The sequence below is a fragment of the Salvelinus sp. IW2-2015 genome, unplaced genomic scaffold (assembly GCF_002910315.2).
Source record: "Salvelinus sp. IW2-2015 unplaced genomic scaffold, ASM291031v2 Un_scaffold961, whole genome shotgun sequence".
In the NCBI taxonomy this organism is placed as follows: Eukaryota; Metazoa; Chordata; class Actinopteri; order Salmoniformes; family Salmonidae; genus Salvelinus; species Salvelinus sp. IW2-2015.
Window position 1 is genome coordinate 256,822 of NW_019942665.1, and position 123,431 is coordinate 380,252.

The 123,431-nt window shown below is 43.6% G+C and overlaps 4 protein-coding genes and 1 long non-coding RNA gene across 8 annotated transcripts in view; 3 read left to right on the forward strand and 2 right to left on the reverse strand.

Moving 5' to 3' along the window:
- Positions 1–1,849, forward strand: part of ppil6 (peptidylprolyl isomerase (cyclophilin)-like 6) — a 5,607-nt gene extending 3,758 nt beyond the window's left edge. The window contains exons 2-8 of the mRNA XM_024136582.2: positions 1–71; positions 228–416; positions 592–654; positions 744–891; positions 1,101–1,160; positions 1,318–1,453; positions 1,693–1,849. The exon at positions 1–71 is cut by the window's left edge and continues 25 nt beyond it. Of these exons, the coding sequence (XP_023992350.1) occupies positions 1–71; positions 228–416; positions 592–654; positions 744–891; positions 1,101–1,160; positions 1,318–1,453; positions 1,693–1,804 (779 nt within the window). The 3' untranslated portion in view covers positions 1,805–1,849. The remainder of the gene's footprint in view (positions 72–227; positions 417–591; positions 655–743; positions 892–1,100; positions 1,161–1,317; positions 1,454–1,692) is intronic.
- Positions 504–10,630, reverse strand: LOC112069284 (uncharacterized). Its single transcript, XR_002893710.2, has 3 exons — positions 10,478–10,630; positions 1,656–1,743; positions 504–935 (listed from the first exon to the last, which is right to left on the reverse strand). It is a non-coding gene; the product is annotated as an uncharacterized lncRNA (long non-coding RNA).
- Positions 10,631–10,638: 8 nt separating this feature from the next.
- cd164 (CD164 molecule, sialomucin) lies at positions 10,639–33,801 on the forward strand. Of its 2 annotated transcripts, XM_024136583.2 has the most exons (6): positions 10,639–10,830; positions 11,717–11,779; positions 26,825–26,914; positions 27,645–27,761; positions 27,923–28,000; positions 28,172–33,801. In XM_024136583.2, exons 1-6 carry the CDS (start codon positions 10,761–10,763, stop codon positions 28,336–28,338), a joined length of 585 nt encoding a protein of 194 aa, XP_023992351.1. In that variant the 5' UTR covers positions 10,639–10,760; the 3' UTR covers positions 28,339–33,801. The 2 variants fall into 2 exon arrangements, with proteins under 2 accessions (XP_023992351.1, XP_023992352.1); XM_024136584.2 differs by lacking the exon at positions 27,645–27,761.
- Positions 33,802–45,912: 12,111 nt separating this feature from the next.
- On the reverse strand, positions 45,913–50,352 carry cep57l1 (centrosomal protein 57, like 1). Of its 2 annotated transcripts, none has more exons than XM_024136586.2 (11): positions 50,153–50,352; positions 49,598–49,772; positions 49,312–49,473; positions 48,721–48,842; positions 47,995–48,111; positions 47,822–47,899; positions 47,570–47,659; positions 47,401–47,478; positions 47,058–47,302; positions 46,757–46,901; positions 45,913–46,601 (listed from the first exon to the last, which is right to left on the reverse strand). In XM_024136586.2, the coding sequence occupies exons 1-11, from the start codon at positions 50,171–50,173 to the stop codon at positions 46,371–46,373; spliced, it is 1,464 nt and encodes a 487-aa protein (XP_023992354.1). In that variant the 5' UTR covers positions 50,174–50,352; the 3' UTR covers positions 45,913–46,370. The 2 variants fall into 2 exon arrangements, with proteins under 2 accessions (XP_023992354.1, XP_023992353.1); XM_024136585.2 differs by having other exon boundaries at positions 49,312–49,476.
- A 1,053-nt stretch (positions 50,353–51,405) lies between these two features.
- On the forward strand, positions 51,406–120,360 carry sesn1 (sestrin 1). Of its 2 annotated transcripts, XM_024136587.1 has the most exons (10): positions 51,406–51,512; positions 52,418–52,729; positions 114,540–114,605; positions 114,781–114,981; positions 115,141–115,323; positions 115,649–115,885; positions 116,066–116,326; positions 116,524–116,714; positions 116,887–117,031; positions 117,200–120,360. In XM_024136587.1, the coding sequence occupies exons 2-10, from the start codon at positions 52,451–52,453 to the stop codon at positions 117,284–117,286; spliced, it is 1,650 nt and encodes a 549-aa protein (XP_023992355.1). In that variant the 5' UTR covers positions 51,406–51,512; positions 52,418–52,450; the 3' UTR covers positions 117,287–120,360. The 2 variants fall into 2 exon arrangements, with proteins under 2 accessions (XP_023992355.1, XP_023992356.1); XM_024136588.2 differs by lacking the exons at positions 51,406–51,512; positions 52,418–52,729 and adding an exon at positions 113,267–113,535.
- The last annotated feature ends 3,071 nt before the right edge of the window (positions 120,361–123,431 follow it).

The following is a 123,431-nucleotide window of genomic DNA, read 5'->3' on the forward strand; positions in this document are numbered from 1 at the left end:
CGTTTTTGGATCCAACAATTCGTCCATTACTCGAATGTGACTGGCATGTGTATCTAACCAATAAGAAAAGGGTGGGTATACTTTGAGTATTTGAATAATAGACTCAAATGCAGAATAATGCTTAGCTAAGTAGTGTGATGTATGGCTTGAGTTGTGGTGTGCATTAGTCAACATTAGTATTATGAATTGTTGAGTTTTACTGCATCCTTTAACATTTTCAAACCAAGGAGCTGAAAGGGGAGGTGTGGCAGTTCTCCAGCAACCTCATGTGTTTCGTGAATGGTTGTCTCCTTGGCAACGAGAAGGACCTGACCAGCTGGGCTGAGAAGCAGTGGGAGTTTACACTTATCCGTCCACATGCACTATACCTGGCTCTCGCTGACGACTACTACTCTAAACACCTCCACAGCACTGGGGCAAGTCTAGTCTACACACTGTACTTGCATAGGATTAGTATCGAGTGACACCATAGACCATGAAACACACACAGACAGACAGTGCAGTTACTACAGTAAGCCCCATGGCCCTAAAGTACTTTATAACAGTGACATCATACCTACAACATGACATCCTCTCTCGCTTCCACCACAGCACACGTTTGTTTACATGGACATTTCGATCCGAGGGGAATCGGTTGGGAGATTACTGTTTGAGGTGAGACTACCCATTCAGATCAATGGTTACAAATGACAAAGAAGTTGGTCCAGAGTTGTATTGACGGCGTAGGTATTCTGTCTCCCCAGCTGTTTACAGAGCTGTGTCCGAAGACGTGTAAAAACTTCCAGGCTCTGTGTACATGGGAGGCAGGCCTGTCACAGAGTGACTTACTGCTGTCCTACAAGGGTTCTGTGTTCCATCGTGTGGTGCCCAACGGCTGGATACAGGGGGGAGGTACGGTCTACCAGGTCCTCTATCCGAAAGTCACCCCTATAGGCCTACATTGATAAGAAAGGACATACAGCACTGTATTTTACTTGCCATTGATTCCATACTGTATCTGTTTGCTGTAATATCGGTAAGTTTTAATTGAGTCATCATACGTCAATATTTACTTTTCAGTACACACACACACCACTTGATGTCATATTTCCCTATTGCAGATATTTCAGCACCAGGCAAAGGCAACGGAGGGGAGTCAATCTACGGGCCAACTTTTGAAGGTAGAGACGCAGGCCTTCCAAATCAAGTTACTACTCTACAGTATTAATACACATGTCTAGGGAAATGTATTCGGGTAAGTAAGTATAGGGAGATGTATTAGGATGTATGTCTATTTACTGTCTCCACACTAACATGTGCCTGTGGGATCTCTGCTAGATGAGAGCTTTGCAGTCTCCCACAGTAGGAGGGGCATCCTGGGAATGGCCAACCAGGGTCCTCATAGCAACAGCTCTCAGTTCTACATCACCCTGCAGCCCGCCCTTTGGATGGACAGAAAATATGTGGCTTTCGGGTGTGTACGTCTCTAACGATGTGTGGTATAGTGCTGTTAGTTGAATGAAGTGTATGTTTGTGTACTGCTATAGTGTACTGCTTGTGTCTCTGTTTTGTGTTCAAAAACCTTTAGGCTCGCACAATCTTTTGGGCGTCAACGTTTAACGACCTCTGTGGCATCGGGACTGTTCTGTGATATACTGTATGTCTGTATATTGTACCTGGTATTCAGCTGTTTTCATATTCTTTGTTTTGTAGTCAAGTGGTTGAAGGCACAGAGGTTCTGAGGAGACTTGAAGAAGTCCCAACCTACAATGAAAGACCCAAACAAGACTGTAAAGTAGCAGACTGTGGAGTGTTTGAACCCTGACGTAACCTTAACTGCACATTTTTATTAAAACCCAGTTTGACATAACTGGTCCAGCTCTATTTTATTCTTGGTATATTCAGTTAAGCTCAGGTAATTAAAGCTTTAGTCACTGGGGAATTGGATTTGTAATGAATATATACAGTACCATTCAAAAGTTTGGATACACCTACTCATTCAAGGCTTTTTATTTATTTGTACTATTTCCTACATTGTAGAATAATAGTTTAGACAAACTATGAAATAACACATATGGAATCATGTAGTAACCAAAAAGTGTTAAACAAATCAAAATATTTTATATTTGAGATTCTTTAAAGTAGCCAGCCTTTGCCTTGATGACAGCTTTGCACACTCTTGGCATTCTCTCAACCAGCTTCACCTGGAATGCTTTTCCAACAGTCTTGAAGGAGTCTCCACATACGCTGAGGACTTGTTGGCTGCTTTTCCTTCACTCTGCGGTCCGACTCATCCCAAACCATCTCAATTGGGTTGAGGTTGGGTGATTGTGGAGGCCAGGTCATTTGATGCAGCACTCCATCACTCTCCTTCTTGGTTAAATAGCCATTACACAGCTTGTAGGTGTGTTGGGTCATTGTCCTGTTGAAAAACAACTGATAGTCCCACTAAGCCCAAACCAGATGGGATGGCGTATCGCTGCAGAATGCTGTGATAGCCATGCTGGTTAAATGTGCCTTGAATTCTAAATAAATCACACAGTGTCACCAGCAAAGCACCCCCCACACCATCACACCACATCCTCCATGCTTCACGGTGGGAACCACACATGCGGAGATCATCCGTTCACCCACACTGCGTCTCACAAAGACACAGCGGTTGGAACCAAAAATCTCAAATTTGGACTCCAGACCAATGGACAAATTTCCACCAGTCCAATGTCCATTGCTCTTGTTTCTTGGCCCAAGCAAGTCTCTTCTTATTGTTGTCCTTTAGTAGTGGTTTCTTTGCAGCAATTTGACCATGAAGGCCTGATTCACACAGTATCAAATTTGTCACATGTGCCGAATACAACAGTATTTCACCTTACAGTGAAAGCCCTTAACTTTCACTGTAAGAAATTACTTACAAGCCCTTAACCAACAATGCAGTTTTTGAAAAAATACGTGTTAACAAATAATTAAAGAGCTGCAGTAAAATAACTATAGCGAGGCTATATACAGGGGGTACCGGTACAGAGTCAATGTGCGGGGGCACTGGTTAGTCGAGGTAATATGTACATGTAGGTAGAGTTAAAGTGACTATGCATAGATAAAACAGAGATTAGCAGCAGCGTAAAAGGGGAGGGTGGGCAATGCAAATAGTCTGGCTAGCCATTTGATTAGCTGTTCGGGAGTCTTATGGCTTGGGTGTAGAAGCTGTTGAAAAGCCTTTTGGACCTAGACTTGGCGCTCTGGTACCGCTTGCCATGCGGTAGCAGAGAGAACAGTCTATGACTAGGGTGGCTGGAGTCTTTGACAATTTTTAGGGCCTTCCTCTGACACCGCCTGGTATAGAGGTCCTGGATGACAGGAAGCTTGGCCCCAGTGATGTACTGGGCCGTATGCACTACCCTCTATAGTGCCTTGCGGTTGGAGGCCGAGCTGTTAGGATGCTCTCGATGGTTCAGCTGTAGAAACTTTTGAGGACCCATGCCAAATCTTTTCAGTCTCCTGAGGGGGAATAGGCTTTGTCGTGCCCTCTTCACGACTGTGTTAGTGTGTTTGGACTATAGTATAGAGGTCCTGGATGGCAGGGAGCTTGGCCCCAGTGATCTACTGGGCCGTTCGCACCTTGTTGTCGGAGGCCAAGCAGTTGCCATACCAGGTAGTGATGCAACCAGTCAGGATGCTCTCGATGGTGCAGCTGTAGAATCTTTTGAGGATCTGAGGACCCATGCCAAAATTTCAGTCTCGTGTGTGGGAATAGGCTTTGTCGTGCCCTCCTCACAACTGTCTTGGTGTGCTTGGACCATGTTAGTTTGTTGGTGATGTGGACACCAAGGAACTTGAAGCTCTCAACCTGCTCCACTGCAGCCCCGTCGATGAGAATGGGGGCGTGCTCAGTCCTCCTTTTCCTGTAGTCCACAATCATCTACTTTGTCTTGATCACTTTGAGGGAGAGGTTGTTGTCCTGGCACCACACAGCCAGGTGTCTGACCTCCCTATAGGCTGTCTCATCATTGTTGGTGATCAGGCCTACCACTGTTGTCATCGGCAAACTTGATGATGGTGTTGGAGTCGTGCCTGGCCATGCAGTCATGAGTGAACAGGGAGGACAGGAGGGGACTGACCACGCACCCCTGAGGGGCCCCCGTGTTGAGGATCAGCATGGCGAATATGTTGTTACCTACCCTTACCACCTGGGGCTGCCCGTCAGGAAGTCCAGGATCCAGTTGCAGAGGGAGGTGTTTAGTCCCAGGGTCCTTAGCCTAGTGATGAGCTTTGAGGGCACTGTGGTGTTGAACGCTGAGCTGTAGTCAATGAACAGCATTCTCACGTAGGTGTTCCTTTTGTCCAGGTGGGAAAGGGCAGTGTGGAGTGCAATACAGATTGCATCATATGTGCAAATTTATGCAAATTGGTTATAATTGGTTATATGCAAATTGGAGTGGGTCTAGAGTTTCTGGGATAATGGTGTTGATGTGAGCCATGACCAGCCTTTCAAAGCACTTCATGGCTACAGACGTGAGTGCTATGGGTCGGTAGTCATTTAGGCAGGTTACCTTAGTGTTCTTGGGCACAGGCACTATGGTGGTCTGTTTGAAACATGTAGGTATTACAGACTCGGACAGGGAGAGGTTGAAAATGTCAGTGAAGACACTTGAAAATTGGTCTAGGGTTTCTGGGATAATGGTGTTGATGTGAGCCTTGGTGTTGATGTGAGCCATGACCAGACTTTCAAAGCACTTCATGGCTACAAACGTGAGTGCTACGGGTCGGTAGTCATTTAACAGCTGATGCTCTCATGCATGCTTCAGTGTGACTTGCCTCGAAGCGAGCGTAGAAGACATTTAGCTCGTCTGGTAGGCTTGTGTCACTGGGCAGCTTGTGGCTGTGCTTCCCTTTGTAGTCTGTAATAGTTTGCAAGCCCTGCCACATCCGACGAGCGTAAGAGCCGGTGTAGTATGATTCAATCTTAGTCCTGTAATGATGCTTTGCCTGTTTGATGGTTCGTCGGAGGGCGTAGCGGGATTTCTTATAAACTTCCGGGTTAGAGTCCCACTCCTTGAAAAAGCGGCAGATCTAACCTTTAGCTCAGTGCAGATGTTGCCTGTAATCCATGGCTTCTGGTTGGGGTATGTATGTACAGTCACTGTGGGGACGGCGTCATCGATGCACTTATTGATGAAGCCAGTGACTGATGTGATGTACTCCTCAATGCCACCGGAAGAGTCCCGGAACATATTCCAGTCTGCTAGCAAAACAGTCCTGTAGCTTAGCATCTGCTTCATCTAACCACTTTCTTATTGACTGAATCGCTGGTGCTTCCTGCTTTAGTTTTTGCTTGTAAGCAGCCAGGTGGGGGTCAAAATCAAAAGTGTCAGTATCTGGTGTGGCCACCAGCTGCATTAAGTACTGCAGTGCATCTCCTCCTCATGGACTGCACCAGATTTGCCCGTTCTTGCTGTGAGATGTTACCCACTCTTCCACCAAGGCACCTGCAAGTTCCCTAACATTTCTGGGGGGAATAGCCCTCACCCTCTGATCCAACAGGTCCCAGACGTGCTCAATGGGATTGAGATCTGGGCTCTTGGCTGGCCATGGCAGAACACTGACATTCCTGTCTTGCAGGAAATCACGCACAGAACGAGCAGTATGGCTGGTGGCATTGTCATGCTGGAGGGTCATGTCAGGATGAGCTTGCATGAAGGGTACCACATGAGGGAGGAGGATGTCTTCCCTGTAAAGCAGAGCATTGAGATTACCTGCAATGACAACAAGCTCAGTCCGATGATGCTGTGACACACCGCCCCAGACCATGACGGACCCTCCACCTCCAAATCGATCCCCACACAAACATATTTTGCAATATACTTAAATCTAAAATATACATGGTGTACAGTACATATTCGTTTGCTGAACTAGTTTTTTACTGATGTCCTAAAACCCTTTTGTTTATCAGTTTTAATTCACCACACCACAGGACAATTAAGCGGGTGCACATCTATTTACACCACACAAATCTGGGTGAGGGGTTGTTGAAAGGCCTACCCTGTTTTTCTCTGGTTTATGCCAACCAAACAACTGGCAGCCTTGCCTGGGAACTTTGTTGTTTTCTTTTTTATGTTTCTGTAATACAATGTTTGTAAATACTCTACATGATCAAAAGTATGTGGACACCTGCTCATCGAACATCTCATTCCAAAATCATGGGCATTGATATGGAGTTGGTCACCCCTTTGCTGCTATAACAGCCTCCACTCTTCTGGGAAGGCTTTCCACTAGATGTTGGAAAATTTTTGCGGGGACTTGCTTCCACTCAGCCAAAGGAGCATTAGTGAGGTCGGCACTGATGTTGGGTGATTAGGCCTGGTTCGCAGTCAGTGTTCCAATTCATCCCAAAGGTGTTTGATTGGGTTGAGGTCAGGGCTCTGTGTAGGCCAGTCAAGTTCTTCCACACCGATCTTGACAAACCATTTCTGTATGGACCTCACTTTGTGCACGGGGCCATTGTCATGCTGAAACAGGAAAGGGCCTTCCCCAAACTGTTGCCACGAAGTTGGAAGCACAGAATCATCTAGAATGTCATTGTATGCTGTAGCGTTAAGATTTCCCCTTCACTGGAACTAAGTGGCCTAGTCCGAACCATGAGAAACAGCCCCAGACCATTATTCCTCTTCCACCAAACTTTGCAGTCGGCACTATGCATTGGGGCAGGTAGCGTTCTCCTGGCGTGATTCATCACTCCAGAGAACGCATTTCCACTGCTCTAGAGTCCAATGGCGGCGAGCTTTACACCACTCCAGCTGACGCTTGGCATTGCGCATGGTTCTTAGGCTTGTGTGCAGCTGTTCGGCCATGGAAACCCATTTCATGAAGCTCCCAACGAACAGTTCTTGTGCTGACGTTGCTTCCAGAGGCAGTTTGGAACTCGGTAGTGAGTGTTGCAACCAACATATTTTTTCCCACTTCAGCACTCGGCAGTCACGTTCTGTGAGCTTGTGTGGCCTACCATTTCGCAGCTGAGCCGCTGTTTCTCCTAGACGTTGCCACTTCACAATAACAGCACTTACAGTTGACTTGGGCAGCTCTAGCAGGGCAGAAATTGGACAAACTGACTTGTTGGAAAGATTGAATCCTATGACGGTGCCACATTAAAAGTCACTGAGCTCTTCAGTAATGCCATTCCACTACAAATGTTTTTCTATGGAGATTGCTTGGCTGTGCGCTCAATTTTATACACCAGTCAGCAACGGATGTGGCTGAAATAGCCGAATCCAATCATTTGAAGGGGTGTCCACATACTTTTGTATATATAGTGTATGTATATACAGTTGAAGTTGGAAGTTTACATACACCGTGGCCAAATACATTTAAACTCAGTTTTTCCACAATTCCTGACATTTAATCCTATAAAAAAGTCCCTGTCTTAGGTCAGTTAGGATCACCACTTTATTGTTAGTGAAATGTCAGAATAATAGTAGAGAGAACGATTTACTTCAGCTTTTATTCATCACATTCCCAGTGGGTCAGAAGTTTAAATACACTCAATTAGTATTTGGTAGATATTTGCCTTTAAATTGTTTAACTGGGGTCAAACGTTTCAGGTAGCCTTCCACAACCTTCCCCCATAAGTTGGGTGAATTTTGGCCCATTCCTCCTGACAGAGCTGGTGTAACTGAGTCAGGTTTGTAGGCCTCCTTGCTTGCACACGCCTTTTCAGTTCTGCCCACAAATTTTCTATAGGATTGAGGTCAGGGCTTTGTGATGGCCACTCCAATACCTTGACTATGTTGTCCTTAAGCCATTTTGCCACAACTTTGGAAGTATGCTTGGGGTCATTGTCCATTTACAAGAAGTAAAACTAAATGCATGCTCTTCAACCGATCGCTGCCTGCGCCTGCCCGCCCGTCCAGCATCACAACTCTGGACGGTTCTGACTTAGAATACGTGGACAACTACAAATACCTAGGTGTCTGGTTAGACTGTAAACTCTCCTTCCAGACTCACATAAAACATCTCCAATCCAAAGTTAAATCTAGAATTGGCTTCCTATTTCGCAAAAAGGCATCCTTCACTCATGCTGCCAAACATACCCTCGTAAAACTGACCATCTTACCGATCCTCGACTTCGGCGATGTCATTTACAAAATAGCCTCCAACACCCTACTCAACAAATTGGATACAGTCTATCACAGTGCCACCCGTTTTGTCACCAAAGCCCCATATACTACCCACCACTGCGACCTGTACGCTCTCGTTGGCTGGCCCTCGCTTCATACTCGTCGCCAAACCCACTGGCTCCAGGTCATCTACAAGACCCTGCTAGGTAAAGTCCCACCTTATCTCTGCTCGCTGGTCACCATAACAGCACCCACCCGTAGCACGCGTTCCAGCAGGTATATCTCACTTGTAACCCCCAAAGCCAATTCCTCCTTTGGCCGCCTCTCCTTCCAGTTCTCTGCTGCCAATGACTGGAACTAACTACAAAAATCTCTGAAACTGGAAACACTTATCTCCCTCACCAGCTTTAAGCACCAGCTGTCAGAGCAGATCACAGAACCTGTACATAGCCCATCTATAAATAGCCCAAACAACTACCTCTTCCCCTACTGTATTTATTTATTTAGCTTCTTTGCACCCCAGTATTTCTACTTTGCACACTCATCTACTGTCAAATCTACCATTCCAGTGTTTTAATTGCTATATTGTATTTACTTTGCCACCATGGCCTATTTATTGCCTTTACCTCCCTTATCTCACCTCATTTGCTCACATTGTATATAGACTTATTTTTCTACTGTATTATTGAGTGTATGTTTGTTTTACTCCAAGTGTAACTCTGATGTGATATGTGTCGAACTGCTTTGCTTTATCTTGGCCAGGTCGCAGTTGTAAATTAGAAGTTGTTCTCAACTTGCCTACCTGGTTAAATAAAGGTGAAATAAATAAAATAAAATTTGCGACCAAGCTTCAACTTCCTGACTGATGTCTTGAGATGTTGCTTCAATAGATCCACATAATTTTCCTCCCTCATGATGCCATCTATTTTGTGACGTGCACCAGTCCCTACCGCAGCAAAGCACCCCCACAACATGATGCTGCCACCCCCGTGCTTCACGGTTGGGATGGTGTTCTTCGGCTTGCAAGCCTCCCCCTTTTCCCTCCAAACATAACGATGGTCATTATGACCAAACAGTTATATTTTTGTTTCATCAGACCAGAGGACATTTCTACAAAAAGTACGATCTTTTGTCCCATGTGAGTTGCCAAACCGTAGTCTGGCTTTTTTATGGTGGTTTTGGAGCAGTGGCTTCTTCCTTGCTGAGCGGCCTTTCAGGTTATGTCGTATAGGATCTTGTTTACTGTGGATATAGATACTTTTGTACCCATTTCCTCCAGCATCTTAACATGTTCTTTGCTGTTGTTCTGGGATTGATTTGCACTTTTCGCACCAAAGTACTTTGATCTCTAGGAGACAGAACGCGTCTCCTTCCTGAGCAGTATGGCGGCCGCGTGGTCCCATGGTGTTTATACTTGCGTACTATTGTTTGTACAGATGAACGTGGTACCATCAGGCGTTTGGAAATTGCTCCCAGGGATGAACCAGACTTGTGGTCTACAATTTATTTCTGAGGTCTTGGCTGATTTCTTTGATTTTCCCATGATGTCAAGCAAAGAGGCACTGAGTTTGAAGGTAGGCCTTGAAATACAGCCACAGGTACACCTCCAATTGACTCAAATATGTCAATTAGCCTATCAGAAGCTTCTAAAGCCATGACATCATTTTCTGGAATTTTCCAAGCTGTTTAAAGGCACAGTCAACTTAGTGTATGTAAACTTCTGACCCACTGGAATTGTGATACAGTGAGTTATAAGTGAAATCATCTGTCTGTAAACAATTGTTAGTTGTGACATGCAGAAAGTAGATATCCTAACCGACCAAAACTATAGTTTGTTAACAAGAAATTTGTGGAGTGGTTGAAAAACAAGTTTATGACTCCAACCTAAGTGTATGTAAACTTCAGACTTCAACTGTAGCTTTTTTCGACCCAGAAATGAAAGCTAGATAGAGATGTCGTGTACCCTGTATATGTGAAACAATCATTCCCCCCTAAAAAATGACTTGTCTGTTGATTCAATCCCTCCTCTCTTTGAGTAAACCAAAGCAAAGACTCCTCCAAACCAAAGACTTGTGGCATTTTTAGTCCTCTAGTCCTCATTTTGTTGTGGTGGACTATACAGGAAATGGTATCTTGACCTAAAAGAGGCCACAAAAACAGTAGGCATGTTGTCCAAATTCCTGCACTGTAGTGTACAGTCAGAACAGAACTAAATAAAAAAAAGTTATAACCAGGGGCTGTGAGTTGGTTGGCATATATTATCTGTTTGTTTCATCAACAAGTGATTCTATAACAGCAGATGATATGCAAGAATGAAATCCTCTGGTTATTTCAATTGTGATTCATGACAGGTGTGCGTTTCTTTCAGGAGAATTAAACATGTTGTCACTTACCCGAGACAAGTTATTATAACTGTGCCACTCTGCAATGAAGTAGTATAAACAGGAGGTCCGTGTTTTTAAGTACAGTATACTGTGAAATAAAGTCAGTACTGGACGTCTTACTTCACGACATCTCTTTACCCCTCCCTGCAAGCAAGCAATAAAAAGTGCCACATGACCTGTGTAGAAGGAAGTAGCAAGTTAGCAACAAGCCCCGTATCCAGCAGATATCCAGATCTCTCTTGCGACTATAATTCGGGTAGAACAAATTGAGGAAAAATTGAAATTAAACAACATGTTCTTAAAACTTGTGTACGCTACATTGGTACTCGCATTGGTGAGTGCAACAACAGCTGCAGACGTAGGTAAGTTTGCGACCTACGAAGCACAGCACAACCTGTTCTTGCGCTTTCTGCATTGGAAAGCCAGCGAGCTAGCTAGCTAACGTTAGCTAGCTAACTAAGGAGAGGTAACTGCGCGAGACGTTTGAGTGCATATTTATGTCACATGTCTATCTAGTTCCCCCGAATGTGACTGCAAACAGTTTGTTTAAATTATTTGTGCGAATCCCACGTGTTGTCAAATCAGGTCAAGCTAGTTGGTTTTTATAAGGATATGTACGGAGCTTAGCCAGCTAGCTAACAGACTGCGCGCGCGCGACATCAAGCAGCCCACGTTATCGTCCTCTAACTAGCTTTTAGAATAAAAAAAATACTAACGCCAGCCAGCAACCCTAAACTTACAGGCAAAAGTATCGCTTTTAATTGACCCTTTCACAACAACTTTCGAAAATGGATGGTTAGTGAATCGGCCATCTATTCTCTTGTTGCCCATGTCCAGCTGGCTGTTATCATATGCAACAACAAGCCTGTCAGCCTTGCGTCACATTAGACTTTTGTTGCGTTATGAAGCTCTAGTTAGTTAGCTATGAAGCTACACAAGTCACACGAACAGAGGGACAATGTTAAAGTCCCTCATTGACACAGGTATTTTAAATGTAATGCACTTGATGTTGACATGACCTTTCTCACCTCGTAACGTTAGACTGATTTCATGTACAAGGAATCGCTGAGTAACTTTACCACTCCCTGTGACTAACGATTTACATACAGTTGATGAGTAATGTTTTGCCTAGTAAATATCTCCCTGGTAGGTCCAATTAGGTCTATATCCGTTAAAGTTGGGCAAATTACATCTAACTTTAGTTATACACTTGTAATTACTTATGTTAATTGATGTTTCCCGTTTCAGTTGAATGTGCTGCACTTGATTGTGAAGCATGTGTTGGTGACTGTCAATGGATGAACTGCACATGTAAGTACCTACCTTTCCTGCTCCTGCATGCATGATATTGTGGTGAAGAGTCATACATTTTGGCATGTAAGCTTAAGCCTACAATTTCCTGGGCCATACTGTAATTTTAATTTAGGAACATTAAACTACCAGACAGTATCGTTCTCTTTCAGGTACATTGTAAGCCAGTTGATTCTGTTTATTGACATTGTCATTCCAAAGGATCAAGAGGTAGCCATTTTGAGATGCAAGTCAAAAAGGACTGGGACAATGGGCCATTTGGGCAAGGCAGTGAACAGAGAAATGTGTCCTTAGTAAAAGTGTCTGCTTAGGTAGTTTAAGAAGCTACTAGGACATTTAGCCTCAAACCTCTTCCACACCAGCCATTTTAGAGAGTACAGATATATCTGCTGGTCCTTGGACAAGAACACTTTGCTACACAATTATCTCATTATGATAATGGAAATGCCTGGTCAGACTATCATGATAAATGTCTTGATATTGTGGTCTCAAAATCTCCAGTGGGGATGTTTGTTAGTTTTTAGGCTTTGGTCGATGGTGTGATATACTAAGCTCCTAGATGCCTGAGTCATACAGTATAATTAAGCAATAAGGCACGGGGGGGGGGGGGGGCGCGTGTGGTATATGGCCAATATACCACGCCTAAGGATTGTTCTTAGGCACGACTTTGCGGTGTGCCTGGACACAGCCCTTAGCCGTGGTATATTGGCCATATACCACAAACCCTCAAGGTGCCTTATTGCTATTATTAACTGGTTATCAATGTAATTAGAGCAGTAAAAATAAATGTTTTGTCATACCCGTGGTATACGGTCTGATATACCACATCTGTCAGCCAATCAGCATTCAGGGCTCTAACCACCCAGTTTATAAGTCTTTATATAGCCAGCCAACAGCCTGCTGCTCTGACTGTCACATCCAAACTCTGTTTGCCTGTGGATGTTATCAGCCCAGTGAATTGAGGTTACAGGTTGTTTTAATTGGGTTTTGTAAGCCAAGCCCAGATCATTGCCCATGACACAGTGCTGAGTGATAAAGGTGAACAGGTGCGTCATTCCCAGGTATGTGCGTGCCTGTGTGTGTGATGCTGAGAAGAAGCCGAGCAAATCCGATTGTGTGTTTTAGGAGGTGGTGCCATTTAAGCTACGTAGGGTTGTGGGATGTTTTTAGAGAGCCTGTGTGTCTGTCATCATGATTTGCATAATTTACTTCAACATAGCAAACTACATATTATAGGACTATCTAAATTGTGGGTGTGGTAAGTTGAATAGAAGGTTCCAGGCACATTATCCTCCTTGATTATGTGGACTAAGCTGAGTGTAGGCCCTCAGTTTTTGCGGTTACCACTAAAAAGAGGATGATCCCAGCTGCTACTGTATTTATTTCTCGGCTGCACTATAAAACCGCAGTAGCCTACCCGGCATGATTTGAAAAATGATCTGCGGGAAAGCAGCTTCCATTCGCTATTCGAGTGCATATGGACGTCTGTTTTTTTTATCCTGCCCATTTGTTAATAGGCCCTTCTAAATCGAAACATGTTGAATATTAGATTGAAATATGATCACTTGAAAAGAGACCAGCGTGTGCAGCCTGAGGCAAGGAACAGAGCGTAAGCGGGCCAAATTAGGCCCGTGGGCCGCCAGTTGGGGAACCCTGGCCTATGGCATGGCGTATAGCCAGATGACATACTCCTATCCTGTTTTACTGAAATTCAGTTGAAGTTGGCAGTTTACATGCACTTAAGTTGGAGTCATTAAAACTCATTTCTCAACCACTCCACAAATTCTTGTAAACAAACTATAGTTTTGGCAAGTCGGTTAGGACATCTACTTTGTGCACGACACAAGTAATTTTTCTAACAATTGTTTACAGACAGATTATTTCACTTATAATTCACTGTATCACAATTCCAGTGGGTCAGAAGTTTACATACACTAAGTTGACTGTGCCTTTAAACAGCTTGGAAAATTCCTAAAATGATGTCATGGCTTTAGAAGCTTCTGATAGGCTAATTGACATAATTTGAGTCAATTGGAGGTGTACCTGTGGATGTATTTCCAATGGCCTACCTTCAAACTCAGTGCCTCTTTGCTTGACATCATGGGAAAATCAAAAGAAATCAGCCAAGGCCTCAGAAAAAGATTGTAGACCACAAGTCTGGTTCATCCCTGGGCAATTTCCAAACGCCTGATGGTACCACGTTCATCTGTACAAACACATAGTACGCAACTATAAACACTATGGGCCACACAGCCGTCATACCACTCAGGAAGGAGACGCGTTCTGTTTCCTGGAGATGAACGTACTTTGGTGCAAACTGTTTGGCCATAATGACCATCGTTATGTTTGGAGGAAAAGGGGGATGCTTGCAAGCCGACGAACACCATCCCAACCGTGAAGCACGGGGATGATGGCATCATGTTGTGGGGGTGCTTTGCTGCAGGAGGGACTGGTGCACTTCACAAAATAAATGTCATCATGAGGCAGGGAAATTATGTGGATATATTGAAGCAACATCTCAAGACATCATTCAGGAAGTTAAAGCTTGGTCTCAAATGGGTCTTCCGAAGGGACAATGACCCCAAGCATACTTCCAAAGTTGTGGCAAAATGGCTTAAGGACAACAAAGTCAAGGTATAGGAGTGCCATCACAAAGCCCTGCCTCAATCCTTAGAAAATGGTCGGGCAGAACTGAAAAAGCGTGTGCAAGCAAGGAGGCTACAAACCTGACTCAGTTCACCAGCTCTGTCAGGAGGAATGGGCCAAAATTCACCCAACTTATTGTGGGAAGCTTGTAGAAGGCTACCGGAAACGGTTGACCAAGTTAAACAATTTAAGGCAATGCTACCAAATACTAATTGAGTGCATGTAAACTTCTGACCCACTGGAATGTGATGAAAGAAATTAAAGCTGAAATAAATAATTCTCTCCTATTCTCTGAACATTACACATTCTTAAAATAAAGTGGTGATCCTAACTGACCTAAAACAGGGAATTTTTACTAGGATTAAATGTCAGGAATTGTGAAACTGAGTTTAAATTTATTTGGTTAAGGTGTATGTAAACTTCCGACTTCAACTGTACATTTTATTCATATCATAATGTTTCTTTCGACCTGCCTAAAATAAATAATGGATTTATTGTGATGGTGTATATTAAATGGATTTATTAGATTTTTTTATATATAAAAAGAAGTTTCTGTGTGGGTCTAGATTTTTTTTATGCAGATGTTCCAAAGGCGTGCATCAGCGGCTTGTATGCATCAGCGACGCTAAAAGTATTTCAAAACTGTAATATCTTATGCTTCACGGAGTCATGGCTAAACGACGACACTATGAACATACAGCTGGCTGCTTATACGCTGTACTGGCAGGATAGAACAGCAGTGTCTGGTAAAACAAGGGGCGGCGGGCTATGTATTTTTGTAAATAACATCTGGTGCATGATATCTAAGGAAGTCTCGAGATTTTGCTCGTCGAGGTTTTGCTCGCCTGAGGTAGAGTATCTCATGATAAGCTGTAGACCACACGATCTACCTAGATAGTTTTCATCTGTATTTTTCGTAGCTGTCTACATAGTGCCAGCCTCTGACTGTGGTGGTAAGACAGCATTGAATGAGCTATATTCCGCCATAAGAAAACGCTCACCCAGAGGCAGCGCTCCTAGTAGCTGGGGACTTAAATCCATTTTACCAAATTTCTATCAGCATGTTGAATGTGCAACCAGAAGAAAAAAAACTCGACCACCTTTACTCCACACACAGAGACGCATACAAAGTAGAGGTCGACCGATTAATCGGAATGGCCGTTTAATTAGGGCCGATTTCAAGTTTTCATAACAATCGGAAATTGGTAATTTTGGACGCCGATCATTTAAATAAATAAATAAATTATATTCATTAAAGAAATATATATATAATAATGTACGCCTTTATTTAACTAAAGTCAGTTAAGAACACATTCTTATTTTCAGTGACGGCCTAGGAACGGTGGGTTAACTGCCTTGTTCAGGGGCAGAACGACAGACTTTTACCTTGTCAGCTCAGGGATTCAATCTTGCAACCTTACGGTTAACTAGTCCAACGCTCTAACTACCTACCTCACGAGGAGCCCGCCTGTTACGCGAATGCAGTAAGAAGCCACGGTATGTTGCTAGCTAGCATTAAACTTATCTTATAAAAAATAATCAATCAATCAATCATAATCACTAGTTAACTACAAATGGTTGATGATATTACTAGTTTATCTAGTGTGTCCTGTGTTGCATATAATCGATGCAGTGCGCATTCGCGAAAAAGGACTGTCGTTGCTCCAACGTGTACCTAACCATAAACATCAATGCCTTTCTTAAAATCAATACACAGACGTATATAATTTTTAAACCTGCATATTTAGCTAAAAGAAATCCAGGTTAGCAGGCAATATTAACCAGGTGAAATTGTCACTTCTCTTGCGCAACTGTTTGGGTCGCCTGGCTCGTTGCGAACTAATTTGCCAGAATTTTACGTAATTATGACAACATTGAAGGTTGTGCAATGTAACAGGAATATTTAGACTGATGGATGCCACCCGTTAGATAAAATACGGAACGGTTCCGTATTTCACTGAAAGAATAAATGTTTCCTTTTCGAGATGATAGTTTCCGGATTCGACCATATTAATGACCTAAGGCTCGTATTTCTGTGTGTTATTATGTTATAATTAAGTCTATGATTTGATAGAGCAGTCTGACTGAACGAGGTGGGCACCAGCAGGCCCGTAAGCATTCATTCAAACAGTACTTTCGTGCGTTTTGCCAGCAGCTCTTCGTTGTGCTTCAAGCATTGCGCTGTTTATGACTTCAAGCCTATCAACTCCCGAGATTAGGCTGGTGTAACCGATGTGAAATGGTTAGCGGGGTGTGCGCTAATAGCGTTTCAAACGTCACTCGCTCTGAGACTTGGAGTGGTTGTTCCCCTTGCTCTGCATGGGTAACGCTGCTTCGAGGGTGGCTGTTGTCGATATGTTCCTGGTTCGAGCCCAGGTAGTGGCGAGGAGAGGGATGGAAGCTATACTGTTACACTGGCAATACTAAAGTGCCTATAAGAACATCCAATAGTCAAAGGTTAATGAAATACAAATTGTATAGAGAGAAATAGTCCTATAATTKCTATAATAACTACAACCTAAAACMTCTTACCTGGGAATATTGAAGACTCYTGTWAAAAGGAACCACCAGCTTTCATATGTTCTCATGTTCTGAGCAAGGAACTTAAACGTTAGCTTTCTTACATGGCACATATTGCACTTTTACTTTATTCTCCAACACTTTGTTTTTGCATTATTTAAACCAAATTGAACATGTTTCATTATTTATTTGAGGCTAAATTGATTTATTATATTAAGTTAAAATAAGTGTTCATTCAGTATTGTTGTAATTGTCATTATTACAAATAAATTTGAAAAAATTGTCCGAAGTAATTGGTATCGGCTTTTTTTTGGTCCTCCAATTATCGGTATCGGCGTTGAAAAATCATAATCGGTCGACCTCTAATACAAAGCTCTCCCTCACCCTCCATTTGGCAAATCTGACCATAATTCTATCCTCCTGCTTACAAGCAAAAATGAAAGCAGGGAGCACCAGTGACTAGATCAATTAAAGAAGTGGTCAGATGAAGCAGATGCTAAGCTACAGGACTGTTTTGCTAGCAAAGACTAGAATATGTTCCGGGATTCCTCCGATGGCCTTGAGGAGTACACCACATCAGTCATTGGCTTCATCAATATGTGCATCGACGACATCGTCCCCACAGTGACTGTACGTACATACCCCAACCAGAAGCCATGGATTACAGGCAACATCCGCACTGAGCTAATGGCTAGAGCTACCGCTGTCAAGGAGCGAGACTAATCCGGAAGCTTATAAGAAATCCCGCTTTGCCCTCCGATGAACCTTCAAACAGCATCAATACAGGACTAAGATCGAATCGTACTACACCGGCTCTGACGCTCGTCGGATGTGGCAGGGCTTGCAAACCATTGCCGGCTACAAAGGGAAGCACAGTCGAGAGCTGCCCAGTGACACGAGCCTACCAGATGAGCTAAAATACTTCTGTGCTCGCTTCGAGGCAAATGGCACTGAAACATGCATGAGCGCATCAACTGTTCTGTAAGACTGTGATCACGCTCTCCGCAGCCGATGTGAATAAGCCCTTAAAACAGGTCAACATTCACAAGGCCGCAGGGTCAAACGGATTACCAGGACAGGTACTGCGAGCATGCGCTGACCAATTTTCAAGTGTCTTCACTGACATTTTCAACCTCTCCCTGTCCGAGTCTGTAATACCTACATGTTTCAAACAGACCACCATAGTGCCTGTGCCCAAGAACACTAAGGTAACCTGCCTAAATGACTACCGACCCGTAGCACTCACGTCTGTAGCCATGAAGTGCTTTGAAAGGCTGGACATGACTCACATATCAACACCATTATCCCAGAAACCCTAGACCCACTCCAATTTGCATACCACTCCAACAGTTGCACATATGATGCAATCTGTATTGCACTCCACACTGCCCTTTCCCACCTGGACAAAAGGAACACCTACGTGAGAACACTGTTCATTGACTACAGCTCAGCGTTCAACACCACAGTGCCCTCAAAGCTCATCACTAAGCTAAGGACCCTGGGACTAAACACCTCCCTCTGCAACTGGATCCTGGACTTCCTAATGGGCAGCCGCAGGTGGTAAGGGTAGGTAACAACACATCCGCCATGCTGTTCCTCAACACAGGTGCCCCTCAGGGGTGCGTGCTCAGTCCCCTCCTGTACTCCTGTTCACTCATGACTGCACGGCCAGGCACGACTCCAACTCCAAGTTTGCCGATGACAACAATGGTAGGCCTGATCACCGACAACGACGAGACAGCCTATAGAGTGGAGGTCAGACACCTGGCCGTGTGGTGCCAGGACAACAACCTATCCCTCAACTTGATCAAGACAAAGGAGATGATTGTGGACTACAGGAAAAAGAGGACCGAGCACGCCCCCATTCTCATTGACGGGACTGCAGTGGAGCAGGTTGAGAGCTTCAAATTCCTTGGTGTCCACATCACCAACAAACTAACATGGTCCAAGCACACCAAGACAGTTGTGAGGAGGGCACGACAAAGCCTATTCCCACACACGAGACTGAAATTTTGGCATGGGGTCTCAGATCCTCAAAAGATTCTACAGCTGACCATCGAGAGCATCTTGACTGGTTGCATCACTACTGGTATGGCAACTGCTTGGCCTCCGACAACAAGGTGCGAACGGCCCAGTAGATCACTGGGGCCAAGCTCCCTGCCATCCAGGACTCTATACCAGGCGTGTCAGAGGAAGGCCCTAAATTGTCAGACTCCAGCCACCTAGTCATAGACTGTTCTCTCTGCTACCGCATGGCAAGCGGTACCAGAGCGCCAAGTCTAGGTCCAAAAGGCTTCTCAACAGCTTCTACCCAAAGCCTAAAGACTCCCGAACAGGTAATCAAATGGCCTCCCAGACTATTTGTATTGACGCCCCCCCCCCCCCCCCTTTACACCGCTGCTACTCTGTTATCATCTATGCATAGTCACTTTAATAACTCTACCCACATGTACATATTACCTCAACTAACCAGTGCCCCCGCACATTGACTCTGTACCGGTACCCCCCCTGTATATAGTCTCGCTATTGTTATTTTACTGTTTACTTGTTACTTTTATTTCTTATCTGTATCTTGTTTGTTTTTGTAACTGCATTGTTGGTTAGGGGCTTGTAATTAAGCATTTCACTGTAAGGTCTACACCTGTTGTATTCGGCACATGTGACTAATAAAATTTGATTTGATATCAATATTTGCACATAAAGGTATTTCCACCTCCATTTCTCCCGTAATTCATTTTACAAGACAAAGATCCCACCTTGTCGAACAAACTAATTCTGTCGCATATATAAAATTGTACCCTAATTACTTGTTTCCATCACAGCTGTTGTGAATTATATATTTTTTAATAATGTATGACTTTATTCTGATTTAAAAACTGTGGATGGAAACGTGGTTAATGACTGACAGACAAAATCCCCACAGCGCTGTGTCACACACCAGAAGGAACAACTCAGCAGTCTCTCTCTCTCACACACACACACACACCAGAACTAACGTCTCTCACCACACAGTAGGTCGGAGGTCTGAACTAATGCTTCTCACAAGCCCTACAACAGGATCACCAATTAGATATGAACTCAGTAAATCTGAAAGTTCACACAGACTGACCGTGGAGAGGGCCATTCTAAAGTTGGCTACAATACAGACCCAGCACACTTAGGCCCAGGTAATGACCCAGTTCATTGTGGTGAGTTACTGCAAGCCCCACTGTTATTACCAGATTTATCATTGGTTTAGGGATTTCATGTAAACAACGCATAGGCCTCAAAGGGGCTCCATTTTTGTTCTGAAGGCTGTATTTTAATCCCACTGAGCTTCACATGTCCGCTGGTTTAGCTCAAAGTGTACTGGTCTGGATGTAAGAAACACAAAGCGTTATGCAGCACTAGGCGCTTTAAGGATTTCCCCTCTGACAATCCTCTTCCCTCCGCTCTCTCTCACTGGATGCCCCTTGCAGTGGGTTTGTCTCACACTGATGTCAAGATCCTTCTGGAATGTGTGTTAGTGAGCGCCACCTTTCATAGCTGCCTGTGAGGTAACAGCCACCTCTACCAATGGAAAAGCCTGCCTTACACACACACACACACGGATAGTGGGGTCACACACGGATGATCTTAATTGCATATTCCTCGTGTCCTCTCGTCTCCTTCTCAAAACCCCATTGGATGAGAGAACCAGAGGTCCCTCCCCTCTGACCTTCTCCTCCAGTGGGGTTTTGAGAAGGAGAGAATGCGAGGAGTATTCAATTAAGATTCTCCACTACTTAGCAAGACTAGGGTAGTGGCAGTGCTCAAAGTTTCAGAACAGTACGAGCATGAGATAAATCACCTGTAGGTTTCTGTTAGAGTTGATGTGTTTATGCTATGAACAGCAGCAAGTCTACCTAGCTTTATTGATATCACGCTGTTTCTTTATCAAATCAAACTTTATTGGTTGCGTACACAGATTGAGATGTTCTTGCCAGTGCAGTGAAATGCTTGTGTTTCTAGCTCCAACACTGCAGCAATATCTAACAATACACACACACAAATAAATATAGAGCGTTTTAACACTTGGTCCCTTAAAGACATTTTCTGTGAACTCAAGGAAGTTGGCTTAATTTGTTGTGCAGTGGGCACACACGAAAGCGGTGGTCACCAACCGGTTGATGGCCAAAAATGTACAGTGCATTCGGAAAGTATTCAGACCCCTTGACTTTTTCCACATTTTGTGTCGTTACAGCCTTACTCTAAAATCGATTTAAAACCAATAAAAAATCTACACACAATACCCCATAATCACAAAGCGAAAATGGGTTTCATGACGTTTTTGCAAATTGATTAAAAAAACATACCTTATTTATATAAGTGTTCAGACGCTTTGCTATGAGACTGGAAATTGAGCTTAGGTGCATCCTGTTTCCATTGATCATCCTTGAGATGTTTCTACAACTTGATTGGAGGCCACCTGTGGTAAATTTAATTGATTGGACATGATTTGGAGGGACACACATTTACATTTAAGTCATTTAGCAGACGCTCTTATCCAGAGCGACTTACAAATTGGTGCATTCACCTTATGATATCCAGTGGAACAACCACTTTACAATAGTGCATCTAACTCTTTTAAGGGGGGGGGGGGGGGGTTAGAAGGATTACTTTATCCTATCCTAGGTATTCCTTAAAGAGGTGGGGTTTCAGGTGTCTCCGGAAGGTGGTGATTGACTCCGCTGACCTGGCGTCGTGAGGGAGTTTGTTCCACCATTGGGGTGCCAGAGCAGCGAACAGTTTTGACTGGGCTGAGCGGGAACTGTACTTCCTCAGAGGTAGGGAGGCGAGCAGGCCAGAGGTGGATGAACGCAGTGCCCTTGTTTGGGTGTAGGGCCTGATCAGAGCCTGAAGGTACGGAGGTGCCGTTCCCCTCACAGCTCCGTAGGCAAGCACCATGGTCTTGTAGCGGATGCGAGCTTCAACTGGAAGCCAGTGGAGAGAGCGGAGGAGCGGGGTGACGTGAGAGAACTTGGGAAAGTTGAACACCAGACGGGCTGCGGCGTTCTGGATGAGTTGTAGGGGTTTAATGGCACAGGCAGGGAGCCCAGCCAACAGCGAGTTGCAGTAATCCAGACGGGAAATGACAAGTGCCTGGATTAGGACCTGCGCCGCTTCCTGCGTGAGGCAGGGTCGTACACACCTGTCTATATAAAGGTCCCACAGTTGACAGTGCATGTCAGAGGAAAAAGCAAGCCATGAGGTCTATGGAATTGTCTGTAGAGCTCCGAGACAGGATTGTGTCTCAGATGTCTGCAACATTGAAGGTCCCCAAGAACACAGTGGCCTCCATCATTCTTAAATGGAAGTTTGGAACAACCAAGACTCTTCCTAGGGCTGGCCGCCCGACCAAACTGCGCAATCGGGGGAGAAGGTCAGGGAGGTGACCAAGAACCTGATGGTCACTCTGATAGAGCTCCAGAGTTCCATTGTGGAGATGGGATAACCTTTCAGAAGGACAGCCATCTCTGCAGCACTCCCCGCCAATTAGGCCTTTATGGTAGAGCGGCCAGACGGAAGCCACTCCTTAGTAAAATGGCATGTGACAGCCTGCTTGGAGTTTGCCAAAACGCACCTAAAGAACTCTCAGACATGAGAAACAAGATTCTCTGGTCTGATGAAATCAAGATTTCTAAAAACCTGTTTTCTCATTGTCATTATGGGCTTTGTGTGTAGATTCCATGTGTGTTGTTTCATAGTTTTGATGTTTTCACTATCATTCTACAATGTAGAAAATAGTAAAAAATAAAGGATCCTTGAATGCGTAGGTGTCCAAACTTTTGAATGGGACTCATATCTCTATATAGATTGTGTGTACACACACTACCGTTTAAAAGTTTGAGTTCACTTAGAAATGTCCTTGAAAAGCACTTTTTTTTGTCCATTTAAAATAACATCAAATTGATCAGAAATACAGTGTAGACATTGTTAATGTTGTAAATGACTATTGTAGCTGGAAATGGCAGATTTGTAATGGATCCACATAAACCCATTATCAGCAACCAATGGCACGTTGTTAGCTAATCCAAGTTTATCATTTTAAAAGCCTAATTGATCATTAGAAAACCCTTTTGCAATTATGTTAGCATAGTTAGCGAACTGTTGTGCTGATTTAAGAAGCAATAGAACTGGCCTTCTTTAGACTAGTTGAGTATCTGGAGCATCAGCATTTGTGGGTTTGATTTACAGGCTCAAAATGGCCAGAAACAGAGCACTTTCAGAATAGAACCAGAATAGAGAGAGTGGGAGGCGCCGGTGCACAACTGAGCAAGAGAACAAGTACATTAGTGTCTAGTTTGAGAAACAGATGCCTCACAAGTCCTTAACTGGCAGCTTCATTAAATAGTACCCACAAAACACCAGTCTCAACGTCAACTGTGAAGAGGCGACTCCGGGATGCTGGCTTTCTAGGCAGAGTTGCAAAGAAAAAGCCATCTCTGACTGGCCAAAAAGATTTAAGATGGCAAAAAGAACACAGACACTGGACAGAGGAACTCTGCCTCGATGGCCAGCATCCCAGAGTCGCCTCTTCACTGTTGACGTTGAGACTGGTGTTTTGTGGGTACTATTTAATGAAGCTGCCAGTTAAGGACTTGTGAGGCATCTGTTTCTCAAATTAGACACTAATGTACTTGTCCTCTTGCTCTGTTGTGCACCGGGGTCTCCCACTCCCTCTATTCTGGTTAGAGACAGTTTGCGCTGTTCTGTGAAGGGAGTCGTACACAGCGTTGTATGAGATCTTCAGTTTCTTGACAATTTCTCCCATGGAATAGACTTCAATTCTCAGAACAAGAATAGACTGACGAGTTTCAGAAGAAAGTGCTTTGTTTCTGGCCATTTTGAGCCTGTAATCGAACCCACAAATGTTCCAGATACTCAACTAGTCTAAAGAAGGCCAGTTTTACTGCTTCTTTAATCAGCACAACAGTTTTCAGCTATGCTAACATAATTGCAAAAGGGTTTTCTAATGATCAATTAGCCTTTTTAAAGTGATAAACTTGGATTAGCTAACACAACGTGCCATCGGAACAGAGGCGTGATGGTTGCTGATAATGGGCCTCTGTAGATATCACATAAAAAATCTGCCTTTTCAAGCAACAATAGTCATTTACAACATTTAACATTGTCTACACTGTATTTCTGATCAATTTGATGTTATTTTAATGGACAAAAAAATGTGCTTTTCTTTAAAAAACACGGACATTTCTAAGTGACCCCAAACTTTTGAACTGTAGTGTATCTATCCACCCCCTTGGATTAATCAGTAATGGGAAAGATCATGCAGTGGGGGAGGGGGCTGGCTATGATTTTTGACTTTCCAGGAAGGAGAATGACTGAACTCACACTAGACTCCTGAGCTGACAAGCCCATCCCATTTGACTGAAAACAAGATAATACTTGGCTGTGGTTCAAACTCATAAAAGACACACCCTCGTCCACTTAACCTCGCCTTATGCCCTTGGGGGAATCCCTGTCACCATCTTGGAGGGCGGTCCAAATGATTCGCCAAGCAAGGGAAGTTTTAAAACGTACGCCCCTCAGCCCTCGTTTTTAGTCGAGTTTGCGAGTGTACAATTATGTTCACTTTGGGGTCTGAAACTCCCCATAATTAAATTTGCGACGATTGTACATCCGCTAAGAAACGTCTGCCAAAAATGAAAACGTCAACATTGAAGTGTAAGTAAAAACAAATGTAAATAAGTTATAAATTGTGCTACTAATGCACATGACGGCACAAACACGTCTTGTAAAAGTAATGATGTTTGGTTCGTTTTTGGAAATTTTTTAAATAAAATGTTTTCATTCTTCAGAAGTTCCAGCTAGGCAGGCTAACCGTTAGTTAGCTAATTATTTTGCTAGCTATCATATAGTAGGCATATACACTGCTCAAAAAAATAAAGGGAACACTTAAACATCACAATGTAACTCCAAGTCAATCACACTTCTGTGAAATCAAACTGTCCACTTAGGAAGCAACACCGATTGACAATAAATTTCACATGCTGTTGTGCAAATGGAATAGACAAAAGGTGGAAATTATAGGCAATTAGTAAGACACCCCCAAAAAAGGAATGGTTCTGCAGGTGGTGACCACAGACCACTTCTCAGTTCCTATGCTTCCTGGCTGATGTTTTGGTCACTTTTGAATGGTGGCGGTGCTTTCACTCTAGTGGTAGCATGAGACGGAGTCTACAACCCACACAAGTGGCTCAGGTAGTGCAGTTCATCCAGGATGGCACATCAATGCGAGCTGTGGCAAAAAGGTTTGCTGTGTCTGTCAGCGTAGTGTCCAGAGCATGGAGGCGCTACCAGGAGACAGGCCAGTACATCAGGAGACGTGGAGGAGGCCGTAGGAGGGCAACAACCCAGCAGCAGGACCGCTACCTCCGCCTTTGTGCAAGGAGGTGCACTGCCAGAGCCCTGCAAAATGACCTCCAGCAGGCCACAAATGTGCATGTGTCAGCATATGGTCTCACAAGCTGTCTCTTATACACATCTAGATGTGTATAAGAGACAGGGGCTGTGCGGCCCCACAAAGAAATGCCACCCCACACCATGACACCCACCGCCAAACCGGTCATGCTGGAGGATGTTGCAGGCAGCAGAACGTTCTCCACGGCGTCTCCAGACTCTGTCACGTCTGTCACATGTGCTCATGTGCTCAGTGTGAACCTGCTTTCATCTGTGACGAGCACAGGGCGCCAGTGGCGAATTTGCCAATCTTGGTGTTCTCTGGCAAATGCCAAACGTCCTGCACGGTGTTGGGCTGTAAGCACAACCCCCACCTGTGGACGTCGGGCCCTCATACCACCCTCATGGAGTCTGTTTCTGAACGTTTGAGCAGACACATGCACATTTGTGGCCTGCTGGAGGTCATTTTGCAGGGCTCTGACAGTGCACCTCCTTGCACAAAGGCGGAGGTAGCGGTCCTGCTGCTGGGTTGTTGCCCTCCTACGGCCTCCTCCACGTCTCCTGATGTACTGGCCTGTCTCCTGGTAGCGCCTCCATGCTCTGGACACTACGCTGACAGACACAGCAAACCTTTTTGCCACAGCTCGCATTGATGTGCCATCCTGGATGAACTGCACTACCTGAGCCACTTGTGTGGGTTGTAGACTCCGTCTCATGCTACCACTAGAGTGAAAGCACCGCCACCATTCAAAAGTGACCAAAACATCAGCCAGGAAGCATAGGAACTGAGAAGTGGTCTGTGGTCACCACCTGCAGAACCATTCCTTTTTTGGGGGTGTCTTACTAATTGCCTATAATTTCCACCTTTTGTCTATTCCATTTGCACAACAGCATGTGAAATTTATTGTCAATCGGTGTTGCTTCCTAAGTGGACAGTTTGATTTCACAGAAGTGTGATTGACTTGGAGTTACATTGTGATGTTTAAGTGTTCCCTTTATTTTTTTGAGCAGTGTATTAATCATTATACAGTTAATTGTAAGTAGACTTGCAATTGTAATTGACTGTAGCATATGTAAAGCACCCACAAGCTACCGGTGGCTGAAACACAATCATCGCGGGATGAACGAGTGACGAATTTCTGTGCAAGGGCGGTCCATTTAAAAATCATTCCTTCCTCCCTTACCCTGCAAGTGTATACTCGTCAGACATCATCAGAAGTGTCCACTTAATTTGAGGGCTGAGGGGATAGGGTGTCTTCAGTGTTTGGAATGCAGCCCTTGTGTTCGTAAATGGCTCATGTTCCCTATGGTGCCAGGATTAATATAGTTTTCCTAAAGATTCCCGATCACCTGAACACATGTAGTCTTTGTGTTAGTGCTCTACTGGAAAACGACATCTTTCATTGGTGCTTGTTTGTTCCTTTTATCCCCTCTGTTCAGTTACAGCAACTCCAGATGTCTCCTGTGTCAACGTCACCGTAAACAGTCAGAACATGAGCATAGGCGCCTGCTCCAATGAAACCTGCTCAGGTAAAGTCCAATACCATCACCTGGTTCATTTAAAGGCTACTCCAGAGGGATTACATGTGCTTTGTCATTCCAGTGACTGTCACTTTGTTAACATGACACAGGACTGGCCTTCAACAGAAAGTGACTGATCTAGGCATATGTAGACATTCTATATCTCTATGTGGTGTCAGTTGCTTTCTCTCAATACTCTGAAATGCTTCCCTCCTTTCCTAATTGCTTTGTCGCTGCCTTCCTCCTCCCTTGTCATTCCACTGGTCCAAAAGGATTAGATGGGCGAAAGCTATTTGTATGAATTCACGCTATTACATTCACCTACCAAATCCTGTCAGATCAAAATGGAAGGCAGGAGGGGAATGCAGAAGGCATTTTGGGACTATCCAGATGTAGCCTGGTTGTTATGGTGGTATGTCTCTTTCTTCCCTGCTTTATACTAGGCCCGGGATGATACCAGTATCGCGATACTCATTAGTATTGTGGCAAGGAAACAAAAAGCAAAGCGGATTTAACTACTTTAGATTAACAGCCCTAATGTTGGAGACGAACGTGATTAGGTTCTCTTCCAGAGTCACGTTTATTTTCCAAGCAATAGTGCACAATATTTTACGTACAGCAGGACCGTAGTGTTAGGTCTGCTTTGTGTTTTCATTTTTGCCTTGGAAAAAATATTGCAATACTGAAATCGTCACAGCCCTGCTTTATACTCTGTCTCTCTCTGTGTCGGTCTCTTCAGTGCTGCCTTTTACTTCAAGTTCAGCCAAACCCCTTACCCCCATCACGACTGCTATCCCTACCCTCACCCCTACGGTCAGCAATGTCACTAACAGCTCTACCACTGAGTCCACCACAGGTAACCAGCAAAAACCAGCCTCTCAGCTGCTCCCTTCTAATCAGTGTGTCTCTACTGTGTGGCCTGATGGTTGTAATGTCAACCCTAAATATGGGTAAATGGTCAACTGTTTTTGTAAGTGGTGAAATGGTTTTAAACTGATATCTTACTGCTGTGTCCAGCTAACCTGACCACTGCAGTACCAACCGCCCTGCCCACTAACGGCACCGTCCCAGTCTCTGACACAACGACTGCTTCAAGTAAGTTCCCATGCAAGCCCAGTCTGAAATCAAATCATATTACTGAATCAAATTACTGAATCAAAACTCAATTCCACCAGTGTATTATCAATATGTTTGTGGTTCTACATAGCCCTAGAGGCTAGTGGCGATACAGTGGTATGACTTTGCTCTCACTCCCACCCTGTGCAGACAGCACTGCGTCACCAGTGGGGCCCTCTCCTGCACCTCATAAGAATGCAACGTTTGACGCAGCAAGCTTCATTGGGGGCATCGTGCTGGTCCTGGGCCTGCAGGCTGTGCTCTTCTTCCTCTACAAGTTCTGCAAGTCCAAGGACCGCAACTACCACACCCTCTGAAGGACCCACACCAACACCTACTCTGGCCCCCCACCCCTCCCGGGCCAGCTGGAACCTCCTAATATCAACCCCCTAACCCCTGGCCATTGTGATTCTCTCAAACAGTGTTTCTCCCACAATCCCCACTCCTCATTGCATTGTGCTAGCAACCTGTGGTTTAGGCCTGTAGCCTGAATACACACATGGGCTGTAAACTAAACACACAACAGAAGGCTGCTGAGGAGAAGACGGCTCATAATAATGGCTGGAACGGCGCAAACGGAATGGCATCAAACGCATGGCATGTGTCTAATTCCATTCCGTTTGCTCCGTTCCAGCCATTATTATGAGCCGTCTTCTCCTCAGCAGCCTTCTGTTGTGTGTTTAGTTTGGAACGGATACCATTCCGGCTCTAGCCATTAGCACCAGCCCGTCCTCCCCAATTAAGGTGCCACCAACCTCCTGTGGTACACACCCACATTTGCGCCACATCTTTTACTGGATGTAGTACACTACGCATTTCTCACACCCTGGTGCAGCCTTCAGCACATAGGATTACATCACTGTGTTTCCCCTCTTTCCCCCCCTCCTCATTCAGTTAGTCATTGTGACTGGAGGAAAATCAGCTTCATTTACTGCTCCTCTCCCCTGGCCCTTCATTTTAATGTTTTACCTGCCTGGCCTGCCATTTAAAGAGCCAACAGTCATTTATGTGAAGGACTTTCTGTTCTGTTGGAATATAGTGGGGCTGCCATGGCATTAGCTTGTGGCCTTCATGCACCTTGGTAACGCTTCGGAAACACTGAGGTCCCCTCCCCTGTTATTTTTCAGAATTTGATGACTGGATGATGCAGCATAGCTTTTATTCTTGTTTGTCGTGGGACAGATCTGGGCAGGGTTTTTCACACCTATATAAAGGGGTTATAATCAACTGATGGTAGAGGTACCTGAGAAAGTCCAAACAAAAAGAGAACTAGAAGCAGTACTCCATTCTTTAAGTTAGAATATTCTGTATGAAGATGCCTCCATCTGAAGCGGAGGATGAGTCAGACTCTTGGTGTTAAGACACAGCACACACCACACGCTGCCAAGAGAGCAGCTCAATGCAATACACCCAAATCAATCCCCATTTCTACAACCCCCTCTGTCTTTACCGGCTTCAGCCAAACGGATCACAGTGAAGAGTCGAGTCAGTAGACTTGAGATCTTCCCTTAACAGGAAGGCAATCGCAATGAGTCAAGTCTTTGGGACATGGTCGAAGGGTTCTACAGATAAAAGATTGTAGTAAATATATGAGAATGATTAAATAAGTCTAATTATGAATTCAAGTGTTGAATGGAAGAGATGAAGATAAGACAGCCTGCACCTTATTGATGCGTACAGTGATAGCAGTAAAGTGCCTTTAATGTTAAATGTGACTTAGAGGGGATGAGTGAGAATTATGATGCTGCTCCTCTTCCTCCTAGCTGAGGCCTGAGTGTCGTTGTTGTGAAGTAAAAGCAGTCTGGTGACAGGAGCGGTAACACAGTGCTGATATTGGTGATGAGCAGAGAGAACAGAACCAGGGTGGTTCTCAATCCCATTTTTAATTCACTCAAACCAAGTAGTTACCTGAAATTCCAAAATGTTCCTCATAGAAGATTGGGAATGATTTCAATTTCAGTTGACTTCCTGAACTGGCTGAATAATTGCAATGAATTGGGCCCAACCCTGAACAGCAGAACCCTAGTATCCCAGCTGGACTGAATAGCCTTTTATTATTGAAGAGTAGACCGATACATTAGTTCCTCATCTTGGTCTTTGATGGATGAAGACCTATTACAGTATCAATTGATTATAATGGCATTGGTTGAGATGTCACCTATGCAGGCAGAAGTTTTGAATGTTCCCCACAGCACCCTAGTGCTAGTTCCCCCTCATATTGTACAGGCACATCCTTATAGCCTGTGTTTTTGAAAAATAATAGTGAAGAATAATTTTTGGCTTAGTTCTTAATACATTTGTTTTTCCTGGAGTCATGCATAAATTGGACTGATAGTTTTGAAATGATCAAATAACTAACTAATACCTGGTCCCTGAACTTAAAATGGATGCAATGTTGAGATGTCCTTTTCATTTTGGGAGTTTTCTTTTCTCCCAGTGAGCTCTGCCTTTTTTTAAGTGCAGTGCCAAGGAGAGGAGTTCCTTCAGAAAGTATTGACACCCCTTGACTTTTTCCACTTTGTGTTGTTATAGCCTAAAATTGATTAAATTGAGATTTTGTATCACTGATCTGCACACAATACCCAAAATGTCAAAGTGGAATTATGTTTTTAGAAATGTTTCCAAATTAATTAAAAATTTAAAGCTGAAATGTCTCGAGTGGAAAGGTATTCAACCCCTTTGTTATGGCAAGCCTAAATAAGTTCAGGGGTAAAAATGTGCTTAATGAGTCATGTAAATTACATGGACTCACTCTGTGTGCAATAATAGTGTTTAACATGATTTTTAAATGACTACTCCATCTCTAAAACCCCACACGTACAATTATCTAAGGTCCCTCGGTCGAACAGTTAATTTCAAGCACAGATTCAACCACAAAGACCAGAGAGGTTTTCCAATGTTTTGCAAAGAAGGGCACCTATTGGAAGATGGGTAAAAAATAAAAAAGCAGACATTTGAATATTCCTTTGAGCATGGTGGTTATTAATGACACTTTGGATGGTGTGTCAATACAGCCAGTCACTACAAAGATGCAGGCGTCTTTCCTAACTCAGTTGCTGGAGAGGAAGAAAACCGCTCAGGGATTTCACCATGAGGCCAATGGTGACTCTAAAACAGTTACAGAGTTTAATGACTGATGGGAGAAAACAGGATGGATCAACAACATTCTAGTTGCTCCGCAATACTAACCTAATTGACAGAGTGAAAAGGAGGAAGCCTGTACAGGAAAAAAAATATTCCAAAACATGAATCCTGTTTGCAATAAGGCACTAAAGTAATACTGCAGAAAATGTGGCAAAAGAAATTTGACACTTTGTTTTGAATACAAAGCATTATGTTTGGGGATACTCCCAACACATCATTCAGTACCACTCTTCATATTTCCAAGCATGGTGGTGACTACATCATGCTATGGGTATGCTTGTCTTCGGCAAGGACTAGGGAGTTTTTAGGATAAGAATAAACGGAATAGAGCTAAGCACAAGTAAAACCATAGCGGGAAACCTGATTTGTCTGCTTTCAAACAGACACTGGGAGACAAATTCACCTTTCAGCAGGACAATTCCTAAAACACAATGCCAAATATACACTGGAGTTTCTACCAAGACAACATTGAATGTTCCTGAGTGGCCTGGTTGGGCTTTTACTTAAATCTGCTCATTAATCTATAGCAAGACTTGAAAATGGCTGTCTAGTAATGATCAACAACCAACTAGACAGCTTGAATAATTTTAAGAATAATGTGCACGTATTGCACAATCCAGGTGTGCAAAACTCCTAGAAGTTTTTGGGGGATTTTTCTTCTGCTTTGACGTTAGAATATTTTGTCTAGATCGTTGGCAAAAAATTACAATTAAATCCATTTTAATCCCACTTTGTAACACAACAAATTGTAGAAAAAGTCCAGAGGTTTGAATACTTTCTCAAGGCACTGTAGGTTTCCCAAATGTAGTGCTCGTACAGTATGTCTAGTTCTTTGATTAGCTTGCTGCTAACAGTGTGATGTCCACCTTGTACATAGAGCTGTCATGTCCTTCAGTTGATCTACCTTCAAGGTTTCCACTTTCAATCGTGTAAAGGCAAGATGATGGATCTTTTTTTAGTGTTTTATCAATTGCTTTCGCTTGCAGTGGCTTGTCAATGTCAAGACTTGGTTGTGTTTTTGTTTGTAATTTTTTGCATGTTTGCATGTCCAATGCTTGAAATTGTTATATTTTATTTTGAATTAGGCTCATGGTGCTTCAGACACTTAAAATAAAAAGAACCACTTGATGAATTTGTCAAACAGTATGCTAGTGGAGAGTATGCCTAAACAATGTGCATCAAAGTCCTCAGTCTTGGCATGGAAAATGGAGCGTTGCACTGACGAAGCTTTGCTTTCTACTTTTTGCCTTATTGTTTTTGTATTGCTTCCAAAAATGTATGAATGCTTGTGAGAACTCTTAGCTCAATATTTTCCTAATGATGGGAAAAAATTATCACTTTGTTGTTTTGTATGAACACACTCAATGTCATTTAAATCTGCGCATGCGTCTTTCCTTGGCCTTCATTGTCCCTGATTTCATGTTTTTTTTCTTGATTGCTTTAAGCATGCCTTTTACAATATTCATCTACAGTCACCCAACGGCATTAGGCTACGTCCCAAAGACCCCCGAACTATGGCATGTCAGAAGTACAAATCTAGTTTTGCCTTGGCTGCGTTCACAGCTTCACAGTATGCTGTGGCAACTGATAAGCATTTGTGAATCAATCCAGCATTCTGAGTGTTACTTCCCTGTTATTTCTCCTTTTGCCATAGTCCTAAGGACACAATGTTTGTTTTTGAAACTGATTTAAAATGACTGCCTACCATAGAAATGCACCATCTTGCAGTGAGATAGTATTTTCTTTCAGTAGATGTCACATGACATCGCCAGTACCCACAGCAACTAATACAAATATTCTAATTGTTGCCAATTTTTTCCAGTGCCCGTAGACTCACACAGTTCCTCTCCCTGCACCTTTTCAAGAAAAGTGCCTTACTCAGTTGAACATAAATTAAGGTTATTTTTGTTGTAACGGGATAGTACACCCAATAGATATCAAAGGGACTCCACATTTTCAGACCCCTTGTAAAGATGAAATCAAAGATGCTTTGTGTTATAAGAGCATCTTTAAATGTTGTCTTTGTTTTCTCAATCACACTTCGCTTTGGGAGCCTAAACCAGACACAGAAGAATGGGTTAGCTGGCCAGAGCCACAGACATGCATAGTATGGCAAATTGTCCTAAATATTGTCACCAAGCATTCCATGACTTGCCTACATTCCAACCAAAAATGGAATTTACATTCTTGACCTTAGAATGTAGCGTTCTCTGGAACAACGGTGTACGTTAGTATTGTACCCAGTTGGCTGATCTTTACATGTCTCTGGCTCTCGAGGCAGCTGTCATTATTAGTGTGAAGCTCTGGAGCTGTTTTTTTTTGTTGCCTTATTGCTTTTTAACCATGTCCACATGCCACCTTGATCTAAGTCCTGTTAAATAAAAAGTCATAGGTCTTATGGAATGATTCCTCAGCTTTGCTCTCACCTTTCTCTCTCACACACAGACACACACAGGTTAATGTGTTGACAGACACTTGCTGTTGCATATAGTCAGGATGCCTACAACTCTAATGGTTTATGCTTGTTTGATGTGTCCTTTTTGCCTGGAATCTTGTTTTGCCTTAAGTTTTCTTTTATAGTTTTGCCATTAGATTCAAGATGTTAAAATCAATAAAGTTTGAATATTGTTAAACAATTTATTTGTCTTTGTATTTACTGTACATTCTCTCACGTTTCTGAGCAGGACAGTCTTATGGCAGAATGCAGTGGGTCATACAGTAAACCACAAATCAAGACTGCTACAATGGAGCTGTATATTTGTGAAACAGTTTGGAAACCAGGACTCGGATCTTTAACCTATCTATGAAATAATGTGGCAGGTTGCCTCAGCAACAAAAGGTACAGAGTTCAGAAAGCATGATCTCCAGCAGATTTAGAATTAGAACACGGGAGAGAGAAGTAAGGAGGGAAGACACTAGAATACCTGCCGTTTAAACCTCACAGAATTCGGAAGAACTAAACAGGCAAAGATGCTGGACTAAGGTAAAGAAGTAGCGCTGCTGACTACATTCTAGTGCCCCTAGTGAAGGTGTGGATGTCAGCGACAGTCAAACACATCTCTGTCGGTGGTCTAGCCACGTGCTGGAAGGGTCAAGTTGCCCAGAACGCCTGTAGAGGTGCAACAGGGTATTACAGCTTTACTCTGCAGCACTGCCTCTTAAACATAAATCAATCAAATGTATTTATAAAGCCCTTTTTTGACGTCGGCTGATGTAAAAAGGCCGACGTCAAAAAGTGCTATACAGAAACCCAGCCTAAAACCCCAAACAGCAAGCAATACAGATGTAGAAGCACGGTGGCAAGGAAAAACTCCCTAGAAGGCAGGAACCTAGGAAGAAACCTAGAGAGGAACCAGGCTCTGGGATGTGGACAGTCCTCTTCTGGCGGTGCCAGGTTGAGATTATAACAGTACATGGCCAAGATGTTAAAACGTTCATAGATGACCAGCAGGGTCAAATAATAATAGTAATCACAGTGGTTGTAGAGGGTGCAACAGGTCAGCACTTCAGGAGTAAATGTCAGTTGGCTTTTCATATCCGATCATTCAGAGTTAGAGACAGCAGGTGCGAGAGTGAGTCGAAAACAGCAGGTCCTGAACAAGGTAGTACGTCCGGGGAACAGGTCAGGGTTCCATAGCCGCAGGCAGAACAGTTGAAACTGGAGCAGCAGCACAACCAGGTGGACTGGGGACAGCAAGGAGTCATCAGGCCAGGTAGTCCTGAGGCATGGTCCCAGGGCTCAGGTCCTCCGGGAGTGGAGGGAGAGAGGGAGCATACTTAAATTCACACAGGACACCGGATAAGACAGGAGAAATACTCCAGACATAACAGACTGACCCTAGCACCCCGACACAAACTATTGCAGCATAAATACTGGAGGCTGCGACAGAAGGGAACCCGAGGGGGGGCGCCAAACAGGAAGATAACGTCAGTGACTCAACCCACTCAAGTGACGCACCCCTCTTAGGGACGGGATGGAAGAGAACCAGTTAGCCAGTGACTCAGCCCCCGTAATAGGGTTAGAGGCAGAGATTCCCAGTGGAGAGAGGGGAACCAGCCAAGCAGAGACAGCAAGGGTGGTTCGTTGCTCCAGTGCCTTTCTGTTCACCTTCACACTCCTGGGCCAGACTACACTCAATAATAGGACCTACTGAAGAGATGAGTCTTCAATAAAGACTTAAAGGTCGAGTCCGAGTCTGCGTCTCTCACATGGATAGGCAGACCATTCCATAAAAATTGAGCTATATAGGAGAAWGCCCTGCCTCCAGCTGTTTGCTTAGAAATTCAAAGGACAATAAGGAGGCCTGTGTCTTGTGACCGTAGTGTACGTGTAGGTATGTTTTTTATAAAATAATTATTTAACCTTTATTTAACTAGGCTAGTCAGTTAAGAACAAATTCTTATTTACAATGACGGTCTACCAAAAGGCAAAAGGTGTCCTGCGGGGACGGGGGCTGGGATTATAAATAAATGAATAAATACAATATAAATACAGGACAAAACACACATCACGACAAGAGAGAAAACACTACATAAAGAGAGACCTAAGACAACAACATAGCAAGGCAGCAACACATGACAACACAGCATGGCTTCAACACATGACAACACAGCATGGCAGCAACACAACATGACAACAACATGTAGCAACACAACATGGTAGCAGCACAAAACATGGTAGAAACATTATTGGGCACAGACAACAGCACAAAGGGCAAGAAGGTAGAGACAACAAAGCATCACACAAAGCAGCCACAACTGTCAGTAAGAGTGTCCATGATTGAGTCTGTGAATTAAGAGATTGAGATAAAACTGTCCAGTTTGAGTGTTTGTTGCAGCTCATTCCAGTCGCTAGCTGCATCGAACTGAAAAGCAGAGCGACCCAGGGATGTGCGTGCTTTGGGGACCTTTAACAGAATGTGACTGGCAGAACATCTAGCCGCTCGAGAGCACCCTTACCTCCCGATCTATAAATTATGTCTCCGTAATCTAGCATGGGTAGGATTGTCATCTGAATCAGGGTTATTTTGGGAGCTGGGGTGAAAGAGAAGCGATTACGATAGAGGAAACCGAGTCTATATTTAACTTCAGCCTGCAGCTTTGATATGTGCTGAGAGAAGGACAGTGTATCGTCTAGCCATACTCACAAGTACTTGTATGAGGTGACTACCTCAAGCTCTAAACCCTCAGAGGTAGTAATCATACCTGTGGGGAGAGGGGCATTCTTATTACCAAACCACATGACCTTTGCTTTGGTGTTGTTCAGAACAAAGTTAAGGGTAGAGAAAGCTTGTTGGACACTAAGAAAGCTTTGTTGTAGAGCATTTAACACAAAATCCGCGGAGGGACCAGCTGAGTATACTGTATCATCTGCATATAAATGAATGAGAGAGCTTCCTACTGCCTGAGCTATGTTGTTGATGTAAATTGAGAAGAGCGTGGGGCCTAGGATTGAGCCTTGGGGTACTCCCTTGGTGACAGGCAGTGACTGAGACAGCAGGTTTTCTGACTTTTTACACTGCACTCTTTGAGAGAGGTAGTTAGCAAACCAGGCCAAAGACCCCTCAGAGACACCAATACTCATTAGCCGGCCCACAAGAATGGAATAGTCTACCGTATCAAAAGCTTTGGCCAAGTCAATAAAAATAGCAGCACAACATTGCTTAGAATCAAAGGCAATGGTGACATCATTGAGGACCTTTAAGGTTTCAGTGACATATCCATAACCTGAGCGGAAACCAGATAGTATACCAGAGAGATTACAATAGACATCAAGAAAGCTAGTCAGTTGATTATTGACAAGTTTTTCAAACACTTTTGATAAACAGGGCAAAATAGAAATAGGCCTATAACAGTATCGGATCAGCTTGATCTCCCCCTTTAAATAAAGGATGAACCGTGGTTGCCTTCCAAGCAATGGGAACCTCCCCAGAAAGGAGAGACAGGTTAAAAAGGTCAGAGATAGGCTTGGCGATGATAGGGGCAGCAACTTTAAAGAAAAAAGGGTCTAAACCATCTGACCCAGATGGTTTTTTGGGGTCAAGTTTCATGAGCTCCTTTAGCACCTCAGACTCAGTGACTGCCTGCAGGGAGAAACTTTGTAGCGGGGCAGGGGAAAAAGAGGGAGAAGCATGGGGGAAAGTCGCATTAGAAGGGGTGGGAGATGAGGAAATGTTGGACGGGCAAGGAGGCATGGCTGAGTCAAATAGCAATCCTGACTTAATGAAGTGGTGATTAAAGAGCTCAGCCATGTGCTTCTTGTCAGTAACAACCACATCATCAACATTAAGGGACATGGACAGCTGTAAGGAGGAGGGTTTATTCTTCAGGTCTTTAACCGTTTTCCAGAACTTCTTGGGGTTAGACCCACAGAGAGAGATCTGCTCCTTAAAGTAACTAACTTTGGCCTTCCGGATAGCCTGAGTGCACGTATTTCTAATTTTTCTGAACGAGAGCGTCAGCCTGAGTATGCGTGTGCCGAGCCTTTCGCCAAATGCAATTCTTGAGGGGCTGGGGCTGAACCTGTTTTTAATTCTCCTTTTCTTCATGGGGTCGTGTTTGTTAACACCATTGAAAACATCAAAAAAGAAGGTCCAAGCATCTTCAAGCTGATTCTATACCATTTTACAGAGGCCAGGTCATGAAGAAAGGCTTGCTCATTAAAGTTTTTCAGCAAGCGTCTATAACAATTCAGGACAGGTCTTTTCACTGAGCAGCCATTACGAACACAGGCTATAAAACAGTGATCACTCAGGTCATTACAGAAAACACGAGACTGATACCTATCAGGATTATTTGTGAGGATAACATCAAGGAGAGTAGCCTTTTCTGGGTGTTTGGAGTCATACCTTGTGGGATTGGTAATAATCTGAGAAAGATTTAGGGAGTCCCATTGCTTTAGGACTTGGTCAGGGGGTTTAAGCATGTCCCAGTTTAGGTCACCTAGCAGGACAAATTCAGACTTAGTGTAAGGGGCCAGGAGAGAGCRTAGYGCAGGTYGGGTACAGYCCGGTGCTGATGGWGYARGATAYCACCCAGCAACAGTCAACAAAGAGCTATTTGTAAGTTAAATGCTTAAAACCAGAAAATCAAATTGTTTGGGGACAGACTTGGTGGAGACAACCGAGCACTGAAGGTGTTCCTTGGTAAAGATTGCCACTCCCCCACCTTTGGAAGATCTGTCTTGCCGAAAAAGGTTATAACCAGAAAGGTTAACATCAGTACTCGAACACTCTTCCTTAACCACATCTCAGTAATGACCAACACATCAGGATTGGAACTGTGAACCCACACTTTCAATTGATCATTTTTAGGTAATAAGCTTCTAGTGTTAATGTCTAGAACACCCAGGCTTTTACGAGAGCAGAAATCAGTGCAGCAGATATCAGAGAACAAGTCAGAATTGGGCCTAGCAACGGTAGATGGGCCAGGGTGTACATGCACATTTCCAGATATCATCAACAGTAATACAATGTACGGCAGGACCAAATCGGAGAGATAGGTAGAAGCAAGCCCATGTAATGCTTTGTAGGTTAGCAGTAAAACCTTGAAATCAGCCCGAGCCTTTACAGGAAGCCAGTGTAGAGAGGCTAGCACTGGAGTAATATGATCACATTTTGGGGTTCTAGTCAAGATTCTAGCAGCCGTTTTTAGCCCTAACTGAAGTTTATTTTGTGCTTTATCCGGGTAGCCGGAAAGTAGAGCATTGCAGTAGTCTAATCTAGAAGTGACAAAAGCAGGATTAACTTTTCTGCGTAATTTTTGGACAGAAAGTTTCTGATTTTTGCATTGTTACGAAGATGGAAAAAAGCTGTCCTTGAAATAGTCTTCATGTGTTTGTCAAAAGAGAGATCAGGGTCCAGAGTAACGCTGAGGTCCTTCACAGTTTTATTTGAAACGTCTGTACAACCATCAAGATTATTTGTCAGATCCAACAGAAGATCTCTTTGTTTCTTGGGACCTAGAACTAGCATCTCTGTTTTGTCTGAGTTTAAAAGTAAAACATTTGCGGCCATCTACTTCCTTATGTCGGAAACACAGGCTTCCAGGAGCGGCAATTTCGGCGCTTCACCATGTTTTCATCGAAATGTACAGCTGTGTATCGTCTGCATAGCATTGAAAGTTAACATTCTGTTTCCGAATGACATCACCAGAGGTAAACTATTAAGGTGAAAACAATAGTGCTCCTAAAACGACCTTGGGAACACCGAAACTTACAGTTGATTTGTTAGAGGACAACTGATGATCTTCCGACAGATAGATCCTATAACAACCAGAAACTTGTCCGTGTTAGACAATTTGGGGTTCCAATCTCTCAAAGTATGGAAGATACGACTGTCTTGCGCTAACCAGCCCATGTTCATGTAGTAGGGCAAATCCTGTACAGGAAATAGTTGTTTTCTCCTCTTTTACTCTTCACCACCTTCCCTCTCTGTCTCTCTCTATCTCTCGTCTTCTCTAACCTCTGCTAGTGCTAAAGCTACACATAACAGGATATTAAAGAGGAAACTGGTACAGAAAATTACCGCTGGCTCCATATGCCAACAGTGACCCCTTTGATATTACTGACTTAATTAACACCATCAAGAAGGTTAAGAGTCCATAACCCATTAAGAAACAAACTGGTCAATTAATACTGACATGAGTTCTCTTTCTGCCTCTCTCTCTCTCAATTCAATTCAATTCAATTCAAGTTCAAGTGCGGCTTTATTGGCATGGGAATACATGTGTTAACATTCCAAAGCAAGTGAGGCTAGATATTATCCTCCTCTTCTCTCGCTCATTTCCTCTCTCTCTCTCTCTCTCTCTCTCTCTCTCTCTCTCTCTCTCTCTCTCTCTCTCCTCTTCTCTCTCTCTTCTCTCTCTCTCTCTCCTCTCTCTCTCTCTCTCTCTCTCTCTCTCTCTCTCTCTCCCTCTCTCTCTCTCTCTCTCTCTCTCTGCTCCTTCTCTCTCTCTCTCTCTCTCTCTCTCTCTCTCTCTCTCTCTCTCTCTGTCTATCACATACACACATTCCTTTTTTTGTCAAACACTCAGTCCAGTGTCCGTTGTATCCTACTCTCTCAAACTAACAGGATACGTGGCCAGTTCCCAGGGCCTGCTTACTTTGCAGAAAATGCCAGTGCGAGAGAAAGTGTGTGTATTTGTGAATGTGTTCATATGCATTCTTCTTTGAGGGTGTATATGTGTGTGTTTGGAGAGCATGTTTTATGTGTGACTGGACAAGTGTTATTATTCTTCCCTCTGATCAGAAGCGGCCCTCGAGGCTGGCGTTGTTTTCCTACAACCAGAGAGCGAGGTTACGGGAAAGGCCAGGCATTTTGGACTCTGAGTACTAGGTCCTTTCCATCTTTCCATCAAAAACAATCTAACGCCCTGCACTTAGTGTGCAGTGGACATGGATGGTCGATGAGCCACATGGTTGTTCTATTTCAGTCCACCTCTTATTTATGACCCCAGATGCCCTTTACAGAAGAGGGGGAATCTCCCAGTCAGTCTTGTTAGTTACTCGATGACTAAGCTCATCCACCTGCTGAATCTCTATTCGAGCCTGGGGACGAGGTTACTTGACTACCAATCAACTCACCGTGAACACTATTTATTATAGACCAAGGAATCATCAACTAGATTCAGCTGCGGGCAGATTCTATCTTGAGCTGACGGTCAGGGGGCCGGAACATAATTACAAATAATTTGTAGACTGCAAATTGACCGAGAGAAGCACAAACAGATATAACGTTGGACTGAAACATAATCATTTCAAACCTTGTTTACATTTGTATACCATCACATACATTGAGTATACAAAACATTATGAACACCTGCTCTTTCCATAACCAAGTGAATCCAGGTAAAAGGTATGATCCCTTATTGATGTCATTTGTTAAATCCACTTCAATCAGTGTAGATGAAGGGGAGGAGACAGGTTAAATAAGTATTTTTAAGCCTTGAGACAATTGAGACATGAATTGTGTATGTGTGCCATTCAGAGGGTGAATGGGCAAGACAAAAGATTTAAGCACCTTTGAACAGAGTATGGTAGTAGGTGCCAGGCGCACCGGTTCGTGTCAAGAACTGCAACGCTGCTGGACTTTTCACGCTCAACAGTTTCCATGTGTATCAAGAATGGTCCACCACCAAAAGCACATTGACAACTTGACACAACTGTCGGAAGCATTGGCGTCAACATGTGCCATCATCCCTGTGGAACGCTTTCGACACCTTGTAGAGTCCATGCCCCGACGAATTGAGGCTGTTCTGAGGGCAAGGGGGTCCTAATGGGGGGGGGGGGGGGGGTCCTAATGTTTAATATACTCAGTCTATTATCTCTATATTATGTGTGGGAATACTTTGGAATGGATTTCCTAAATTGGATTCACTTGGAGCTGGTGTTTTTAGTCTTTTATGTCCAACAATGGGCCGCCAGTTGAGGAACCCTGTTATAGACTGACAGGGAATTTGTCTTGTAAAATCATTCAAGCCGGAGTGCTTCACATTATCTGTAGATATTGTCAGTGATTTAAACAGACAGATTATATATATATAAAAAGTGAAAGTCCCAAAACACAGTCACTGGACTGTTGGCACCCGTCTTTCAACTTACAGTAAGACTTAATTAAAAAAAAAATATATATATATACTGAACAAAAATATAAATGCAACATGCAACAATTTCAAAGATTTTGCTGAGTTACAGTTCATATAAGGAAATCACTCAATTGAAATAAATTCCTTAGACCCTAATCTATGGATTTCACATGACTGGGCAGGGGAGCAGCCATAGTCTCCCTGGCAGACACATCTAGTAGACTTCTAGTCTCCCTGGCAGACACATCTAGTAGACGGCCTTGGAGGACATAGGCCCACCCAACTGGGAGCCAGGCCCACCCAATCAGAATGAGATTTTCCCCACAAAAGGGCTTTATTAGACAGAAATACTCCTCCAGCATTTTGCTTTTATATTCTTGTTCAGTGTATATATATATATATAAAAATGTAAGCCTTACTGTAGGTTGAAAGACGGGTGCCAACAGTCCAGTGACTGTGTTTTGGGACTTTCACACACCCACAACAACATGCCTGGCCCTGGCAGAATACAGACATTACTCTGGCCTCCCACTCTGGCTGCTACCGACACCACTCTGCTTTGTCCACTGGTCAGGAGATAGAGCAGGAGGGGGAGGGAGAGAAAGAAAGTGATAGAGGGAGGTGAGAGAATGGAAAGGGAAATGGGGTAAGGGAGTTGAGAGAGTGAAAAGGGGGAGAAAATAAGAGAATGTATGGGAGTGGGTGAGTCTGGTGGGGGAGAGAGATGAAATGATAGAGAAATGGGAGGGAGAGCTAGACAAAGGCCAGGGCTCATCTGAGCTAACTTGATTTCTACTCCCAGTGCTAGTCGATAATCTAATAAAGCAGTATGAGACAAACCACTGGATTCAGTACTGCTCTCTCTGACCCGCTCTCTGTGCGGTGCGATGCAGTGAGCTCCAAATCACACAGAAAATACCAGAACCCAGTGATGGCAGATATATAGAAGTGAATCAAATGGACGTTAAAAACAATGAGTGGCAGCTGAACTCTTCTCCCATGACTCAGGGCCCTGTACAGCCAGTTCAGGTCGGGGTAGAGACCAGGCTGGCCACGTCTGCCTTTTTAACTTTTACAATTTAGGTTTCAATTTCAATTGAACCCTGGGAAAGCAGATCACCACCCTAGGGATACAAATATGACCACACACACACCTGCAGCTTAAGGACCAGAGTTGGGGTCGATTAATGGTTGGACCACAGAGTGTTTTGGTGTCTGGGGAGTGGCTGAGGACTGAGGTCATTACATGGGTAATGTCTGAGACTGAGACAAAGCCTCCATGTGTGTCTGTTTGCTGGGTATGACGAAAATGACACAAAACCATGGTCAAATGTTACGATGAGGCTCTCTCCCTGGGATAACTAATCATTCTGAACTTGACATGACTCTGTAAAAGTGTTTTTTATAGCTCAAATTGTAGTCACAGTATGAAGACACACACCCTGCTGATTTTCTGGCACTGGATTAGGCAGAGCTCTTGGCTTCTCCAGCCCCTATGGCCAGAGCCCAGCCCATAACATAGCAGGTGATTACTGTATGGAAATCCCCAGTCAGTCTAGCATCACTCCTAACGAATGTCTGCCATCGTCATCATCCGTCCCATCAGTGAATCTGCTTTTCCACCATTTTATCTCGTGTCGATAGAGAATGAGAGAAGGAGCACTGTGTGTGTGTGCGCGTGTGTATAAGTCAATGGTGTATAAACAGTCATGTAAAAAAGTAAGTACGCCCCCTGGAAAGTTGTCTTTTTTTGTAAATATTTGGACAGATGGATATGTAGTCTTCAACACTATTGACAGATAAAGGTAACCTAATTTAACCAATGAAACATTATACTTTGCAATCATTTATTCTTCAAAAATCAACAGAAATGCAATTCCATAGTGGAATAAATAAGTACACCCCCTAGCTTCAATAGCTGGTGTTGCCCCCTTTGACTGAAATAACTTAATGTAGTCGTTTCTTGTAACTGTCTATCAGTCTCTTATATCGACTGAGAAATCTTTTCCCATTCTTCTTTACAGTACTGCGTCAAGGGTGTCATGTTCGAGGGATTTCTTGCATGCAAGGCCCACTTCAAGTTCCCCCACAGCATTTGGACAGGATTGAGATCTTGGCTTTGACTCAGCCATTCCATAACCCTCCATTTCTTCTTTTTGAGCCATTCGGTTGTAGCTTTGCTTTTGTGTGTTTTGGATCATTGTCCTGTTGCAAGGATTCATGTTCGGTTCAGCTTTTTGACAGATGGCCTCACATTCTCCTCAAGAATTCTCTGGTACAATATGGAATTCATGGTTGACTAAATGATGGCAAGTTGGCCAGGCCATCAGACAGCCATAAACCATAATGCCACCGCCTCCATGCTTTAGGGTTGGTATGAGGTTCTTCTGTTCAAAGGCAGTGTTTCGTTTTTGCCAAAGATGGCGTCTGGCATTGCGGGCAAACAACTCCACCTTTGACTCATCTGTCCAGAGCACAATGTTCCAGTAGTTTTGGTCTTTACGCAGGTGTTGTCTGGCAAACGTCAGTCTTGACATTCTTTTTTGAGAGCAGAGGCTTCTTCCTGACCTCACATGTTGGCCAAGTTTGTGCAGTCTCTTTCTGACAGTTGACTCATACACTTCGACACTGATTATGGCAAGAGGTCTGTAGATCCCTTAATGTTATCCTGGGGTTCTTAGAGACTTCTATGAGCATCTTTTGTCAGAATTTGGTGGGACGATCAGTCCTAGGTAGATTGCCAGTGGTCTGGAGTTTTCTCCATTTGTAGATGATCCGTCAGACAGTGGAATGATGTACTTTGATTGCTTGGAAATGGATTTGTAACCCTTCCCAGACTCACTGGCATCAATAATGTTTCTTCAAGGGCCTTGGAGGTGTTTCCATCTTGGCATGATGTTACCACACAGCCATACGGTTAAGACCAAACCAGACCAAGTTTCTAATCTTTATGGAAGGCTGGGCCCAAGGTACTCTAATGACTTCCTAATCATTTTCACCTGTTTTGGTGCACCTGATTCTAATTCTAGCCATTTTAGGTGACGGTAAATCTAGGGGTGTACACATTTTCTCTGCTTAAGAAAATTGCATTTTGTTTATTTTAATTGCATAACATTTTCAAAGCACATTTTTTTGTGTGTTATTTGTTAAATTGGGTTAGCTTTATTATTAAATGTGTTTGGAATTTAGCTCAAATATCCATGTGTCCAAATATGTTTTATAAAATACCACTTTCCAAAGGGTGTACTTTCTTTTTCACATGACTGTATATACTGTTAACAGTGTAGTTTTGTGTGTGCTTGTTTTGGAGGAAAGACTTGGTTCACTCGACCTTCCTCTATGGGGGTTCTAAGTCCTCCTGCATATTGCATATCTGGTGTCCCCTGAGCTTTGAGGCCACTGTGAAAGGAAACAAAGACTGAAAGCCCATCTCAAGTCTCACTTAGTCTACATTCCCAACTCCAGCCTGTCTCACATTCAGAGTCAGTCTGTGTGCTAGTCTGTTTCTGCTATTTCCAACCTCCACCTTATGGAGAAGGACTGGCACCCAAGCTAACTGTATTGCACCACCTCAGTATTCCTGTGGTCAGAAAGACATAGATGCTCCTTCGTACTGCTGTTGTTCAGCTGTCTGTTGCTGTTGACATAAGCGTTCTCAAACAGAACAGACAGCATGGGTTGACTTTCAGATAAGGAAGCCAGCCGTATGATGCTTATATTGGTTATTATCAAGCTGTTCATACCCTAAGCAGTAGGCCTTATGGTAAGTGTCAATAGGTTTCATAACAGACTTGTCTAGGCAAGGTTTGATACTGGAGAACAATAGGGGAATGTCGGTTGTCTATTAATGTATTGTAAAGAAATACTGTAGTCTCTATGTCCCTAAATGAAATAAGTCATAATTTCACAACAAGCTGAAATAAATTACAAACTGCAGTAGGGCTGGAGGTCCTAAAATGACAAAAATATAAATGGCGGCCTCTTCTTACCTCTAGTTTCCTATCCAGGAGAAACATCACCATCTAGTGGATATTGACTATGTGACCATAAGGGCACAAAACATTGGACTGAAGTAGTCTGGGCAAATCTGGCTTTAATAGATGAATGAAAATCACAGGAATATTGAACATAAGAAAAAAGGTTGAGGTAAAACAAAAGTCTGATGCTGTTATATTAAGTGTTTATTAGACAAAAACGTGACTATTTTTGTGCATGTACAATGTGTATAACAAAACAAACATACATAACAAATACAAGTAATAAAAAGTAACTTCAAATACAATAATATAATTGAAATCAAATATGTCCAAACGCATCACTTCAAAGCTCGCAAGAGAGAAAACTCTTGGATATAAATGTTTATTCTTCAAGGTGAGACATTCATTGGTCATAAATATCTGTTTAGAAAACATCTGACCATGCAGAAGCTGAAAACCACAATGGGGGATCCACAATGCTTTGCTTCTGTGGCTCCCGAAGCCAGTCCTGAAGGACCCCTATGTATGCAGGCTTTCATCTCCATCGCCCATTGGTCATCATTTGTATATAATCCAGTATGGTTTGAGATGAACCTGTACACAGAGGGGTCCTTCAGATCCAGCTCTGATACATGCTGTCCTAACTATGTCTCCCAGGTGATGTCATCTTTCTTTAGGCTAGTGCAGAGTCTCTGGGTCTCTCTGAGCAGCTGGAGGTTCTCCTCCTGACTCACCCCAGCTCTCTTACCCCCCCGTGAGGTGGTCTTAACTGGAGAGGGGGGCAAGGGTCTCACCCCACTCCCCCCCTTAGCCCTGCCATCCTCACTTGTCGCCCGCTGACGAGGTTTCTGGGGGTTCTGTGTAAGTTTGTCCACCTGAGTGGGGAGAGGAAACACAGGGAGGTCATACAGTATTATTAGACATGTCAAAAAAAAATCTCTCCCCAGTAATCCTCCTCCCTACCCCTCCTGCAGATGCAGAACATCCCCTCATTCCTCCCAACTCCCTCTCTGCAGTATTATGTACGTACAGTCTGCTGGTGTTTGCGGAGCTTGGTGATCTGAGATCCCTTCTCCTCCATCCTCTTGACCAGCAGCTCTAGCTCCCTCTCCAGATCCTCCCTGGTATCCCGACGCCGCGTCTCATCCATTTGACAAACCAGCTCTTGGTGCTCACTGAATTACACAGACAGAAATATTAAAACACACTCAGTAATGTGTGTGTTTAATAATTAATGTTAACACACTATCAGCCCCCTCAAAATCCATCAGAAACCTGCATACACATTGTTCACAAACACACACACACTCTTAGCTAATGGTAGTACTCACAAGCTCATCTGTCCCAGTTCATCCTGCAGTGCCAGCAGTAGCTCAGACAGAGAGCCCAGAGCAGGACCTGCCGGTCCAGGGGGAGAGGTGGGGGTGGATGGGGCCCTATGGAGGGCTCTCCTGGCCCCAGCGGAGCCAGACCTGCGCAGGGAACGCACCCGCTCACACAGGTGGGGCTGGTGGTGCTTCATCATGTGGAGGACACTCTGCATGTTAGCGTGCACCGAGTGGCTGGGGCTTGTCGACTAAGAGAGAGAAAGATAGGGAGAGATGTGGCGCTCAGTCACAGAGGAATTCTCTCAACAAACCCAATAAATACTTGCAAAGTAAAATGCAGACGTACTGTTCCAGCTACGAAGGGCAGTTTATTTTTGGGGAAACATGGTGGTGCTGGGGCCTCTTGCCGCACCAAACTCGTTTTCTGGAGAGGAAATGTTCAGACATTGTTATGTAGCACAAAATAAAGTTAATTGCAGTGCACGTCATTAAGTTCTGGTTATTGAATGTAGTACCTTGGAGGCATTCTTGGACTTCTTCTTTGGTTTAACCTCATCCGGGACTGCAGGACACAGGCGGAGGTTGGTCTCCAGCTCCCTCTGCAGCTGTTAAAGGATGTTTGGGCTTGATAATGAAAAAAGTAACGTTCCCTATACTTTCAATGTATTTTTCCGCAAAAGGCGGATAAACGCTATCGCAAAATAAAATAAAGTTAAAACTGTTTACCCTCACTACACCACTGCTTGTGTAGGTGTTATTACACTAACCTCATCTGCTTTCTCCTGCACAAGTTTCCGCTCGTGTTCCTCTTCCAGGAGTTTCTGTTCCAGCAGCTCAATTTTCCTCTGAGGACAACAGAGAAAAGTTGAGATTAACTTTTGATTTACCACCACAGACTATGGTTAGTTACACCTCATTCAACCAAAGCACCATTGGTTACCTCAGCCACAGACTGTGTCTTGGACAGTTTCAGACAGTCCCTCTCTAGTTTCTCCAGCTTCTCTAGCGGAGTGTGGGCATCAGAGCAGTTCTGGAGCCTCTGCTTCTGAAGGGACAACTCCAATGGATAAACAGACACGTGTTAATCTAGTCTGATGCAGCAAAAATAACGTGCAACATGTCTGCCTACTTAATGAGGAATTGGTGAACAGAGGCCAGCTGATTCACATTCAGCTATATCTATGGACAGTTGTGCTCTGGGTGTTCGTAAATTCAGAGCGTTGTCAGATTGTCCATTCATAAATTCAGAGTGTTCTGCTCTCGGAGCGTTCAGAGCCACACTGGACGCTCTGGCCGAGGAGTAGGGTTGATCCAAGCAACGGCAGTCAAGCACCCAAGCTATCTGGCTTAAGTTGGTTAGTTTGCTAGCTATTTCTAGACACAAATGAGAGGACAACACAGTCTGACCATTGTACTCACCCTAGCTAACAGAGCTGGTTAGGCTGTTTTCATGTTATCTAGAGTGTTGGTGTCTAACTGTGCTCCTGACAACAATTTAATTTAAAAAAATTGCCGACATTGACTGACACCAGCCATACTCAACAAGTGTTGCGCGTTTGTAAAGTTCATAAGTTATTCTGCACTCTGGCACACTCATATGAAAGTGCTCTGAAATCAGAGTAGTTAGCCAGAGTGAGTTTATGAACACACCCTTAGTGGCATGTACCTGTTTCTCAGTCAGAGTGTTCTTGTCCTTCTCTGCATTCTCCACCATCTTCCTCATGTAGTCCAGCTGCTTCTCAAGGAGCTGACAGCGAGCTTCCGCAGACTGAAGCGGAGTGACCCGCTCTAAACACAGACAAAAAACAGGAGTGAGAGATTAGACATGGTTCCTTATCACCATAAGCATCATTCTGAGTACACAGCAACAAGAGGCACAGATATGGCAAATAGAAATCAAACCAGATGGACATCAGCAATAGATGGGAGAGGTTGAGGAAGGACAGGTGTAAAAACAAACAAAAGATAACTATTGTAAAATAGACTGTCCATAAAATGCATATAGTATGTATAAGCTGGAAGTAGAGGCCTAAGCGTTGTTGTTCACTAGTTTACTCCAATTAGTGGAGGGGTGGTAGGGTTACAAAGTAATAAAGGAAAATATATGGGGGATTGGAAGTGATGCAAACAATTACATTGATGGAAGCTACAATCTATCTGCAATATTAAAGCTTAACTACCACCTTAAAAAAACAAAAAACAAGAGGCACAGAGAGTGAGTTGCAGATATACAGTATATAGTCTCAAAGTCAAGTACCTTTCTTCCTGGAGCCATCTGTTTCTGTGGTGTTGCATGGAGTGATGGAGCACTCATATCCATGGGCTGCCTGGGAAAACTGTTTGACGTTCTTCTCAGCCTGCTTCCTTTCCAGCTCCAGACGACGGATCTTCTCCTGGAGGGTCTTGAGAGCAGCAATGACTGCTACCGGGGAGAAAAACACCTACCGTTAGTAACCAAGCTACAACCATATGCATAATAGTTAAACCAAGGACAGCAGACAGTCCCAGAAGTAAAGGCATTTCATTGTCTACATCGTGCCTACCTTTGCTGCCAGCATCAGGCGTAGTCCGATACACCTGCGGAGTAATGTTCTGCAAGTTCATGGCCGTCTTGGTAAGGGGGGCAGGGGCTTCCCAGACATATGAAGGTAGTGACAGCCTATCTGGAGGCTGGTAGTAGCTCCCTATGTAACTATTTTTGGAAGGAGAGTCCAGCAACTAGATAGAAAAGCAGCATGGTTGAATGACTTAGCAAAGACACCAGCATGAAGACCACCTAAAAGAGTGCTAAACGTGCCCAATCTTAGCAAGGTAGCAACGCAGCTGTTTTCAAAAAGGCAAACAAACTCTCCTGGAAACACATCGAACGTTCCATTGTTCATTTTAGCAAGCTAGTTTTAGTAGCTAGCGTGACAATCATGACAAAGTCCCAAACAAAGATAATCGGTTGCAAACAGAAGCACTTGCATCGCTAGCTAGCTAACGTTAGTTACGAGGAAGGATAGCTTGCCAGCTAGCTATGGGTTGACTAACTAACGTTAGCTAACTCAAAACATGTCTGGAGTTATTTTGCTAACTTAGCTATGCAATTGTCTCACCTGATCTTGATAAGCCTCCATATGTAATGGTAGAAAAAATACCCTCGAAATAAAATACAAATATATGACATGTATTATTTATCTGCTTCCGATTTGTTGACTTTGGATGGCTAAACTTCCAAACGATGACAGCAGGCAGTTCTTACAATTAACATTTCCCTCCTACACTCTTCCTTTTACCGCTCACTGGTTCAGCCTGCGCAGTGGGTTCTCTGCGCACAGTTTATTCTAGGCACTATCCACTCAAAAGATTGTCTGCTACAACAGATGTATGGATAAAATAATACTGTAATGCAGACCCAATATAATATATTAATCAAATGCGCTTGGAACCGGAGCATAACTGAAATGTATGAATGTATCAGTCTAACAATAATTAAAAGCCCCTCTGCCATGTGTTACAAAGTCTGAACCAATGATTCAATTGATTGAAGTGGCTCTTCAACCAATTTATGCAAAATATTTGGCCATGGAGAATATTATGAGGGAAATTATATTTTCATTCCATCAGAAAGCTGTCAAAGCTGGGAGGCAGGCAGCCTGTTTGCAGATGATGATGATGACGATGATGAGATGCAGATGAATGCGCAGATTTCTTCACATGCACACGTATGGGTTTTGAGAGCTGTGTGGTACGTTTATAAAGGAACGGAATAGCATATGCCTGTCTGGCACTAGCCACCTGGTGACAGTCTTGAATGGGACAGCAGTTTGCCCACGTCCCACTGTGGTAATCTCCCCATCACAGACACCCTGGCTGGATGTTTAGTCCAAATGATGGAAAAACCTCAAACGATGATGGCATTCTCTCCTTACTCTTGTGAATGGCACTATATTTTCATATATAAAAATACACATTTCTATATTCAAAGAGTTGTAATGGTGGCACTGTTGCAAATAGTATTTAAATGTCTTTGTGTCACCTGAGGTTTAGAATCGCTTGTCTGTGTAAAAGCAAAGTGGGGGATGTGTTCACTTCTAAAATGTTGTTATTTTACATTTATGATAAACAAGGGGAAGGGGGGGGGGCTCTGCGCAACAACAATCCCTATGTTTGCTGGGAAGTGTATTTTTTAATACCTGTTCATTCCCGTTTTTTATGTGGGTCCGTTTGCTAAAATAATCAAACTCCCATGTTTCCCCTGTCGTGGTTATGGGCACGCCTTACACCTTACCTATTGGTGAAGATCTGCATAGATCCTCCTTCATTGTATTATGCAGTAGACCATTGGACATGAGTCTTTCCAATCAACTGTCAACTCAAGTTGCTGCTCTGTATAATGAAATCTGCCTCCGTGTTTCAGTGCAGACTCAAGACGTCCTACGGCTGCAAGATCTGTGCAAAAATAATGTGAATAAAGTAAGTATTTGTGAATGACACCCTTCGTTTGTAAGATGTACTGAAAAATGAGGGTATATAACTGCCGTTATGCTATAGATATTTGTACAATATTCCTGTTTTGTAACCAGCTAGCTACTGTTAAAAGGCTTAAGACAGAGAGAGCGAGAAAAGATTGAATGGCATTTTGGTTAGCTAACCAAACCTGCCTTGTAAACCAGATACCACACATTTATAACTAGCTAGTGAGACTACTAAAACAACGTGCATTGGCTGTGGATACTGTCAGATCAGTGCCAAACATTTTGGAAGTACATAGGAAACATGTTTTTATTTTAGCATGTTGAACAACATTACTAGCTGCCAACGAACTGCAAAACGGCTAACTAGCGTTGTAGCTACAGCTAGCTTGTTGTTCTCAGCAGCAGTACTGTACAACTAGGCTTTCTTTGTTGGTAGTAACTTTCTGGTCAACAAACGACTGGCTTTCTCAGTGTTCTCCGTACAGGTTGGAAGGGACGAAAAGTTGTCTTCATTGTCCATTGATACGCCCGCATGTTTTTTTTTTTGTTGTCCGTTCCCTTTCACTGGTCACACACACACACACACACACACACACACACACACACACACACACACACACACACACACACACACACACACAGAAGCATCTTGGCAATGCATACAATGTCCTTTTTATCCAGTCAAAGTATTTTGTTTCTCATTTGTATTATCAATGCCAACTCTCTAGCTGCATTGTTGAAGTTTTGACTGACATTGTTTTAGAATTTTCATAAATATTTGTAGTTGTACGGTCTATTGAATGAATGCATTTTGGGGATGCTAACGTAGTGTGTACATAAAATATTTTAGCATCTGAGTATTTGACAGCAAACGGTTGGTTTTTCATGCACTTCATATTATAGCCTGCCACGAGAAATCAAGAGAATCAGAATAAGATGGACATCCAGGATCAGGATGCCACAGCCAGATGGGAGGCTCTGGGCAGCCGTGACGCGAGATCCAGAGGCACAGCAATGGAGCACATCAGCCAGGAGGTGATGCGGAGAGTGGAGAGTATAGGGCCGATACCAGCCACCGTCCCCTCGCCTCTAGCTACTGCAGGGCACCCCACCAGCGACCTGAACGACATCCTGGCCCGTCTACTCATGCTGTCCAAGCGGTGCCCTTTCGATGACGTCAGAGAGCGATGTGTTTGGCTGCTGCAGAATGTTCAGGTAGGAGAACATGCAGCGCGAGGTCGACAGATGTGGTGCTGTCTGATATTATACGGCAGTGGCTGTACCACTACCACAGAGTTTCTAATCCCAGAGGTGCAACATTGCGAGCAGGGCTGGTCCTTGCTGATCTGCCGCCCTAGGCAGGACCTCAAAAAATGCAGAACTAGAATATCCCTAGTAAGCTAAAAGACATATTTTCCAGTAGTTGAAGTTAGGTTCAATTTAGGTTCTGAATGAAATTTGAAAATACATAATTTATAGATGTCAATGTTTGGGCTGGTCCAGACCGGACAAAATCGGAACCAAATTTAGACGTCTATGATTGGTTCAGATTTGGTCCGGACAAAAAAATCGATGTCTGTAGATGTGGAAATCAAGGCCGGTCCGGACTGCACCATAAAAAGACTTCCAAAAGGTGTTGGCTTCCGTCCGTGCTTACTGAGGTGCCTACATTGTTGCCTGAAATATAATTTTATGAATGCACATCTGTGTGATAAGCCTACCGTTTGTAAAACACAAAAAGAAGTCCGGACAGGACCAAAAAGACTTTGGCCATGTAGGCTCCCAATGTACTTTTATGAATGCCCGTCCATGTGGTAGGCCCACCATTTGTAAAACATGCATTGCATTGGCTTTATTAATCCTGATTTCTGTGACTAATCTATTTAAGCTCTGAATATCAACTACCCAACTTTGTCAGCAGGTATCGTGAGCCTATCTGTAATGTGTTTACACAGTGGGAAATGCAGAAGTATTACATTTTTTTCCTGCTATGATCAGCTTGTGAAAAATTGACAGATACAAACTTGAAACCACTAATAATGACAATAGGGAGAAACTCCTGGACAACAGTTGTGATTGCCCATTTTACTTTGACCTGTCCTGTTTTTAGATATGTTGTTTTTAACATGACAGCACATTTATTATTTGATTGGGTGCCATTTAGGTTTGGCTTTTTGATTGGTGAAACCTGCATGACGTAAAAAGTGTCCGTCTCATTACATTGTCATACATTTGATCTCCAGCCTGTGGGCTACAGAAAAGGCCACAAACTCATTCTACCATATCCTGTATCTGCTACATGATTTATATTAGATTGTATTTTTGACTGAATGTTGGTGGAGTGCCGCAGCGATGCGGAGAGCTACACGGAGAGGCGTGCTGGGAATGGACAAGCAAAATATTTGGTGCCCCTGCCTTTGACAAAGTCGGCACTGCTTATCACAGGGCGGCATCAGTGCTCACCTAAAAAGACCATATGCAAGTGGGTGAGAGAAAATGTTTGTTGTTGGAGGTGCGTCTTAGTCAGTTTAGCTCAGAAAATGCTTCCTAATGAGCGGGCCGGTCGTGATCGCGAGACTTCCTGGAATGCTTGCGAAACAGACCAAGCAGGCCGGGGTTTGGAGTATGAGAAGTCAATGAGAGTAGTGAAAAATTCTAACTTTAGTTTTTTATTTTGTCCAAATCTAAAGGCACAACCTAGATTGGAGCCATTGTCTTAAATAGTTGAACATGTTGTTACTCCAACCTCCTGAAAGTTACTGACACGTTTTCATTTTAGTCAAACAACTTTATATTGAAGGAGTGCTGTTGTTTTGACGGCCTGCACATGCGCAGTTTGTCGCGAGACTACCGTCAAATATGTTTATAACTAACCCAAGATAGACCACAGCCTGCCTCATGCCATCATGTAGCTAGGCCATTACAAGTGATCTCTTTTTGTTATTGTTGTCTGGTTATTAACCCCTGTGCGTGAATACCTCAGAACCCAATGGCTCACTATTGACAGGTATGAGGATGGGCTACAGTGTCAATGGATGAAGATTACTGTACGCTATTATAATGCAGAAGGGTCTTCTGGCTGTAACCGGATTAGAAACTGTATTATTGACTACTGAACACGGTACAAAATGATGTAACCGCAAGGCACCAAGGGAAAGTAATGATAAGCTAACCTCTGATCTTGACTCTCTGTCTCCTGTACCTTTTTTGTTTAAAAATGTCACAAAGCTACAAACAAAACTGGGTCAGGGCATAGGGGAACTTTGCCTTGTTAATCATCCTAAGGGTGTCTGACTACATAAATATTGTAATGTGTTGCATGCATGGGTAAATGGGCTGAACACTGCACTTTATAGAATAGGCCAGCCTGTATCCTCTCAGCCTGTATCCTCTCCAGCTAAAACATGATATGTCTATAACAAACAAACAATTAGAACAGCTCATGAGGATATGGCTCAGGGTGTTATTCATAGAAAAAACCTTGCTAGGTTCCGGGTATAATTCATGTTTGTGTATATCTGGATGAGAGTGAGTAAAAGCACGAGGGACACAGCATAGAGAAAGCAGCTTTGCGGTTTAACAGTGCCGCCGAGGGTACGCACCACCGTCTGGTATTTCCAAATTATGTTAAGCTGCAATTGTTGAGGTCTTGCCAAAGGTTGTGTTTGAGTCCTGCACGTCTGCGGCTCCCTTAGCCTCCCTGTGTTCTGGTCGTCCGTCACCACACATATCCCCCGTTTTAAGATGGGGTGGCTTTTCTAATTCTGCTGACTATAAGAGAGAGTCTTGGAGAGGGCAGGCAGGTAGGTCAGTCTAATCACACAGGCAGTCCCCTTCCAACAATAGTCTCAAATGTGAGGATTTCCTGCTTGGTGAGAAGAATGCTTCTATAATACCCCTGTACTTAATCCAGGGATTATATCAGTGATGGATAGCTACATGCTCTCACAGTAAGATACTGTAGGTAGACTGTTCTGAAGGGTCTTTTTAAAATGATGTAGCTTCCTTTCAAGAATGAAGTAGAATAATGTATTGACGCCTGAGAGGTAAATGTAGGTTGTGTTTTTATATAGAAATAGTCTAATTTACAGTGCATTTGGAAAGTATTAAGACCCCTTGACTTTTTCCACATTTTGTTATGTTACAGCTTTCTAAAATGGATTAAATAATTATTTGTCCTAATCAATCTACACACTATCCCATAATAACAGCAATGTTTTTTTATTTATGCAAATGTATTAAAAATAAACATAAATATCTTATGTACATAGTATTCAGTCCCTTTGCTATGAGACTTGAAATTGAGCTCCGGTGCATCCGGTTTCCATTGATCATCCTTGAGATGTTTCTACAACTTGATTGGAGTCCACCTGTGGTAAATTCAATTGATTGGACATGATTTGCAAAGGCACACACCTGTCTATATAAGGTATCACAGTTGATCATGCATGTCAGATTGAAAAACAAGCCATGAGTTCGAAGGAATTGTCCGTAGAGCTCTGAGACAGGATTATGTCGAGGCACAGATCTGGGGAAGTGTACCAAAACATTTCTGCAGCATTGAAGGTCTCTAAAAACCCAATGGCCTCGATCATTCTTAAATGGAAGAAGTTTGGAACCACCAAGACTCTTCCTAGAGCTGGACGCCTGGCCAAACTGAGGAATCGCGGGGAGAAGAGCCTTGGTCAGGGACGTGACCCTGAACTCGATGGTCACTCTGACAGCTCCAGAGTTCCTCTGTGGAGATGGGAGAACCTTACAGAAGGACAACCATCTCTGCAGCATTTCACCAATCAGGCCTTTATGGTAGAGTGGCCAGACGGAAGCCACTCGTCAGTAAAAAGGCACATGACGGCCCATTTGGAGTTTCCCAAAAGGCGCCTAAAGTCTCTCAGACCATGATAAACAAGATTTTCTGGTCTGATGAAACCAAGATTGAACCCTTTGGCCTGAATGCCAAGCGTCACGTCTGGAGGAAACGTGGTACCATCCCTACGGTGAAGCATGGTGGTGGCAGCATCATGCTGTAGGGATGTTTTTCAGTGGCAGGGACTGATAGACCAGTCAGGATCGAGGGAAAGATGAACGGAGCAAAGTACAGAGATCCTTGATGAAAACCTGCTCCAGACTGTTCAGGACCTCAGACTGGGGCGAAGGTTCACCTTCCAACAGGACAACAACCATTTAAGCACACAGCCAAGACAACGCAGGAGTGGCTTCGGGACAAGTCTCAATGTCATTGACTGGCCCGGACTTGAACCCGATCGAACATCTCTGGAGATACCTGAAAATAGCTGTGCAGCGATGCTCCCCATCCAGCCTGACTGAGCTAGAGAGGATCTGCAGAGAAGAATGGGAGAAACTCCCGAAATACAGGTGTGCCAAGCTTCTAGCGTCATACCCAAGAAGACTTGAGGCTGTAATTTACATTTACATTTAAGTCATTTAGCTGACGCTCTTATCCAGAGCGACTTACAATTTGGAAAGTTCATACATATTCATCCTGGTCCCCCCGTGGGGAATGAACCCACAACCCTGGCGTTGCAGCGCCATGCTCTACACAACTGACCACACGGTAATGCTGCCAAAGATGCTTCAAACAATGGATCTTGATTACTTAAGTAAATTGGATTATATATATATATATACAGTAGCGCAAAAAGATTAGTCAGCCACCAATTGTGCAAGTTCTCCCACTTAAAAAGATGAGAGAGGCCTTGTAATTTTCATTCATAGGTACACTTCAACTTATTGACAGCAAAATGGAGAAAAAAAAATCCAGAAAATCACATTGTAGGATTTTTAATGAATTTATTTGCAAATTATGGTGGAAATAAGTATTTGGTCACCTACAAACAAGCAAGGATTTCTGTCTCTCACAGACCTGTAACTTCTTCTTTAAGAGGCTCTTCTGTCCTCCACTCGTTACCTGTATTGAATGGCACCTGTGTTGACTTGTTATCAGTAATAAAAGACACCTGTCCCAAACCTCAAACAGTCCACACTCCAAACGCCACTATGCCAAGACCAAAGAGCTGTCAAAGGACACCAGAAACAAAATTGTAGACCTGCACCAGGCTGGGAAGAGTGAATCTGCAATAGGTAAGCAGCTTGGTGTTGAAGAAATCAACTGTGGAGCAATTATTAGGAAATGGAAGACATACAAGACACTGATAATCTCCCTCGATCTGGGGCTCCAGCGCAAGATCTCACCCCGTGGGTCAAACAATTATCACAAGAACGGTGAGCAAAATCCAGACACACCGGGGGACCTAGTGGAACACCTGCAGAGAGCTGGGACCACATAAGTAACAAAGCCTACCATACAGCAAGGCATTGGAAGATGAAACGTGGCTGGGTCTTTCAGCATCGACAATGAATGCCCAAACACACCGCCCGGGCAACGAAGGAGTGGCTTCGTAAGAAGCATTTTAAGTCCTGGAGTGGCCTAGACGTCTCCAGATCTTTCAACCATAGAAAAATCTTTGGAGGAGTTGAAAGTCTGTGTTCCCAGCAACAGCCCCAAAACATCACTGCTCTAGAGGAGTCTGCATGGAGAATGGCCAAAATACCAGTGAAACCTTGTGAAGACTTACAGAAAACGTTTGACCTCTTTCATTCGCCAACAAAGGGTATATAACAAAGTATTGAGAAACTTTGTTATTGACCAATACTTATTTTCCACCATAATTTGCAAATAAATTCATAAAAAAATCCCAGACCTCTACACACTTTGTTAAGTAGGAAAACCTGAAAAATCGGCAGTGTATCAAATACTTGTTCTCCCCACTGTGTGTTGTATTATTATCGGCAGTTATATATATATATATATATATATATATATATTATATATATATATATATATATATATATATGCTAACATTTTCTAAACAGTTTTTGTTTTGTCATAGGGTAGTGTGTGTGTGTTTTTGTGTAGATCCATTTTAGAATAAGGCTATAACGTTACAAAATGTGGAAAGAGTCAATGGGTCTGAATAGATTCCAAATGCACTGTGTATGCAGCCTAACATACTATCAGCTAAGTTGCAGAATTGCCTTCGACCTAAAACAAGCAGCTGTCATGTGCTATGTTTTCCAAGGAGGCAGCCTCTGTGAATTTGTAGGACAGTGTGTTGACAGTTGCAGGGAAGGGAGCGGTCTGGGGTTTTTCTGGGGTTGTGTTCCTCCAGTACTGGAGACTGCTTTTGGTGAAGGGTTAGGAGATCATGGTGTAGGGGTGGGCAGGAGGGTCGAGTTCTCACAAGCTGGCTCTGTATAAGGGGTTCAAAGAGGTCAACACTCGGAGGTCAGAACAGCTTACCCAGGCACTTCAGTAGACATGGTCAACGTAAGCAACATCGGTCACGCTGGTCTTGTTAAAGCGTTGTGCTTTCATTGGAGGTTGAGTGAATGCATGTAGGCGCACAGCTTCTTTACACAGAGAGAGAGAGAGAAAATACAAAGTCTATGAACGGTGTGGTCAGACTGATCAGCTCAGTGTGGTCACTGTGTTCCTTAGTGGATGAAATGCCGTTCTTAGACCTATTTATATCTACATTTTAGTTATTTAGCAGATGCTCTTATTCAGAGCGACTTACAGTATAGTGAGAGCATACATTTTCTTACTGTTAGACAACACAGACGCTGTGCTGGGTCTCTCTCTGTGAGTTATGCTATGAAGCATTTGTTACCCGCTAACCCCCAACCTGAAATATAGCGTGGCACTTTGGGGAATATTCAAAGGTGGAAACTTTCCGTGGGAATTAACAGAAATATATGCAAATTAATATGAGTACCATTTTAAATGTAATGTTTTTTTGCATTTGATATATTTACCATATCATATGGAGACAAACAAACCTTTTACCTCATCATAAGTAGACATAATTGCAAATTATTAAATCCTTCCAATAGAAAAAAAAAACTATTTGGTTACGATTTGAACTTTAATTAAATGAGTTGAGTCACATGGAATGATTTCACTGAACAACAAAAGAAAGGGAGTATTGAATGATCCATCGCATCTCGAATGGAAGTAGAGGGACTTTTGTTAGAGTTTGCTTGTTGTGAGCGCGGAGGGAACTTTATGCACTTGGCCAGATGATTCTGCATCTTTGTTGCATTTTTCACTTATGATTTGGCACAGTATTTGCAAATGTACACAGCTTTTCCTTCTACATTAGCTGCAGTGAAATGTCTCCACACATTAGATAGTGCCTGTGGCATTTTCCTGTAAAGATTTTTTTTTAATAATAAAATTCCATGTACAGATAAATAGTTAAGCAGTTAGATTTAACAACTTCTTTGTAAGGTACATTTTTTTAAATGAAACGTGAATTAACACTCCTCAGTTAGCAGGCTCAAGCAAGCTAAAACCCACATGGTAGCAAAAACTAACTAGCAGAAATTGTTAACAAGTTAGAAATTATTTAAACACACTTTGCTGTAGGCTACTCTTTACTAGTTAACAAAAAAATCATACCTCATATTAAATATATTCACCCCACCCAGTATTGTAATCAAAACTTACCAGACAGCATGTAGTGTGGACTCAATATCATCTCATTAGTGTGCAAGATCTTGAGAATCAGCTGTACATGTGATGGAAGAGTGCACTGTGCATGCAGAGGTTTGCAATTCTATTGAATTAGGGATAGTTTAACCAAAATATGCCACAAGATTTAGAATTACCTTGTGTATCCCACAAAAAAGATTCACTGTTATAAGCTAACTTTTTTTGATGAATTAAGCAAAATTCCGCAAATTCCCGGGCTTAACTTCCCATGAAAAATATCTGGGGAAATTCTGGGATGTTGACACAAGGTTGTAAAAATGACACTGTAATTCATAGTATCCTGTCCTCTGTCCCACCATGCTAGTAGGAAAAGCCTCGCCAGTGTTTTAACCGATGCCTTCTAGGCAATAGCACAGGTTGTTGCCAGTTAAGGGAGGAAGTGTCAGCTGTGATGCTTTACATTTTTTACACAGATTATTTAGCCAATTATGTTTATTTAGCATTAAAGATATGGCCTGGCCTAGTCTGCTGTGCTCCGTCTGGCGTCCCTCCACCCAGGAATAGAACTACAGCCAGGCAGTCAGGCCCGGCCTCTCCTTTCACATGAAAGGCCAAGGAGGCCCTACAGGCAGAAGCCGATTACAACTTGTTTCCCCTTTTTGTTCATGTTTTTCCTTTTTTAAAGGTTAGAGTGGATTGTTAGGCTGGATGCATTGTCTTTTTGTATGCTTTGAAAAGGAAGCTACTGCTATATACGACTGTTGCCTGATGAGTTTTGTTTGGCATGACATGGTGAGATTATTTCAGAGAATTGTTGTGTTTTTAGTGTACCGTCATGGTGGTAGGACGTTCTCCCCTGATCCTGTGTGTGTGTCATCCTGTATTTGCTTACTGTATCAATAGAGAGAAACGGAGAGAAGAGAAGCCGGTGGTCTGGGACTCTGGGCAGATCTCCCGCAGGTCTCTATACTAACTTTATACTGGTGGGACTGGTGCTACTAGCTTTTTATACTGGTGGGACTGGTGCTACTAGCTTTATACTGGTGGGACTGGCGCTACTAGCTTTTTATACTGGTGGGACTGGCGCTACTAGCTTTTTATACTGGTGGGACTGGCGCTACTAGCTTTTTTTATGAGCTGGTTGGGACTGGCGCTTACTCAGCTTTTTTTATACTGGGTGACCTGGACAGCTACTAGTTTTTAATACTGGGTGGGACTGGGCGCTTACTAGCTTTTTATACTGGTGTGGACTGGGCGCGTACTAGCTTTATTTATACGGTGGGACTGGCGCTACTAGCTTTTTTTACCTGTGGGACACTGGGTCGCTACTAGCTTTTTATACTGGTGGGACTGGCGCTATACTAGAGCTTTTTATACTGTGGTGGGACTGGCGCTACTAGCTTTTTATGACTGGTGGGACTGGCGCTACTTGAGCTTTTAAAATTACTGGTGGGACTGGCCGCTAGCTGAGCGTTGTTATACTCTGGTTAGATGTGTACTAGCTTTGGTGACTGCGCTACTAAGCTTTTTTATACTGCTGGGGACTGGCGCTATGCTACTCGGTGGGCTCGCTACTGTTTTATTATGGTGGGACTGGACGCTACTGAGCTTTTTTATACTGGTGGGACTGGCGCTACTCAAGCTCAGGTTTGTTATACTCGGTGGGACTGGCGCTACTAGCTTTTTATACTGGTGGGACTGGCGCTACTAGCTTTTTATACTGGTGGGACTGGCGCTACTAGCTTTTTCAGTTGACAGCATCACATGATTTGGTCGCACCAATTCTTCTCTGTGCGGTGATAATGACCTGACCTACAAAACATTAGGAACACCTGCTCTTTCCATGACATAGACTCACTAGGTGAATCCAGGTGAAAACTATAGTCGCTTATTGATGTTTAGATGAAGGGGAGGAGACAGCTTAAAGAAGGATTTTTAAGCGTTGAATCAGTTGATACATAGATTGTGTATGTGTGCCATTCAGAGGGTGAATGGGCAAGACAAAAGATTGAAGTGCCTTTTTGAATGGGGTATGGTGTGTAAAGAACTTCAACACTGCTGGTTATTTCACGCTCAACAGTTTCCTGTGTGTATCAAGAATGGTCCTCCACCCAAAACACATCCAGCCAACTTGAAACAACTGTGGGAAGTATTGGAGTCAATATGGGCCAACATCCCTATGGAATGCTTTCGACACCTTGTAGAGTCCATGCCCCAATGAATTGAGGCTGTTCTTGAGGCTGTTCTTAAGGCAAAAGGGGGTGCAACGCAATATTAAATTAGTATGCCCTTAACTTAAAAAGGGTGTTATTGTAAGCGATTTTTGAACAGTCAGTCTACAGTTGTAGGGCCCTATAAAATCAATTTGATCTTTTGGTAAATTCAATTTTTTCCTAGTTTTCCTAGTTTTGTCAGGTTTTCACTCTCAAAACCACACAAGTCTTGGGAAAAATATATAAAATAAAGGTGCAGGGTGTAGTTGCCCTTTTTTTAAATCAATTGTCCACCTAGCAAGAGACAGTTGTTTGGCTAGCGATGTTTTTGTACTGTAGGTTTTATAGCTAGTCTCATGCTATTTTGTACATTTTGCCAAGAGGCTGAGAGAAAATGTTGCAGTTTAAAGGTAATTTCCTGTAATTATTATTATATTTTTTTTTTCATGGCTTATGACATGTTGATATGCTATCTGGGGGGCCCGACCTCCAGGGGGCTGTAGGGGTGTGCTATGCCAGTGGCTACCATATACAGTGTAGGCGACATGTGAGTTTGATGAGCAAATGCCCCGTGATTGATACAAATCATTGTGATATCATTCTGCCAGGTAGCCCTACTTTGCAGTCAACATTTAATTGGGGAGATTTTTGGGGAAAGCCTTTAGAAATTATAATTCAATCAGTGCATGATGACTGAAATGCCCATCGCGAAGATTCAACCAAGACTTCGGACTAAACCTTTTGAATACCTGGTTTCATACCCATCACTGTTTGAATAAATCTTGTTAATGAAACATTTAACATTGTGAACCCAAAACTAACTTGGCAGTGCGACCACAACTTTTAATGTAGCCGGTCAAGTCAAAGGGTCACAAATGCAAGTGTTCTGGTCGCAGTTTTGAGCCCTGTCCTGGATTATGGGAGATTGCTCAAAAACGAGGTCAGACAAATTTCAGGGTGGGGGGAGAGAAAGCGAGAGGCTGCAGGCAGCAGCGACCTTTGGCACAGTAACCACACAGAGAGATGCTCTCTCCCTTTCCCTGTTTCTCTGTATGTAGAATGGGATAGAGATATCTAAAGCCCTGTATTTACAGCTGGCTGCCTGCTGGGCCTGCCTGGGAGCGGGACTGAGGGGGTTGGGCTGCCTGGGAGCGGGACTGAGGGGGTTGGGCTGCCTGGGAGCGGGACTGAGGGGGTTGGGCTGCCTGGGAGCGGGACTGAGGGGGTTGGGCTGCCTGGGAGCGGGACTGAGGGGGTTGGGCTGCCTGGGAGCGGGACTGAGGGGGTTGGAATGCTTGGCCTGTGGGAGATGGGGCTGTTTCTCAGGATGCCAGACCAGTAGACTAAGCGGTTGTCATCTGGCAGATGTACGGACAGATGTAGGCTGCTGTACCTGCATGTAGAAAGCTTTTTTTTGTATGCTAAAATGTGTTCACGTTTCATGTTAACTAACCATCATCAAATAAGTGTGTTTTTCACATCCTATGCTCCCGTCTCCATGCCTTGACCTATATTCTGAACGTGCGTAACCATAGCAATGTCATCAAAAGGGCACCGCCACACACACAACCACTGAAGACGTACCCCCTTCCTGAGTCCCACAATGCATCCCACCTTTGCTGTGCCAGTGCAGACTGCGGAGAGGGTGAGAGGGGGAGGTAGAGAGAGGGGCATGAGAATGGGGGAGGGGGGGTGTGGGTGGTGCTAAGTGTGGAACTAGGTCAGTCAATCCCATTGGCTTAATGAAAATAATAAACGCTCTTCTTATCCACTACATACCAGCACAGTTTACTATAATATTAAAGTATATGTATTTCTGATTGCTGGACTGTTTTGTGTTCTCCTTCTCTATTCCTCTCTTAATGGTTAGCCATAGTGCTTTTAATACTGGGGCGAGAGGCTGAGGTGGGTGAATGGGGTGTTACAGAGAGCGGGCAGTCGCCATGGCACCAGTGGTATGAGGGGCATGATAGGGTGGCCAGTTGGCACCGTTACCAAGAGGCTGGCCTGGGCTTATTTCTGGCAGAGCTATTCAGGAAAAAGAGAGGGGGATAGAAAGAAAGAGGAAGAATTAAAAGGAGGAGAGAGGAAAATGAGGGACAGAGAATGTAGAAATAAAGGAGAGGGATAGAGAAGGGTTAACAGAACTGAATTAAATGTCTCTGTATTCAGTCAACTACCTCCAGTGGAAAACTACCAGAACCCCACAACTGCAGTGCAGTGCACACCCCTCTCACCCACACACAGAGAGGGAGAGATGGAAGGGGGATGAGAAAGTGATACAGAGAGAGATCGAGGGATACAGAAAGGCATGGAGAGAGAGACACACACACCCTCCCACCATCCTGCAGAATAAAACTGTAGTCATTGCAGCAAGGGTACACACAGCCACACACTCAGCTACACACACTGCAGTGTTTTTAGTCCCAAGCTGTTTGACAAAGATCAGATTGCAGCCCACCTGTTGTCGATTTTAATTTGACTGAATGCATGAATGAACAATTGTAGGATCTTAGGAGCCAACATCCCCTGTGTGTGTCTCTTTCGCTCTTCTCTCTCTGGGTATGTGTACGGTATCTTTGTCTATCTTGTAAGACTTGCATGCTTGAGAGGCATCTAAGGATCAGGTGGCAAAGCATGAATAGGTCAGTGGCTGGTCTCCAGACCCCATTCTGATGTAGGCTGTATTGGTTAACAACTCCAATGCACCATGGATTTAAAATAAAAATGGATTTCCACTCTTTTTACTGGATTTCAAACTCCACATTGTATTCTTTAGACATAACCAAACCATTATAATATTTAGGCTTACACCACTACAATAATGTGTAGCATAGTAAATCCGTGCACTAGAGGGCGCCAGACATCCATTCTTCACCCCCGTGCTCTGGCAAGACCTGGAATTTTCCATGCACTGAACTGAATGCAAGCAATGCCTGTTCTTTTTTTTCTCCTACTGCCCTTGCCAAGGAACAAACATCCCCTGTGTCTTTCTCTCTCATCTTCTCCTCTCTTCTCTCTCTGGGTATGTGTACGGTATCTTTGTCCATCTTGTAAGACATGCGTGCTTGAGAGGCATCTAAGGATCAGGTGGCAAGGCATGAATAGGTCAGTGGCTGGTATCCAGACCCCATTCTGATGTAGGCTGTATTGGTTAACAACTCCAAGGCCTCTGACTGGGATTTAGCCTAGTTCTTGTTCAGGAGTCAGGAGCTGATGGGCTTGGTGTGTTGATTACATCCCTGCATATATTGGATGGTCTGAAGCTTGATGGTAAATCTGGTGCCTAGTTTATGATTTAGCTTCTGGGCTGGGTGTTATTTGGGGATCTCTTTTCTTTGGCCCTTATGTAGGTCTAGTTCAAGTATGCACACAGTGAGGGTGCCAGGTGTGCTTTAGGGGTCCTGGTTCGTGTTTGGTGGTAACTCTGCCAGGGTCAAAGGCCAATGCATTCCAAGGGAAACGGGACTGGGGACGTGCTCTGGGCCCATTCACTAAAATGTTTTGCTCATATTACTTTCTACCTTCCAAAAAGACCTCATTTTGTGACAACTGAAGGGTCCTCTCCTTCAGTGTTGAACTAAGCATGTAACTGTGTTGACAGTCATTGATCTACAAGTCATTTTGCATGCCGAACAACCCTAGGGAATATCAGTACGCTAAGTCAATGGCACACTGTGCCCAGCTTCTCACGCTGACCAACGCCAGGTAGGCGGCCTGTTCCTGATCTTGCACCTTCAGCATTCAAATGCTTAAATGGTTTGTACAATATTAGCTTATTTGTTGAGTGACAACCTGTCATTTGTAGGTGCGTTGTTCTTATCTGTGTGCTGTTGAAAATTATGTTACCGGAATCCCAAGTAAACCTACTGGAGACAACTCCCATCTGGCTATACCTCTGAAACAGGGCTTACAATAGATTTGATTTGATTTGTCAGGTTCACCATCAGCAGTTTTGGTAGTTTTGCTCTAAAGTGCAGTGTATATGGTCATTTTTCGATATACGGGTAAAGTTGATAATTGAATAATGAGGAATCACGTTTTGCGGCACACTGCAAGCCCAAAGCGAGAGAGAAAAGAAGCCAACTAATCTTCAGAAAGGTCATAGCCATTTGATTTTGAGATTTGGGAGTGAAATCCAAATGTGCTATATTTTCATGGCTATGTCGGAACTAATTTGAAACATAAATATTGATGCATTACTAACTCGAACACTTAATCTGCAAAAAGTTAATTAGTGGGTGATGGTGATATCAGAACCAAAGGTGGGACTAAAAACAGCTGCATTGTCCATGATCTGATAGTGTAGAACTCTAATCTGATCAGTGTGGTGTAGATGCCAGTCTGCTAATGGCTCTAATCTGATAGTGGTAGTGGGTGGTAGATGCGTAATCTCCCTTATGGCTCAGATCAGGTGACCTACATAGTATACATCATTACACAACACACACACACACACACACACACACACACACACACACACACACACACACACACACACACACCACACACACACACACACACACACACACACACACACACACACACACACACACACACAGAGGCCCAGCTCATGAGCTCCATCACAGCAGATTTTAATTTAGAATGGAAAATAAATGTGTTATGCAACAAATGTTAGTGCATCGAATTGTGTTAGCACTGAATCACATCGATTCGTTCTCTAATCAAACCGAATCTCACTGAATCATTTCAAAATTAATAAATATCATATCGGAGCCCATGCAAGAGTGTGCAAAGCGGTCATCAAGGCAAAGGGTGGCTAATTTGAAGATTCTCAAATATAAAATCTTTTTAGATTTAACACTTTTTGTTTACTACATGATTCCATATGTGTTATCTCATAGTTTGTCTAAACCTATTATTCTACAATGTAAAAATAGTAAAAAATAAATAACCATTGAATGAGTAGGTTTCTATAACTTTTGACTGGTACTGTACAAAGGCTGGTTTCCCAGAATCTTCTTAGTCCAATACTAGCTCTAATCTGTGACCGGAAAACGGCCCGTTGTGTGTGTGTGTGTGAGAAGGGAGAACTACTCATTCAGACAATACGACTTTGCTAAGTTTCAAGTTCATGGTCTCTTAGATTGATCCTTGTGTTTGCCTACTGTCTAAGGCGTGTCTATAAGCCCTTGAAGGATTGTACTCTGCACAGTGACGTGCTCTCACCTTTCTGTAGGCTAAGCCTTGAACACTGTAAAGACTTTGCCTTAATATGGATGTTGTTGTTCAGTATTTTTCCTCACTCTTTCTCGTGTTTGTTGTTGTGTGAGTGGAGCGTGGGACATCTGACACTACCAAATGGTCAGTGCTATCTTGATCCTTGGGACGTCCCTACCCTACACTAGACGGGGTGTGGCACACGTGAAATATGTTGTCTCTTTATGACAATGTGCCCAAGTAGTCAGAACGCACACGTGAGTTGTGCTCTTTATGACATGTGCCAAGTAGACAGCCACACCGTGAAGTGTTTCTCTTATGAATGTGCCCAAGTAGACAGAACCACACGTGAGTGTTGTCTCTTTATGACATGTGCCAAGAGACAGAACCCACACGTGAGTGTGTCTCTTTATTGACATGTGCCCAAGTGAGCATACAACCACACGTGAGTGTTGTCTCTTTATGACATGTCCCAAGTAGACAGAACCCACACGTGAGTGTTGCTCTTTATGACATTGCCAAGTAGTCAGAACCCACACGTGAGTGTTGTCTCTTTATGACATGTTGCCCAAGTAGACAGAACACACACAGTGAGTTTGTCTCTTTATGAATCGTGCCAAGTAGACGAAACCCACACGTGAGTGTTGTCTCTTATGACATGTGCCCAAGTAGACAGAACCCACACGTGAGTGTTGTCTCTTTATGACATGTGACCAAGTAGACAGAACCCACAGTGAGTGTTCTCTTTATGACATGTGCCAAGTAGACAGAACCCACACGTGAGTTGTTGTCTCTTATGACATGTGCCCAAGTAGACAGAACCCACAGTGAGTGTTGTCTCTTTATGACATGTGCCCAAGCAGACAGAACCCACACTGAGTGTTGTCTCTTTATACATGTGCCCAAGTAAGACAAACCACACGTGAGTGTTGTCTCTTTATGACATGTGCCCAAGTAGACAGAAAACCCACACGTGAGAGTTGTCTCTTTATGACATGTGCCCAAGTAGACAGAACCACACACGTGAGTGTTGCTCTTTATACATGTGCCCAAGTAGACAGAACCCACACGTGAGTGTTGTCTCTTTATGACATGTGCCCAAGTAGACAGAACCCACACGTGAGTGTTGTCTCTTTATGACATTGCCCAAGTAGACAAACCACACGCTGGTTGTCTCTTTATTGACATGTGCCCAAGTAGACAGACCCACACAGTGAGTGTTGTCTCTTTATGACATATGCCCAAGTAGACAGAACCCACACGTGAGTGTTGTCTCTTTATGACATGTGCCAAGTAGACAAACCACACGTGAGTTTGTCTCTATGACATGTGCCAAGTAGACAGAACCCACACGTGAGTGTTGTCTCTTATGACATGTGCCCAAGTAGACAGAACCCACACGTGAGTGTTGTCTCTTTATGACATGTGCCCAAGTAGACAGAACCCACACGGTGAGTGTTGTCTCTTATGACATGTGCCCAAGTAGACAGAACCCACACGTGAGTGTTGTTCTTTATGACATGTGCCCAGTAGACAGAACCCCCACGTGAGTGTGTCTCTTTATACATGTGCCCAAGTAGACAGAACCCACACGTGAGTGTTGTCTCTTTAATGAATGTGCCAAGTAGACAGAACCCACACGTGAGTGTGTCTCTTTATTGACATGTCCCAAGTAGACAGAACCCACACGTGAGTGTTGTCTCTTATGACATGTCCCAAGTAGACAGAAAACCCACACGTGAGTGTTGTCTCTTTATGACATGTCCCAAGTAGACAGAACCACACGTGAGTGTTGTCTCTTTATGACATGTGCCCAAGTAACAGAACCCACCGTGAGTGTTGTCTCTTTATGACAGTTCCCAAGTAGACAGAACCCACACGTGAGTGTTGTCTCTTTATGACATGTGCCCAAGTAGACAGAACCCACACGTGAGTGTTGTCTCTTTTATGACATGTGCCCAAGTAGACAAGAACCCACACGTGATGTTGTCCTTCTTATGACATGTGCCCAAGTAGACAAGACCCACACGTGAGTTTGTCTCTTTATGACATTGCCCAAGTAGACAGAACCCACACGTGAGTGTTGTCTCTTTATGACATGTGCCCAAGTAGACAAACCCACACTGAGTGTTGTCTCTTTATGACAGTGCCCCAAGTAGACAGAACCCACACGTGAGTGTGGCTCTTTATGACATGTGCCCAATCAGACAGACCCACACGTGAGTGTGTCTCTTTATGACATTGTGCCCAAGTAGACAGAACCCACACGTGAGTGTTGTCTCTTATGAACATGTGCCCAAGAGACAAACCCACACCTGAGTTTGTCTCTTTATGACATGTGCCCAAGTAGACAGAACCCACACGTGAGTGTTGCTCTCTTTATAACATGCGCCAAGCAGACAGAACCCACACGTGAGTTTGCTCTTTATGACATGATGCCCAAGTAGACAAAACCACACGTGAGTTGTCTCTTATGACAGTGCCCAAGCTAGCAGAACCCACACGTAGAGTGTGTCTATCTTTATGACAGTGCCCAAGCAGACAAAACCCACACGTGAGTGTTGTCTCTTTATGACACGTGTTTCTTTTTAAAAGAGGAAATACGAGTGTTCCTCTTTTCTAAAGTCAGCGGTTATTAAAAATGTGAAGACGAGAGGGGGGGGGGGGAATTATGGAAACCACGACTCAGCGGTATGAAACACGTGTGTACGTATTTGAGGATCTGTTAATTGCCTATTCTTTCACATCCACTCGTGCTAGTTGTTTGTTTTGTGTGTGTGTGTACCACTAGAACTGATGTCCTAGCAGTAGGGGGTCTGTTTTAAACATAGCAGGAAGTCAGACTCGGGTCTCTCTATCCCTCATTCTAACTGATGATGATGATGAACCGGGCAGCCATTACTGAGGTAACATAACGTCCTGTTCATCATGTTTTTCCTTCCTCTGTGTTTATGAGTCCCGGTTCCCTCACAACACGACACGCCCCCGGCTCCACCAGCCAACCACTCAAGTAATGCACAGATTACCTCACACCACTGTCGGCACGACGACTGACCTACTCTTAGCTACAGTACTTACTGTTACTGCACAGTCATCAGAATAGCATTTCTTATCATTTTTGTCTGAGAGAGTGAGACCGGTAGTTATCTAGAGAACATTGTGTGAATACACATAGGTTTTAAAGGCTTAGGAGGTGGTTAAACAGGGTTTCATCTTAAACCAAACCCTCTTTGTCCTATCCTAACCATGACCCCTTGCCACACTAGAGAAATCCCTTCAGTTTGTCCTATTATTTGTCCACAGATGGCCTGGATTTTAGCAGTGGACATGTGTAGAATTTGTGGCACCACCACTGATCATGATTGATGTTACATCAAGTGCTTGAAAGTACAGACTAGTGTAGTGAGTTTCCCCATGGGTAGTCTACAGTTTGTATGGATCGGCCCTATATCCTACAATTGATGACAAGTTCAGGAATGGAATATGACAGGCATCCATCCTCAAAGAAAACAAGAGCGATTGCATCCAACCCACGTCATCATGGATTGATTAGGTGGTGCTGGTTCTAATGCTGAGGTGGTGAACTGTTTAGTGGAGCTTTGTAAGAGCTTTATAGTGAGTGTGAAGGCTTACTGCGGGCTTATGTAACTGGTGTTCACAACAGAGCATCAGAACTAGGCCGGGTTCAAAATTCCATTTCAGATCTCGGAGGACAAAGTTTACATTAGGCTGAAAATGTTTGTAAACAATGCTGTTTGTCGTGTAATGATGGCAAAGGGAGAGGAGATGGAGGAGCAGGGAGGCCGACGAGAGGAAAGCAGAGGGATAGGGGCAAGTGAGATACAGACGGCAAAAGAGGAAGTGGAATCAAAAGTTGAGAGGATAAAACAGAGTAGAGGGAGGGAAATTAAAAATTTAGTCGGGCAGAAAGATCTCGGGAGAGGCACAGAAAAAGAGATGAAAGAAGAGGGAGGAAAATAGTTTCTGAGGATAGCTTGGCCAGGGCAGGCCGAGACCTATAGAGAGGAGAAGGAAAAACAACTTTTCCTGCTCCAATCTATCATTTGTTGGCAGCGTGCCACACCTTGTCTGTGTTTCTCAGTTGTTGTTGCAGTCAACACACACTGAACTGAACCCCTTAGGATACCCCTCTGGTTTCATATGACGTAAGTTAGATCTATTAGATTTATAAAGCTAGCCAGCTAAAGTACTGCGTACAGCGTATTCAGACACTGACTTTTTCCACATTTTGTTACGTTACAGCCTTACTCTAAAATGGATTAAATCGTTTTTTTATCAACTGAAATATAAAATTTACGTACGTATACAGACCTTTTACCTTTTATTGCCTTTTGGCAAACTCCAAGTGGGCTGTCATGTGCCTTTCACTGAGGCGTGGCTTCCGTCTGGCCACTAACGTAAAGGCCTGATTTGGTAGAGTGCTGCAGAGATGGTTGTCCTTCTGGATGGTTCTCCCATCTCCACAGAGGAACTCTGGAGCTCTGTCAGAGTGAACATTGGGTCCTTGGTCAGTGAGGTGACCAAGGCCCTTCTCCCCCGATTTCTCAGTTTGTCCGTGCGACAAGCTCTAGGAAGAGTCTTGGTGGTTCCGAACTTCTATTTAAGAATGATAGAGGCCATTGTGTTTTTAGAGACCTTCAATGATGCAGAAATGTTTTGGTACGCTTCCCCAGATCTGTACTTCGACACAATCCTGTCTCGGCGCGCTACCAACAATTCCTTCAACCTCATGGCATGGTTTTTGTTCTGACATGCATGGTCAACAATGGGACTTTTTTTTATATAGACAGGTGTGTGCCTTTCCAAATCGTGTCCTATCAATTGAATTTACCACAGGTGGACTCCAATCACGTTGTAGAAACATCTCAAGGATGATCAATGGAAACAGGATGCACCTGAGCTCAATTTTGAGTCTCATAGCAAAGGGTCTGAATACTTATGTAAATAAGGTATTTTTTAAAGTTTTGCAAACATTTCTAAAAACCTGTTTTCTCTTTGTCATTATGGGTTATTGTGTGTAGATTGAGGAACAATTTTTATTTAATCAATTTTAGAATAAGGCTGTAACATAACAATTGTGGAAAAAGTCAAGTGGTCTGAATACTTTCCGAAAGCACCTCATACGCGTTTCTGTGTACAGGTGGGCATCTGAGAAACATGCTGTCATCACCTATTCTTTCCTCACTAATATTTCTCCTCATCAGTTCTCTTGGCAAATGCAAACACACACATGACAGAACAACTGAGTATTTTTGGTTTCGCCTGTAGCAAACTAGTTGTCATATTGGATCATTTATGTTGTCATTTAATAACATCTGTGAAATTGAGGTTTGTTATGCTCATGAGAATACTTTTTTGAAACAGATTTGGGGTTAGTTTCAAGAAACACAAATATTTTGAGGGCTCTTCCTGTAATGACTTTCTATTACATAAATCAACTGCGGAGGGAGAGTGGCGAGGGATGTAACTGCTGAGAGAGGGATGTTTGTTCTTTTGGTGTGTGTGTGTGTGTTAAGATGTTGTCTGTGGGATGTGCAGTGTCCTTTTCTGAGGTGGTTGTCGAGCTGGTGATGCCTCATCATGGCAGTGTGCTGAACACATCTGTTATGAGCCCTCCACACCCTGACATCAGCTTACTCAGTAACTCTGAACAATGTCTGTTTGCCAATGTGTGTTTAGGAGAGGATTTGTGTGTGTGTGTGTGTGTGTGCGTCTGAGTTTCCTCGAGTCTCCTCCCTTCTGCAGGCATGCATCCAGCTCCTATTAATACTAGGTTCTGACCTCTCCTTTATTCTCTCCATCCATCATCCTGAAGACTTGCAGAAAACAGAGTGAGAGAGCAGCAAAACAACAAGCTCGCTCCTCCCCTCAGCCGCTCCTATTGGCCCAGACACAAAGCCTGATCTGGCTGTGATTGGCCAGATGCAGACACGCCTCTAGAATCTGTTTGTCTTCTGCAAGAAACATAACTAACAGTCAAGGGAAGGGAGGATTAGGAGGGGTGAGATATGGGAGGGGGGGTGTAGATTGGATATGGGATTCTTGAAAACATCCATTGAACCATTTTCAAAAACTTCTAGGAAACTTGTGTGTGAGAGAGAGAAACCAGGCCAACCTTATTTAGTCAGCAGTATTTATGGGCCCCTGTGCTCAACTGGGGGCGTGTTGTTTCCCCTTTTTTAAAAGGTTGGCCAACAACTTGGACTTAAATAACTCCGTACACACACAGTAGATCTTTGTTTAGATAGAAAAAGCAACATCTTCATAGCTGCAATAATGCTAACGATATTGACTTGTTTTTGTGGTTGAATAGCCCAACTGTGTAACCAACAGACATGAATCACCGCCTGCTATTCAAGTGTCAATCTGTCATCAACTTAGTGCCTTCAGAAAGTATTCACACATTGTGTTACAACGTGAATTTAAAATGGATTACATTTAGATTTTGTGTCACTGATCTACACACCATACCCCATAATGTCAGTGGAATTTTGTTTTTATAGATGTTTCCAAATTAATTACAAAAAAAGTCTTGACCCTTTTGTTATGGCAAGCATACATGAGTTCAGGAGTACAAATGTTGCTTCACAAGTCACAGGTTCCATGGACTCACTCAGTGTGCAATAATAGTCGTTCATTTGATATTTGAATGACTACCTCATCTCTGTACCTCGCACACAGTTATCTTTAAGGTCCCTCAGTTGAGCAGTGAATTTCAAACAGATTCAACCACCAAAGACCAGGGAGGTTAATAAAATAAATAAAAATGCAGACATTGAATATCCCTTTGAGTATGGTGAAGTTATTAATTACACTTCGGAGGGTGTATCAATACAACCAGTCACTACAAAGATACAGGTCTCCTTCCTAACTCAGTTGCCGGAGAGGAAGAAAATCACCAATGGTGATTTTTAAATGGCTGTGATAGGAGAACTAAGGATGGATCAACATTGTAGTTACTCCACAATACTAACCTAATTGATAGAGTGAAATAAAGAAGCCTGTATAGAAGAAAAGTATTCCTAAACATGTATCCTGTTTGCGATTCCCTTTCCCAATAAGGCACTAAATTAATACTGCAAAACAAATTGGAAAACAAATATTTTTTTGTCCTGAAAACACAACGTTATGTTTGGGGCAAACACAACACATCACTGAGTACCACTCTTAGTATTTTCAAGCATGGTGGTGGCTGCATCTTGTTATGGGAATGCTTGTCATTGGCAAAGACTAGGGAGGTTTTTAGGATAGAAGAAACTGAATAGAGCTAAGCACAGACAAAATCCTAGAGGAAAACCTGGTTCACTCCGCTTTCCAACAGGCACTGGGAAACAAATTCACCTTTCAGCAGGAAAATAACCTGAAACTCAAGCCCAAGTATACACCAGAGTTGCTTACCAAGACAACATTGAATGTTCCTGAGTGGCCTAGTTACAGTTTTGACTTGAATCAGCTTGAGAATCCATGGCAACACTTAAAAATGTCTGTCTAGCAATGATCAACAACCAACTTAACAGAGCTCGAAGAATTATGGAAAATAATAATGGGAAAATATTGTACAATCCAGGTGTGCAAAGCTCTTACCCAATAAGTCTAACAGCTGTAATCACTGCAAAGGTGATTCTAATAATACTATGTCTTGACTCAGGGGGTTGAATAGTTATCTTATCAAGATACTGTATGATAGTGTTTGATTTTCCATACTTAATTATTTATTTTTTTATCTTCATTTTCTTCTTCCACTTTTACTTTACATATGATTGTGTGTAGATTGTTGGCTAAACAATTCAATTAAATCAATTTTAATCCCACTTTGAGACACAACAAAATGTGGAAAAAGTAGAGGTGTGAATATTTTCTGAAGGCACTGTATACAGTAATCATCTTATCTAGTACAGCACTGTTCCGTGTTTCATGTTTGTCATTTGTGTGCTGTCTCTGGAAAAATATGTTTCATCTGACCGTAGTGAGCCCCATAGGCTGTTAATCATAGAGCGCATAGTGGCCTAGACGGTTTGGTGGGTCTGGTACAGTAGGTCTGTGGAGGGGCTCCTGACCAGAACAGAGACTGAGGACCTGCTTTCTGGTTGTCTATTGCTGGTGTTCATAGACTTAGGGGTGATGGTGGGGTCAAGGCCTGTTCAGGTCTTATTTTGAAATCTGAGTGAGATGTGTGTCTGTGTGTGTATGTATATATATTAGGGAAATTTTGGCCTTGTTCTAATATCTAGGAAATTCATCCGTCCGTCTTTCTTTTAAGAACAGACCGCTCTGGGAGGGACTGGATTGGTTAGTCCTGGGTCATAGGCAGCTGAGCGGTTCTGGTCTCCATACGCCAGAATAGGTTTGCCACTATGTATCATTGTGTATGTGCTTCCTCATATGTGCATATTATTGCATACCTTTGTGTTCTCTGTCGTGTGTGTGTTGTTCACATAAACCAGGTCAAGGGCGGGGATGTGTGCCACTAGTGTTATGAAAGTGGAGAGCACCGTGTCATCCCATCCTTGTTTACCACTTCCCAAGTGTGTGTGTGAGAGAGAGAGTGGTATGTGTTATTGATAGCTATTAAAAACCCTTTGGATCGCATGCAGGGGTGTGTCAAGGGTGTGTGTCCGCATGTTTCTGTGAGCATATTTATCACAGAGCACTTCTTGCCAATGTGACCAAGGCTAAAGGTGGAGCCAGGAGACCATAACTCCCATAGTCTGAGCTGCTATTCACAATGTCCCCACTGTGGGGGTAAAACACACCTCCATTTTCCATGTTGCTTATAGGGCTGGGAATTTCCAGTGACCTGACGATACGATATGTTTTGCGATTCTCAAAATTCTATATGTGTATTGCACATGTTCGATGTTCCAAACATATTTCTCACCATATGTCTGCTGCAGAGGAACGAGAGAGCCATGAGAACTAGTTTTGATCAGTCATCGAAAAATAAAAGTGCTAAAAACAAATTGGCTTCCTAATTAAAAAGGTGAACATGCTATGAAGGTGTGCAGGTACAGCCAACTAGCACCAAAATAGGATTGTCGATATGATATCGTCAAAAAGAATATCCTGTACTGTATGGATAATTCCCCCCCCCCCCCCCCCCCACCCCGCCGCCCCCCCCCCCCCCCCCCCCCCCCCCCCCCCCCCCGATCATTATTTGCTTATGTGTGCATTTCACACACTTTTTGCGTTTATAATTGGATTGTAAAGCGGATATGAATGTCCTGCATTATATTTAAAAATCACTTAAACTTTTAAAATGCTCTTTGGCTAGCTGTGTTACCAGCCTATGTCAATGAGCGTTAGCATTCTTGCTAATAACTGCTCTGTCCAAAATAGGTGTTTTTGCAACCATCACAATTAAATATAATCTAACGACTGTTCAAGCAATAATCAAAACAACATGAAGCCTAAAAATCTATGTTAAATGGGCGCAGATGGCGAATGGAAGTTGTTTTCCCCAAGATGGTTTGTGGTAGAGCAGGCATTACACATTTTTTCACTTGTGGGCCTCCCTCCCAGCATTGGGGAACAACCCGTGCCCTGTCTATTTCTGTGGGCACAAGCACTGTTCATGACACAAACTGTTCACACCCCTCTTGTTGGTGGAGAGAATTTTGCAGGGTTGAAGCTTATTTCCTTCAATTCTACACATTTTGTCATGGGGTGCAAAGAACATTTATCAGTTAAAAAACTTTTCTTGCATTCTATACATTTTGCCATGTCATGTGTTCATGTGAATTTGAGTGACAAAAAAATTACAACAATATCTATGGGCAAAAACGAATAACAAATCGTTAGGTGACATTGGCTAGTTGATCTGGACATTTCTAACAAGTTATAAATAATCCTCTAAATAGACTCACGCTCCCCCTGCCAACCCCTCGCGCGCCCCACAGTTTGGGAACCCCTGGTTTAAGGGACTACTTAGTGACTCAGTATTGTTATGTCACTTAACCAGCCACCTTACTGTATGCAACATAACCCCCCTTGTCCTTATGTCACTTAGCCAGCCACCTTACTGTATGCAACATAACCCCCCCTTGTCCTTATGTCACTTAGCCAGCCACCTTACTGTATGCAACACGTCCCCCCGTCCTTATGTCACTTAACCAGCCACCTTACTGTATGTAACACACACCCCCCCCCCCCCCCCCCCGTCCTTTATGTCACTTAACCAGCCACCTTACTGTTATGCAACACAACCCGTCCCCCGTCCTTATGTCACTACCCCCCTAATGTTGTCAGCCCCCGTCCTGTGTTTGTGAGAATAGCTGATGTTCACTCTTGTCTGTGCATGCTGGCGTGTAGAGCTGTTGATTCCATCCCCACCAGATTGCTGTCAATTGTTTATGTTGTGTGTGTGACATGCTTGGGCATGTTTGTCTCAAACCTCTAGCAGTAAGGCTGTATAGTAGGCCAACATGTCCTGTTCCCCTCACTGTTAGTCACTGCAGGCCTGTTTCACTAGGCATTCTGTTCTCTCATTCTGGATGTCTACAAGTTCAACTTGAACCTTTACAGAAACTTTTCACATATAGACACAGTTTCCTACTGTGTTCCCTGTTCTGTTACATGTACAGTACCAGTCAAAAGTTTGGACACCTACTCATTCCAGGGTTTTTCTTGATTTTTATGTTTATTACAATGTTCTACATTGTAGAATAATAGTGAAGACATCAAAACTATGGAATCATGTACTAACCAAAAAAGTGTTAAACAAATCCAAATACATTTGAGATTCTTCAAAGTAGCCACCCTTTGCCTTGATGAGAGCTTTGCACTCTTGGTATTCTCTCAACCAGCTTCATGAGGTAGTCACCTGGAATGCATTTCAATTAACAGGTGTGCCTTCTTAAAAGTTCATTTGTGGAATTTCTTTCCTTCTTAATGTGTTTGATCCAATCAGTTGTGTTGTGACAAGGTAGGGGTGGTATACAGAAGATAGGACTATTTGGTAAAAGACCAAGTCCATTGTATGGCAAGAACAGCTCAAATAAGCAAAGAGAAAGTACATAATTACTTTAAGACATGAAGGTCAGTCAATTCGGAAAAATTGAAAAACGTTGAAAGTTTCTTCAAGTGCAGTCGCAAAAACCATCAAGCGCTAAGGGTGGCTACATTGAAGAATCTCCAATATAAAATATAGTTTGATTTGTTTTAATGCTTTTTTGGTTACTACATGATTCCATATGTGTTATTTCATAGTTTTGATGTCCAAACTGTAATTCTACAATGTAGGAAATAGTCAAAATAAAACCTTTTGAAGGAGTAGGTGTGTCTGAGCTTTTGACTGGTACTGTATATGTCTGTCCACATTGCCTGCATAAATCCTCATACATATGTACAGTAGGCTACCACTTTTTCTTTCTGTGTACCTCTTCTGTGCGGAGCGGATTTGGGTACAGTGTCCACACCTTATATGAAGATATGTTGGTACATTCCTCAGAGAGGGATCCTGTCAGGCGAAGCTACTACAGCACACACACAGCCACAGAGCAGAACATACCTAAAACTCACTGGGTCGTTCCATCTCAAAAAGCACAAGAAAGTGGATTGACTGCAATTAGTCTGGGTAGCCATTTTGATTAGATGTTTAACATGTTGGTATTACAGACTAGGACAGGGAGAGGTTGAAAATGTCAGTGAAGACACTTTCCAGTTGGTCAGCGCATGCTCGCAGTGCACGTTCTGGTAATCCAGCTGGTTCTGCGGCCTTGTGAATGTTGACCTGTTTAAAGGTCTTACTCGCATCGGCTGCGGAGAGCGTGATCACGGTCTTCCGGAACAGCTGGTGCTCTCATGCATGTTTCAGTGTTACTTGCCTAGAAGCGAGCATAGAAGTAGTTCAGCTCGTCTGGTATGCTCGTTTCACTGGGAAGCTGTCGGCTGTGCTTCCCTTTGTAGTCTTTAATGGTTTGCAAGCCCTGCCACATCCGACGAGCGTCCGAGCCGTTGTAGTCCGATTCGATCTTAGTCCTGTAATGATGCTTTGCCTGTTTGATGGTTCGTCGGAGGGCGTAGCGGGATTTCTTATAAACTTCCGGGTTAGAGTCCCACTCCTTGAAAAAGCGGCAGATCTAACCTTTAGCTCAGTGCAGATGTTGCCTGTAATCCATGGCTTCTGGTTGGGGTATGTATGTACAGTCACTGTGGGGACGACATCATCGATGCACTTATTGATGAAGCCAAAGACTGATGTGGTTACTCCTCAATGCCATCGGAGGAATCCCGGAACATATTCTAGTCTGTGCTAGCAAAACAGTCCTGTAGCTTAGCATCTGCTTCATCTGATCACTTTTTTTATTGATCTAGTCACTGGTACTTCCTGCTTAAAATGTTGCTTGTAAGCAGGAATCAGGAGGATAGAATTATGGTCAGATTTGCCAAATGAACGGCAAGGGAGAGATTTGTGTGGAGTAAAGGTGGTCCAGAGGTTGTGTCCCCCCCCCCCCCCCTCTCTCTCTGGTTGCACATTAGAAATTAGGTCAAACTTATTTAATGTCCCCGGCCACTAGGATCGCCGCCTGTGGGTGAGCGTTTTCCTGTGCTTATGGTGGAATATAGCTCATTGAGTGCAGTCTTAGTGCCAGCCTTTGTGGTGGTATGTAGACAGCTATGAAAATACAGATGAAAACTCTCTAGGTAGATAATGTGGTTTACAGCTTATCATGAGATACTCTATCTCGGGCGAGCAAAACCTCGAGACTTCCTTAGATATCGTGCACCAGCTGTTATTTACAAAAATACATAGACCGCTGCCACTTGTCTTACCAGATACCGCTGTTCTGTCCTGCCGGTACAGTTTATAAGCAGCCAGCTGTATGTTGATAATGTCGTCGTTCAGTCACGACTCCATGAAGCATAAGATATCACAGTTTTGAACATCCGATTTGGATTCCAAAAAATTCTAACATTGGGTAAGACATGAGGATTTTAAAGAAATGGTCAAAATCCACCCACGGACAACACACAGCTCATGCCAATCCCACCCCAACAGCGAGTATACAGTATCAGTTCTCTACGTACATATCCCAAACAAAAGCCATGGATTACAGGCAACATCCGCACTGAGCTAAAGGCTGGAGCTGCCGCTTTCAAGGGGCAGGACATTAATCCGGACACCTGTAAGATATCCCGCTATGACCTCCGACAAACCATCACAGGCAAAGCATCAATACAGGAATAGGATCGAATCCTTTTACGCTTGCTCTGACGCTATCAAGGTTTACAAAAGGAAACCCAACCGCAAGATGCCCAGTGACGCGAGCCTACCAGACGAGCTAAATGCCTTCTTGCTCTCTTCGAGGCAAGCAAAATTTAACCATGCATGAGAGCACCAGCTGTTCTGGACGACTGTGTGAGCACGTTCTCCATAGCCGATGTGAGGAAGATCTTTTTAACAGGTTAACATTCACAAGGCCACAGGGCCAGACGATTACCAGGATGCCTACTCGGAGCATGCGCTGACCAGCTGGAAAATGTCTTCACTGACATTTTCAACCTCTCCCTGACCCAGTCTGTAATACCTACATGTTTCAAGCAGACCACCATATTGTTTTAGATTGAACCTTCCTCCCAGGCCTGGCCTAGCCCAAACCAACACCCCAACTATTTCCTATGGCTCCTGACCTACAGTGCCTTCAGAAAGATTTCCCACCCCATGACTAACATTTTTTCCCCTTGTTACAGACTGAATTGTTAATCGATTAAATATAGCTGTTTTGCCACTAGCCTACACGCAATACCCCATAATGTCAAAAGTGAATTAATGTTTACTACTTAATTATATGAAAAGCTGAAATGTCTTGAGTCAATAAGTATTCAACCCCTTTGTTATGGCAAGCCTAAATACGTTCACACTCTGTGTGCAGTAATAGTGGTTCACGTTATTTTTGAATGCCTACCTCATTTCTGTACCTCACACATACAATTAGCTGTAAGGTCCCTCAGTTGAGCAATGCATTTCAAACAGATTCAACCACAAAGATCAGGGAGGTAAAAATAAAGATAGACATTGAATATCCGTTTGAGTATGGTGAAGTTATGAATAACACTTCAATACACCCAGTCAAGACAAAGATACACGTCTCCTTCCTAACTCAGTTGCCAGAGGAGAACGAAACTGCTCAGGGATTTCACCAATCATGTGTTGGTGGGGGCTGCTGTAGTTTGTGTGTTCATTAGAAATGAGCCCCCCCAGTCTCTGCTGGTTTAAACTAGTTCCTCTGTCATTGTGGGATGTAGCGCGGTGGCTCGGCTACACAAAGCAGTTAGTAATAACAGAGGCCTTCCCTCTGCACGGGACAGGACGGGGGGTGAGGGAGACATGGCAGGACTGAAGTGGGGTGGGTGGGGGCAGGGTAGAACTGGGGTGGGGTGATCGGTGGGGAGGGGGAGTGTACATTGTTGGACTGTGGGGGGGCAGAGTAGGACTAGGACAGCACAGCATTATTCACATAAGAGGGTTACCTACCTAACAGCCATGGTACTGCTGCACTACAGCATTGGGTAGTGTTCTATGATAGTTTTAGGTTCCATGCTCTCATGTGTTTCATGTGTTGCTGCCATGCTACGTTGTTGTCTTAGGTCTCTCTTTATGTTGTGTTGTGGTGTCTCTTGTCGTGATGTGGGTTTTGTCCTATTTATATTTTATTTTTAATCCCTGCAGGTGGCCTTTTGCCTTTTGGTAGGTCGTCATTGTAAAGAAGAATTTGTTCTTAACTGACCTGCCTAGTTAAATACATAAATAAAAAAACTTGTAGTGTGTTCCAAATCAAAGTTTATTTGTCACATGCGCAGAATACAACCGGTGTAGACCTTACAGTGAAATGCTTACTTAAAGGCTCTAACCTGCAAAAAAGGTAATAGGTGAACAATAGGTAAGTAAAGAAAAAAAATTACAGTAGCGAGGCTATATACAGTAGCGAGGCCATATACAGGCACCGGTTAGTCGGGCTGATTGAGGTAGTATGTAGATATAGTTAAAGTGACTATGCATATATGATAAACAGAGAGTAGCAGCAGCGTAAAAGAGGGGTTGGTGTGTGGCGGAACACAATGCAGATAGCCCGGTTAGCCAATGTGCGGGGGCACTGATTGGTCGGGCCAATTGAGGTAGTATGTACATGAATGTATAGTTAAAGTGACTATGCATATATATGATCAACTGAGAGTAGCAGCAGTGTAAAAGAGGGGTTGGTGTGTGGCGGAACACAATGCAGATAGCCCGGTTAGCCAATGTGCGGGSGCACTGATTGGTCGGGCCAATTGAGGTAGTATGTACATGAATGTATAGTTAAAGTGACTATGCATATATATGATCAACTGAGAGTAGCAGCAGTGTAAAAGAGGAGTTGGGGGGGAGACACAATGCAAATAGTCCGGGTAGCCATTTGATTACCTGTTCAGGAGTCTTAGGCTTGGGGGTCAAAACTGTTGAGGCCTTTTTTGTCCTAGACTTGGCACTCCGGTACCGCTTGCAGAACCTTTTGAGGATCTGAGGACCCATGCCAAATCTTTTTAGTTTCCTGAGGGGGAATATACTTTGTTGTGCACTTTTCACGGCTGTCTTGGTGTGTTTGGACCATTCTAATTTGTTGGTGATGTGGACACCAAGGAACTTGAAGCTTTCAACCTGCTCGGTCCTCCTTTTCCTGTAGTCCACAATCATCTCCTTAGTCTTGGTTACGTTGAGAGATAGGTTGTTATTCTGGCACCTCACAGCCAGGTTTTTGACCTCCCTATAGGCTGTCTCGTCGTTGTCGGTGATCGGGCCTACCACAGTTGTCGTCTGCAAACTTAATGACGGTGTTGGAGTCGTGCCTGGCCATGCAGTCGTGGGTGAACAGGGAGTACAGGAGGGGACTGAGCACGCACATCTGAGGGGCTCCAGTGTTGCGGATCAACGTGGCAGATGTGTTGCTACCTACCCTCGCCACCTGGAGGCGGCCCGTCAGGAAGTCCAGGATCCAGTTGCAGAGGGAGGTGTTTAGTCCCAGGATCCTTAGCTTAGTGATGAGCTTTGAGGGCACTATGGTGTTGAACGCTGAGCTGTAGTCAATGAACAGCATTCTCATGTAGGTGTTCCTTTTGTCCAGGTGGGAAAGGACAGTGCGGAGTGCAATAGAGATTGCATCATCTGTGGATCTGTTTGGGCGGTATTCAAATTGGAGTGGGTCTAGGGTTTCTGGGATAATGGTGTTGATGTGAAGATTACCAGCCTTTCAAAGCACTTCATGGCTACGGACGTGAGTGCTACGGGTCTGTAGTCATTTAGGCAGATTGCCATCATGTTCTTGGGCACAGGGACTATGTTGGTCTGCTTGAAACATGTTGGTATTACAGACTCAATCAGGGACATGTTGAAAATGCCAGTGAAGACACCTGCCAGTTAGTCAGCACATGCCCGGCGCACACGTCCTGGTAATCCGTCTGGCCCCGCAGCCTTGTGAATGTTGACCTGTTTAAAGGTCAACATGTAGATATGGTCAAAGTGTTCCAGTGTAGTAGATGATGGAGAGGTGGTGATGGAAAGACGGAGAGAGAGAATGAGAGAAAACGGGAGGGTGTGGTAAAGAGATGAAGACATGAAAGTATTGATCGAGAGAAATAAAAAGCTGTAATGTGAGAGAAGTAGAGAAAGTGTGTGCTGTTTGGTTCCAGAGGAAGTGGTGTGTGTTACCCTGACAGGATGACAAAGTAGGTAGAGTGGGTTAGAGGTGGTCTCTGCCTGGAGCCTGGAGGGGAAGTCCCTTCTCTCAGCAGCCTGCTGTGTACTTGTCTGTGTGACATACTGTATACACACACGCACATACGTGCACATAATGTGTGTTCTGGATGTGTATGTACAAGCTCAAGGACATCCAGTCTTCCACAGCAACTGCATATGTAGTGACAAACTACCGCATGCATAACTCAAAATCCTCCCTTTCTCTCATGTCTGCAAGCACATTCACACACACATACAGTTGAAGTAGGAAGTTTACATACACCTTAGCGAAATACATTTAAACTCAGTTTTTCACAATTCCTGACATTTAATCCTTGTAAAAAAAAAAATCCCTTAGGTCAGTTAGGGTCACCACTTTTTATTGTAAGAATGTGAACTGTCAGAATAATAGTATTTGGTAGCATTGGCTTTAAATTGTTTAACTTGGGTCAAATGTTTTGGGTAGCCTTCCACAAGCTTCCCTCAATAAGTTGGGTGAATTCTGGCCCATTCCTCCTGACAGAGCTGGAGTAACTGAGTCAGGTTTGTAGGACTCCTTGCTCGCAAACGCTTTTTCATTTCTGCCCACAAATTTTCTATGGGATTGATGTCAGGGCTTTGTGATGGCCACTCCAATACCTTGACTTTGTTGTCCTTAAGCCATTTTGCCACTACTTTGGAAGTATGCTTGGGGTCATTGTCCATTTGGAAGATCCATTTGCGACCAAGCTTTAACTTCCTGACTGATGTCTTGAGATGTTGCTTCAATATATCCACACAATTTTCCTCCCTCATGATGCCTTCAATTTTGTGAAGTGCACCAGTCCCTCCTGCAGCAAAGCACCCTCACAACACGATGCTGTAACCCCTGTGCTTCACGGTTGGGATGGTGTTCTTCGGCTTGCAAGCCTCCCCCTTTTTCCTCCAAACATAACGATGGTCGTTATGGCCAAACAGTAATATTTTTCTTTCATCAGACCAGAGGACATTTCTACAGAAAGTACGATCTTTGTCCCCATGTGCAGTTGCAAAACGTAGTCTGGCTTTTTTATTGCAGTATTGGAGCAGTGGCTTCTTCCTTGCTGAGTGGCCTTTCAGGTTATGTCGATATAGGACTCATTTTACTGTGGATAAAATTTTACTGTGGATCCAGCATCTTCACAACGTCCTTTGCTGCTGTTCTGGGATTGATTTGCACTTTTCACACCAAAGTACGTTGATCTCTAGGAGACAGAACGCGTCTCCTTCCTGAGCGAAATGACGGCTGCATGGTCCCATGGTGTTTATACTTGCGTACTATTGTTTGTACAGATGAACGTGGTACCTTCAGGAAATTGCTCCCAAGGATGAACCAGACTTGTGGAGGTCTACAATCGTTTTTCTGAGGTCTTGGCTGATTTCTTTTGATTTTCCCATGATGTCAAGCCAAGAGGCACTGAGTTTGAAGGTAGGCCTTGAAATACATCCACAGGTACACCTCCAATTGACTCAAATGATGTCAATAAGCCTATCAGAAGCTTCTAATTTTCTGGAATTTTCCAAGCTGTTTAAAGGCACAGTCAACTTAGTGTATGTAAACTTCTGCCCCACTGGAATTATGATACAGTGAAATAATCTGTCTGTAAACAATTGTTGGAAAAATTACTTGTGTCATGCACAAAGTAGATGTCCTAAATGACTTGCCAAAACTATAGTTTGTTAACAAGAAATTTGTGGAGTGGTTGAAAAATTAGTTTTAATGACTCCAACCTAAGTGTATGTAAACTTCCGACTTCAACTGTGTGTATATGTATGTATATATATATATATATATATAGAATACTCACACTCACACTGCCTCTCTTTCTCTGTAGCTGTGGCAAAAGTCTGGCTGTTATTGTAGGCAGCTGGTGGTGGGCTTTCCCGTCTAAACAGCCCCAAATGCTGAGGTGGCAGAGCTGTGGAAATAGAGGAAGTGAGAAGGAGTGGGTGAGACAGGGCTCCAGACTAAACATTTTCCCTAGTTTTTCAGTTGGTGGCACCAGCCAATGATTTGGTCTCATCCAATTTTTCTGCGGCGTCATGCAATAGAAAACATGTGTGTCATCGTATAAAGTTATTCACAGTGCTTTATTAAATAGTGTAATAGACTACTGAGAAATAAGTTTCTCTTTTCGTGTTGGGATTCAGAATATGTTCATGTGCAACCTAATAGTGATTGTCATGCATTTCTTTGGGTCAATAGAAATACATGTTTGTGTACTAATATCATAGATGGTGAATTAGCCCCAAATCGGGCTAATTCACCACCGGAGTAAGTGGAAACTCAAAACACATTATCTAGATCGCTTACTCTAAATATAACACCCACTGCTAGTAGTCATGTACTAATCTAACAGTAAATATAATACCCACTGCTAGTAGTCATGTACTTAATCCTCACAGTACATATAATACCCCTGCTAGTAGTCATGTACTACTATAACAGTAAATATAATACCACTGCTAGTAGTCATGTACTACTATAACGTAAATATAATACCCACTGCTAGTAGTCATGTACTAATATAACAGTAAATATAATACCCACTGCTAGTAGTCATGTACTAATCTAACAGTAAATGTAACATCCAAAACAGCTGCCCGATGAGGCCTTTGCAATCGCAATTTCAAAGCACATAATAATTTGGCATGCTCCATATCCCAAACCCATATCATACAAATTATACCTACTGAAAGCTGAGAACCTCATCTCTTCAACTGTGACAACACGATAGCTGTGTTTTGCCAGCAATATGATTTTTTTTCTTCTCCCTGAGCATTTCTTACCCCAGGAAAGGAGAGAGGGAGTGGCTAGCTTGACACAGCAGCTGGCCCCGGGGAAAGGGGTACAGGGGCAGGCAGACACCATTACAGGAATCATGAGGAGAATGTACTTTACTGTTCGACCAAATCATGGTTTATCCTCCTATGAGGGTACCATAGGATGCACCGATGTGACCAGTTAAAATTGTAACTCGCACAATCAAGTCAAAGGGTCGCAGAATGCGATAAATGTTCGCAGTCTGGGGCCCTGGAGAAGAGCGGCAGGTTCGGTGGCGTGACCACTAAGCCTGAGAGAGGGAGGATGGGATCCCTACTGGGCCAAAGCAAGGGCAGGAAACTGGGGGCAGGGGAGATGGGCGTGGGCCAATGAGGTCTTCCTCTTGTCTCTGACAGAGGATACGCACACGGACGCTCCCCAGCTCATGTGAAACCATGTAACCCCTCCAGCCACCCACTGAGGTTATGAGAGGCAATTGAGGCACCCCACAGCCCTGTCCTCTCGCCTCCTTCCTCTACGTGGTCTACCCTCGCTTGCCTTGTCCCAACACTGGGGTCTCCATTCATTCGGACTCACATTACATTATTTACACAGTAGCCTAGGTCCTATAAACACACTTTCCCCCTCCAAGTAAAATCCCAGAATGGGTTTATGGTACTGTACGAATACACCCCCCGCCCTCACACTCATTGAATGGACACTGATAGGCAGTAGTAGTAAGCTATGTAAACAAGATGTTGCATAAACTAAGGCCTGGCTGACTGAGTCAGGCCTGGGGCCCAAAGGTCACACTCACATAACCTCTAATGAAGCACTGAAGACTACATCTGTAGTGGAAGTCAGTGAGGAACTGGGGACTGTGTGTTTGTGTTCACTCTTGTTATTGCTCTCTAGTGTTAACAACTTGGTCTGTGTTTTCCACTGTAGATTGTTTTGGTTGATCTTCATATTGTCATCAGTACCACTGTCAGTGTTCCAAGTGGGGGAATCGGCCAGCCCCATCCCTCAGCTAGCCTACTTACAAAAACAAGTGGCAAGTTGACCATTTTGGCAGGTTTACCAAGTGGCAGGTTTACCACCATGTTTTCAAAGAAGATAAATAAGGTGATTGCTTTGGAGAAAGAGAGAAAGTGAATAAGGGAGATTCTACATAAAGATAAAGCATAGAGAAATAAAGTTAGAAGGGGAAAACGAGGGAGGCCAGAGAGAGTTAGTGAATAAGGGAGATTCTACATAGAGAAATGAAGGAGAAACCGAGGGAGGCCAGAGAGTTAGTGAATAAGGGAGATTCTACATAGAGAAATGAAGACAGAAGGAGAAGGGGAAACCGAGGGAGGCCAGAGTTAGCAGGCGTGGTTGTGTTGGCAGGTAGCCTGCGCAGCTGCTTCATACAAGGCCCCTACACAGCAGGAAGGGGATGGTGCGTGCACACACACACACACCCATATCACTCTCTAGGCTGCAGAACTGAGCCTCCCTTCATTGTGTTTTGGTTGTGCTCTAGTCCTTCACCTCCAGCTGTGTGTGTGTGTGTGTGTCCCCTTATGGAGGTGTATGTACTGCGTTATCAGAATGCTGTGTAACTTATTCAGAAGCAGGACTCTTTGTCCCAGCCTCTCTTCTGATAGTGTTGTTCGCACACACAACCTCCATGCCACTATAGACTTTTTTCTGTTAAAGGTAGGGCCAAGCGTTCTGAAGAGGAGTTCGGGGAACGGAATTCTGAGAAGCCCTGTCCGGATCATGGTATCACCAGTAGAAGACTGGTGATGACGACACGGGACACTTGAATGATGTGAAATGCTCTCTCTGTCTGTGTGTGATGAACAGCAGCACTGCAGGGAATGAAGGTCTGTGGCAAAACACGGGGGGGGGGTTCAAATGGAACTTGATTTGGGAGGGCATTTTTAAATCTGGGTGTGTTTCGCTCACAAACAAACAAACACACCCTCTCTTCATGGAACACTGTTCTGCTGACCCAGCAGGACAGCACAGAGGAACGTTGGGAGCCTTCGTCATGGTGACAGGTCCCCAATTCTGACTGGGTCCTTTATTAAAAGGCATCCTTCTCTGTCCTTCCCTTCTCAGAACCGTAGGTCTGCCCCTAACGAAGGGGGAGGGGGACCCTTTCAGCTGAAGTAAACTTAAAAGAAAGCCTCCATAAGTAGCATAAGACCTAGCGTTAACATGAATGCTAACCCCATAAGCCTTGGAAACTATGACACGGCATGCTCTTTAGCATTAGCCTAGCTTAGCCTCATCACAGCCAGACAAACTAATGGAAATAGTGAATGGGGAGAGAAATGGCATTGCTATAAGGTCACACGCTGGCATTCCAGCAGGGGTTCTTCGTAGAACCGCCAATGTTCCATTCACTAGCCATGTAAACCCTGGTGATGGAGTGCTGATGTCATGATGTCCGCTCGCTGGTGTTCTGTTAGCGTCCTGTGAGCGTTTTTGTGAGGCCTCGTTTCCTTACTGCTTCCTATTCGGAAAGCAGTAGGGGTGTGTTCCTCTTCCTTCCTGAACTCTTTATCTCAGTCACGCTTACCTCAACTTTACCAACAGTTGCACTGTACTGTGGGTTTGTGGGTGCCACTTTACTGTGGGTGTGTGTGCCACTTTACTGTGGGTTTGTGGGTGCCACTTTACTGTGGGTTTGTGGGTGCCACTTTACTGTGGGTTTGTGGGTGCCACTTTACTGTGGGTGTGTGTGCCACTTTACTGTGGGTTTGTGTGCCACTTTACTGTGGGTTTGTGGGTGGCCACTTTACTGTGGGTGTGTGGGTGCACTTTACTGTGGGTTTGTGGGTGCCACTTTACTGTGGGTTTGTGTGCCGTTGTGCATGTTTGCAGCTAATGTCTTCAAAATAAGTTGTGACTCACAGAGAATGACACTTCTGAGAAAGCGCAAGATGAATGAAAAATATAAGAAAGGAGCGATGTCACAGCTCATGAAAAAGTTGTCAAACCAGGCAATCAAAGTTTGTTACGTCAACAGGATATAGCAGGTGTAAGCAGTACAGTGAAATGCTTACTTGCAAGCTCTTTCCCAACAATGGCAGTATTCAATATCAAAGGTCAAAATAAAACAAGATGAAATAAAAACGTGTGTGTTTTATACAGGTTCAGAAGCAGTACCGTATCAATGTGCAGGGATACTTGTGATAATTGAGGTAGATACGTACAAGTCAGCTGGGTAAAAGCAGGGTTCTCTGTCCCTGTGACATCAAACACCTGCCGCCATGGCCCAGCTAGGTGGGTCAAGGCCTCTGGTCTGTTACCACTGACGCACAGTGCCTCCAGACCAGATTAAGTCACCTCCAGTGAACAGTGGTGTGTGTGACATCAGTGATACCCTAGCATGAGGTCATAAGTCAACACAGAAGGATATATGAACCTGGGCCCAGATAAACATTTGTTTTAGCTTGCTTGGTGCGCCAGTAGGGATTTTACTTTAGGATCAATGGAAAGGTCTTTTAATGTGTAAACTCTGCTCACTCGCTGCCACGGTTGAGCTAAAATGACTGCACCTAGAGAGGGCGAGAGACTGCGGCACAGAGAGCGAGAGCGGAGAAGGGGATGAGGGATGGAGCGAGGGGGGTGATTTGGGGACAGAGGGGCGTGTGGTTGGGGTCATCAGTGGATTGTGGGACTGATGGGCAGTCTCTAATCGAGGTCTTCTGGAACATTCTCTGGCTGTGGCCGTAGACATCTGTCATCGCTGTGGGGACCATGTTTTTGTGTACTGCTGTTGGCACCGTGGCAACCAGGGGTGTCTGACAGGACCTGTCTCTCACCCTTAGTTAGAATTCAGTCCTGTAGACCTGCCAGGCAAGCTCTGGATACTTGACACACTTAGTGAATGTATGTGCACAGATGTTCCTCTGCCAATGTACCCATGGAACCCATGTACCCGTAGAGATAAGCCTGCATACTTTGTGTAGCCTCATGAAAAACAACTTCTACTGTATTTATCTGAAGTTCTCTTCATGTGTCCACGTGCTGTTATTCATAGTTAGAATCAGCTCCTTCCATGTCAGTCAGTCACCCCTCTGGCCTGCTCAGAGCAGACGGAGGCCCTCTCTATCTCTGGCTAGAGAGAAGAGAGCGAAAGGGCAGAAGGGGGAGAGGGAGAAAAGAGATGTGCAAAGAGAATGATGGAGAAAAATTAGTAATGGAGACAACCACAGTCTGAGAGACTGATAGAGAGAATGGGAAAGAGGGCTAAAGATGTGGTCTCACCAACCCTCTCCTAAAAAAAACTAACATTTTCTCTGAAAAGCTCTCAACTTTCTGTTTGTCCCCAAACACCCTTCTGCTCAGTCCACAAACAGGCTCCTTTTCCTAAACACAAACTGCACAACACTACCTCAGAGCAAACAACATTCTCCTACACCACCCACTAAACAAAACAGACCCCTCACTGAAAATACAATTCCTGGTCGCCGGAATATAAAATTCCGGCGAATATAAAAGTGTTTTCGTGTTTGCTGATTGGTGAAATGTTTGGAAAACACATTTTCTTGTTTTGTACACTTGTTTCCATATTGAGCCAACTGTACAATTACTTAGTTGTAGGAGTGTCAGTGTGTGGGTAGTTCTTGACATCACAATTTGGTATGTGTCTTGATAAAGATATTTAGAAGCAAAGTTAGAGCAAAAGAACGACCCAGAATAGCCGCAAACTTGAGCTTAAATGCATTTATTTTGTCTCTAGTTTGACCAGGGGGAGGTGTGACCTGGTCCAGCTGGGGTAGAGGAACTAGTTTCTCAGGCGAGTCTGGGGATTGAGGCCTACTCTGGCTGCTGCTGGTTTTGGGGTGGGGGGTGGATAGCAGGGTTGGGTTTTTCATGTCTGGTGTCCAGGCAGTATCCAGATAGTGTTGTGTTCCCTGCTGTAGGCAGTATGTGTGACAGCAGTGGAGGCTGATGCATTTACTGGTATTTGAGCCTGAGCATCTGGTTCTTTGTGTAGGCCTGCTATTTATCAAACTGAAGCAAAGTCTGCAGGGAGGGGAAAAAACACTATGCTATGTAGGTTAACCCCCCTTAACTCTCTCTCTCTCTTCCCTTTCTAGCTCTCTCTTGGTCCCTCACTCTGTTATTCAAAGTCCTGTTTGTTCAGGGAGTTGTACAGCGCCCTAAAGGAGAAAGAGAGAGAAAGAGCGAGAGAAGAGGTGGGATGGTAGAATGTACAGCCCAGTTGCGTCTCTGATCTGTCAAATTTTAAAAAATGGTTTTGGTATTTTGTTGCACAATCAGAGAAGCTGGCACCTGTTGTTGTTCTCCACTAAGAACAAGTCTACTTATTGTAATGTAGATCATTAAGCTTTTCAGGGAATTTGTTTTTCTTAGAAAGACTGGAAGATAAAGGGTCTGTTGACACAAGTTAGCTCACTCAAGTTGAATGATTGGATATTTCCCAATGCAATGGTGTCGAGTTGATAAACAATCTGTTTTATACATTTTTTTAAAGGGGGTGGCGGGAAGAAATATCAAATTTACATAAGTATTCACACCCCTGAGTCAATACTTTGTAGAAGTACCTTTGGCAGCGATTACAGCTGAGTCTTTCTGGGTAAGTCTCAGAGCTTTCCACAACTGGACTGTGCAACATTTGACCATTTATTATTTTCATAATTCTTCAAGCTCTGTTAAGTTGGTTGTTGATCATTGCTAGACAACCATTTTCAGGTCTTGCCATAGCTTTTCAAGTAGATTTTAAGTCAACTATAACTTGTCCACTCAGGAACATTCACTGTCTTGGTAAGCAACTCCAGTGTAGATTTGGCCTTGTGTTTTAGGTATTGTCCTGCTGAAAGGTGAATTCATCTCCCAGTGTCTGGTGGAAAGCAGACTGAACCAGGTTTTCCTCTAGGATTTTGCCTGTGCTTAGCTCCATTCCGTTTCTTTTTTATCCTGGAAAACTCCCCAATCCTTAACGATTACAAGCATACCTATAAGATAATGCAGCCACCAATATGCTTAAATACGGTGAGTAGTACTCTGTGTTGTTTTGGATTTGCCTCAAACATAACACTTTGTATTCAGGACAAAAAGTGAATTGCCCTGCCAAATGTTTTGCATTATTACTTCAGTGCCTTGTTGTAAACAAGATGCATGTTTTGGAATTGTTTTGTTCTTTACAGGCTTCCTTCTTTCACTCTGTCTATTAAGTTAGTATTGTGGAAGGACGCCTGTATCTTTGTCGTGACTGGGTGTATTGATACACCATCCAAAGTGTAATTAATATCTTTACCATGCTCAAAAAGGGAGATTCAATGTTTTTTTTCACCTACCAATAGGTGCCCTTCTTTGTGAGGCATTGGAAAACCTCCCTGGTCTTTGTGGTTGAATCTGTGTTTTATATTCACTGCTGACTGAGGGACCTTGCAGATAATTGTATCTGTAGGGTACAGAGATGAGGTAGTCATTGAAAAATCATGTTTAACACTATTATTGCGCACAGAGTGAGTCCAAGCAACTTGTGTGATTTAAGCACATTATTACTCCTGAACCTATGTAGGCATGCCATAACAAAGGGGTTGAATACTTAACCTCAAGACATTACAGCTTTTCATTTTTTAATACATTTGTAAAAATGTCCAAAAACATAATTCCACTTTGGCATTATGGGGTATTGTGTGTAGGCCAGTGACCACAAACATCTCAATTTAATCAATTTTAAATTCAGGCTGTAACACAACAAAATGTGGAAAAAGTCAAGGGGGTGAATACTTTCTGAAGGCACTGTCAGAAGCAATAGGAAATAGTTGGTGTTGGTTTGGGCTAGGCCAGGCCTGGGAGGGGCAGTAGGTATTAGACTGGGTCAGGGAGGGAGGTTCAATCTAAAACAATATGTTCTACCAGTACCTGGAAAGACTAACTTCAAATTGTTTTCAGTCTTTTCTGTCAATCAATTTCTTTCCTCACACCCTTATCTCCCAGCCCTCTTCTGTCACCCTATATTGTCGGTCTTTCTCTTCTTTTGCTACATCCATTTCTTACTTGCCCTTGACTGCCTCGCAGCGTTCTCTCTGATCGTTGTTTTTGTCAATGAGACTGCTTTTGGAATGCGGTCGAACCAGACCTAGGTTCAAATACTTTTGAGGGCATTTCATTACTTTCAAAGACATTTGGAAGTAAGTATTTATATATATTTTTTAATTTGAAATGACTAGTTGAATATTGCAATGCATTTGGAAAGTATCTGATACACTCCCATGCATGTAACCCAGGTATTTGAAAATAATTTAAAAACAGTGGGCTATTTATAGGAGATTGTTTGAAAATACTTCCAATATAAGTACTTGATTTTGGACACATTTGAAAATACTCAAATACACAGAAAATATGTATTTTAAATAACAAATACATTGAATCTCCCAATTTGAGCACGGTAAAGATATTAATTACACTTTGGATGGTGTATCAATACACCCAGTCACTACAAAGATACAGGTGTCCTTCCTAACTCAGTTGCCAGATAGAAAGGAAACCGCTCAGGGATTTCACTATGAGGCCAATGGTGACTTTAAAACAATTACAGAGTTTAATGGCTGTGATAGGAGAAAACTGAGGATGGATCGACAACATTGTAGTTCTCCACAATACTAATCTAATTGACAGAGTGAAAAGAAAAAAAATATTCCAAAACATGCATCCTGTTTGCAATAAGGCACTAAAGACTGTGAAAAAGGTGGCAAACAAATTAACTTTATGTCCTGAATACAAAGATTTATGTTTGGGGCAAATCCAACACAACATATCACAGAGTACCACACTTAATATTTTCAAGCATTGTGGTGGCTGCATCATGTTATGGGCATGCTTGTCATCGGCAAAGACTAGGATGTTTATGATAAAAAGAAAAGGAATAGAGCTAAGCACAGGCAAAATCCTTGAGGAATACCTGGTTCAGTCTGCCTTCCAACAGACACTGGAAACAAATTCACCTTTCAGCACGACAATAACCTAAAACACAAGGCCAAATATAGTTTACACTGGAGTTGCTTACCAAGACGACATTGAATGTTCCTGAGGGGCCTAGTTATTATTTTACGACTTAAATCGTCTTCAAAATCTATTGCAAGACTTGAAAATGGCTATCTAGCAATGATCAACAACCAACTTGACAGAGCTTGAAGAATTTTTTAAAAGAATGTGAAAATATTGTACAATCCAGATGTGCAAAGCTCTTAGACTTACCCAGAAAGACTCACAGCTGTAATCACTGCCAATCACTGTGATTCTAACATGTATTGACTCAGGTGTGTGAACACTTATGTAAATTACATACGGTATTTCATTTTCAACACATTTTCAACATTTCTAAAAACATGTTTTCACTTTGTCATTATGGGTTATTGTATGTAGATGGGTGAGAAAAACAAATATATTTAATCCATTTTGAATTCATGCGGAAAAAGTCAAGGGGTATGAATACTTTCTGAAGGCACTGTCTTCCTCTCCCTTGCTCTCTCTATTTATTTATTTATTTTCTATCTATCTCTCAGATGATTTGTACCTCTCATTCTCACTTTTTGCCCCTCTGTTCCATACCTCCACTGTGATGTAACACACTGTGCCAAACATGTTTTCCTGAATGCAACACACACAGAGACCCCAATCATTTGCTGCAGCATTGTTTTTCAATGCACTTCTCTTTGACACAGAATAGTTCACATTTCTCTGCCCCATCTGTCAATATGGCCTTTATTTAAGTAAGATGACTCTTGTTATGAGTTAGCACTCCAAACATGCTTTCTGATATGCTAAAAAAATAAACGCGCTCATACGCTTTCTCTCTCTCACTCACACACACACACACACACACACACACACACACACACACACACACACACACACACACACACACACACACATAATCCTGCAGCAACAGGGAATGTGGATTATAATGAATGGACATTTGTGTAGGGTTGATGCATTTTTTTTATGGCAAATCAAGTCTGACATTTTAAATTGTAAATTACAAACTTTAGAAGCCTTTTTAAACCTCTAATACTCTACAAGTTTGCATTTTTTGCTGTGCAGGAAACTTTCTGCAACAACCGCCTGATCTACGTCTGTATGGTGGCGAGTAGGCTATATTCTCCCATCTTTATTTTCACAGTGCTCGGGCTGTGCTTCTTTATTTTGGAGCTGACCTTTCCCCTACTTCATTTTAGGTGCAGTTTTTCTCAGTTACTGTCTCCCTCATACACTGTCTCAATATACCCAGAACATTCTCACTATGCTCCCTACTGTCTCGGTTTTTCACTAAGGCCTATTAAGTGACTCCTGTTCAATCTGCTGCATTAGAACTGCACAACAGGGATTTGTAGTTCAGAGATGGTCTGTTGTAGATGTTTCTGCTATCCGTTTTAGACATGTCTATGGTAAATCAAAGTAAACCCAATGGGGTAAAGTTGCACCATTTGTACTGCAGTGCAAGACTAGTGTCTGAGTCTCCCTTCCCATCCTCTCCTCTCTCCCTACTGTACTACAGTTGCTCCATTGTACTACAGTGCATGATAGTCTCTCCCCTCCCCCTGACTAGCTGGTGTTAGTGGAAGGGAAGATGACCATCTGCTGCCCCAGTTTCCCAGTGACTGGACTACAGCCTTCCCTTATGGCACCGTTCCACTTGCCATTGTCTGTCTGCCTGCCTGTGTGCTTGTGAGAAACTGAGTGTGTTTTGTGTAATTGTGTGTGTGTGTCTGTGCACACTGTGTCTACCTGGAGGAGGTCCTTGGCTGTATTGTGTTAGTGTTTCCTGTGGGACTCCCATAAAGAACCCACCCATGAACAGTGCTGCTGTCTTCACACTGAGCCATGGGGCCTGTAGACATGGCCTTCAGGAAAGGTAAACAAAGGGTCTCTGCTTTAGTGCAGTAAATGAACACGATTCTTCGAGGCGCCGCTACAGCCTGGGGTTCGATCCCCGGCCGTGACAGGGAGCCCCATCAGGCGGCACACAATTGGCCCAGCGCCGTCCAGGTTAGGGCAGTGTTTAGCAGGGGGCTTTCCTTGGCTCTTCGCGCTCTAGCGACTCCTCGTGGCGGGGCGGGCGCCTGCAAGCTGACGTGGCCGTCAGTCGAACGGTGTTTCCTCCTACACATTGGTACGACTGACATCCAGGTTAAGCGAGCAGTGTGTTAAGAAGCAGCACAGCTTCGCGGGTCATGTTTCGGAGGACGCAGGTCTCAACCTTCGCTTCTCCCGAGCCCGTTGGGAAGTTGCAGCAACGAGACAATTACGAGAAAAATAAGAGAATACGATTCTACACCGTGTTCACCAACCTTTTCTGAGTCAAGATCACTTTCTGAGTCAAAATGCAAGCCGAGATCTACCGCTCTGACTTTTTTACAAATGTAACTTAAGCCTAAGCAACATTAACTAATTTTAAAAACAGTTCTGTAGCAACAAGGTTTGTGCAGTAGGCTATAGGCCTAATACATTATCACTGGCTATGCTTGAATAACCCTGCCAATATTGTTCTTCTCAGACCATTATGAAATTATATTTTAAAAATGTAGGTATATGATCACACTGGTAATAGATCATTTATTGTATTACTTGTAAGGCACAGCTGAGCTTAATGATCATCTTTTTGTTTTTACTGGACTGATGGTCTGCATTTGAAGGTCAGTCTGAGGGGAGAAGGGGGAGCAGCGGTGAGGCTGCCTCTCACCTGACTCACTTCCCTCCGCTCTCCCTCCGCTGAGTAGGGGCAGTCTTCCAGCTGATGGTGAAACTCAAGTCACTGCATTATTTCTGCCTCATGCACCAATTCATGTTGTTACTATGACCAGAGAGTGAAATATTCCTCTATTATACACAAGCCCGGGGCCTCCCGAGTGGCGCAGCAGACCCGGGTTCGATCCCAGGCGGTGTCACAACCGGCCATCACCAGGAGTCCCATAGGGCGGTGCACAATTGGCGCAGCGTCGTCCGAGTTAGGGGAGGGTTTGGCCAGGGGGCTTTACTTGCTTCATCATGCTCTAGCGACTCCTTGTGACGGAACGGGCGCCTGCAGGCTGACCTCAGTCATCAGTTGAATGGTGTTTACTCCGACACATTGGTGCGGCTGGCTTCTGGGTTAAGAAGCGCTGTTTGGCGGGTCATGTTTCACATTACTCGACCTTCGCCTTTCCCGGGTCCTTTGGGGAGTTGCAGCGATTAATTGCTTCACAATTGGATATCACGAAATTGGGGAGAAAAGGGAGTAAATAAAATAGACACACCGCTAATAATAACGCAAGCTTATCACACTTTAGTTTTCTCATTCATTACAGCTGCAGTGCTGGTTGTAGCGTGAGTGGAGGTAAGGAGAACGCACATTTTATGGTTTATAAAAGTGTTGAACAAAGTGTTGACAGTGCTGAAATAACAGCTTAAACATGAAAACAGCAGCTATATTCATTGAGTGCCTCTAGTCATGTTTTGAAATCTTACAGTATCAACTTTGCTGTGGTTTCTTTTTACAGTCTATGGCTCGAGGAAACTGTGCAGACACGGTGATCTGAGCTATCTGATTGGCCAGCGGTAGAACTATAAGGACACTTGATTTGCTGTCTGGGCCTGCCGGGTAGACGAAGATGCATTAAATGGTTAAAAATGGGAGCACTTTGCCCTCCTGGTGATAGAGCTACTGAATCAAGGGCACCTACCGCCAACAGCATGAAACAAATGAAATACAAATTGGAGTGCATTGTTTGTTTTGTTTTTTACAGAAATGTTTGATGATCGACTAGGAATGCCTTCGAGATCAGTTGGTGACCACTGCTCTACACATACATGGATGGACACACATGGACACACCAATGATCATTGGATTTTCAAATCAACCTTTCCTCTGAGTCTGCACTCAGTGTTCAGAGGCAGTAGCTATCTGCTGACACGTTCCAGTGGTCATTGTTAAAGTCTAGTCAGACAGGCCCACCAAACATTCTCAGGGTTATAGATACTGGCAGGCACATACTGGCAGGGCTGTAGACATTATTGGTGTCTGTGTGCCATATGGTGCCTCTACAGGAGATGGACAGACACCTCAGTAGGTGAATACAGACAGATGGACAGATCATGCCCCTGTAGCTGATCCAGACTTAGCTGGGCTGGTGAAGAATAGAGAATATTCCCCTCTAGCCCACACAGTTCTATTTAAGTCCAATGTCTACATAAAGACAGACAGCAATAGGGCTTACAGTATGTTGTTGGCGACAACAAGAAAAGGCCTATGTTAGAAACTGATAATGAGAGACATGCAAGGGGTTATGTAAAACACACCCAAATACAACTAGATCTCACACAGCAACCCCCAGGTATTCTGTTCACACATCTTTGCTTAGCCGCTGTGTCTCACATTTGTCTTTCTCGGTTACCAGTTTTTTTTCCTTCCCCTCTATTCTGTTCTGTAACTTGTTATTGAGATAGTGATGTTGCACCCCCCCCCCCCCAATGGGCTTTATTGGCTTGGGAAATATATGTTTACATTGCCAAAGCAAGTGAAATAGATAATTTAAAAAAGTGAAGTAAACAATCAGAAATGAACAGTTAACATTTCACTCCCAACAGTTTCAAAAGAATAGAGACATTTCTAAATAAATAGACAGATAAATATAGGTTGTATTTAAAATGGTGTTTGTTCTCCACTGGTTGCCCTTTTCTCAAGGCAACAAGACACATCTTGCTGCTGTGATGGCGCACTGTGATATTTCACCCAATAGATATGGGAGTTTATCAAAATTGGATGCGTTTTCAAATTCTTTGTTGGTCTGTGTAATCTGAGGGAAATATGTGTCTCTATAATATGGTCATACATTTGGCAGGAGGTTAGGACGTGCAGCTCAGTTTCCACCTCCATTTTATGGGTGGTGGGCTCATAGAGCCGGGTCGGCCTACGTTTCTCGCTTTCTCTCTGTCGGTGAGAATGTGAATGCGTGGGTGGTTTGAGATACAGGGCTCAGTTGCTCATTATGTTGACAACAGCCTTGTCCATCTGATGGCTCTCTTGTTAGTGATGAAACCTCTGACTACCTTCTGTTAGCTCTTTTTCTTGGCACTGGAGAGGGGTGATGAGGGTATTGGATTTCATATATATGAACTTAGTGTAACTTTAAGCAGTTTCCTCAACATGCATTTAGCAGCATCGCACCGCCGCTGCTAAATTGTGGCCGCCACTGCCCCCAAAAAGTTTTTCGGTAACCGAAAACATTTGCAGTAGAAACTTAAACCAGATATAAAGTATGTAGGATAGATAATGGATCTATATATATTTTTAAATCCCTGAGGTCATGTGCATTTGCCTGTATATGATATATGCGGGCTCATAATAATTTTAGTTGCCAAGTGCAATTGAATCCTAATCTTCAGTCAAGGACAGGTTATGGGGCGGCAGGTAGCCTAGTGGTTAGAGCGTTGGGCCAGTAACCGAAAGGTTGCTGGATCGAATCCCCGAGCTAACAAGGTAAAAATCTGTCGCTCTGCCCCTGAACAAGGCTTTTGCCCACTGTTCTCCGGTAGGCCGTCATTGTAAATAAGAATTTGTTCTTAAATGACTTGCCTAGTTAAATAAAGGTTTTTAAAAAATATATATATAAGATGGGAGCCTCAGACTGCATGCATGACTGACAAAACTGGTGAAAAATCGTTCCATTGTTCTGAGGTTGTATTGAATGGCAAATAGTTTGTACTTCTGCTGGGCCATCTGTGCTTGTGAGTGTGTGTCTTCTCTTTTATTACCTGTGGCTTATCTTTCAGCCTGTCACATGACTTCATGGCATGACCGTTTTATTAGTGGTTTCTCCTTTCAGTACCGCAACATAATAACATGCTGGGGACAGAGAGAGGGGGTGAAAAGAGGATTTTGTGGAGGAGGGATAATGGAGTCTGGGAGATTTAGGGAGTGGGAGAGGTGAGGGGGAGGACAGGATGATTGTGATTTGTCGTGGAGGGATTGGGAAAGGTTGAAACCTGAGAGGGAAATCTGTTTGAGCCTTCAATCAGTAACTCTGACTGGAGTTTCTCCTCAAATAGGCTGCCTATTCACTGAAGAGATCTTAGTCCTAACTGAGAATTTGTGTGTGCATGTAAATGTGTGTCTTTTCTATGTTACAAGTTTGTGCGCCTCCAGGTGTGTGGGTGCACAGTAATTGATTTTTCAAATTGGAAGTGGCTAGTTATTGATTCTCTGGGACAATGATGTCACTCCAGACTGATGATACAGTGTTTGCTTACCCGTGAGGTTCTCTCACCCATTTCTCACTCTCACTGTGTCGGAAAAACCCTTCTCGCCTTCTCCCTCCATCCTTGTTATGGTCATGGAGGTAAGTCTATTAAAGTCCAGTGAGCCGTATGGAAGATTTTCTTCTCCTCTCCTGCTTGTATGGTCCTGTTGTTGATTAACCACAGGGCAAACATCTCAACCGCAGCCCACGCCATCAGAGGACTGCTCAACCGACCACACACACACCACAGAGTGAGTGAGACGTTTCACCAGCCAGTCCCTTAGTCTCTAAATCTCCTGTCCTGAGAGTCCAGGTATTACAGTAGTTTTTGTTAATAAAGCTAGACATGGGAGACTGTCTTCCATGAGACAACATGCCAGTTGCACTAAACCTTACATGGGTCAACATGTTTGTCTGAAGAAATCAGTTTTTCCAAAATTCGACAGACTTCAGATTTACCATAACTGTACCTTGAATTCCCTTTTGGACTAGCATTTCTGTCTAGCGTGTATGTAAGCCTAATCTTGTCCATTCTGTGCTTTTTTTTGTGTGTTCTTGGCAAACATATGTTCAGGTTAAGCAGTAGGACTGGTAATTGCGAGGGACCATACGATATTATCCCGATACTTATGTTAGGTCACCACCAAACCACAATAAGCACAGCCATTTTTCCAGCGAAAGATAGCTTTCACAAAAAGCAGAAATAGAGATAAAATTAATCACTAACCTTTGGTTATCTTCATCAGATGACACTCATAGGACTTCATGTTACATAATACATGCATGTTTGATAAAGTTCATATTTCTAACAAAAAATCTGAGTTTACATTGGCGCATTACATTCACTAGTTCCAAAAACATCAAGTGATTTTGCATAGCCACATCGTTTCAACAGAAATACTCATCATAAATGTAGATGATAATACAAGTTATACACATGGAATTATAGATATACTTCTCCTTAATGCAACCGCTGTGTCAGATTTCAAAAAAACTTTACGGAAAAAACAAATCATGCAATAATCTGAGACGGAGCTCAGAACAATAGCCAAATTAGCCGCCATGTTGGGGTCAACAGAAACCAGAAAATACATGATAAATGTTTCCTTACCTTTGATGAACTTCATCAGAATGCAGTCCTAGGAATCCCAGGTCTACAATAAATGCTTGATTTGTTCGATAATGTCTGTTATTTATGTCCAATTAGCTACTTTGGTTAGCGGTAAACAATTCCAAAGTCACAAAGCGCATCCACTATAACGTGACAATGTCCAAAAGTTCCGTAACAGTCAGTAGAAACATGTCAAACGATGTACTGAATCAATCTTTAGAATGTTGTTAACATACATCTTGAATAACGTTCCAACCGGAGAATTAGATTGACTTCAGAAGAGCGGTGGAACTGAGGTCCTCCTAATGTGAAGGCGCGTGTTCAATGCGTGGTCACCTCATGGCAGTGATTACTAATTCCTGTCTCCTTCGGCCCCCCTTCACATTAGAGTCATCAGACAAAGTTCTATTGACTGTTGACATCTAGTGGAAACCGTAGGAAATAAACTCATCAATATCTCGCTGTAATTTCAATGAGAGCTTGGTTGAAAATCTGCCACCTCAGAAACAATTCAAACAGGAAGTGGAACTTCTCAGGTTTTTGCCTGCCATATGAGTCCTGTTATACTCACAGACATAATTCAAACAGTTTTAGAAACTTCAGAGTGTTTTCTATCCAATACGAATAATAATATGCATATATTAGCAACTGGGACTGAGGAACAGGCTGTTTACTATGGGCACCTCTGTGCACCTTTCATCCAAGCTACTCAATACTGCCCCTGTAGCCATAAGAAGTTAAGTGCCGATATGATATGCGATTCTCATGATTCTATATGTATTATGATTCGATGTTCCAAACATATTGCTCACCATATGTCTGCTGCAGAGGAACAAGAGAGGGCATGAGAACTAGTTTTCGTCATTCATGGAAATGAAAGTGCTGTAAATTGAATTGACTCCCTATTTAAAAAGAAGATTGAACAAGCTAAGAAGAAAAAATACTGCAGTTTTGGTGCAGTTACAGCCAACTAGCGCAAAAAATTATATTGCGACATTGTCAAAATGATTTGGTATATTGTCTAAAATAATATCCCAATATGTAATTATCGATTTCCCCTGGTCGCTATTGAACATACATGGTCATGTAATGGGAAGTAAATGCATGGCAGACTGACAGTATTCTAGTCAATGCCATTCTGACATTACTCAATCTAATATTTATATATTTCCTTAACTTTTAGATGTGTATTGTTGTGAACTGTTAGATACTACTGCACTGTTGGAGCTAGGAACTTAAGCATTTTGCTACACTTGCAATAACATTGCTAAATATGTGTATGTGACCAATAACATTTGATTTGAGATGGTGCGTGTGTCCATGCACTGTTTGTGTGTTTTTGGTACTTATGATATTCCCCTGGAAAAAGGGAGTCAGAACAGTCAGTGTATGCTCGTTAGACTGTAAATACCACTGTTGAGTAAACTCTACCACTATAGAACATTTAAAGAAGAAATCGAGGGAGGGAGAGGAAGCTAGTCACAGTGAGAGATGGCGACCCTAAAGAAGGGAAAGATGAGGAGAGACTAGAAGACCTGAGAGGAGAGGATGGATGGATGCAAGGCCTCAGCTGTTACAGCCACTACATTCTCCTCCCTCCATATTTGAGAGCGAGAGATGTTCTGCTCGACCAAATAGGCATTTCAGAAACAATTCAATATTAACAGATCCGTTCTGGCTGTGGTGTGCCATTCTAACAGGGCTCTGCCAGTGGTTTGTTCAGCCGGCCGGTGCCGGGGCTCATCGTCTAGTTATGAGGTAACGGGACCTGGGGAAAAAGGTAGAGCCACAGCGATTAGGCAATATCACATCTTCTCTGCTTCATAGTGAAGCTGGATACTCATGACACACAGGAAACAAAATGGCAAGAATACCACTGCCTGGCAGGAGGGAGAGCAAGAAGAAAAGACAGGTACCCAGCAGGAAAGGCTGGTTAAAATCTGTCACCTGCTGGGTAGAGAAATATATATACAGTATATCACAAAAGTGAGTACACCCCTCACATTTTTGTAAATATTTGAGTATATCTTTTCATGTGACAACACTGAAGAAATGACACTGCTACAATGTAAAGTAGTGAGTGTACAGTGTAAATTTGCTGTCCCCTCAAAATAACACACAGCTATTAATGTCTAAACCGCTGGCAACAAAAGTGAGTACACCCCTAAATGAAAATGTCCAAATTGGGCCCAAAGTGTCAATATTTTGTGTGGCCACCATCATTTTCCAGCACTGCCTTAACCCTCTGGGCATGGAGTTCACCAGAGCTTCACAGGTTGCCACTGGAGTCCTCTTCCACTCCTCCATGACGACATCATGGAGCTGGTGGATGTTAGAGACCTTGCACTCCTCCACCTTCCGTTTGAGGATGCCCCACAGATGCTCAATAGGGTTTAGGTCTGGAGACATGCTTGGCCAGTCCATCACCTTTACCCTCAGCTTCTTTAGCAAGGCAGTGGTCGTCTTGGAGGTGTGTTTGGGGTCGTTATCATGTTGGAATACTGCCCTGCAGCCCAGTCTCCGAAGGGAGGGGATCATGCTCTGCTTCAGTATGTCACAGTACATGTTGGCATTCATGGTTCCCTCAATGAACTGTAGCTGCCCAGTGCCGGCAGCACTCATGCAGCCCCAGACCATGACACTCCCACCACCATGTTTGACTGTAGGCAAGACACACTTGTCTTTGTACTGCCACACACGCTTGACACCATCTGAACCAAATAAGTTTATCTTGGTCTCATCAGACCACAGGACATGGTTCCAGTAATCCATGTCCTTAGTCTGCTTGTCTTCAGCAAACTMTTTGCGGGKTTTCTTGTGCATCATCTTTAGAAGAGGCTTCCTTCTGGGACGACAGCCATGCAGACCAATTTGATGCAGTGTACGGCGTATGGTCTGAGCACTGACAGGCTGACCCCACACCCCTTCAACCTCTGCAGCAATGCTGGCAGCACTCATACGTCTATTTCCCAAAGACAACCTCTGGATATGACGCTGAGCACGTGCACTCAACTTCTTTGGTCGACCATGGCGAGGCCTGTTCTGAGTGGAACCTGTCCAGTTAAACCGCTGTATGGTCTTGACCACCGTGCTGCAGCTCAGTTTCAGGGTCTTGGCAATCTTCTTATAGCCCAGGCCATCTTTATGTAGAGCAACAATTCTTTTTTTCAGATCCTCAGATAGTTCTTTGCCATGTTGAACTTCCAGTGACCAGTCAGTATGAGGGAGTGTGAGAGCGATGACACCAAATTTAACACACCTGCTCCCCATTCACACCTGAGACCTTGTAACACTAATGAGTCACATGACACCGGGGATGGAAAATGGCTAATTGGGCCCAATTTGGACATTTTCATTTAGGGGTGTACTCACTTTTGTTGCCAGCGGTTTAGACATTAATGGCTGTGTTATTTTGAGGGGACAGCAAATTTACACTGTTATGCAAGCTGTACACTCACTACTTTACATTGTAGCAGTGTCATTTCTTCAGTGTTGTCACATGAAAAGATGTACTCATATTTACAAAAATGTGAGGGGTGTACTCACTTTTGTGATATACTGTATATATTACACACACAGTTATTGAGAGGGAGAATGCACTTGTCATATCTCGGATGTTTGCCATTATGTCTGCGACGTGTTGCATCAGACTGTCTGTCTGTCCGCTGCCCTGTATGTCAGTCATTCATAATCAGTGGACAGGATCAGACCTGGACGTCCCCCCATACTTTTACTCTTTCACACTTCCATAATGGGCTATAGTAGACCTGTTCAACCTTGAAGTTGCCCCCCCCCCATGCCTGCTCTTCTCTCAGTCCCGCTCTCTCATACAAAGAGTTAATTTACACTTTCATTGTTTTTCTTTCCTTTAACCGTATGAGCAATCAGATGAGACTGATAACGTGTTGGAACATTGACCAATGGTGAGCTGTGTTTTTGTGTGTTTTTTACTGTTGTGTGGCGTTGTCGTTTGTGGAAATAGAGTTAGGGGAGTGCTTCATTGTCCATCAGGTGAGGGGTTGGATCTGTTGTGAATGCTTATTAAGGGTTATTATAATCTGATCAGGGATGTGTTGGACGGGGTCCCGGTGGTGAGCTGAGTCTGGTTCTCACAAACCAAAAACCACAGCTGGTACTGACTGCCATGAGACACACAGCTCACCACTGGATAGTTTGGAGCTGCATGTTGGAGCTGCACTGATCTAAGGTCAGTTTGGTCAAGGTTATAGTTTTGGGATGGTTAACTGACCCCAGATCTTTGTATGTTTCTTTACCATGCACACCCTCTTCCTCTTAAACCTCTCTGGTCCCTAAACTTTACCCTTTGAACTCTTTCCTGCACCCCTCTGCAGCGGAAAAAAACGTGGTATCTTCCACAGTTCCCAGAGGTGAACCCTGTGAGGCACCGAACTCCGGAAGAGGAGATCAGAGGGAGTTAGAGGGGGTTGGGGTTACTGTATGTTAGCACAAATCATAAAGAAGAGGAAAGTGTTTTGGAGTTTTTTTTCTCTTTTGTTTTAGATTCCTCCCTCCTCTCTACCCTCACTGCAATCTATTACATTGTTGTGCTCTTTGCTCCATGGAGTTCCGCTCCACTTCATGGAATCCAGGGAAAGCGGTTTCCTCCTGGTGTGCGTTTGTCCTGTGCCGGGCCCGTTGCTCTCAACCGCGCCTCTCAGCTCAGGAAAGCCGGCGTTTGGCGAGGCTGCTGCACTCTGATAGCATGCCAGAATAAACACACATCAGAGAGGGGCGGGAGAGTAGAGAAAAGGAGAGGGAAATAGAGAGGGGAGTGGGAGTAGAGGGAGGAATTAGAGGATTTAAACTCTGGTTTATATAATGTCAGTGGTTCCCAGGTTCTCACCTGTTGCTCTTCGAGTTTGACTTTCTGAAAAATGCATGAATCAATTCTCACCGGTTATTATTGTTGTTAGGCTACGTAGAGGACCACTGATCGACAGCAACATACAGGTAACTGCCAAAATAAAGGAAACTCAGACGTTCTTATCCAGAGTGACTTACAGGAGCAATTAGGGTTAAGTGCCTTGCTCAAGGGCACATCGACATATTTTTCACCTAGGGATGATTCGCTCAGGGGTTTGAACCTGGAACCTTTTGGTTACTGGCCCAACGCATTTAACCACTAGGCTACCTAATGCCCCAGCATAGTGTTTTTTTTTTTTATCTATAATTTTTTTGTATTTCACCTTTTTTCTCCCCAATTTCGTGATATCCAATTACGATCTTCTCTCATCGCTGCAACTCCCCAACAGGCTCAGGAGAAGTGAAGGTCGAGTCATGCGTCCTCCGAAACATGACCCACCAAACCGCCCACTTAACCCGGAAGCCAGCCGCACCAATATGTTGGAGAAAACACCGTTCAACTGACGACCAGTGTCAGCCTGCAGGTGCCCGGCCCGCCACAAGGAGTCGCTAGAGCGCAATGAGCCAAGTAAAGCCGCCCCGGCCAAACCTTCCCTTAACACGGACGTCGCTGTGGGTCTCCCGGTCACAGCCGGTTCTGTAGTGACCGGATTGGAGCTTGGTTTGGATCAGCCAGGCTCTTAAACAGTGTTAGTGACTGCAAGCAGTGCCTTAGACCGCGCCACTCGTGAGGCCCCCAACAGGGTGTCTTAAAACCTCTTAGGGATCCCTTATGGCTAGAATCCCGTTACCAGGATCGATTTGACAACATCCGGTAAATTGCAGAGCGCGAAATTCAAAAATACTAAATTCGTAATATTAAACATTCATGAAAATACAAATATCTTACATCATTTAAAAGCTTAACTTCTTGTTAATCCAGCCGCTTTGTCAGATTTCAAAAAGGCTTTACAGCGGAAGCATACCATGCGATTATCTGAGGACAGCGCCCCGCATACAAAAGCATGAAAACATTTTCCAAACAAGCAGATGCATCACGAAAGTCATAACTAGCGATAAAATAAATCGCTTACCTTTGAAGATCTTCATCTTTTTGCAATCCCAAGGTCTCTGTTACACAATAAATGGTTGTTTTGTTCGATAAAGTCCTTTATATCCCAAAAATGTCCGTTTTTTATTTTGCGCATTTGATTCAGAAATACACCTGTTCCAACTCGCCCAACATGCCTACAAAGGATCTAATAAATTACCTGTAAACTTGATCCAAACATTTCAAACAACGTTTCTAATCCAACCTCGGGTACCTAATATGTAAATAATCGATCAAATTGAAGACGGAATAAACTGTTTTCAATACCGGAGAAAAACGAGGAGCACGCTCTCATTCACGCGCACCAAAACAGTTTTGGTCCACCTGAGTGACACTTAGAAAGAATAAAATAAATTTTAAAAAACATCGAACAATTTCTAAAGACTGTTGACATCTAGTGGAAGCCATAGGAACTGCAAACTGGGTCCTAATAATTATGCTTTCTCATAGAAAAGTATTGGAAATCCAATGACCTCAACAAAAAAAGAATCCTGGATGGATTGTCATCGGGTTTTCGCCTGCCAAATCAGTTCTGTTATACTCAGACATTATTTTAACAGTTTTATCAACTTTAGAGTTTTCTATCCAATACTACCATGCATATGCATATCCTAGCTTCTGGGCCTGAGTAACAGGCAGTTTACTTTGGGCACCTCAGTCATCCAAACTTCCGAATACTGCCCCCTAGCCTTAAGAAGTTTTAATAGGGTGTTGGGCCACCACGTGCCATAACAGCTTCAATGCACCTTGGCAAGCGTCTTTACCTCTATCGGAGGGATATAACTTCATTCTTCCACAAGAAATTCCATAATTTGGTGTTTTGTTGATGGTGGTGTAAAATGCTGTTTCAGGCGCTGCTCCAGAATCTTCAGAAAGTGTTCAATTTGGTTGAGATCTGTTGACTGAGACGGCCATGGCATATGTTTTCATGCTCATCAAACCGCTCAGGGACCACTCTTGCTGTGGGGATGGGGGCATTGCCATCCTATAAGGGCATAGCCATGGTAGCCAAAATAATGGCCTGCCCAGCATTTTTATACATGACCCTAAGTATGATGGGATGTTACTTGCTTAATTAACTCAAGAACCACACCTGTGTGGAAGCACTTGCTTTCAATATACTTTGTATCCCTCATTTACTCATGTGTTTCCATTATTTTGGCAGTTACATGTCTAACTCAAGGCTCACCATCTCCAGGTATACAATTATAGCTATGCAGCTGCAGAAACATAGAAAAGCAAGCAATTGAGTTACAATTTTGAATGATGTGACATTGTTTGACATGTGAATGAAGAAAAGTCCAACTGTCCTGAACTTCAAAGTGGACATGGATGGGGACGTGAGGGTTAACTGTGCAGTGTTATGCCAAGTATTAGCCGTTATGTTAACTGCTTAGTGATGGAATGGACTGGCTCGAAACGAGCGTTGTTTGAAGAGTGGGAGAGCGACAGAGGGAGGGTGAGAGAGGGGAGAATACCTACTTTTCACTATTTGCAAATGAACAAGAGTTAACTGTAGTGTATTTGTATGTATATTTTGTGTTGATTTATCTCCTGTCCATTAAGTTTAAACAGACTTTACCAACAACTGGAGAACCTCAACTGTAAACAGCATGAAAAGACAGAGAAACAAAGTGACATAAGGAATATGCATGCTGCATACAGTACACTGTTGATGTGGGCTGCTCTTGTGAAACTGCTCTGGGTTAAGCTGTGGATAGAGGTCTACCTGTTACTCCCCCCACGCACACACCAACACTTGTATACACTCTCGCACTCAAAACAGCTCTTAACTTGCCGGGATATTTAGTTAGCAAAGTGAAAAGTTAGTCAAACTCTCTCCCAGCTCTAGCAAAACTTTTATTTATTTATTTTTTAACCAGAGGAACAAGAGGGGGAGAGTGAGAGAAACGATTGGACCCTGTAAATGTTGTTCTGGCCTGTGATTGGTGAAAGCCTGTTGCTAGGCTTATGTCATTGTACGAGAGGGAGTTTTTTGCTTCCTCTCTGCTAAGCGAAAGGTCAGGTTTGAACTGGTTAGGAGGACTTCTACCACTTGTTGAACTTCCCCACGGTTTTGTGATTTGCTCTCTCCGCTCTCTTGTATTTTCATCGCATGTTAAAAACACTGCAGACCACTTTTGGGGCACATAATGTGTACAGCTTTAGTTTTGGCTTCCTCTCTCTTTTTCTCTCTTTTAATCCCTTTGACTTGTATCCTCTTTTTATTGGCAAAAGCAGCTAAAAGGTTTGCATTTACAATTGCCATCTTCTAAAGTTTTTTCAACGTTTTTTTCCTAAATGCCCAAGCGTTTAAATGCTACTCTTTGAATAATTTATGTTTTTACGGGCTCTCTTAAAATGAAAAGATAAATAGTGATAGAGTAGGTACAAAATCACACACTATCATGTTACATATTTGCATGTATTATACATGTTAATTACTTTTGTCAAAGTTAAGGGAGTGACACTGAAATTCCTCTCTACATTCTCTTATGGAGTTGTCCTTTCATGTTAGTTGAATTTCAAGTTGAGAGGGATCAATGTTTCAGAACTCGAACCGGAGCTTGAACTTGTGACTGGACTGATGTTGGCTGTTGTTTGTTTATTCAGGGCCCACTCTAATCTTAATTACTTTTATCCTGTCCATCAAATGTTATAAAAATCACAAACCAGTTACATGGATGTGATAGTTAATAGTTTACTAACAGGTCTCCAACTTACTCCTCTCGAACCCCAGCCACCCCACCCAAATATGTAATCTTTCTATGTCTACCATTGTTGGTCTTATCTGTAGCTTAGAATGTATTCCCAGTCAGTTGTAACAATAGGATATTAACTAATGTGTGGCAATGCTCTCCACGAGTCCCTTATCTGTGTGCGCGCGGGTGGTTTGTGCATCATGGTTGGTTTGCTAGAACTGCAATGACATAATGTTAGACGCCACCAGATCTCACAGCAATGAGTTGATGATGTCAAACCCTCCACACCGGTCAGTTAGACTGCTCATTCAGACTCCGTGAAGAGAGGACCACGTCAAATCCCTCTATCCCTTCTTCTCAGAGGCTCACTATCTGCACTGTGAGAACCAGCTTGAGAAGGATCCCTGCAGGCTCTCTACCAGCCTCCCACTGCAGTCTAACTAATCATCATGATGTTATAGTAACCACCGCCCCCACTCCGCCCCTGGCTGGCGTGGCTACAGTAAAGCCTTCCGAGTAGGTGGTGGTGTGGTAGGGCTGTGTACGCCACTGAAAATAGTGTTTGGCCCTGTCCCCTGTCCGGGGGGCTGGGGGCCAGTCGGGGCCCTGTCCCCTGTCCGGGGGGCTGGGGGCCAGTCGGGGCCCTGTCCCCTGTCCGGGGGGGCTGGGGGCCAGTCGGGGCCCTGTCCCCTGTCCGGGGGGGCTGGGGGCCAGTCGGGGCCCTGTCCGGGGGGGGGGGGGGCCAGTCGGGGCCCTGTCCGGGGGGGCTGTCCCCTGTCCGGGGGGCTGGGGGCCAGTCGGGGCCCTGGCCTAGCCTAGGCTAACTCTTTTATGTGAAAAGGGCATGTCGTAAGCTGAACGCTGACCAGGCCTCTTCTGCTCTGCAACTTTGCTGAGCCATGGGGCTCACACACTGTGCTGGCTCTGCTGCTGGGAAACTGTAGAGTGCTGACTCCAGCCCCAGGGCATGTTTACCCCCACCCCTCCCTAGGGGTAACAGGAGTGAGGGAGGGGCACCGTCACACAATGAATCTGCCAAATGGCGTGCTATGTATCTAGCCAGGCCCATATCAACCAGGCAGCCAGGCTCTAAAACGGAGTGTTAGATTGGAGCTTGGTTCAGATCAGCTTGGTGATAAACAACAATCTGGGCTCCCTCACACCACCCCTCCATGTTACCTAATATAACTTGTTTTAGCAGGTTTTTATTTGGTTCTTCCACCCGCCACCCCTGCGTTGAATTTATTATTAGATAATATTAATATGATCAGCCTTCCAGTGGTGTTGTGCAATGTGCTGCTAATGAGGTTGTTGGTGGTATCTCTGCCATGGAACACTTGACCTGGCTGGCTGTGCTGCAGTAATAAGCAATTATCACAATTATGCAGCCGCTATTTACCACCACTAATTTATAATACAATAGTCAGATACTCAGATTTCATGCCACTGTAGTACTTTTTTTTTTTTGACTAGTCATATCTAGACCAAAGCTCTTTCATGCTCCAACCATCTGACAAAACAGCATTATAAAATGACTCATAAATGACTTCAGGGTACAGTACAGTAAACACCAACAACAATGACTGGTGACATCATCCGCTCCAGGCAGTGTCTTTACTGACAGGCTCTATGATAGACCTGTCTTTATCGAGACTTCCTGGTAGGTTTGTTTGAGGTGCTATACAGCCCTATCTGATTTGGTTTAAGGCTGCTTTATCTGAACTGATAGTCGAAGTGGAAAGCTGGAATTGATTTGCTGTTTGTAGACATATAATGGCACAGTAAGATACCTGGACAGTACAAGATCTGCCACCATATTTACAGTTGTGATGCTCCACCTCCCATTTATAACACACAGAGTGAAGGACTTGCTGTTCTTTTCTCTGTTGTTTTCAATGTACATGACATAAGATAGCAGGTGCCTGCGAACGTCCATGTAGCACAGGGTCAGCTATGGGTGGAAAGGTTGAAAAATGATTCATGTATCATGTAATAAAGCCATAATAAGCAGGCAGTTGGTCGAAGTCACCATTTCACGCCATATTGTGCGCTGCAGAGTGATGGTCAGTCGATATCCATTGTTAATCAATGGCAGCAGCAAGGAACAAAATTAGAGACACGATTGATGATGTTTTCGTGGGGGCTCGCTCAAGTTAAGACGCTAACCTCTCTACACAGTTCACTCCTCCTCTCTCCGTGCCCTTATATCTCATTGGATGAATGGAGGTTGTTTTCGCCATGGGATTGGCTTTTGCGCACGTCAGTCAACCAAGGCTCCGTTTATTTACGGACTGTATCCGCAGAGAGAGAACGGTATTCTGCTGTAGGACAGCACCGGCTGACAACTGAGCACTTTATTAACCAGTCCCTCAAGAAACAAAGCGAGAAAGGAAACGGCCATTGAAGTAGACCTTTTATATTTGTATACCTGAAAACATAAGATCGCACCTAGAACACATTATGAAGCACGCAACTGCAGCAACAGAAACCATTGAAAATAATTCATTTACAGTGACAGACGTATTTAAAATATGCACTCAGTGTGAACGGCTGAGCAAAAAGGTAAGAGGAAAATAAAGGGGAAATTATTTTGACAGTGAATGCATGTTTTGGAAAGCCCGTGCTTTCGTTTTGGGATTTAGATGATTAATTTGTGACTACAGTTTCATGTCATTTTAGCCACTTGTTTTCTGTGGCTTCGAGCGAAGGAACTGCAGTGCAGTCTTTTCTTTTGTGTCCAACCTTGTTTACGCGTTTGAGGAGTTTGCGCTGCCTGTCAACTCTACTTTCTTTCCAGTTCTTTGTCATCCTACTGCCAACTCTATACACCGTTCGGTATAAGGTTCTACTTTTTTCGGTTGGTGTCTTTCAATGCAAGACAGTATTGTCGCTTTCGAGTAATCTTCGGCCGGCAGTTCTAGGTCATTCATTCTGCCAGCTCATTGTGCTGCGCCGCGCAGAGGGACAAACGGAGCAGACAGTCAGCCCTAGCCTGTAGGACATGTCGCAATCACCAACTTTTCAAGTTGACAGTTGGCTGTTTTTATGTTGAGTGAGATGTCAATCATATTTTGAATTCGTTTATTTAACTACTTTAGTATGCGAGCCTTTCTGATCAATAACATTGTCAAATATTGTATCAAGGGTATTACTTGTATCAAGTGTGTATCAAACTGCAAATGGTTACATAGCCACTGTAGGCATGATACATTGTATCTATCAAGCGTTCTTTTTGTGTATTTTGATAGTTTTGTAACATTTATAGAGACTGCTGTTATGGCTTGCTGCAGCGAAATGTTGAACAAAGAGATTTATTTCTGCACAGGCTGCGGTTGCAGTGCGCCAACCCGACTATAGAGCGAATGTGTGGGCTAGTGGAGGGGGTGAGATACGATATCCCACAGAAGGATGTACAATATTACACGGTCAGGGCTCGCAGGCAAAGTGGTACGAAAAATCTCAATTAGTTTTCCCCCTGGCCTTTAGCTTTTGACGCCAATGAGCACTGTTGCATTTGGCTCTTGCATAACTATAATATGTGTTTTTTGTATTCTTTTGTCTTGCAGGACTTTGGAGTTCGAATCCCAAGACCCCTGGGAAATGGACCAAGTAGATTTATCCCTGAAAAAGAGGTATGGAGAACAATTTTTTTTTTTACCACTGGAGTTTTCTTTGGACTTCAAAACATTTGACTTGTTACTTATCTATACAAATTATCAATAACTTTGACATTTTATTACAGATCTTTAGTTAGCATCTTATACCAATAAGTGAATTACATTAAATTCACTGTCTCTATTGCGTCAGATCCTTCAAGTCAGTAAAGTAGACCCCAGGACACAATCGATATTTGAGGACGCATTCGCAGCACTGGGTCGCCTTGACAACATCTCTTTGGTGATGGGCTTCCACCCACAGTACCTGGAGAGCTTTCTGAGGACACAGCACTACCTGCTGCAGATGGACGGGCCCTTATCCCTGCACTACCGCCACTACATAGGCATCATGGTGAGATCCCTAACCCCCTCTCCAACCTCTACACTGCCACTACAGAGGCACGATCAAGCCCTGTATATCTCTCTACCTACGTTTTGAATTCATGGACACTCACCTATAGACTGTACATTTAGAGTTCTTGAGCAGTCTGGTAATTGTCTCCCCTCCCAGGCTGCAGCAAGACACCAGTGCTCCTACCTGGTCAACCTGCACGTCAACGACTTCCTCCAGGTGGGAGGGGACTCCAAGTGGCTGAAAGGCCTGGACGGCGCCCCACAGAAGCTGCAGGCCCTCGGGGAGCTCAACAAGATACTGGCCCACCGGCCCTGGCTTCTCACCAAGGCACACATCGAGGTACGCGGGGGGGGGGGGGCTGGATCTGTGACACACACCCCCAGGACTGGACAGAGGGACAGGTTAGGGTTATGTAACAGACACCGAAATTATTGGATGAGGCCTGGCCAGAGTTACACAGCTGCTGACTTTGCAGGGTTAGTTATATAACTTTTTGAAAGGGGGATCTGTAGAGAAGGAAGAGGGGAAGGGATGGGTAGAGCGAATAAAACAATTGGAAGTGGATGGATGGATAGAATGTGAGACAGGAAGTAAAAGATTCCACCCAAAGGAAACTACTGATTGACTGACGTAACAGCTCTCCCCCCCCCCCCCCCCCCRCCAGCACCTGCTGAAGGCTGAAGAACACAGCTGGTCCCTGGCTGAGCTGATCCATGCTGTGGTGCTCCTCACACACTACCACTCCCTGGCCTCCTTTACCTTCGGCTGTGGCATCACCCCCGAGATCCACAGTGACGGGGGGCACACCTTCAGACCCCCCTCCCTCAGCCAGTACTGCGTCTGCGACATTGCCAATGGCAACGGGCACGGCCACCTGGAGGAGAGGAGAGGCAACCACCAGGTGAGCGGGAGGAGGAGAGTCAGGACTGTGTGTGGGTGAGCGAGGGAGAGAAGCTGTAGGTTTGTTCGTCACTCGGCTTTGACACCCGTGTGGTTGTGAGCGCAGTGATTCTTGTGGTTGTGGTTGCCCTGTGTATGACCAGTGCCCTGAACCAGAATGTGTGTTTGTTCCTGTGTCTAGGTGTCGGAGGTGTCTGGTGAGGTGGAGGTGCTGATGGAGAGGATGAAGCAGCTGCAGGAGTGTCGTGATGAAGAGGAAGCCAGTCAGGAGGAGATGGCCACACGCTTTGAGAGGGAGAAGACCGAGAGCATGCTGGTGGCCACGGCAGAGGACGAGGAGTGTGTGCCATCCAGAGACGTATCCAGGCACTTTGAAGACCCCAGCTACGGCTACAAGGACTTCTCCAGGAGAGGAGAACATGTACCCACCTTCAGAGTGCAGGTATATAGTGCACACACACACACCTCTTCAGGGAGAGCCAGAAAGAGAGAAAAGGAGAGAGAAAGTGAAGAGTTTTTTTCTCAATAACTTCAGGATTACATTTTCTAAATGTTACTATGTTGCGCTATGGACTATCTATCTGATTGATCAATTGATATCCAGACATTCTGATTAACCCCTTGCGTTCCTTTCTTCAGGACTACAGTTGGGAGGACCACGGCTACTCCCTGGTGAACCGTCTGTACCCTGACGTTGGTCAGCTGCTGGATGAGAAGTTCCAGATGGCCTACAACCTGACCTACAACACCATGGCCATGCACAAAGACGTGGACACCACCATGCTGCGCAGGGCTATCTGGAACTACATCCACTGCATGTTCGGCATCAGGTACGCCACTCACTGGCTCTATACAAACACAAATCTACTCATGTAAATGTATATATTTAATGATGTAATATGCTAGATTCAGTCAAAAGAAGAATGTTATCACGTGTTTAATACATTGACAAAGTGCAGTAATTTCGTACAGTAATGTAGTTACTGTATAACTTTGTCTCAGGTATGATGACTATGACTACGGGGAGATTAACCAGCTGTTGGACCGCAGCTTTAAGGTCTACATTAAGACCATGGTGTGCAGCCCGGAGAAGACCACCAAACGAATGTACGAGAGCTTCTGGAGACAGTTCCAGCACTCCGAGAAGGTAAGGGGACAACTTTCTATTTTATTTATTCCATGGGTTTCTGTTTCTGTTAGCATTTAACGTTTCTATATAGTTTCCTCTCCTAGTTGTTGATCTGTGTGACTGGAGTAATGTTGTGGAGCAGTTTTGTAATGCGTTCTACTCTCTCTTTCTCCCTCACTCTTCCAGGTCCATGTCAATCTGCTTCTTATGGAAGCGCGCATGCAGGCAGAACTGCTCTACGCTCTGAGAGCGATCACCCGCTACATGACATGAAGTGCTTTTGGCGTTTATCATTGTTTTTTGCTGTCATTGTCTTTGCTCTCGTGGGACACTTCAGAAGAAATAAACCAAGGGGGAAAACAGAAAACTAAAAAGATGAAAGGTGCCCCGTCCGTCGCGACGAAGCTCGTCCTCGTGATGTGGAAAGAAAAACGAACAGAACAAATGAAAGAGAGAACAAAAAAAAGCAAATGAAAGAAGAAAAAAAAGAACTGCAAAAAGAAAAGTCATCTCAACCCACTTGTGGAAAGATAAGCTGTCCTCTTTACCCGCAGTGCCAAAACTCACCATGAGGGGGCAGCCTGGAGCAGACACTCTGCTGGGCCAGAGGAAAAGAAACAGATGGCACAGGCCACCCTTCCAGTATTCCAATACACCTCAGTGGATGATGTCAATAGAATCTCCGTATAGTGTGTGAACCCACAGCAAATCTCCAGAAAGCAAAGCAGTGCACCAGTCTGCACTTGATAATGTAGTCACTGTTTTTTGTTGAATATATTTTGCTTTAGTTTTTTTGTATTAAGAGAAGTTGTTATCATCATGTGGTTGATGTTGTTATTGCCGTAACTGGAGATGATGGAAGCATTATTTGGCCTGTGTGTTGGTGTGCCTGGTTATGTCATACAGCACAGTATAGTGTGTAGAGGTGCTGCCTGATACTGCTGCTCATGTAAGCAAGGGGTCATATTGACCCCCCCATCCTCCCCCCACCCCTAAGAACCCTATCCATCATAAACCCACAGCKTTACCCCCCCCCCCCTTCCCCAATACCCCCCACCCTGAAACTGTTTGTGTAAGCTAACCCAAGAAGTGTGTGAAAACGGAGAGGTGAGGGAAAAACTAAAAAAAGAACACTGTCTGAGCCCTATTTAGTTTTACTGTACGTATGAGGAACCCCTTCTGTATTGAGAGACTGATGTCTGTGACAAATATCATGTGTGGATGTGTGTGTGTGTAACTCCATGTGTTTTACAGAAAATATCAAGAAAAAAAGTGTGTTGAAATTTCAAGCAACAAAAAAGCAGGAAGAAAGCGAGGTAATTTGAAGGGTGAAACTTCTTGCCCCTGCTGTAGCTCTTTCCGTGTGGTGACTGTTACATTTCTTTGTTTCTGGTAAAAAGCTTTGTCCTGTAAGAAAAAGAACATGAAAGCTAAAACAAAGTGGTCTTCCAGGGGATTGGCTTCCGGTTGTCATAACAATGACCTCACCTGTCTGTCTTCCGTTCACCCTCGACCTTTGACCCTGGCCTGGGCATCCTAACACTTTCAAAGCTTTGGGTATTGTGAATTGTACCAGTAAATAAATACCTCTTCTGTTTTCTTTTGTATCACATTAAGAAGTGCTCTTTGGTGAGCAGAATGACTCTATCACTCTGGGTCGCTTGGCTTTCATTCGTAGGTAGCCCAGTTGGTCCTCATTGGACCGACTGTGGTCGATACAGTCCGACTGCAGTCGGTCATAGATGTGCTTGTTCCCTCTGTGGGAGCCTAACCAGTGCAAAATCAGTTTTTTTTTAACGAGGGGTGGACTCTCCACCCTTTTATTTTTGTTGACTAAAAACAGTAAAGTACTGCATTCTACTGAGGGTGGATTGATACAGTTGGACAGTTGAATGATTGTTTCACGTTAAGAGGAGGAGGAAGATGAGGATGTTGATTATGGAATGGTACATTATTTGGGGGTGGTTGTGAGAGGAAGTGTAGAGGTTTTATCAAACTTCTGACTAATGTCAGATACTGAAACTTTTTATATAAAAAAAAATGGAATGTTATTGAATCATTGTATAATTTTTTTGTTTTCTCCTTAGAACTGTTGCTGCTGCATCAACATAATCATATCATTATTAGATATAAATGATCTATACATTGAATCATTCATGAAACAAGCCCACCAAATTGTAGTCACAGCACACATGCATGTATTATCTGCAACCTTAACAAGAAACATCTGATCTCCATCAATGTCATCTGACAATATGTCATCAGTAATGATGTAGGAACCATCTGGCTATTACAGATGCATGTTGCATAGTTAATGCAATTATGAGTCCCACATAAAGAAATGTCTCTTACAACCGCATGAGACTGTTCGGTGTGTGAGTCTAAATCCTAGCAGTGTTTTGGTTTCCTGTGTTGAGTGTGGACCCACTGGTTCAATGTCTAGTTTTGATTTAGATTTGGTTTACTTGTCAACTAACGTGAAGAAAAGTCACCATCTCATTGGATTTAGGTTAAAAGTTAGGTAAAGAAATACTAAATTCTCTTGTTTTGATTGCTTTTTTCCACTTTGATTCAACGTCAACACATTTCATTTTTGTTGTTGAAATCATGTCAAAACGTTGATTCAACTAGTTTTTGTCCAGTGGGGAGTCAGTCCTATTTATACTACACTGAACTCTGTGGTTCAATGTTTGCTTGTGTTGACGAGTCAAGGTTGAACGTTACTCCCACACCTGTTGTGCTAGAACACTTGGACCCGTCTGTAATGTGCAGTGAGATGAGAGGGAAAATTCCTTCTAGGATCACCTTTGAGCTCTATTCTGCTCACCTTCCTGTCCTGTTCTGTTCTCCCTGCGGAAACTCCCTGGCATCCTTGTGGATGACTGGCTGTAGACTGAATTCTTTGGATGTTCAGGGACTTTTCCTACTGCGGGCAAACAGAGGGTGACTTGGTCCATATCTCTACTGATACTGAACTGCCTCATTTCCCTATGACAATCTGAACAGGATGAGACTATTATAAACAATAGTTGCACTTAATACCTCCACGATCACCCAACTATCTAACTTTATCAACCCAGACGGACAGGTGTCTATCATGTAGAGAACAATGTGTGTCATTAACTATGGCTGATGAAATGCTATTGGGTTGTGGTCACTGTAAGGCGTTATTATTGCAGGATAAGTTTATTTTATTTTGACAGAAGTGCCGTTTTTGTTCTTTATTTGATGTAATGATAATAACGATGTGATTTAAAAAACGCTGTTTACTAACTTTGCAGCAGTACTGCCTGGCCTGGTCCATATCTGTAACAATAAAGGCTTTGAGAAGGAGAACGTTTACGACACTTTGTTTTGTTGTGGTTTATTACTTACAGCAGTTCACAGATTAACAATGTCTTAACTTTTTATCACCACAGACGCAATTTACAATTATTGTCATATGTAAGAGTAGCTTATGATAATATTACTTTACCAGTTACAACAAAAACAACAATTTGTTATTTAAAGGGAAAACAACAGTTTGTCATACAAGTCAGGGACTCAAAAATCCATATATCATAGCTAGGGCCAAGAGGCTTTCTTGACTAGGAAAACACTCTAAACCCAAGTAACAGCCTATAACTAAGTCCCAGAGTTGTCCCTGGTCAGGACCTTACTAATGGAATTAGAGAGACTGGTAGAACCGGAAGGTAAAGTGTGTTGAGTACAGACTGACACTGGAGAGGAGACTGTCACAGGACGCTAGCAGGGCACAGCAAGAAGAAAGGCTAGGACATCACACTTTAGGGAGGGAGACTGTGTAGATGGCTGACAGTTTGAGTCTGGATCCTGTCCCTCAGCCTCTGAGCCACAGGACGGAACTCTGACTCCCAGAATTCTCGGTGGATGTTCATGTAATCACCAGAGGTCCACTGCAGCGCCTCGTCTAAGGGAAAGGGGGATACCTAGTCCGTTGTACAACCGAATGCATTAAACTGAAACGTGTCTTCTGCATTTAACCCAACCCCTCTGAATCAGAGCTTCATCAAAACGATACAACATAAAAATAAAGTATTTGTTTACAGCAGTAGACCAAAGCATATAATAACTATAAAAGGTTATTCATAAAACTTTCAGTAAAATAACCTCTTCTAAGTAATTTCCGTACCTAGGTACAGTGTTTGGACCTCAAGCAGTGCCTCTCTCTCCTGGTTGTCCAGTGTGGATGGGGAGTCTGTCCCTGCCCCCCCCCCCTTCTCTTTGAGGTTCCACAGCGTCTGACACACCAGGCCAGACACACCCCAAAGTCCCTCACTGTCTGCCAGCCTGTACACACACATCACATGCCGGGTGAGAGGGGTTTAAGTCACATATGATTCACACACTGCCTTACATTAGCTCTCCCTGAGTGCATCTGCTGCTGAAGGTTGGCTGATAAAACTCCGGACAGTTCTGCCCCCCCCCCCCCCCCAGCAGCATTAGAGAGGAGCAGCTTCAACAGCATGAGAGAAAGAGAAGGAAGGAAAATATAGCTTGTTTGGTCGTATTATATCAAAGATATTGCGGTCGTACTGTCAACCGGTGCCTGCGTCATAGTGTGTGTTTCGTTTCTGGGTCTGACTGGAAAGGCCCTTTGGTGTGGTGCAGAAGTTCTCCTCTCCCTCTGTCTCTAATGTAAAGCAGCATGCATGGTCTGTCATAAACTGTGATCAAAACAGGATATTGAGCTGCCTGATTTGGGTCCACAGCCAGTGCCGGGGAGAGAGAAAACGTCTGTCTGTTTCAGTTTCAAGTTTTGTCACATTCACCAGTACAGTGAGATGCTTAACATGTTAGCTTTACCCAACAGAGCAGTTGTATATTAGTATAACTAAAAAATAAGAAATAATAGAAGCTATATACAGGGTCAGTGCCAATACCACATTTACAATGTGCAGGGATACTGGAGTAATGAGGTAGACATGTACATGTAGGCAGGGATACTGGAGTATTGAGGTAGATATGTACATGTAGGCAGGGATACTGGAGTATTAAGGTAAGATATGTACATGTAGGCAGGGATACTGGAGTATTAAGGTAGATATGTACATGTAGGCAGGGATATGGAGTATTAAGGTAGATTATGTACATGTAGGCAGGATACTGGAGTATTGAGGTAGATATGTACATGTAGGCAGGGATACTGGAGATTAAGGTAGATATGTACATGTAGGCAGGGATACTGGAGTATTGAGGTAGATATGTACATGTAGGCAGGGATACTGGAGTATTGAGGTAGATATGTACATGTAGGCAGGATACTGGAGTATTAGGTAGATATGTACATGTAGGCAGGGATACTGGAGTATTGAGGTAGATATGTACATGTAGGCAGGGATACTGGAGTAATTGAGGTAGATATGTACATAGTAGGCAGGGATACTGGAGTATTGAGGTAGATATGTACATGTAGGCAGGGATACTGGAGTATTGAGGTAGATATGTACATGTAGGCAGGGATGCTGAACTATTGAGGTAGATATGTACATGTAGGCAGAGATACTGGAGTATTGAGGTAGATATGTACATGTAGGCAGGGATTAGGAAAAAGTGACTGGTAGCAGGATAAATAATAATAATAATAAACAGTATGGCAGCAGCATAAGTGATGTGTGTGTGTGTGTGTGTGTGTGTGTGTGCAAAAGTGTCAGCGTAGGCGTGATACACTGAGTGTACAAAAACATTTCCATGAGATAGACTGACCAGGTGAATCCAGGTGAAAGCTATAACCCCTTATTGAAATCAACTTCAATCAGTGTGGATGAAGGGGAGGAAACAGATTAAAGAAGGATTTGTAAGCCTTGAGACCATTAAAACATGGATTGTGTGTGTGTGCCATTCAGAAGGTGAATGGGCAAGACAAAAGATTTAAGTGTCTTTGAACAGGGTATGGTAGTAGGTGCCAGGCGCACCAGTTTCCCATGTGTATGAAAAATGGTCCACCACCCAAAGGACATCCAGGCAACTTGACATAACTGTAGGAAGTATTTGAGTCTACACGAGCCAGCATCCCTGTGGAACGCTTTCGACACCTTGTAGAGTCCATGCCTCGATGAACTGAGGCTGTTCTGAGGGCAAAAAGGGGTGCAACTCAATATTAGGAAGGTGTTCTTAATGTTTTGTACACTCAGTGTACATGTAAACAGGGCTGAAATGTGACTGGTAGCAGGAATATCTAAATACTTATGTTAATATACTAATAGTAATACATACATGTAAACATGAGTAATAGTGACAAGTAGCAGAATAATTAGATAGATACTAATGGTGTCAATAATCAATGAACAGCAGCGTAGGTATGATGGGGGAGCAGTAGTCTGTCTGTCTCTGTGTCTGCCTCTCTCCCCTCTCTCTCTCTCTCACTCTCTCTCCCCTCTCTCTCTCCCGTCTCTCTCTC

Excerpts from the sequence above, each read along its gene's own strand:
- cd164 (XM_024136583.2), top strand. The coding sequence starts at position 10,761 with ATGTTCTTAAAACTTGTGTACGCTACATTGGTACTCGCATTGGTGAGT. Across the intron at positions 10,831-11,716 it reads AACAACAGCTGCAGACGTAG|TTGAATGTGCTGCACTTGAT; the intron begins GTAAGTTTGCGA and ends TTCCCGTTTCAG. Across the intron at positions 28,001-28,171 it reads TGACACAACGACTGCTTCAA|ACAGCACTGCGTCACCAGTG; the intron begins GTAAGTTCCCAT and ends CACCCTGTGCAG.
- sesn1 (XM_024136587.1), top strand. The coding sequence starts at position 52,451 with ATGGACATCCAGGATCAGGATGCCACAGCCAGATGGGAGGCTCTGGGC. Across the intron at positions 52,730-114,539 it reads GGCTGCTGCAGAATGTTCAG|GACTTTGGAGTTCGAATCCC; the intron begins GTAGGAGAACAT and ends TTTGTCTTGCAG. Across the intron at positions 115,886-116,065 it reads AGAGGAGAGGCAACCACCAG|GTGTCGGAGGTGTCTGGTGA; the intron begins GTGAGCGGGAGG and ends TCCTGTGTCTAG.
- cep57l1 (XM_024136585.2), bottom strand. The coding sequence starts at position 50,173 with ATGGAGGCTTATCAAGATCAG. Across the intron at positions 48,843-49,311 it reads AGATGGCTCCAGGAAGAAAG|AGCGGGTCACTCCGCTTCAG; the intron begins GTACTTGACTTT and ends GTCTGTGTTTAG. Across the intron at positions 47,303-47,400 it reads TGCCCTTCGTAGCTGGAACA|TCGACAAGCCCCAGCCACTC; the intron begins GTACGTCTGCAT and ends TCTCTCTCTTAG.